Source organism: Oncorhynchus mykiss, chromosome 18 (genome assembly GCF_057628025.1).
Source record: "Oncorhynchus mykiss isolate SJ-2025 chromosome 18, ASM5762802v1, whole genome shotgun sequence".
NCBI classification, from domain to species: Eukaryota; Metazoa; Chordata; class Actinopteri; order Salmoniformes; family Salmonidae; genus Oncorhynchus; species Oncorhynchus mykiss.
In genome coordinates this window covers 65,276,274-65,419,667 of record NC_143039.1, presented here as the reverse complement: position 1 = coordinate 65,419,667, position 143,394 = coordinate 65,276,274, and the positions used below count along the sequence as shown (strand labels likewise).

The 143,394-nt window shown below is 43.6% G+C and overlaps 6 protein-coding genes across 18 annotated transcripts; 2 read left to right on the top strand and 4 right to left on the bottom strand.

Moving 5' to 3' along the window:
* Positions 1–2,925: 2,925 nt before the first annotated feature.
* LOC110496589 (polypeptide N-acetylgalactosaminyltransferase 15) lies at positions 2,926–16,407 on the bottom strand. 2 transcript variants are annotated; one of them, XM_090209096.1, is made up of 10 exons: positions 14,808–16,407; positions 14,409–14,575; positions 12,429–12,633; positions 11,834–11,995; positions 11,581–11,698; positions 6,661–6,855; positions 4,271–4,402; positions 4,031–4,132; positions 3,749–3,892; positions 2,926–3,588 (listed from the first exon to the last, which is right to left on the bottom strand). In XM_090209096.1, exons 1-10 carry the CDS (start codon positions 15,335–15,337, stop codon positions 3,571–3,573), a joined length of 1,773 nt encoding a protein of 590 aa, XP_090065222.1. In that variant the 5' UTR covers positions 15,338–16,407; the 3' UTR covers positions 2,926–3,570. The 2 variants fall into 2 exon arrangements, with proteins under 2 accessions (XP_090065222.1, XP_021428243.3); XM_021572568.3 differs by having other exon boundaries at positions 2,926–3,574.
* A 13,133-nt stretch (positions 16,408–29,540) lies between these two features.
* Positions 29,541–45,586, top strand: LOC110496588 (glycoprotein (transmembrane) nmb). 7 transcript variants are annotated; one of them, XM_021572565.3, is made up of 12 exons: positions 29,541–29,755; positions 30,503–30,640; positions 30,741–30,884; positions 31,013–31,186; positions 32,006–32,167; positions 36,426–36,737; positions 36,974–37,039; positions 37,168–37,410; positions 37,599–37,698; positions 37,855–38,072; positions 44,261–44,351; positions 44,473–45,586. In XM_021572565.3, exons 1-12 carry the CDS (start codon positions 29,686–29,688, stop codon positions 44,576–44,578), a joined length of 1,824 nt encoding a protein of 607 aa, XP_021428240.3. In that variant the 5' UTR covers positions 29,541–29,685; the 3' UTR covers positions 44,579–45,586. The 7 variants fall into 7 exon arrangements, with proteins under 7 accessions (XP_021428240.3, XP_090065220.1, XP_021428239.3 ...); XM_021572564.3 differs by having other exon boundaries at positions 29,559–29,755; positions 30,741–30,905; XM_090209092.1 differs by having other exon boundaries at positions 29,568–29,755; positions 30,529–30,640.
* Positions 45,587–49,865: 4,279 nt separating this feature from the next.
* Positions 49,866–85,535, bottom strand: LOC110496587 (insulin-like growth factor 2 mRNA-binding protein 3). 3 transcript variants are annotated; one of them, XM_036953345.2, is made up of 17 exons: positions 85,391–85,535; positions 81,508–81,568; positions 75,242–75,290; positions 70,546–70,597; positions 70,275–70,338; positions 69,459–69,740; positions 68,543–68,677; positions 59,512–59,634; positions 57,390–57,525; positions 56,908–57,039; positions 56,595–56,663; positions 54,956–55,081; positions 54,811–54,849; positions 54,517–54,591; positions 54,102–54,233; positions 53,801–53,914; positions 49,866–53,053 (listed from the first exon to the last, which is right to left on the bottom strand). In XM_036953345.2, exons 3-17 carry the CDS (start codon positions 75,251–75,253, stop codon positions 52,943–52,945), a joined length of 1,602 nt encoding a protein of 533 aa, XP_036809240.1. In that variant the 5' UTR covers positions 75,254–75,290; positions 81,508–81,568; positions 85,391–85,535; the 3' UTR covers positions 49,866–52,942. The 3 variants fall into 3 exon arrangements, with proteins under 3 accessions (XP_036809240.1, XP_036809238.1, XP_036809239.1); XM_036953343.2 differs by lacking the exon at positions 85,391–85,535 and adding an exon at positions 82,521–83,439; XM_036953344.2 differs by lacking the exons at positions 56,595–56,663; positions 85,391–85,535 and adding an exon at positions 82,521–83,439.
* Positions 85,536–93,659: 8,124 nt separating this feature from the next.
* Positions 93,660–100,077, bottom strand: tra2a (transformer 2 alpha homolog). Its single transcript, XM_021572562.3, has 9 exons — positions 99,605–100,077; positions 97,859–97,986; positions 97,547–97,691; positions 96,999–97,058; positions 96,537–96,725; positions 95,151–95,266; positions 94,666–94,857; positions 94,356–94,426; positions 93,660–94,248 (listed from the first exon to the last, which is right to left on the bottom strand). Exons 1-9 carry the CDS (start codon positions 99,638–99,640, stop codon positions 94,238–94,240), a joined length of 948 nt encoding a protein of 315 aa, XP_021428237.2. The 5' UTR covers positions 99,641–100,077; the 3' UTR covers positions 93,660–94,237.
* A 9,245-nt stretch (positions 100,078–109,322) lies between these two features.
* Positions 109,323–114,009, bottom strand: LOC110496585 (coiled-coil domain-containing protein 126). 3 transcript variants are annotated; one of them, XM_021572561.3, is made up of 4 exons: positions 113,593–114,009; positions 110,739–111,515; positions 110,341–110,583; positions 109,323–110,220 (listed from the first exon to the last, which is right to left on the bottom strand). In XM_021572561.3, the coding sequence occupies exons 2-3, from the start codon at positions 110,962–110,964 to the stop codon at positions 110,345–110,347; spliced, it is 465 nt and encodes a 154-aa protein (XP_021428236.1). In that variant the 5' UTR covers positions 110,965–111,515; positions 113,593–114,009; the 3' UTR covers positions 109,323–110,220; positions 110,341–110,344. The 3 variants fall into 3 exon arrangements, with proteins under 3 accessions (XP_021428236.1, XP_021428235.1, XP_090065216.1); XM_021572560.3 differs by having other exon boundaries at positions 110,351–110,583; XM_090209090.1 differs by having other exon boundaries at positions 110,351–110,583; positions 110,739–111,566; positions 113,593–113,928.
* fam221a (family with sequence similarity 221 member A) lies at positions 113,892–142,983 on the top strand. 2 transcript variants are annotated; one of them, XM_090209089.1, is made up of 7 exons: positions 113,892–114,128; positions 115,700–115,873; positions 120,908–121,098; positions 121,261–121,467; positions 121,629–121,748; positions 122,178–122,275; positions 142,633–142,983. In XM_090209089.1, exons 4-7 carry the CDS (start codon positions 121,401–121,403, stop codon positions 142,771–142,773), a joined length of 426 nt encoding a protein of 141 aa, XP_090065215.1. In that variant the 5' UTR covers positions 113,892–114,128; positions 115,700–115,873; positions 120,908–121,098; positions 121,261–121,400; the 3' UTR covers positions 142,774–142,983. The 2 variants fall into 2 exon arrangements, with proteins under 2 accessions (XP_090065215.1, XP_021428234.3); XM_021572559.3 differs by lacking the exon at positions 113,892–114,128 and adding an exon at positions 114,735–115,067.
* Positions 142,984–143,394: the final 411 nt, after the last annotated feature.

The following is a 143,394-nucleotide window of genomic DNA, read 5'->3' as shown; positions in this document are numbered from 1 at the left end:
GGGATAGCAGACATTAAACATTTCACATGACAAGAGACGTTCCAGGAGAGGATAGAATTACTAGACCAATTAATGGAAGGATTATGACAAACTAGCCAGGGATGGCCCAAAACAACAGGTGTAAAAGGTGAACGAAAAATTAAAAAAGAAATGGTTTCACTATGATTACCAGAAACAGTGAGGGTTAAAGGTAGCGTCTCACGCTGAATCCTGGGGAGAGGACTACCATCCAGGGCGAACAAGGCCGTGGGCTCCCTTAACTGTCTGAGAGGAATGTCATGTTCCCGAGCCCAGGTCTCGTCCATAAAACAGCCCTCCGCCCCAGAGTCTATTAAGGCACTGCAGGAAGCTGACGAACCGGTCCAGCGTAGATGGACCGACAAGGTAGTGCAGGATCTTGAAGGAGAGACAGGAGTAGTAGCGCTCACCAGTAGCCCTCCGCTTACTGACGAGCTCTGGCCTTTTACTGGACATGAAGTGACAAAATGACCAGCGGAACCGCAATAGAGACAGAGGCGGTTGGTGATTCTCCGTTCCCTCTCCTTAGTCGAGATGCGGATACCTCCCAGCTGCATGGGCTCAGCACCCGAGCCGGCAGAGGAAGATGGTAGTGATGCGGAGAGGGGGGCGACGGAGAGCGCGAGCTCCTTTCCACGAGCTCGGTGACGAAGATCAACCCGTCGCTCAATGCGAATAGCGAGTTCAATCAAGGAATCCACGCTGGAAGGAACCTCCCGGGAGAGAATCTCATCCTTTACCTCTGCGCGGAGACCCTCCAGAAGACGAGCAAGCAAGGCCGGCTCGTTCCAGCCACTGGAGACAGCAAGAGTGCGAAACTCAATAGAGTAGTCTGTTATGGATCGATTGCCTTGACATAGGGAAGACAGGGCCCTGGAAGCCTCCTCCCCAAAAACAGATCGATCAAAAACCCGTATCATCTCCTCCTTAAAGTCCTGATACTGGTTAGTACACTCAGCCCTTGCCTCCCAGATTGCCGTGCCCCACTCACGAGCCCGTCCAATAAGGAGAGATATGACGTAGGCGACACGAGCAGTGCTCCTGGAGTAAGTGTTGGGCTGGAGAGAAAACACAATATCACACTGGGTGAGGAACGAGCGGCATTCAGTGGGCTCCCCAGAGTAACACGGCGGGTTATTGATTCTGGGCTCCGGAGATTCGAAAGCCCTGGAAGTGGCTGGTGGATCGAGGCGGAGATGGTGAACCTGTTCTGTGAGGTTGGAGACTTGGGTGGCCAGGGTCTCAACGGCATGTCGAGCAGCAGACACTTCCTGCTCGTGTCTGCCTAGCATCGCTCCCTGGATCCCGACGGCTGAGTGGAGAGGATCCGAATTCGCTGGGTCCATTCTTGGTCGGATTCTTCTGTTACGGAGAGTGAATGAGGACCCAAAAGCGAATTAACTTAAACAGAGCTTCTTTAATTACCAAACATAGGTAGGCTCAGACGGACCGGCAGATTCCGACAGGACAAGACAAGGTTACAGCAAACATGACGACAGTCTGGTTCAGGCATGAAACACAACAAACAAGAATCCGACAAGGACAGGAACAAAAACAGAGAGAGATATAGGGACCTAATCAGAGGGAAAAAGGGAACAGGTGGGAAACGGGGTGACGAGGTGGTTAGGAGGAGACAAGGCACAGCTGGGGGAAAGAGGGGGAGAAAAGGTAACCTAACAACGACCAGCAGAGGGAGACAGGGTGAAGGGAAAGGACAGAGACAAGACACAACATGACAGTACATGACACTCTTCTCTGAAGTTCTTACCTTGTCCACACTGCACCATCTCCTTCATTGACTGTTACTTCCTGGACAACCACATCAAGACCAAACACCAGAAGCAGTACCTGGCCATGTTGAAAAGCCATGTCTCAAAGAGCAAAACAGTACACGCCCTCACAAACAGATGTTCCCACTGTTGCTGTATATTCCACACCCCATGACAGCTAGACATCCACACATGCCAGGCCCACCCCTCTGCCCTTCCTCAGAAACCTGCCCGTCCCCCCAGCGTTCCGGGGAAAGTCCACCTATACCTGCAGATTTTTGTACCTGGGCACCCTACTGAAGCACTGCAAGAATTTGCACAAAATGGCAGTTTTTGCACCAATGGACACATCGGTTTCTCCGACTGTGGGAAAAGCTTTGAGAATTGCTGGGGACTGGGGTAATACCGGTGTCATGAACCAGAGGGCTCTAAACCTAAGGACACTAAGCCTGTGGTCTGTCTGGGAGTCTGGGGAAATCATCAGTACTCCTATGAGTCTGGACATTCACATATTCATCCACACTGGAGAGAAGCCTTATAAATGCAAGGAGTGTGGCAAGTGCTTCTCAGAGAACAGCAGTTACCGTTGTCACTTGTTAATACACTCAGGACTCAAGCCGTTGAAATACCGGTACTACGGAAAGGCTTTCAAACAGAAGTCGCTCCACTGGACTCACCTGTCTGTTCACACTGGTGAGAGGAAGTTCTCCTGCTCCCAATGAGACAATCAGTAGGCAAGAAGGGCACATCTCACACTTCACCTCTCATACTTGGAAAAAAACATTATCTGACTTCCACAGGTGAGAAACCATACACCTGTAGTGAGTGTGGTAAAAGCTTCACTCAGTCTGGGGATCTGTCTCAACACAAGTTCCTCTGCACTGGGGAAAAGCCATTTGAATTCCTTGAATTCTCCAACCGGTTTAACCACTATGGTTCTCTGACCAGTCACATGAGGAGCCAAACTCATCTTGATATGTACAGAAGATGATTGTATGCTGACTCTCCTGGTAATAAAGGTGGCAATGCCTGTTCTATCAGTCTGCCATCTGAATTGTCGGAATTGTGTAGGCCTAGGTTACTTCTGAGCTTGGAGACGTTTATACATTGAAACATCCACACACCATACTATTGATACTTTTGTTAGATATTTTATTCAGGATGAAAAATCTTGATTGTTTGCACTTCTAAATTATTCTAAAGGATTCTGTCACCATTTAAGCCTACATTATAGGCTATTCGCTAACTAAATCTGGCAGTTTCATAATATAGAATATTCCTTTATGTGCAGCATTGTACAAAATCATACAGCTTATTTCCTCTGTGATTTATGGTTTGTTCACACCATAGAACTTGCACTAAATGTCCTTGAAACAGAAACCAAATCTAAATGCAGGCAAGATGCTGATTCCACAAGCCATTGCAAAGAATATACAGACATACAGTATAGCCACATCAGCATTACTATTGAATTTAGCCTTAGACCTCTTGCCCATAGAGACCCACTTATGATACTGGCTCCTTACAACATGTGCTTTTATTATGTGCCTTTAGGCAATGTACTGTAACTATACTTCAAGTCAGTCTCAGGCCCCTTTAGGGACAACTAGCTGTTCGAAGTGCCACTGTTGCCGGGGCTGATGGGCACAGGGGCGCAGGAACAGACCCTTCTGGGTAGCGTTGCCCCCTCTCTGGTGACCTCCTGTGTCCCTCTGCTGCTTATCCCCCTCCTCCTTCACAGCTTCCAGACATCTCTGGGTCTGCAAGTGAACCACCTGGCCACTCAGCTGAAGAAAAAAATCTATACATTATTAATTGTCTGTATTATTATTATATCTGTATCAAATTACAAACACCTAAATAAGTAACACTTCATACAGCTCTATTATTATTTTTTGCTTATTTATTTTATAAAAGTTTGCAGTTGTCATGTCATGCATGACCTTTGCCCCTTCACTGACCTTGATGACCCTCCACTGTGGTTTGTTGCGTGGTGGCTGATGGGCGGGGCACGGTGTTAGTACCACCCTCTCCCCTTGGGCGTGGAAACACAACCGTCCCGCTGGCCCCCAGCGCACCTCTCCCATGGAGTTCAGCTCACAGTGCTGAAGAGAGAACAGACAGGGGAGTAAAGCTTTAGTCTTCATCACTACATCAGCATCATCATGATCTTCTGATTTAGGATCTGCTCTCACTGTCTCCAAAATCATCATCACCATTGTCATCATCATTGTCATGGTTACCTGGTAGCCATTGCCACTGCATGGTGCTATGTCCATAGTGGCGCCCTGTGCACCCCTTCCTCCAGGGTAATCCGCACAATAGCCAGTGCCAACATTGTACAGCTTCAAACATACAGGCACAATATGTTATATGATACATTCATGTTCAACATACAGCACAAGAATAACACAATATATTAGTCAAAGTATAAGGATAATGATATAATAGCTATACAAGTGTGTGTGGGGGGTGAGTTCTACCTCCCCTGAGAGTGAAGGTCTGTCCTGGGGTATATAGAGGTCTGGGTAGACATTAGTCAGGAACCAGTGGAAGTTACGACAGCCCAGTCTCTTCTTCAGTCTGACTAGCTCTGTAATGTTAGGACTCTCAGACTGCACAGGGAACAGGACACACACATTCATTTGAGATCAATGCCAGAAGCAGACATGCGCAAACACACACACACACACACACACACTGATTGTACAAAACATTAGGAACACCTGCTCTTTCTATGACAGACTGACCAGGTACAGTGCCTTGCGAAAGTATTCGTCCCCCTTGAACTTTGCGACCTTTTGCCACATTTCAGGCTTCAAACATAAAGATATAAAACTGTATTTTTTTGTGAAGAATCAACAACAAGTGGGACACAATCATGAAGTGGAACGACATTTATTGGATATTACAAACTTTTTTAACAAATCAAAAACTGAAAAATTGGGCGTGCAAAATTATTCAGCCCCTTTACTTTCAGTGCAGCAAACTCTCTCCAGAAGTTCAGTGAGGATCTCTGAATGATCCAATGTTGACCTAAATGACTAATGATGATAAATACAATCCACCTGTGTGTAATCAAGTCTCCGTATAAATGCACCTGCACTGCGATAGTCTCAGAGGTCCGTCAAAAGCGCAGAGAGCATCATGAAGAACAAGGAACACACCAGGCAGGTCCGAGATACTGTTGTGAAGAAGTTTAAAGCCGGATTTGGATACAAAAAGATTTCCCAAGCTTTAAACATCCCAAGGAGCACTGTGCAAGCGATAATATTGAAATGGAAAGAGTATCAGACCACTGCAAATCTACCAAGACCTGGCCGTCCCTCTAAACTTTCAGCTCATACAAGGAGAAGACTGATCAGAGATGCAGCCAAGAGGCCCATGATCACTCTGGGTGAACTGCAGAGATCTACAGCTGAGGTGGGAGACTCTGTCCATAGGACAACAATCAGTCATATATTGCACAAATCTGGCCTTTATGGAAGAGTGGCAAGAAGAAAGCCATTTCTTAAAGATATCCATAAAAAGTGTTGTTTAAAGTTTGCCACAAGCCACCTGGGAGACACACCAAACATATGGAAGAAGGTGCTCTGGTCAGATGAAACCAAAATTGAACTTTTTTGGCAACAATGCAAAATGTTATGTTTGGCGTAAAAGCAACACAGCTGAACACACCATCCCCACTGTCAAACATGGTGGTGGCAGCATCATGGTTTGGGCCTGCTTTTCTTCAGCAGGGACAGGGAAGATGGTTAAAATTGATGGGAAGATGGATGGAGCCAAATACAGGACCATTCTGGAAGAAAACCTGATGGAGTCTGCAAAAGACCTGAGACATAGACTGAGCTTTGTCTTCCAACAAGACAATGATCCAAAACATAAAGCAAAATCTACAATGGAATGGTTCAAAAATAAACATATCCAGGTGTTAGAATGGCCAAGTCAAAGTCCAGACCTGAATCCAATCGAGAATCTGTGGAAAGAACTGAAAACTGCTGTTCACAAATGCTCTCCATCCAACCTCACTGAGCTCGAGCTGTTTTGCAAGGAGGAATGGGAAAAAATGTCAGTCTCTCGATGTGCAAAACTGATACATACCCCAAGCGACTTACAGTTGTAATCGCAGCAAAAGGTGGCGCTACAAAGTATTAACTTAAGGGGGCTGAATAATTTTGCACGCCCAATTTTTCAGTTTTTGATTTGTTAAAAAAGTTTGAAATATCCAATAAATGTCGTTCCACTTCATGATTGTGTCCCACTTGTTGTTGATTCTTCACAAAAAAATACAGTTTTATATCTTTATGTTTGAAGCCTGAAATGTGGCAAAAGGTCGCAAAGTTCAAGGGGGCCGAATACTTTCGCAAGGCACTGTAAATCCAGGTGAAAGCTATAATCCCTTATTGATGTCACCTGTTAAATCCACTTCAATCAGTGTAGATAAAGGGGAGGAAATAGGTTAAAGAAGGATTTTTAAGCCTTGAGACTTGGATGTGTGTGTGTCATTCAGAGAGTGAATAGGCAAGACAACATTTAAGTGTCTTTGAACAGGGTATGGTAGTAGGTTCCAGGTGCACCTGATCGGGTCAAGAACTGCAACGCTGATGGGTTTTTCACGCTCAACAGTTTCCCGTGTGTGTCAAGAATGGTCCACCACCCAAAGGACATCCAGACAGCTTGACACAACTATGGGAAGTATTGAAGTCAATATGAGCCAACATCCCTGTAGTCCATGCCCTGAGAGCAAAAGGGGGTGCAACTCAATATTAAGAAGGTGATCCTAATGATTTGCACACTCAGGACACATACACGCCTATAGATATAAATGCACGCACAAACACACACGTGCACACACCGCATACACACACCCTACCTGCCTGATGAAGTGCGCTAGTGTATCTCTCTTATAGTAGATCTTCCTGAAGGCATCCAGCCAGGTGTCAGCGATGCGTATCTTGTTCCTCTGGAGGATGTCCTGGTCAGGGAGGGTATAGGGCTGGTGATGGCGCCCAAGGTGAGCCACTCTGGAGCAGGGGACCACCTCCATGGAGCCCCCACACAACCACACCTGGACAAACAGACAGACAGAGACAGGGAGATGCCATCACCTTTTTTGTTGGAATATGACTTCACCAAGATGAGCAGCCCAATCTACAGAAACCTTGTAGAATCATCCGCACATCTAAGCTCCACAGACACAGACAGGTGTGTCTCCACTCAGACTCCATTACTTTCACTACATTGTCAAAGTGTCTTTCAAATGAAGATGTATGTTTGAATCGTTAATTGCTAGGATCACAAAAGCTTCACATTCACTGACACCTGTCTGCAAATACACACTATCAACCACTGCGATCCTATTCCTCTTAATTTCCCAAGGTCTCCGTTTGCTCATCATTCCAAACCAAACCAATTAAACATTCCATGATGGATATAAAAATTCCAGAACGGCACCCTATTCACTAGTGCACTACTTTTGACCAGGGCCCATATGTAACATGCTACATAATCCTGCTAGTGAGACATTCCATCATCAATCAGCCCTTTGCATTCCATATATAACCTCCCCCCTTTACACTGATGGACAGCTCCTTACACCCCCCACATAGAGAAGTCACATTTTAAAATTCCTAATTAGACACTTTAGGGCTCTATTTTTATTGTTTTTATTTAACCTTTTTTTAACTAGGCAAGTCAGTTAAGTACAAATTCTTATTTACAATGACGGCCTACCCCGGACGACGCTGGGCCAATTGTGCGCCACCCTATTCAATCCCCATTGCAGAAGTTCAGCTGTACAGCGTGATTGAAATTTAAAGGCAATGTTTCCCACAATAGTGGAGACTGTATTCTCGGTAAATGCTGCATATGTCGGCTCAATCGAAAATGACCTTATATTTCTATCGCGGGACCTGTAATGCTTCACTAAACATCCATTGAATTATTATACTTAGAATTGTAATTCAAATTTTCGCTGAGCACTATTTTTTTTCTCCATCACTCACAGCCAAAGATATTAACATTTTATATTCATCCAATGTCTGGCATGTTTTTGGATGGCGTGATGATGTCTTCACTGCATAGACCTGTTCTCCATGGGCACTGAGTGCTCGTGCGAATATGATGTTGGTCCGTATGCAACCCGGATATAGACGGTCCGTGAATCGGCAAATGTTAGTGGATTACGTTGACAACAACGGTTGAATATCTTGGACGAAGTCTCTAGTTCTATTTATACCTCTATGGTCATAACCATAACCAAGGTGGATTTTAAAAAATCCACCGTTCCAGAAACATGTCTCTCACCGTTGCCGCTTGCTATAGACCACGTTCTGTGCCCTGGACACCATATCTGAATTGATTGCCCCCCATCTATCTTCAGATCTCGTACTATTAGGTGACCTAATCTGGGACATGCTTAACACCCTGGCCATCCTACAATCTAAACTCGATATCTCCAATCTCACATAAATTATCAATGAACCTACCAGGTACAACCACAAATCCGTAAACACGGGCACACTCATAGATATCATCCTAACCAACCTGCCCTCCAAATACAACTCTGCTGACTTCAACCAGGATCTCAGCGATCACTGCCTCATTGCCTGCGTCCGTAATGGGTCTGCGGTCAAACGACCACCCCTCATCACTGTCATACGCTCCCTAAAACACTTCAGCGAGCAGGCCTTTCTAATCGACCAGGCCCGGGTATCCTGGAAGGATATTGACCTCGTTCCGTCAGTAGAGGATGCCTGGTTATTCTTTAAAAGTGCTTTCCTCACCATCATAAATAAGCATGCCCCATTCCAAAAAATGTACAACCAGGATCAGATATAGCCCTTGGTTCACTCCAGACCTGACTGCCCTTGACCAGCACAAAAACATCCTGTGCCGTACTGCATTAGCATCGAATAGCCCCCGCGATATGCAAGTTTTCAGGGAAGTTAGGAACCAACAGAAATTTGCATCCTGTAGCACAAACTCCAAAAAGTTCTGGGACACTGTAAAGTCCATGCAGAATAAGAGCACCTCCTCCCAGATACCCACAGCACTGAGGCTAGGAAACACTGTCACCACCGATAAATCCACGATAATTGAGAATTTCAATAAGCATTTTTCTACGGCTGGCCACCCCCCCACAGCAACTTGCCCAAGCCTCCCCATTTCTCCTTCACCAAAATCCAGATAGCTGATGTTCTGAAAGAGCTGCAAAATCTGGACCCGTACAAATCAGCGGGGCTAGACAATCTGGACCCTCTCTTTCTAAAATTAGCAGCCAAAATTGTTGCAACCCCTATTTCTAGCCTGTTGAACCTCTCTTTCCTATTGTCTGAGATCCCCAAAGATTGGAAACCTGCCGCGGTCAACCCCCTCTTCAAAGGGGGAGACACTCTAGAGCCAAACTGCTACAGACCTATATGTATCCTACCCTTCCTCTCTAAGGTCTTCGAAAGCCAAGTTAATAAACAGATCACCGACCATTCGAATCCCACCATACCTTCTCCACTATGCAATCTGGTTTCCGAGCTGGTCATGGGTGCATCTCAGCCACACTCAAGGTCCTAAACGATATCATAACCGCCATCGATAAGAGACAATAGTGCGCAGATGTATTCATTGACCTAGCCAAGGCTTTCGACTCTGTCAATCACCACATTCTTATCGGCAGACTCAACAGCCTTGGTTTCTCAAATGACTGCCTACCCTGGTTCACCAACTACTTCTCTGACAGAGTTCAGTGTGTCAAATCTGAGGGCCTATTGTCCTGACCTCTGGCAGTCTCTGTATACATCAATGATGTCGCTCTTGCTGCTGGTGAGTCTCTGATCCACCTCTACGCAGACAACAACATTCTGTATACTTCTGGACCTTCTTTGTACACTGTGTTAACTAACCTCCAAACGAGCTTCAATGCCATACAACTCTCCTTCCGTGGCCTCCAACTGCTCTTAAATGCAAGTAAAACTAAATGCATGCTATTCAACCGATCGCTGCCCGCACCTGCCCGCACGTCCAGCATCACTACTCTGGACGCTTCTGACTTAGAATATGTGGACAACTACAAATACCTAGGTGTCTGGTTAGACTGTAAACTCTCCTTCCATACTCACATTAAGCATCTCCAATCCAAAATTAAATCTAGAATCGGCTTCCAATTTCGCAACAAAGCCTCCTTCACTCATGCTGCCAAACATACCCTCGTAAAACTGACAGTGCCGTCCGTTTTGTCACCAAAGCCCCATATACTACCCACCACTGCAACCTGTAGGCTCTCGTTGGCTGGCGCTCACTTCATATTCTTCCCCAAACCCACTGGCTCCAGGTCATCTACAAGTCTCTGCTAGGTAAAGCCCCGCCTTATCTCAGCTCACTGGTCACCATAGCAGCACCAAACTGTAGCACGCGCTCCAGCAGGTATATTTCATTGGTCACCCCCAAAGCCTTTCTTTCCAGTTCTCTGCTGCCAATGACTGGAACGAATTGCACAAATCACTGAAGCTGGAGACTTATATCTCGCTCACGGCATAGTGTGTTACTGATGGTAGGCTTTGTTACTTTGGCCCCAGCTCTCTGTAGGTCATTCACTAGGTCCCCCCGTGTGTTCTGGGATTTTTGCTCACCGTTCTTATGATCATTTTGACCCCACGGGGTGAGATCTTGCGTGGAGCCCCAGATCGAGGGAGATTATCAGTGGTCTTGTATGTCTTCCAATTCCTAATAATTGCTCCCACAGTTGATTTCTTCAAACCAAGCTGCTTACCTATTGCAGATTCAGTCTTCCCAGCCTGGTGCAGGTCTACAATTTTGTTTCTGGTGTCCTTTGACAGCTCTTTGGTCTTGGCCATAGTGGATTTTGGAGTGTGACTATTTGAGGTTGTGGACAGGTGTCTTTTATACTGATAACAAGTTCAAACAGGTGCCATTAATACAGGTAACGAGTGGAGGACAGAGGAGCCTCTTAAAGAAGAAGTTACAGGTCTGTGAGAGCCAGAAATCTTGCTTGTTTTTTAGGTGACCAAATACTTATTTTCCACCATAATTTGCAAATAAATTCATTAAAAATCCTACAATGTGATTTTCTGGATTTTTTTTCTTCTCATTTTGTCTGTCATAGTTGAAGTGTACCTATGATGAAAATTACAGGCCTCTCTTATCTTTTTAAGTGGGAGAACTTACACAATTGGTGGCTGACTAAATACTTTTTTGTCCCACAGTATGTACATGAATGTATAGTTAAATTGACTATTCATATATGATAAACAGAGAGTAGCAGCAGAGTAAAAAGAGGGGTTGGGGGGGCACACAATGCAAATAGTCCAGGTAGCCTTGGATTACCTGTTCAGGAGTCTTATGGATTGGGGGTAAAAACTGTTGAAGCCTTTTTGTCCTAGACTTGGCACTCCGGTAACGCTTGCCATGCAGTAGTAGAGAGAACAGTCTATGACTGGGGTGGCTGGGGTCTTTGACAATTTTTAGGGCCTTCCTCTGACACCACCTGGTGTAGAGGTCCTTTTTCTATTGTGTTATTGACTGTATGTTTGTTTATTTCATGTGTAACTCTGTGTTGTTGTTTGTGTCACACTGCTTTGCTTTATCTTGGCCAGGTCGCAGTTGTAAATGAGAACTTGTTCTCAACTAGCCTACCTGGTTAAATAAAGGTGTTCTCAACTAGCCTACCTGGTTAAATAAAGGTGTTCTCAACTAGCCTACCTGGTTAAATAAAGGTGTTCTCAACTAGCCTACCTGGTTAAATAAAGGTGAAATTAAATAAATAACCTCCCATCTTTACCCTGATGGACAACTCCATCTGCTCCGCCCCCCAGAACAGCATGCCTGGATCATAACCTCCCACGCTCTGGAAGAAGTGTCTGTCAATTGCTAAGACCACGCCCACCAACGCTGGACTCCTATAGGACAATGAAAGGAGAGGAAATATCAAAAGATTAGACAGGGATAGGTACTACTAGGGGTCGATTTTGAGCTGGACATGTCTGTAATCTCTGTATTTGACTGTAGTATTCCAGAGGTCAGGCTATATTTACTGGACAGGCTCCACTGGTGAATCCTGGTTTTCCTGTTGGGACAGAGTTTCCCAGTTGAAGTCCAGTCTCCAGTCAAACACTCCCCTGTGTGGCCACTGGGTGGCGTTGTACTGGAACGTCTGCCAGTCTATCACGTCTATGATGGGGGACACCACTCTGGTCCTGGAGATGGGAGGAGATAGACACTAGGCACAGAGGAAACTCATATAACTTCTAGAACTAGATCAGAAACATTTTCTCACAATGAAGATTAAAAACCTAAGATTTTATTACATGGGTGTAAATCTGCAGACAGATTATTGGTCGATGATAACCTATAATTTCATAAAACATCACAGAAGAAGAGCAGGGATTCAGGAAGGGAATTAAGAGGTTTGAGGGAGAGAGAGATGGAGTAGTGCCAGGCAGCATTATAAGGACCCTGTTTAATCAACTGGTCTAAATGGCTGCTACCCTGCTGGATACAGCTCAGCAAGTAAGCTACCATGGTCCGGAGGCAATTAAGAATTAGATATAATACACAGAGACAGATTCACACAAACACAGACATACATTGTGCCATTTTGTGTGTGTGTGTGTGTGTTTATGTGTGTACCTGTCCTGTGCCACTCGCTCCAAAAGTGGTTCCAACCAGCCCCTGTGGCACTCGCAGTGTGAGTCCATGAAGACCAGTACCTCCCCCACAGCTCTGGCTGCACCCAGAGAGCGACACCCTGCCACGCCCAGACGCCACGTGCTGCGGACTAGACGCACCCCTTCCAGCAGCAACACATACTCACTCAGCACACTCTTCAGGTGACCTACAGATAGGGGAGGCAGGGTCAGGTGACCTACATATAGGGGAGGCACAGTCAGGTGACCTACAGATAGGGGAGGCACGGTCAGGTGACCTACAGATAGGTGAGGTAGGGTCAGGTGACCTACAGATAGGTGAGACAGGGTCAGGGTCAGACACACACAGTACCAGTCAAAAGTTTGGACACACCTACTCATTCCAGGGTCTTTCTTTATTCTTACTATTATCTACATTGTAGAATAATAGCGAAGACATCAAAACTATGAAATAACACATATGGAATCATGTAGTAACCAAAAAGGTGTTAAACAAATCAAAACAATATTTCTGTAACCTTCTTTATACTTCAAAGTAGCCATTTTCCTGTTGAAAAACAAATGATAGTCCCACTAACGCAAACCAGATGGGATGGTGTATTGCTGCAAAATGCTGTGGTAGCCATTCTGGTTAATTAAGTGTGCCTTGAATTCTAAATAAATCACTGACAGTGTCACCAGCAAAGCACCCCCACACCATCACACCTCCTCCTCCATGCTTCATGGTGGGAACCACACATGCAGAAATCATCCGCTCACCTACTCTGCGTCTCACAAAGACACGGCAGTTGGAACCAAAAATCTCAAATTTGGACTCATCAAACCAAAGGACAGATTTCCACCGGTCTAATGTCTATTGCTCGTGTTTCTTGGCCCAAGCAAGTCTCTTCTTCTTATTGGTGTCCTTTAGTAGTGGTTTCTTTGCAACAATTCGACCATGAAGGCCTGATTCACGCAGTCTCCTCTGAACAGTTGATTTTGAGATGTGTCTGTTGAACTCTGTGAAGCATTTATTTGGGCTGCAATTTCTGAGGTTGGTAACTCTAATGAACTTATCCTCTGCAGCAGAGGTAATTCTGGATCTTCCTTTCCTGTGACGGTCCTCATGAGAGCCAGTTTCATCATAGAGCTTGATGTTTTTTGTGACTGCACTTCTTGACATTTTTTTTCTTGACATTTTCCAGATTGAATGACCTTCATGTCTTAAAGTAATGATAGACTGTTGTTTCTCTTTGCTTATTTGAGCTGTTCTTGCCATAATATGGACTTGGTCTTTTACCAAATAGGGCTATCTTCTGTATACTACCCCTAACTTGTCACAACACAACTGATTGGCTCAAATACATTAAGGAAAGAAATTTCACAAATTAACATTTAACAAGGCACGTGTTAATTGAAATGCATTCCAGGTGACTGAAGCTGGTTGAGAGAATGCCAAGAGTGTGCAAAGCTGTCAACAAGGAAAAGGGTGGCTACTTTGAAGAATCTCAAATATAAAATATATTTGGATTTGTTTAACACTTTTTTGGTTACTACATGATTCCATATGTGTTTTTTCATAGTTTTGATGTCTTCACTATTATTCTACAATGTAGAAAATAGTAAATATAAAGAAAAACCTTTGAATGAGTAGTGGTGTCCAAACTTTTGACTGGTACTGTATGTCCGATTCCAAATGAACCCCAGGGATGGATGTGTACAGTAATAACATGGGCATAGCACAACTCGGGTTATAGGTGGAAGTTTGGTCATATTACTAAGACCTATCCTTTCAGACAAGTGCAAACGGGTTTGGGACACTTGGGGGCTAGGGGTCTATTCAGAATCTGCACTATAAAATAGTTGAATATGGTGGGAATAGAGTGAACAAGTTTCGTCTGATATGCAGTGATGTTGTGGTGGTACTTTAGACTAATTAGATACAACTCGTGCCAATTGTTTGAGTACTGTCTTCTACACGCACCATGCTGACTGAGGTCGTCCACGAGCAGGACCTCGCGCAGGTACTCCTTGGGCGCTGTGTCGAGCACGCTGTGCACGGTGCGGAGGAGCGTGGACCAAGCCTCGTCATGGAAACATATCACCACGCTCGCGGACGGCAGCGACTCACTGTAACGCTCAACGAGGCACCTGTCAAAGCATTCCCATTGATTGACAGGGGTATAGACGCACGAGTAATTACGCACGAACCCATTAGCTTTACTAAACAATATACCATATTTTGTAGTTAGTGAGATCTTGAAATTAGACTACATATTTGTCATTGATAGCTCTTGTCGAGTCTATGTAGTTATTTTGGATACGTTGTTGAAGAGCCCTTTTTTGGCATGGTGCGCTCCTTGGGAACATGCAGGACACTTACGAAGGATGGCGAGCCTCGGGCAATCTGCGATGCAGTGAGATCCGTTCGCTCACCAGCTCGTTGAAGCCGTATTTCTGCAGAGCAGACTTCTCCATGTCCCTTTCTAGCCCCTCCAGCTTCAGCCGCACCGGTCTCCCCATATCCCCGTGCGTCGGTAGCACCGGGACCGCTGATTCCTTCTTGGCGCTCGATATAACCATCCGGTAACTCCCCTTCCTCGGCGGCGGAGCTGGGTTCCTCACCTGGGTTGAGGGCACGAAGAGAAGCTGGTCCTCCTGCAGGGAGCTCAGCGGCGCGAGACCGAGATTATGCTCCTGTTTGAGACGGTCCCAGGAATCCACGATCACCTCCAGGTCCGGTGGACCAGAGAGCCGCTGGAAGGGACGGCGGGGCGAGTTGGGCGGTGTCTGGGTCTGATCCCGAAAGACCAGGTCCATGAAGGCCAGCGTGGCCACGGATAGAGCGAGGATAAGTAACCAGAGACAGAGCATCACCCGCCGGCATGGTCTGGGTCTGCTCCAAAGCCGCATGGTGAGCGGGAGAGATAGAGAGGAGAGGGACGGTCTCACATAGAGAAGTCAGCGCTGAATCTTATTTCCCTCATCAAATTTGACTGGGGACAACATGGTCAGATGCTGCACCTTTTGGCTACAACTTTTTAACCATAACGTTTTAGGCTTGCAATGGTTAGTCCGTAATCATGACCAAATGGAATTACGCATAGATGTTGTTCTTTAGTTTTTGTCCATAATTTTTCCACGGTGTCCTTCCAAAGAACTGCAGCTCTGAACACGTTAGCGCTTCGTTTCACCTCCGACAAATGTGGTTTCCAGTTATGTCCCTTGTTCCGTGATACTCATTGCTGTTGGAGTGAAGCGCGTAAAATATGTCCTTCCACCGCGCCCCTGTGGTCCTAATGCGAGATTTAACCCCTGCAAGAATAGCGGATTTGAAGGCCACACCTGTTCAAACTCCTTGCTTGCTCTATCACCGTAATGACTAACTGACAATAACAGTTTAGGAAATCAATATCCAGGCCTATAGCCCTATAAGTGAATAGAAAATATAGGCAAAGAACAAAAACACATTAAATCATTCAAATATGGCTAAAATTCTATATATCTGTCATAAGAAAATATTTTGCCATCATTATATCTGATGTCAACTTCTAAAAGAAGGGGCAACATAAACGGAGAACAGACTGTCATCAACATAGGCCTCGATTCAATCCTTAGTTCTGATGACCTGAGCTACAGCGTGATAGAAATGTCAAGTATTCCCGCGTTCGGGGACGATATTCATAGTATAACGCTGTATATGTCTGCTATATCGCGCTACGGAGCTGTTTTCCAGCGCTACGGAGCTGATTTCCAGCGTTACGGAGCTGATTTCCAGCGCTACGGATTGAATCGAGCCCATAGTTTATTTGTGTATGCGAGTACTGCGCCCCTCCTCGCTGCGAGCTCGAGGCAGCATCACTCCCCGGTCAGACATCAGATTTATTCCCCGGGCCAGCTGGCCAACGGCCTCGCGGTCCCATGACTGGCTGTTTGACTGTGATGCCAGCGGCTGCAGACTCGATCTCTCCAGTTTTCACATTGATTCTTGGCAGCCACTGTGGCTGTTTTCTTCCCCGCTGTTGGAAACTGGGTGCTTGGCTCCACACCGCCCAAAGTCTCCTCTTCCCTCCCTTTGTAGACTTTTAGTTTCATCATATTTTATATAAGAACCATGCAGCCTACTGTAATGCTACAGTATGAAGGTGCATTTGGAGAAGTGTTGAAATGGGCCACAGTGTGCTGATATCAGGACAACAATAGAAAAGGGTCTACATAGTCATGTCTGTCTCTATCTTGACTCTCTGTGTGTGTCACTACTTACAGTGCCTTGCGAAAGTATTCGGCCCCCTTGAACTTTGCGACCTTTTGCCACATTTCAGGCTTAAAACATAAAGATATAAAACTGTATTTTTTTTGTGAAGAATCAACAACAAGTGGGACACAATCATGAAGTGGAACGACATTTATTGGATATTTCAAACTTTGTTAACAAATCAAAAACTGAAAAATTGGGCGTGCAAAATTATTCAGCCCCTTTACTTTCAGTGCAGCAAACTTTCTCCAGAAGTTCAGTGAGGATCTCTGAATGATCCAATGTTGACCTAAATGACTAATGATGATAAATACAATCCACCTGTGTGTAATCAAGTCTCCGTATAAATGCACCTGCACTGTGATAGTCTCAGAGGTCCGTTAAAAGCGCAGAGAGCATCATGAAGAACAAGGAACACACCAGGCAGGTCCGAGATACTGTTGTGAAGAAGTTTAAAGCCGGATTTGGATACAAAAATATTTCCCAAGCTTTAAACATCCCAAGGAGCACTGTGCAAGCGATGATATTGAAATGGAAGGAGTATCAGACCACTGCAAATCTACCAAGACCTGGCCGTCCCTCTAAACTTTCAGCTCATACAAGGAGAAGACTGATCAGAGATGCAGCCGAGAGGCCCATGATCACTCTGGATGAACTGCAGAGATCTACAGCTGAGGTGGGAGACTCTGTCCATAGGACAACAATCAGTCGTATATTGCACAAATCTGGCCTTTATGGAAGAGTGGCAACACCATCCCCACTGTCAAACATGGTGGTGGCAGCATCATGGTTTGGGCCTGCTTCTCTTCAGCAGGGACAGGGAAGATGGTTAAAATTGATGGGAAGATGGATGGAGCCAAATACAGGACCATTCTGGAAGAAAACCTGATGGCGTCAGCAAAAGACCTGAGACTGGGACGGAGATTTGTCTTCCAACAAGACAATGATCCAAAACATAAAGCAAAATCTACAATGGAATGTTTCAAAAATAAACATATCCAGGTGTTAGAATGGCCAAGTAAAAGTCCAGACCTGAATCCAATCGAGAATCTGTGGAAAGAACTGAAAACTGCTGTTCACAAATGCTCTCCATCCAACCTCACTGAGCTCGAGCTGTTTTGCAAGGAGGAATGGGAAAAAATTTCAGTCTCTCGATGTGCAAAACTGCTAGAGACATACCCCAAGCGACTTACAGCTGTAATCGCAGAAAAAGGTGGCGCTACAAAGTATTAACTTAAGGGGGCTGAATAATTTTGCACGCCCAATTTTTTAGTTTTTGATTTGTTAAAAAAGTTTGAAATATCCAATAAATGTCGTTCCACTTCATGATTGTGTCCCACTTGTTGTTGATTCTTCACAAAAAAAATACAGTTTTATATCTTTATGTTTGAAGCCTGAAATGTGGCAAAAGGTCGCAAAGTTCAAGGGGGCCGAATACTTTCGCAAGGCACTGTATGTCATCTCTCTGTCTTGGAATGCCTGTCTGTTAGTGTTGGGTAGTATTGACAGAGTTAGTTCTGTCTTGGCATGCCTGTCTGTTACTGTTGGGCAGTGTTGACAGAATTAGTTCGGTCTTTTCATGTGTCTGCAGGTGTTGGGTACTGTTGGCAGTTAGTTCAGTCTTTAGCATTAGTTTTCTCTGTAATTACATTGGGTGGTAGGATCTGTGTGTCCCCCTCAGGATGAAAGCACTGTGTCCACCTCTAAAGGCTCCCCCTGGTCAGGATGACAGGGCAGAGACATCAGTCTCCCTGAGGCCCCTGGGTAATGATGGAGTCCACAGGGCTCTGGTGGCTCAATGGTGAAGTCTTCCCTAGGATCAGCTTTCCCTCCCCAAATCCTAACATGAACCATTACTGGGAATAATGAAAAACCCACCCAAGATCAGCATCTAAGAGAAACGTCACCCTACACCTGATTACACAGGAGGACATACCTGGAGAGAGAGAAGCAGAGAAAGAGATAGGATGAAAAGGAAAGAGAGGGAAGGGAGAGAAGGGGAGAGAGGTGAAGAGAGCGTAGAGTAAGGGAGAGAGAAAGACAGACTAAGTGACAAAGAGGGGGCGAGAGGTAAGAGGATCTACCAGGAAAATGAAAGAGGAGAATGTGAGAAAGAGAGACCTTTCAGTCAACTGTTAAAGATCAGGACAGAAGTTGTACAGAATGTACAGCATGTATTTAGTCCCTCCCCCTACTGCCAATTGACATGGCACAGAACAGGTTGTTGACCCCTTGACCTTTAGTTGATCTAATAGGATCTAAATGGAACTCACAAGTCATTCACCCAATTAAAGAACCTTACATTTCCATCTGCACACAGAAGAACATTTCCATATGATCCACCCTCCTGCCAAAAGAGAAACATCTAAATTCCCAGACCACCACACAAACAGACATACAAGGATGTAGACTCTGCACACTCAAACGCGCGCTAGCGCACACACACAGAGAGCTCGACCCACGCATCCTCCTCAGGAATGTTCCTGCATTCCTTCCCCCTCTAGAAGCCATGCAGTGCTGTAAGTAGGAAGAGGGCAAGTGCTTGTAACCAACAGCCCCTAACACACATACGTGAACTCATGCACAAATAAAAATCTAATAAAAATCTAACTTTATTTGTCACATGCGCCAGAATACAACAAGTGTAGACCTAACCGTGAAATGCTTACTTACAAGCCCTTAACCAACAGTGTAGACCTTACCATGAAATACTTACTTACAAGCCCTTAACCAACAGTGTAGACCTTACCATGAAATACTTACTTACAAGCCCTTAACCAACAGTGTAGACCTTACCATGAAATGCTTACTTACAAGCCCTTAACCAACAGTGCAGTTCAAGAAGAGTTAAGAAAATATTTACCAAATAAACTAAAGTAAAAAATAAAAAGTAACACAATAACATAACAGTAACAAGATAATATATAGGGGGTACCGTTACCGAGTCAGTGTGCAGGGGTACAGGTTAGTTGAGGTAATTTGTACATGTAGGTAGGGGTGAAGTGACTATGCATAGATAATAAACAGCGAGTAGCAGCATTGTACAATACAAATGGGTGGGGGGTCGTGGCGGGGTCATTATAACAGTCCCGTGGCCATTTGATTAATTGTTCAGCAGTCTTATGGCTTGGGGGTAGAAGCTGTTAAGGAGCCTTTTGGTCCTAGACTTGGCGCTCCGGTACCGCTTGCTATGCGATAGCAGAGGAAACAGTGCATGACCTGGGTGACTGGAGTCTCTGACAATTGTATGGGCTTTTCTCTGACACCGCCTATTATATAGGTCCTGGATTGCAGGAAGCTTGGTCCGAGTGATGTACTGGGCCGTACGCACTGCCCTCTGTAGTGCCTTATGGTCAGATGCCAAGCAGTTGCCATACCAGGTGGTGATGCAACCAGTCAGGATGATCTCAATGGTGCAGCTGTAGAAGTTTTTACACCATACACACTTAAACATGTACACACACACACACACACCGAAAACACACTCACGGTCCAGGGTCATGACATGGCTAGACACACTCCCTTCCCCACTACACCCAACAAGGGTGTGACCTGTTCTTCTCAACTCTGGGTACTCTGTGTACTCTTCACAGTAATCAATGTTAGTATCTTCTGTTTGTACAGATGTGATTAATGGTGTTGGTTTTGGGGGATATTCAGGGTACCATGCCTGGATTGCTGGTCTGAAAACATTCCTTTTGTTTTTGCAGTCAGTGACGTGTAGAGTCTGGACTCTTGTTATGTCTGGATTGACTGGGGCTCACTGAGACGGAATAGTGATGCACTCTGCTGGAGGTTTAGAAGTACTGCACTTCAGTCTTGCTCTCCGCTTTCAATTTCAATTTAAGGGGCTTTATTGGCATGGGAAACATATGTTTACGTTGCCACGGCAAGTTAAATAGATAATAAACAAAAGTGAACGGTAAACATTACACTCACAATTTTCCAAAAGAATAAAGATATTTCAAATGTCATTACGTCTATATACAGTGTTGTAACGATGAGCAAATAGTTAAAGTACAAAAGGGAAAATAAACATAAATGTGGATTGTATTTACAATGGTGTTTGTTGGTTGCCCTTTTCTTATAGTAACAGGTCACACATTTTGCTGCTGTGATGGAAAAATATGGTATTTCACCCAACAGACATGGGAGTTTATCAAAATTGGATTTGTTTTTTAACTCTTTGTGGGTCTGTGTAATCTCAGGTCAATATGTGTCTCTAATATGGTCATACATTTGGCCGGAGGTTGGGAAGTGCAGCTCAATTTCCACCTCATTTTGTGGGCAGTATGCACATAGCCTGTCTTCTCTTGAGAGCCAGCTCTGCCTACTGTGGCCTTTCTCAATAGCAAGACTATTCTCACTGAGTCTGTACATAGTCAAAGCTTTCCTTAAATTTGGGTCAGTCACAGTGGGTCAGTCACAATATGTCAAGTAATTATCTTTTTGTTTTCTCGTGATTTGGTTGGGTCTAATTGTGTTGCTGTCCTGGGGCTGTGTTTGTGAACAGAGCACCAGGACCAGCTTGCTTAGGGGACACTTCTCCAGATTCATCTCTCTGTAGGTGATGGTTCTGTTATGGAAGGTTTGGGATTCGCTTCCTTTTAAGTGGTTGTAGAATTTAACGGCTCTTTTCTGGATTTTGATAATTAGCGGGTATCGGCCTAATTCTGCTCTGCATGCATTATTTGGTGTTTTACGTTGTACACGGAGGAGATTTTTGCAGAATTATGCATGCAGAGTCTCAATTTGGGGTTTGTCCCATTTTGTGAATTCTTGGTTGGTGAACAGACCCCAGACCTCACAACCATAAAGGGCAATGGGCTCTAAGACTGATTCAAGTATTTTTAGCCAGATCCTAATTGGTATGTCGAATTTTATGTTCCTTTTGATGGTGTAGAAGGCCCTTCTTGTCTCTCAGATCGTTCACAGCTTTGTGGAAGGTACCTGTGGCGCTGTTTAGGCCAAGGTATGTATAGTTTTTTATGTGCTCTAGGGTAACGGGGTCTAGATGGAATTTGTATTTGTGGTCCTGGCAACTGGACCTTTTTGGGAACACCATTATTTTTGTCTTACTGAGATTTACTGTCAGGGCCCAGGTCTGACAGAATCTGTGCAGAAGATCTAGGTCCTGCTTGGTTGGTGACAGATGCATCAGATCATCATGTGAGAGGGCTAGATAAATCTACATACCCAGTATGGAAGAAGATGGAGTGTAGTGAAAGTAAGGGTTTCAGTTGATAATCTAGTGCATTCCAGGTAGAAAAAGTTAGAGCAGCTAATTGCTCTATAGTCAGCAGAATACAAGCAGAGTCCCCCTGACAAAGCAGAAACTGCCTGTGGAGTTGTCCAGAGCCAAGAGCCGGTGTGGATAGTTCAGATGAACGATCTTAAGGAAAGGGAAACTGGTTATGAGGATTCTAACCTCTGGTTAGAGTGGATTCAATATACGGCCAGATCAATAGCTAAAGAAGAATGCTATGCTTGTGCCACAGCAAACCTCAGTTGACAACCATCCCTTTTCCATTAAATGGCATTAATTCACCTAAGGGGATGGCCTGTATGGTAAAGCTTTTCATGGAAGCAGGAAAGCCAGATAATAACAGTTGTATGGATTTGAACTATTTATATCCACATGTTCCTCTGAAATCTAAGCTTCCTCCTTTCACAGAGGCAAGGGGAGACTGTTTACTGTTTGAGTCGGTATAGTACTTCTGGGAAATATGTTGGGGAAATCAGTACCTGCAATAGGACAGATAATGTTACTTCTGATGCGACAAATGAGTGATTTGGCAGGCTGGTTGAGATCTGGGGATTTCAGTAAGATAAGGAGGCCCAGGGATCACATCTGGTGGTTGGTTGTGTGGGGGAATTACTTTATGGCCGAGTATTACTGGCTAATTGGACAGGGGTATGTGCACTGGTACATTTGAGAATGCCTTTCACACTCATTCAACACCATGACAGGATGTTGACTAAACGGGAGAAAAGAAGTACTCCGTCTGGGTCTTTTGATGATAAGGTTTGTATTAATAACATTGTGGTTCCACGGGGGGGCAGATGAGATCAAAGCTATAAATTAGATCCTTGCAGGATTATAGTCAAGTATTTGTTGGTGGTCCACTCTCAATGAGAATGTGGATTGGATCAATTATATCTATTAAAAATCCACAGCGCTTCACCAATTATATCAGAGATCTAATGAATGGCTTGGCAGAATAGAATAGTCTTGGATATGTTTGCTGGCTGAAAAGGGTGGGAGTGTATGGAGGTAGTTTGGACTCCGATGACACAGCTCCGGATGGATCAGTGACCAAGGCCTTGGCTGGTTTACACACCCTAGCTCACGAGTTGGCAGTGAACTCAGGGGTGGATACTTCTCTGACTAATTGAGTTGACAGTGTGTTTGGAAGATGGAAAAATGTTATGATTACTGTGTTATGCACTACCTTCACCTGTGTGACTGTGTTAGTTTTGTGCGGATGTGTTTTGATTGCATGTATGAAAGTTATCATTTCCAGGACTCTGGAGAAATCAATGACACTTTAGATGGTGATATATATGGACCAATCCTAAGCTCTGACCAGTGGAATACAAAATACATGGCTCCGGACATAATAGAAGAATCCGGATCCTTTCACTCGCGAGGAGACCATATTTGATGTTTAGGGAACTTAGATGTGTTCTTGTTTCAATGTATAGACTGTTTTTTCATGAAGATTGTAACGGAAAATCCTGATAAGTAGAGTTAAGATTCTGATGTAGGTTAGAACCGTCATTGAAGTTGATTGTGTGTACATACATGTATGGGGTTGTCTTCTTCTAGTATATCATTGATATTTCCATGTAGTGTTTTATGATGGTATGAGTTGTTAAGTCATTTTTAGGGTGGATTGTTAGGAAAATTATGATTAAATGACTGAACAAATCATTTTAAATGGAACTGTAGCTAAGTAAACTTATACTCTGTTTTATCATATCTGATTAACAATATGAGTTCATAAGAAGGGATTGTGTGACACGGACAAGGAGTAATTAAAGTTAATGAACACCATTCCAACTAGGCAGAAACGAATGGGTTGTGGATTAAGTAAGCAGATAAGGTAGTTAACCTATGGTTGAACCGACGAAACTTAGCTCTGGGGTGTTTTAGATAAGACAGTGAGTGCATTCTTAGGTTATGTTAATTAGAACTGTCAGCTAAGTGGTGATCGATAATGTTGAGGGGTCAAAAGTTAATTCAGTTGTGTTGTGTGTCCTGTGTATGTGCTAGGGGGGGTCAGAATGAACTTTTAAAGTTCCCTTTGTCCCGGTCGAGAGGAGGGGATTCTGTTAAGCAATGAAATTACGTCATGTTATTGTATATAAACTGTTGCTCGTGGTAACGTGGCAGCGCGCTCCGAGAATAAATTCTGTTACCTATAATTGATAAGACTGGTCTCCGTCTATTTTATGCAAACAAGAATCTTACAAATTCTCATAAAATAGATTAAGGGAATTAAATTAATGAAAACACATTGGTATAATTAAATTACAGTAACAGTGGCCCAGCCAGAGCCCGGACTTGAACCCGATCAAACATCTCTGGAGAGACCTGAAAATAGCTGTGCAGCGATGCTCCCCCTCCAACCTGACAGAGCTTGAGAGGATCTGCAGAGAAAAATGGGAGAAATTCCCCAAATACAGGTGTGCCAAGCGTGTAGCGTCATACCCAAGAAGACTTGAGGCTATAATCACTGCCAAAAGTGCATCAACAAAGTATTGAGTAAAGGGTCTGAATACTTATGTAAATGTGATATTTCAGTTTTTTTGTTTGAATTCATTTGCTAAAATGTCTAAAAACCTGTTTTTGCATTGTCATTATGGGGTAGAGGGTGTAGATTGATGAGGGGAAAAAAACATTTAATCAATTTGAGAATAAGGCTGAAGGGGTCTGAATACTTTCTGAATGCACTGTATGTTGAAGAGGGTGTGGCTTAAGCTGCGTCCCTGTCTCAGCCCACAGTCCTGTGGAAATAAATGTTTTTTTTGCCAATTTTAACCACACACTTGTTGTTTGTGTACATTGATTTTATAATGTCGTGTTTTTCCCCCAACACCACTTTCTATCAATTTGTATAGCAGACCCTCATGCCGAAGCTTTTTTGAAATCAACAAAGCATGACAAGACTTTGCCTTTGTTTTGGCTTGTTTGTTTGTCAATTAGGGTGTGCAGGGTGAATACGTGGTCTGTCGTAATTTGGTAAGTACATTGTTTTCACTGAGGAAATGTACACGTCTGCTGTTATTGATAATACAGATGATTTTGCTGCTGTTGACACATATCTCACGGTAGTTATTGGGGTAAAATGTGTCTCCACTTTTGTGGATTGGGGTGATCAGTCCTTGGTTCCAAATATTGGGGAAGTTGCCAGAGCTAAGGATGATGTTAAAGAGTTTAAGTATAGCCAATTGGAATTTGTCTGTATATTTTATCATTTAATTTAGGATACCATCAAGCCCACAGGCCTTTTTGAGTATGAGGGTTTGTATTTTGTCCTGGTAGTTCATTCAATTTAATTGGAGAATCCAGTGGGTTCTGGTAGTCTTTAATAGTTGATTCTAAGGTTTGTATTTGATCATGTATATGTGTTTGCTGTTTGTTCTTTGTTAAAGAGCCAAAAATATTGGAGAAGTGGTTTATCAATACATCCCCGTTTTGGATAGATAACTCTTTGTGTTTTTGTTTGTTTAGTGTTTTCCAATTTTCCCAGAAGTGGTTAGATTCTATGGATTCATCAATTACATTGAGCTGATTTCTGACGTGCTGTTCCTTCTTTTCCCGTAGTGTATTTCTGTATTGTTTTAGTGATTCACCATAGTGAAGGCGTAGGCTCATGTTTTCTGGGTCTCTATGTTTTTGTTTGGACAGGTTTCTCAAATTCTTTCTTAGGTTTTTGCATTCTTCATCACACCATTTGTCATTGTTGTTAATTTTCTTAGGTTGTCTGCTTGAAATGTTTAGATTTGATAGGGAAGCTGAAAGGTCAAATATACTGTTAAGATTTTCTACTGCCAAGTTTACACCTTCACTATTACAGTGAAACATTTTGTCCAGGAAGTTGTCTAAAATGATATAATTTTTTGTTGCCTAATTGTTTTTTGGTAGGTTTCCACACTACTTTCCTTCCAACAATAGAATTTCTTAATATAATTCTGTTCCCTTGGCTTTGATGCCTCATGATTGAGTATTGAAGCCAGAAGAGGACTGGCCACCCCTCATAACCTGGTTCCTCTCTAGGTTTCTTCCTAGGTTTTGGCCTTTCTAGGGAATTTTTCCTAACCACCATGCTTCTACACCTGCATTGCTTGCTGTTTGGGGTTTTAGACTGGGTTTCTGTACAGCACTTTGAGATATCAGCTGATGTAAGATGGACTATATAAATACATTTGATTTGATTTGATATTGCTCTGTTCAAGTAGACTGTGATTTTGCTGTGATTTGATAAGGGTGTCAGTGGGCTGACTGAATGCTCAGAGAACCTGGGTTGAGGTCAGTGATGAAATATTCTACACTACTACTGCCAAGAGACGAGCTATAGGTGTACCTACCATAGGAGTCACCTGGAAGCCGACTATGTACATACCCAGCGTATGACAGATCTGCAGGAATTGTGACCGTTTTTTGTTGATTATGTTGTCGTAGTTGTGCCTAGGGGGGCATATGGGGGAGGGAATGCTGTCACCTCCAGGTAGGTGTTTGTCCTCCTGTGTGCTGAGGGTGTCAGGTTCTTGTCCAGTTCTAGAATTTAGGTTGGCACAGACTAGTACATGTCCCTGGGCCTGGAAATGATTGATTTCCCCCTCCAGGATGGAGAAGCTGTCTTCATTAAAGCATTGGGATTCTAGTGAGGGGATATAGGTAGCACTACAGGAGGACATTGTTCTCTGTTGAGATAATTTCCTTTAGAATTTCTAGCCAAATGTACAATGTTCCTGTTTTGATTTTCAATAGAGTGAGTTAAATCTACTCTATACCAAATTAGCACACCCCCTGAGTCCCTTCCCTGTTTCACACCTGGTCGTTTGGTGGATGGGACTACCAGCTCGATGTAACCTAGAGGGCAACCAGTGGGTCCATCTCCTCTATACCATGTTTCTTCCAGGATGACAACGTCTGTATTCCTGATTTTTTGGTGAAGTCCAGGTTCCTGCTTTTTCGACCAAACGCAGATGACATAGTGAAGGCTTTGAGTTCCATAAAGTGTACAATTTTGCTAGTCATGTGGTTTGGCCTTAGACCATTAAGTGTGCTCTCTCCCCCCTATCTCTACCCATCTCTGTCATTCTCTCTCCTTCTAGCTCTCTCAGGCACACCTCCTGACTATTTCTATTGATTTCTATTGAGTTATTTGTATTATTCTCTGAGATTTAATGTAGGGGATCATTAAATAAATGTACCTACATTAAATCTCAGAGAATAATACAAATAATATTTGTTTTTGGTCCTATACGATCCCAGGTCATATTTTGATTGATGAAGGATGACACATTGAGTCTGACAGAGGAAGGGTGATTAGATTGGATGCTTATCTTGTCAAAAACTATGTTAGTAGAGTATAATTTAAAGGTTCATCAGACACCACCACGTGATGGCTGGACTGTTGCCCAAATGATTGACTATATTGACGAGAACACGCATAGTAGGTAGCCTACTCAACTTCACTGGCCTACCAAATCATCGTCACCATCATCATTAATCAATCATAGACAATTACTACTCCAAAACTGTCAGGAATTCAGGACTCTTTCTAGAGCTCTGACCTGAAGATCACGGACATCATGATTCAACCTTGTTTTTTTCAAAGTTCCCAGTTGTATTGAAAGCACCATAAATCAAGAGAATGCCAGACGTTGATGTCAAAGTTTGATGACAAAATATGTCCTCAAGAAGAATAGCCACGAGACCTTCCTGTTCAAGAGAGCACAGCACAAGGTAAGTACAAACATGTATTGAATGCTGTTGCATAAAGTATGTAATATGCCAGGGAGATACAGTTGAAGTCGGAAGTTTACATACACTTAGGTTGGAGTCATTAAAACTAGTTTTTCAACCACCACACGTTTCTTGTTAACAAACTATAGTTTTGGCAAGTCGGTTAGGACATTTACTTTGTGCATGACACAAGTCATTTTTCCAACAAATGTTCACAGACAGATTATTTCACTTATAATTCACTGTATCACAATTCCAGTGGGTCAGAAGTTTACATACACTAAGTTGACTGTGCCTTTAAAAAGCTTGGAAAATTCCAGAAAATTATGTCATGGCTTTAGAAGCTTCTGATAGGCTAAGTGACATCATTTGAGTCAATTGGAGGTGTACCTGTGGATGTTTTTCAAGGTCTACCTTCAAACTCAGTGCCTCTTTGCTTGACATCATGGGAAAATCTAAATAAATCAGCAAAGACCTTTTTTTTATACCTCCACAAGTCTGATTCATCCTTGGGAGCAATTTCCAAATGCCTGAAGGTACCACGTTCATCTGTACAAACAATAGTACGCAAGTATAAACACCATGGGACCACGCAGTCGTCATACCGCTCAAGAAGAAGATGCGCTCTGTCTCCTAGAGATGAACGTACTTTGGTGCGAAAAGTGCAAATCAATCCCAGAACAACAGCAAAAGGACCTTGTGAAGATGCTGGAGGATACAGGTACAAAAGTATCTATATCCACAGTAAAATGAGTCCTATATCTACATAACCTGAAAGGCCGCTCAGCAAGGAAGAAGCCACTGCTCCAAAACCTCCATAAAAAAGCCAGACTACGGTATGCAACTGCACATGGGGACAAATATGGTACTTTTGGAGAAATGTCCTCTGGTCTGATGAAACTAAAATAGAACCGTTTGGCCATAATGACCATCGTTATGTTTGGAGGAAAAAGGGGGATGCTTGCAAGCCGAAAAACACAATCCCATCCGTGAAGCACAGAGGTGGCAGCATCATGTTGTGGGGGTGCCCCCTCCTGACCTAAAACAATATTAAATGTCAGGGATTGTGAAAAACTGAGTTTAAATGTTTTTGGCTAAGGCGTATGTAAACTTGTGACTTCAACTGTATGTATACTGTAGCTAAGAAAGTAATACTAAATGTATGTTGTGTAATAAGTTGTTAGTACCCTATGTGCCTCACCCAAATAATTTGGTCCCTTTCCCCCTCATAACTTAGCCTACTGTTCTGACTTGGTGGTTCACATGTAGCCTATAGCCTGTTTTAGAGAAATGTAATGATTGAATATTGTAAGAGCTTTCATTGCCTGCTTATATGCCCCCTTTATTTACCATACTGTTCTGACATGTTGTACAGGGAGAATACTGTAAGAATGGTCCATATTCTGAATTCTGTTGCTGTATATTTCAAAAGTGCTGAACAAATAGTTATACTGATTACATCGGTCCTAGCTTGCTCATTAATGTCTTAATCGAAATTACCTCTTACCCGCTCGTCGTCCCCTTATGCCATAGTTTGTACATCTCAATTGTCAGTAGAAAATACATTTGTTTAAGCAAGTCAGCCATATCAGCTATGTTTTTTTTAAAGGCAGTAAATGAGGCTGAATTAATTGTTTCCCTGCCAGACAAGGCTCTGCTGATAGCCAGGTGTGGTGCAAAAAATATATACATTTGGCATGCATCTACAACGTTGTTAATTTTTTCGCACTACTAAGATTTACATGCTAAAATCGCCACTGAACGGGACAGGACAGAGCAGAGGGGTGGGGACTGAGACGGTTCACATGAAGCGCGCGACCTGATGAAGGATGAGATGCATCTTGTTATTAACGTCATATGTTTGCGCGTGCATGCATCCCTCTATTAAATTATGGAACTCCGGGCACGCGGGGGAAGGAAGGGAGAATAGGTGCGCGTGGGAGCAGTTATGTGTTTGGGAGGGTCCGCGTGAGCAGCAATATCTTTGGGGTTGTGTGGATATAGTTGCAGCTTTTTCTCCAGGTAGAAATGGGACGTTTACATTATGTCTGTGTTCTGGCTTGTACTTTTTTCGTTTCTCAAGCCAATGGACTCAAAAGTAAGTAAAGTTTTAGTTGCTTTTGGGGTCTCAGCTGTACCTATCAAACAGGTTTGTGGTATAGGATGCTTGGATGCAGATTAAGCATAATTTGTTGTCAAATGAAGAATTTAAATAACATAGGGATTATTGTAAACCTACAATCTTGTTGATAATTGTTATGCGGATCGTTGTATATTTTTTCCATTTAGCCTATAAAGGTTTAATAATGCAATCAGTCAACTCTTTCAAATGACTAGGCTATAGGTCGAAATAATTTCACATGGGCTATGCATGGAATTGAAATGTATTGTAATTTTTCTCCGTTTACAAATGACGTTTTTCAAGTAAAAATGAACGCTTCGGACTAATTGTTTTCATCTGACCTTGGTCATCCTCTAAGAATGTCAGAGAGGTGCGCGAGCTGTTATTGCGTTGCCAGTATCCACGCGCTTGTCTTGTCAGTCTCAGTCCCATGAGTCCAATTATGCCATTTACGCGCGTGCACTAGTAGATACGTCTTGTGAATATGGTTTCCTCGATAGGTTTTCCAACAGTATACAAAACATTTTTGAACACAATATCTATTGTAGTCTGTGTCTAGAATATGACCGTTTTTAATGGTTAGGGAAATAGGCTGGTTTCAACGAATTCATACAATAAGCTTACATTAGAGCGCTCACATTAGGCAGCATTTTCCAATATACGTTTTTAAAAGTACAATTTGAGTCTATAAATTTCAAAACAAACATTTACTTTCTCTCTCAGCTTACCGAGACATGTTCCCTCATAAGCATTCAGTTTCGATGAAGTTTCCACCAATCCCTGGCTGGAACCCAGACAGTAACCCATGGGATGACTATCTTTACCCACCCTTCAGTCCCAAGGAACTAACCCGGAGGAAAGGTGAGCACCACCACTGACCTTGTCAAATTATGCAAGGAAAGTTTATAACGTTCCTCCTTTAAAACATTTAGCTATCCACTATTTTCACACACCTATCCAGGTCAGCCCATCAAAGTTCGCCTGACCAGTGACAGTCCTGCGATCATTGGCTCTATGGTGTCATTTACGGCCAAGCTAGAGTACCCACCTTGTCAGAAGGAGGATGCCAATGGGGAGCTTGTGTGGGATGAGCATTGTCCGGATGGTGAGGAGCTGGAGGCCTCAGGTGCTTCCCACAAACCACTCTGTGTGCATGCACACACATTTGCGTGCCACAAAAATGACAATATCTGATAACTTCTGTATTGACTAACTCTCCCGTCTCCTGGTCAGCTAACGGTCAGCTGAAGCATGGCTATGTGTTTAACTGGACCTCCTGGCTGGATGACTACGGCTTTGGAAAGTGTACTGACCTGAAGAGATGTAACGTCTTCCCAGACGGGAAACCCTTCCCTCAGAGCAACGACTGGAGACACAAGGGCTACGTCTATGTATGGCACTCCATGGGTAAGTCTCACTCAAACACAATCAGTCACGGACATACTCATGCACACAGTCATAAAGTAACACACACATGCACGCACAATGTCTTCAATTATATGTGCTCTATCAAAGATGCACTATGCAGAAATCGCTCTGCCATTTCCTGGTTGCTAAAATTCTAATAGTTTGCCTAAGTTAGAGCATTGGGCCAGTAACCGAAAGATTGCTGGATCGAATCCCCGAGCTTACAAGGTAAAAATCTGTCGTTCTGCCCCTCATGCAAGGCAGTTAACCCACTGTTCCCTGGGCGCCGAAAACGTGGATGTCGATTAAGGCAGCCCCCTGCACCTCTCTGATTCAGAGCTGTTGGGTTAAATGCGGAAGACACGTTTCAGTTGAAGGCATTCAGTTGTACAACTGACTAGGTATCCCCCTTTCAATTAATGTGACAAATTAATTATTTCAATTAATGTGACAAAACAACAGTGTAGAGAATCATTGTACCATCTAAACCGTGGTGAAATATATTTTCCATAACCAATAATGTTGTGTTTTCAGCTGTTTGAAGCTGGTGTACAATACCAAAAGTAAAAGACGCAAAAACAAAGCATATAAATTGTGCACGTTGAACAAATCTGCTTCTTAGACTTGCTTTCAATAAGAATGACAGATCTGTAACTCACAGTTGTAAAAAGTATCATATTGCAGCTTTAAAGGTGGGGAAAGGTGAGGCTGCAGGTGCTGAGAGAGATGGAGATCTGCTATTGCTGTAACTCTCTCTGCCCTCCCTCTCCACCTCCCTCCCTCCATCTCTCTCTCTCCCTCACTCCCTCTCTCTCTCAGGTCAGTACTCTGAGACGTGCGATGGCTCCTCTTCCACCCTGACAGTGAACACCAGTGACATCACTCTGGGGCCGGAGCTGATAGAAGTCATGGTGTACAGGAAACGTGAGCGCAGGAAGTACAGCCCCCTGGCCACAGACAAGACCGTCTTCTTCGTCACAGGTGAGTCCCCTGTATACACTTCATGTCTACTCCCAAAGCATCAATGGGACAGGTCTCAATCCACAACCTTTCTTCCTCCCATCTACTATCGTTTCTTCCCGTTGTACATCTTATAGGACACCAAGCCCTTAGTCAGGTGGAGCTTTAGTGTTTTTTTGCTTTCGCTTATTCAAAAAAAAAATTGACAGTCAAGAACAAAGGCCGGCGGTGTGTCCCAAAAGGCACCATATTCCCTATATAGTGCACTAATTTTGACCAGACCCCTATGGCTGTAATGTACTATGTAGTGCACTACACTCTTAGAAAACAGGGTTTCAGAGGGGTAAAATAATACATTTTTAAAAAGAATAAAGCGTATAAAGAACTTAAAAAGGTTATTTGGCTGTCCCCATAGGAGAACCCTTTTTGTTTCTAATTAAAACCCTTTTCGGTTCTAGGTAGGATCCTTCTGTGAGAAGGGTTCTATACGGAACCCAAAAGGGTTTTTTCTACCTAGGGTTCTTCAAAGGGTTCTCCTATGGGGACAGCCAAACTTTTTAAGTTCTTTATATGCTACATTCTTTTTAAAAATGTATTATTTTACCCCTTTTTCTCCCCAATTTCATGATATCCAATCGGTAGTTACTGTCCTGTCCCATCGCTGCAACTCCCGTACAGCCTCGGGAGAGGTGAAGGTCGAGAGCCGTGTGTCCTCCGAAACACAACCCAGCCAAGCCACACTGCTTCTTGATACAACGCCCGCTTAACCTGGAAGCCAGCCGCACCAATGTGTGGGAGGAAGCACCGTACACCTGGCGACTGTGTCAGCATTGCGCCCTGGCTACCACAGGAGTCGCTAGTACGCAATTGGACAGGAACATCCCTGCCAGCCAAACCCTCCCCTGACCCGGACGACGCTGAGCCAATTGTGTGCCGTCCCATGGGTCTCCCGGTCGCGGCCGAGCCTGGACTCGAACCGAGCCTGGACTCGGTTCTCTAGTTGCACAGCTAGCACTGCAATGCAGTGCCTTAGACAACTGAGCCACTCAGGAGGCCACTACATTCTCAAAAGTATGTGGATACCCTTTTCAATTAGTGGTTTCAGCTATTTCAGCCACACCCGTTGTTGAGCACACAACCATGCAATCTCCATAGACAAAAATTGGCAGTAGAATGGCCCATACTGAAGGGCTCATACTGAAGAGCTGCCCCGGTCAACTGTAAGTGCTGTTATTGTGAAATGGAATCTTATAGGAGCAACAACGGCTCAGCCGCAAAGTGGTAGGCCACACAAGCACACAGAACGGGACCGCCGAGTGCTGAAGCTGAAAAAACGTCTCACCTCGGTAGCAACACTCATTTCGAGTTCCAAACTGTGTCTGCAAGCAACATCAGCACAATAACTGTTTTGTCTCATGAAATGGGTTTCCATGGCCGAGAAGCCGCACACAAACCTAAGATCATCATGCGCAATACCAAGTGTCGGTTGGAGTGCTGTAAAGCCTGCCGCCATTGGACTTTGCAGCAGTGGATAGGGCTGTTGCAGTGACCGTTTTACCACCACACCGGCGGTCACGTGTCATGAAGGCAATCAAATTCCAAGTGACTGTTTAGTCATGGTAATTAATTAGGCTTCTCCAAGCTCTGATGCTGCTGCTAGTCGTTAGTAACAAACTGAATAACTGCCTGGTACTCAGCACTCTATTGTCCCTCTAATTACCCTGATATCAAAGCAAATCTAATCAAAAATCTAATCAAACACTTCCTGAGAGCCCATGAGCTCATGTTGAGCATGAGTGATGGCCTCGACTAAAAATAGGAGGATCCCATCAGCTTTCTATACGCTAGACCTACTATATTTATTTCTCAACTTTCCTAATATTAAGCACATTGTTTATATTTACAACCGGAGTATAGCCTACCTGGCCGGCATAAAAATGAACCATATGAAAAGCATCCTCCATTCGCTATTTAAGTGTATAGATTACATGTATTTTTTCCTGCTGCCCCTGCTTCGAGACAGGTGCATGATAATGGTCCATTGTAAATCAAAATATATTTCACACATATATAATTTAATATATGTAAAGACTAGATTAAATCAAGAATAGTCTGATGGGTGACAATATTAGCCTATCACTTGGGAATTAAATATTATCACTTGTGAACAATGCCCAGCTTAAGAAACAATGCCTTTTTTTGGGCAACTTTTTCGAATCATAGTGGCACACCTCATGTAGCCTAGCCCATAAGCCTACATGTTTTGATAAGGTTTGTATCACAACTAAAGTGGCCAAATAACTTCTTAAAATGAAGCACATTCATCCGCTTTACAAGGGGTGTAGAGCCTAACTGGCATGCATAAGCATCGTGTGAGTTTCAAGTTTGAGGAAGATCATTTTCACCATAAAAATGCACCTTTATAATGAAAGCATTACATGCATAATTGCATTTGTGGTCACCTTTGATAATGGTGTTTTCTGCTAATGGTACATCTGCCCTTATAGCCTACTACCATGTGCGCATTGCTGCGTTATAATGTGAAGAATAGCCTAATAGTTAATCAACATTTTAAACTAAACGTTCGGATCTGTTGCGTCAGCCACATTTATTTGGGATCTATCACATCCCTCAACTGGCCCAGACTATGTTTGGAATATTAATTTCTCGCACAGAGTAGAATAGGTTGACTTTTGTACTATGGGGGAATAGTAGATTGACATAGGCTAGTGTTTATTGCTTTTCGTTAGGCCTACTCATCTTGTTGGCTGAAGAAATGTAAATGCTGACAGTTCTTCTAATATCTTCAATTTGCACCTCGGAATTGGATAAGGAAGCGCACAGTTGTATCCCCGATGTGTCTGTCTTCACTTGTAGCCTGTGAGAAAGACCCGATCATGTGATGGAGAGCCATATGAGTGGGAGGTGATTCGGAGCGCTCAGCACTCAGGGAGAAGGGCACAATGTCAACTGGCTGCAAAAGGCAAGGATTTTTTTTAGGGTGCATTACGGCCACACAAAGGTGATAACGCCATGAAATTCGAGGCATTATCAAATCCTTGTCAAGTTGTGAATGAGTGACTGATGTAGTGTGTACAAAAAACAAAGCGGAGCTCATGCCTTTCAAGCAACTTTTTTCAAATCATCGTGCAGCCTTACAATGTATTAAACATCTAAATATATAGCCCAATGTTTGTAGAACACCTAAAGTTACATTAATAACTATAAATTAACCGCTCAACACAGAATGTGCACACTCCCTCAAATCGTTTGGAGAAAATGTCCTTTCTATTTTATTCAGCTTTGTTCAATTGTATTCATACTATAAAATAATGCCATTATTCTTGTCTACTAAATTAACTAGTGTATCCCACAGCCATATGGCATAGCCAGATCAGGGCCTAACATTTAAATTTGACAACATTTTGCGACCACCACAGCCCTAGCAGTGGAAACACGTTCTCTTGAGTGATGAATCACGCTTCACCATATGGCAGTCCAACAAACAAATCTGGGTTTGGCGGATGCCAGGAGAACGCTACCAGCTCCAATGCAAAGTGCCAACTGTAAAGTTTGGTGGAGGAGGAATAATGGTTTGGGGATGTTTTTCATGGTTCGGGCTAGGCCGAATGAAGGGAAATCTTAACACTTCTACAGCATGCAATTACTTTCTAGGCAATTCTGTTCTTCCAAATTTGTGGCAACAGTTTGGGGAAAGCCCTTTCCTGTTTCAGCATGACAATGCTGACAATGCACAAAGCGAGGTCCATACAGAAATGGTTTGTTGAGATTAGTGTGGAAGAACTTGACTGGCCTGCACAGAGCCCTGATCTCAACCCAATCGAACACCTTTGGGATGAATTATACCGCTGACTGCGAGCCAGGCCTAATCGTCGAACATCAGTACCCAACCTCACTAATACTCTTGTGGCTGGATGGAAGCAAATTCCTGCAGCAATGTTCCAACATCTAGTGGAAAGCCTTCCCAGAAGAGTGGAGGCTGTTATAGCGGCAAAGGAGGGACCAACTCTAATAAGGCCCATGATTTTGGAATGAGATGTTTGATGAGCAGGTGTCCACATACATGTAGTGTAGCTCCTTTTTTTCCCCCCTAAAAGTGTACGTAGCGAAAAGGGTGCCATTTTAGAAGCAACCATAGCATGTCTCTTACACATTAGATGGTCCTTCCTCAGAGGGACGCAGAAGTACAGAAGAGAATGTATAGCTGAACGGATGCGTCATGTCTGAGCGTTTCTCATTAACCCTTACCCCTTCACAGACAAGATCCCAGTGGCGGTGAATATTTCCCAGAAGGCAGCATCCAACCTGTCGGCGAGCGTGTTTGTGCGTGGCGAGGACGTGGTGTTCAGTGTGTCTGTTCACGACCCCAGTAACTACCTGAAGACTGCCGATGCCGTCGACTACATCTGGGACTTCAAGAATGGCAACCAGCTGGTCACCCATAGCAACGTGGCCACGCATGCCTACAGCGCGGTCGGCGAAGTTAACGTGAAGCTGATGGTGGAGGTGGCGATCAAGATCCCGTGCCCCCCGCCAACACCGATGAGTGTTACTTCACCACAAACTACAGGTACACTCGAGTCACACACCTCACTTCAGAGGATACTACAGGCACACAAATCAAGAAGAAGGTATGTACATAGTACACACAATAATGAGCTTCACCTGCACCGTACTACTGCCACACATGCCTGGAATAAGGTATGCACCGTTGGGGGATGGAGCATGTTTATTTTGGACTGATTGAGCAGCAGCCTCATGTCCATCTTTGGAGTGTTGTATCATATCTCTTTTTCTCTCCTTCAGCGGCTCCTACACCTCCCACTGGCACTCACTCCATCACTAGCAAAATGGAAACAACCCATGGTTATGGTAAGAGTTAACTCTACAATGTGTATTGAATAGAAGTGTCTGCCAGAGTGTATGAGGAAATGTTTTCTCGTGAGTTTAGTTCTATTCAGTTGACATAAACTGTCCAAATTCGACTGTCTCGTTTCCAGTGCCAGTCACCACTGCCAGACCCACCTCCAAGGGCCCCAACACACCTGTTCCCGGGACAACAGGCTTCCAGACGACAGAGCCCCTCCCCTCGACGGTGGCTGATTTGACCCAGGGGTTCAACCCGACCTCGCTGCTGCCTGCTGTCCCCACCCCTATGGCCCAGCTCCATCACAGACACCTGGCGGCCACCGACTGCTTCCGCTACCTCTACGGAACTTTCCAGACCAACATCACCATCATCGGTGGGTGCATAACAATGGGATGTCAAACTGATGACAATCAGTGAAGTTAGATAGTCAGTCAGTCAGTTAGCCCCTCAGTTAATCACTTATCAGTCTATACAAATATATAAAGCTTGTACATTACAGATTTGGCTGATGAGTTCATGCGCACTCGAAAATGACATCACTTGGGCTTTACCCTATCACAGAGCACCTAATCAACAGCCAGCCAGCCAATCGAATCGTGGACGTGTCTGCTGCCAAGGTGACCAACACTGACATCAGCTTCCTGGTCAAGTGCCTGGGCAGGTGAGTGGAATACAATTACACATTGCTAATGCAACCCTCAGAAATGTTTTGGGGACTAGTGAAAAATGTAATTTGTGAATATTAGCACACAAACCACTCCATAGTTTCCCCATCCATCTACCATAACCACCTCTCTACTTCTCCTCTCCCCCGTAGCACTCCCACCTCAGCCTGCACCATCGTGTCGGACCCCTCCTGCCGCCAGGTCAGGAACATCGTGTGTGACGACGTGCCTCCGTCTCTGGGGTGCGAGGTGCGCCTGCGGAGGACCTTCCTGGAGCCGGGGATCTACTGTGTCAACATCACCCTGGAGGATGCCAGCAGTATGGCCCTCGCCACCATCACCATCAGCAACACTGACCCTGACACACCCGGTAGGTCACAGGGAAAAACCCTGAGGTACTATTGGCAGTGTTGCAGGCGGACTACTTTACACACGTCTGTCAGATCTCACAATGTCTGGATAGGTATTTAGCATAATTAGCTAACCACATCTGATACAGCATTCTGATGCCAGACTGTACAATGTCTGCTGCAATGTTGTGAACATGTGGATAAGTCCAAGTCGTAGTTGGGGGTTTAAATAAATAAATACATTTATAGGGGACAATGCACAGTAATCAACATCAATATTACAATAATACAACATCCATGTCAATGTGCTGGGGTTAGCCAAAAGATCATTTGCACCTGTAGTCAAGGGCAGCTAAGGACAATTATACAGCCACAATACAAATACTCAGTAAAACAATACAAAATACAAGTATATTACATACAATAATATATCATTCTAACGACAACAACAACATTATTATCAACTGTCATCTCACATATGAGGTAGCACAGATAACTCATGCGCACAGGTTTGGATAGATTTTAGCCATGTTTTCAATTCAAATTTAAAAGTACAATAATCAGTGCAGCTTCTCAAGTCCATATTGTAGCTCTAACAGAGATGTTACTGTGTGGAAAAGGGACAACACAATTCCCTCTAGTTACTACCCTTGTTATCCTGGAGGTGCTTTCCTTGAGCAGGATATGCCGGCATAGGGGTGGAGGGGCAAGACCATGGAGCATCTTAAAGACAAGGCTTGCATCTAAGTGCTGCTTAAAGCTATTCAGACTAAATAAATTATGTTTGTAAATGACAATGGTGGGAACTGTTTGGTTTGTTATAAAAAATCGTAAGTGTTTGTTTGTAGAGTGATTCAATTGGTTTCAGACTAGTAGCTCCTGCTTGTGACCAGCATGTGAGGCAATATCTCAGGTGTGAGAAGATCACAGCATGCATATATAGTTTGGCATTCTCCAGAGGAAGGAAAGGTCTTATAAACCTAAAGTTGGATCATCCAAACTTGACCGTGTTGACCTTCTTCACATGTTTCTTAAATGTCCAAAATGACACCAAGATACCTGAAGTTAGACACAACTTTCAGATTCTCCCCATTAACAAGAACAGCTCGTTGGGAAAAATCTATGGATTTCTTAGAGAAGTACATACAAACAGTCTTAATATTTAAATGCAGGCAAGAATTAGTCATCCATTTAGAAACATGTACCATAGCTAAAGTTAACTTGTTAACAACCAGTTGTCAATTGTTTTGAGTGTACATACAGAACTGTATCGTCTGCATACATCTAATCAAAATCAAAAGTATTTATAAAACCCTTCGTACATCAGCTGATATCTCAAAGGTCTGTACAGAAACCCAGCCTAAAACCCCAAACAGCAAGCAATGCAGGTGTAGAAGCACGGTGGCTAGGAAACTCCCTAGAAAGGCCAAAACCTAGGAAGAAACCTAGAGAGGAACCAGGCTATGAGTGGTGGCCAGTCCTCTTCTGGCGGTGCCAGGTAGAGATTATAACAGAACATGGCCAAGATGTTCAAATGTTCATAAATGACCAGTATGGTCAAATAATAATAATCACAGGCAGAACAGTTGAAACTGGAGCAGCAGCACGGCCAGGTGGACTGGGGACAGCAAGGAGTCATCATGCCAGGTAGTCCTGAGGCATGGTCCTAGGGCTCAGGTCCTCCGAGAGAGAGAGAAAGAAAGAGAGAAAGAGAGAATTAGAGAGAGCATACTTAAATTCACACAGGACACTGGATAAGACAGGAGAAGTACTCCAGATATAACAAACTGACCCTAAACCCCCAACACAAACTACTGCAGCATAAATACTGGAGGCTGACACAGGAGGGGTCAGGAGACACTGTGGGCCCCATCCGATGATACCCCTGGACAGGGCCAAACAGGAAGGATATAACCCCACCCACTTTGCCAAAGCACAGCCCCCACACCACTAGAGGGATATCTTCAACCACCAACTTACCATCCTGAGACAAGGCCTAGTATAGCCCACAAAGATCTCCACCACGGCACAACCCAAGGGGGGGCGCCAACCCAGACTGAAAGATCACATCAGTGACTTAATTAACCCACTCAAGTGATGCACCCCTCCTAAGGACGGCATGAAAAAGCCCCAGTAAGCCAGTGACTCAGCCCCTGTAATAGGGTTAGAGGCAGAGAATCCCAATGGAAAGAGGGGAACCGCAGAGACAACAAGGGCGGTTCTTTGCTCCAGAGCCTTTCCCTTCACCTTCACACTCCTGGGCCAGACTACAATCAATCATATGACCCACTGAAGACATGAGTCTTTTCTAAGACATGAGTCTTCAGTAAAGACTTAAAGGTTGAGACCGAGTTTGCGTGTCTCACATGGGTAGGCAGACCATTCCATCAAAATTGAGCTCTATAGGAGAAAGCCGTGCCTCCAGCTGTTTGCTTAGAAATTCTAGGGACAATTAGTAGGCCTGCGTCTTGTGACCGTAGCGTATGTGTAGGTATGTACAGCAGGACCAAATCAGAGAGATAGGTAGGAGCAAGCCCATGTAATGCTTTGTAGGTTAGCAGTAAAACCTTGAAATCAGCCCTTGCCTTGACAGGAAGCCAGTGTAGGGAGGCTAGCACTGGAGTAATATGATCAATTTTTTTGGTTCTAGTCAGGATTCTAGCAGCCGTTTTTAGCACTAACTGAAGTTTATTTAGTGCTTTATCCGGGTAGCCGGAAAGTAGAGCATTGTCTAACCTAGAAGTGACAAAAGCATGGATACATTTTTCTGCATCATTTTTGGACAGAAAGTTTCTGATTTTTGCAATGTTACGTAGATGGGAAAAAAGCTGTCCTTGAGACAGTCTTGATATGTTTGTCAAAAGAGAGACCAATCCCTCCCTAACCCGGACGACGCTAGGCCAATTGTGCGTCGCCCCACGGACCTCCCGGTCGGTTACGACAGAGCCTGGGCGCGAACCCAGGGACTCTGATGGCAGTACAGCGCCCTTAACCACTGCGCCACCCGGGAGGCCCTGAATTGTCAGATTCAACAGAAGATCTCTGTTTCTTGGGACCTAGAACAAGCATCTCTGTTTTGTCCGAGTTTAAAAGTGGAATGTTTGCAGCCATCCACTTCCTTATGTCTGAAACACAGGCTTCTAGCGAGGGCAATTTTGGGGCTTCACCATGTTTCATTGAAATGTACATGTTTCATTGAAATGTGTGTCATCTGCATAGCAGTGGAAGTAAACATTGTGTTTTCAAATGACATCCCCAAGAGGTAAAATATATAGTGAAAACGATAGTGGTCCTAAAACGGAACCTAGAGGAACCTTTCGACTCTGCCCAGAGTCGAAAGCCTTGGCCAGGTCGATGAAGACGGCTGCACAGTACTGTCTTTTATCGATGGCGGTTATGATATTGTTTAGTACCTTGAGCGTGGCTGAGGTGCACCCGTGACCAGCTCGGAAACCGGATTGCACAGCGGAGATGGCAAAAATGCCGGCGAATAATTTTAAAAAGAGAGGGTCCAGATTGTCTAGCCCAACTGATATGTACGGGTCCAGGTTTTGCATCTCTTTCAGAACATCTGCAATCTGGATTTGGGTGAAGAGGAAGCTGGGGAGGCTTGGGCAAGTAGCTGCGGGGGGTGCGGAGCTGTTGGTTGGGGTAGCCAGGAGGAAGGCAAGGCCAGAGTCTTGTCTCATTGAGTCTTGTCTCATTGCTGCAACTCCTGTATGGACTCGGGAGATGCGAAGGTCGAGAGCCATGCTTCCTCGGAAGCCAGCCGCCCCAATGAGGAAACACCGTACACCTAGTGTCCTGCCCGGCCCGCCACAGGAGTCGCTAGTGCGCAATGAGACAAGGATATTCCTGCCGCCCAAACCCTCCCTAACCCGGACGACGCTAGGCCAATTGTGCGTTGCCCCACGGACCTCCCGGTCGCGGCCGGTTACGACAGAGCCTGGGCGCGAACCCAGAGTCTCTAATGGCACAGCTGGCACTGCAGTACAGCGCCCTTAACCACTGCGCCACCCGGGAGGCCTTCCCAGCTTCATTTTGAGCATTTTTCCTCTTATTCTTTTTCTTGGAATGAGAGGTCACTGTTGCAGACTCTGGCTCACCAGGTACCAACTCCAATGTTTCATTCACTCCGTCTTTGTTCTTGGGAGCCGAAGAATTACCGTCTTCAACCTCAGTCTCACGTTCAGTCATTTCAGCTGAGATATGTGATATGTCTGCCCTACTCATGGGGACAGGATTGTTCTCCTGCACATAGTGTGAAAAAGTTCTCTATGCACCTTATGTTGTCTAGTGTAGTCTGTAATTTTTATCATACGTACACTTCAACTGTGAGAGACGGAATCTGAAACAAAAATCCAGAAAATCACATTGTATGATTTTTAAGTAATTAATTTGCACTTTATTGCATGACATAAGTATTTGATCACCGACCAACCAGTAAAAATTCCGGCTCTCACAGACCTGTTGGTTTTTCTTTAAGAATTCCTCCTGTTCTCCACTCATTACCTGTATTAAATGCACCTGTGAACTCGTTACCGGTATAAAAGACACCTGTCCACACACTCAATCAAACAGACTCCAACCTCTCCACAATGGCCAAGACCAAAGAGCTGTGTAAGGACATCAGGGTTAAATTGTAGACCTGCACACGGCTGGGATGGGCTACAGGACAATAGGCAAGCAGCTTGGTGAGAAGGCAACAATTGTTGGCGCAATTATTAGAAAATGGAAGAAGTTCAAGATGACGGTCAATCACCCTCGGTCTGGGGCTCCATGCAAGATATCACCTCGTGGGGCATCAATGATCATGAGGAAGGTGAGGGATCAGCCCAGAACTACACGGCAGGACCTGGTCAATGACCTGGAGAGAGCTGGGACCACAGTCTCAAAGAAAACCTTTAGTAACACACTACACCGCCATGGATTAAAATCCTGCAGCGCACGCAAGGTCCCCCTGCTCAAGCCAGCGCATGTCCAGGCCCGTCTGAAGTTTGCCAATGACCATCTGGATGATCCAGAGGAGGAATGTGAGAAGGTCATGTGGTCTGATGAGACAAAAAATAGAGCTTTTTGGTCTAAACTCCACTCGCCGGTGTTTGGAGGAAGAAGAAGGATGAGTACAACCCCAAGAACACAATCCCAACCGTGAAGCATGGAGGTGGAAACATCATTCTTTGGGGATGCTTTTCTGCAAAGGGGACAGGACGACTGCACCGTATTGAGGGGAGGATGGATGGGGCCATGTATCGCGAGATCTTGGCCAACAACCTCCTTCCCTCAGTAAGAGCATTGAAGATGGGTCATGGCTAGGTCTTCCAGCATGACAACGACCCGAAACACACAGCCAGGCCTACTAAGGAGTGGCTCCGTAAGAAGCATCTCAAGGTCCTGGAGTGGCCTAGCCAGTCTCCAGTCCTGAACCCAATAGAAAATCTTTGGAGGGAGCTGAAAGTCTGTATTGCCCAGCGACAGCCCCGAAACCTGAAGGATCTGGAGAAGGTCTGTATGGAGGAGTGGGCCAAAATCCCTGCTGCAGTGTGTGCAAACCTGGTGAAGGACTACAAGAAACGTTTAATCTCTGTAATTGCAAACAAAGGTTTCTGTACCGAATATTAAGTTCTGCTTTTCTGATGTATCAAATACTTATGTCATGCAAATGAATTACTTAAAAATCATACAATGTGATTTTCTGGATTTTTGTTTTAGATTCCGTCTCTCACATTTGAAGTGTACCTATGATAAAAATTACAGACCTCTACATGCTTTGTAAGTAGGAAAACCTGCAAAATCGGCAGTGTATCAAATACGTGTTCTCCCCACTGTATATACGCCAGAGTGCACATACTCCCTGTACTGACCTCAAGTGGTTTGGATGAATTTCCTGTATGAGAGTGTGGTAGAGCTCCTCCTCCTTATGGGGTTGGCTATATCCTCCTCCTTTGTCAGGATTTCCCTCTCCATGATAAAATAGGTAAAACAGTCTCCTTTGGGGCATTTCGACCCAAAGGAGTCTGTCTAGGTTTTGTTTAATAGTGCTTGTGCTAAGTTTGCACCTGATACTAAAGTACTTTCCTTCTCTCCTGGTCTCATACCTACATCTCTTCTTTGCACTCCTTTCTACTTCTTTCCCTTCCTCTCCTCGATCCAACTCTCTATCACTGTCCATTTCCCTTTGTTTTTCTTACCACCCTCCCTTTTGTAGTGTCTAAAGCTCCTCATGCTGCAGAGGTTGTCCTCTCCTCCAGTGCTATCCTGGTAGCCATCTTTGCCTTCATCGCCTTCATAGTCTACAAGTAAGTCAAGCCACAGTGTTCCACACACACGTCTATCACCAAGCTTCCCTTACTCATGATCTCTCTCCTCCCTCTCTATGCCATTTCTCTGTCCTCCTCTTTCCCTCCCTCTCTCCCCTAGGCGCTATAAGGTCTACAGACCTATAAGGTCTACAGACCTGAGGGAGATCATATTCCCCACCAACGAGGAGAGTCGCCGCCTGCTGACGGACAGACGCCCCGTGTAGACCCACCGTCGGTACTACAGAAGGGAAGCAGAACGAAATAAAACAAATAGAACTTACACTTGTCTGTCAGTTAGGATATTGAGTATCTGTTCTACACCATACATTTCTATCTGAATGTTCTGTAACATTATATAATCCTGAACAGGCGCAAGCGTTTTTACTTAGAGGTTCTTTAGTAACAAATTATACATTTAGCACATTTATAAATGCATCACAAAGATTATACATATACCAATAACCAAGAGAACTTCTTTACATTTAATTTTGTCAAAGTAACACTGTTAATAGGTAAGATGTGCTGAAAAATATGAAAATATTAATATATTTTCTGTTTAGTTCACTTTGTAGTAGAAAAGCACAAGTATGTGGCAAATGGCAAGAATTAAGAGAAGTTGAAGCATGTGGCAAATAGCAAGAATTAAGAAAAGTTTGCAATAAAGCTCAGTGTTTTGAAGTTGGGGCGGGGCAGTGTTTAAGGCAGTGCTGGAGTGTATTCATTCCACCGATTCTGTTGCAAAACGTTTCTTAAACTGGGGCTGGACCTACCTGAATTTGTCCAATAGACACTCGTTTTGCTCTGTTTGCTTCCATTTGGTTCTTAAACTGTAAACAGTTTCTGTAATGAATACACCCCTGGTGTGAGCGTGATAGTAAGGCCCTTTCCCATTTCAATCCCTAGCTTCTTCCCCTAGTCTTTTCAGATCTGTGAACTCCAAAGAGAAATGGGGCTAGGAACTCAAATGGAACTGGGCCAAATGGAACTGCTTTGAAGTTAAACGGGTCTAATGGTTTTGGAAATCAAATTTAGTAAATATCTTTGCAGACTTTTACAAGCCTAACAATGTGTTACTTTTAGAAAATGTTCAAATATTAGATTTATCAGTCTTTAACTGTACATCCCACTGCCCATTCTCTAATGTGCATATCATTTACATTTGTTGCACGAATGTACTGAATTGTAGTCATTTAGTTACTATAAAAGCCATCCTTTCAAACCAATCTAAAAATGTAATTTTGTTCTGGAAAGATTCAAATGAAGATTGTGAACTAACCACTGTTTGTGAATATACTGGTAACATCTGTAGCCTACCGATCTGCATGTGTCTTGGGAGTAGGGGGGGTAACAAGTGATGAAACGAGTAACCGGATTTAAATATAATTTAAAGTTGGATTTTTGACACTACTACACTGTTGCAGTAACTGACCACCGAACACAGTTGCACTGGGGCTAAAGTTAGCTGAAGTTTGTACTGGCTTTAGAGAACCGAACTACAGATTACAGTTCATCATGCTCCATAGACACATGACCAAAAGTATGTGGACATCAAATATGATACAACACTCCAAAGATGGACATGAGGCTGCTGCTCAATCAGTCCAAAATAAACATGCTCCATCCCCCAACGGTGCATACCTTATTCCAGGCATGTGTGGCAGTAGTACGGTGCAGGTGAAGCTCATTATTGTGTGTACTATGTACATACCTTCTTCTAGATTTGTGTGCCTGTAGTATCCTCTGAAGTGAGGTGTGTGACTCGAGTGCACCTGTAGTTTGTGGCGAAGTAACACTCATCGGTGTTGGCGGGGGGCACGGGATCTTGATCGCCACCTCCACCGTCAGCTTCACGTTAACTTCGCCGACCGCGCTGTAGGCATGCGTGGCCACGTTGCTATGGGTGACCAGCTGGTTGCCTTCCTTGGAGTGCCAGATGTAGTCGACAGCATTAGCAGTCTTCAGGTATTCTTCAGGTATTTACCGGGGTCGTGAACAGACACTGAACACCATGTCCTCGCCACGCACAAACACACTTTCCAACAGGTTGGCTGCTTCCTTCTGGGAAATAGTCACTGCCAAAGGGATCTTGTCTGTGAAGAGGTAAGGGTCCGTGGTGATTTTAGCATGTGAACTCTTGGTGGGGCATACTCCCAAAATATTTTTTATGCATGCCAGCAAAGCCACTACACTAAACAATACAGTGGGGCAAAAAAGTATTTAGTCAGTCACCAATTGTGCAAGTTCTCCCACTTAAAAATATGAGAGAGGCCTGTAATTGTAATCATAGGTACACTTCAACTATGACAGACTAAATGAGAAAAAAATCCAGAAAATCACATTGTAGGATTTTTTATGAATTTATTTGCAAATTATGGTGGAAAATAAGTATTTGGTCAATAACAAAAGTTTCTCAATACTTTGTTATATACCCTTTGTTGGCAATGACAGAGGTCAAACGTTTTCTGTAAGTCTTCACAAGGTTTTCACACACTGTTGCTGGTATTTTGGCCCATTCCCCCATGCAGATCTCCTCAAGAGCAGTGATGTTTTGTGGCTGTTGTTGGCAACACGGACTTTCAACTCCCTCCAAAGATTTTCTATGGGGTTGAGATTTGGAGACTGGCTAGGCCACTCCAGGACCTTGAAATGCTTCTTACGAAGCCACTCCTTCGTTGCCCGGTGTTTGGGATCACTGTCATGCTGAAAGACCCAGCCACGTTTCATCTTCAATGCCCTTGCTGATGGAAGGAGGTTTTTACTCAAAATCTCACGATACATGGCCCCATTCATTCTTTCCTTTACACGGAGTGAGATCTTGCGTGGAGCCGCAGATTGAGGGAGATTATCAGTGGTCTTGTATGTCTTCCATTTCCTAATAATTGCTCCCACAGTTGATTTCTTCAAACCAAGCTGCTTACCTATTGCAGATTCAGTCTTCCCAGCCTGGTGCAGGTCTACAATTTTGTTTCTGGTGTCCTTTGACAGCTCTTTGGTCTTGGCCATAGTGGAGTTTGGAGTGTGACTGTTTGAGGTTGTGGACAGGTGTCTTTTATACTGATAACAAGTTCAAACAGGTGCCATTAATACAGGTAACGAGTGGAGGACAGAGGAGCTTCTTAAAGAAGAAGTTACAGGTCTGTGAGAGCCAGAAATCTTGCTTGTTTGTAGGTGACCAAATACTTATTTTCCACCATAATTTGCAAATAAATTCATTAAAAATCCTACTATGTGATTTTCTGGATTTTTTTCTCTCATTTAGTCTGTCATGGTTGAAGTGTACCTATGATGAAAATTACAGGCCTCTCATCTTTTTAAGTGGGAGAACTTGCACAATTGGTGGCTGACTAAATACTTTTTTGCCCCACTGTATATTCATTGCACCGTGGACCGGTGACAAACGGTGCCCACAAACTGTTAGGGCCTACATAAAGCTGTCCCAATTGCAGTTCCAACACCTTACCACTGCTACAGCTAGCTATCAGCGGAGCATTGTCTGGCAGGGAAACAGTTCATTCAGCCTCATTTACTGCCTTTAAAAAAAACAGCTGATGTGGCTGACTAGCTTAAACAAATATGGTTTCTACTGACAATTGAGATGTAGAAACTAATGGCAAAGGGGACGACGAGCGGGTAAGAGGCAATCCGTGATTTCGATTAAGACATCAATGAGCGAGCTCGGATGGACGTAGTAAATATAACTATTTCTTCAGCACTTCTGAAATGTACAGTGAGAGAATTCAGAACATGGGCCGTTCTTACAGTATTCTCCCTGTACACCAAGTCAGAACCGTAGGATAAATGAAGGGGGCATATAAGCAGACAATGAAAGCTCTTACAATATTCAATGACATTTCTCTAAAACAGGCTTTATAGGCTAAATGTGCACCACCAAGTCAGAACAATAGGCTTAGTTATGGGACCAAATTATTAGGGTGAGGCACATGGGCTACTAACAACTTACTACAAAACATACACTTAGTATTACTTTCTTAGCTACAGTAAACATATCTTCCTGTTATATTACGTAATTTATGCAGCAGAATACAAGACATTTTTGGACTCACCTTGTGTTGTTGTGCTCACTTGAACAGGAAGGTGGTGTGGCCATCCTTCATGGGCAAATTTTGTCATCAAACTTTATCAAAGTCTGGCATTCTCTGGATTTATGGTGCTTTCAAGACAACTGGGAACTCAGAAAAAAACAAGATCTAATCGTGATGTCAGTGATCTTCAGGTCGAAGAGTACATTAACTCCTACCCTCCGTATTTTCCACTGGCTGCCCCACCACCACAGAAAGCACTGAGCTAGGCTGAAACGCTTGCATTTTGGAGCTGCCTTACTCCAGAAAAAAAAAAAAATGTATGCCGCTTTATTAACTCAATGATAGTTTATTTTTTTTTACATTGTTTGCAAACTGATGTGATATGTATTAATGGCAAAATAACACGCAAAACAGGCTAACTTATATTTATTTGTTAAACAGGTGGAGCAGAGCCACTGGTAAGGATTAATGAGAAACACTCAGACATGATGCATCCGTTAAGCTTTACATTCTCTTCTGTGTCCCTCTGAGGAAGGACCGGCTGATGTACAAGAGACAAACGGATTGCTTCCCTAACGGCACCCTTTTCGCTACTTACACTTTTAGCGCATTAGTGAGGTCGATGACTGATGTTGGGCGATTAGGCCTGGCTCAGTCAGCATTCCAATTCATCCCAAAGGTGTTAGATTGGATTGAGGTCAGGGCTCTGTGCAGACTAGTCAAGTTCTTCCACTCCGAACTCAACCATTTTTTTGTATGAACCTCGCTTTGTTCACAGGGGCGTTGTCATGCTGCTTACTCCTGGCATCCGCCAAACCCAGATTCGTCCGTCAGCCTGAGACAATGAAATGTGATTCATCACTCCAGAGAAGGCTTTTCTACTGATTCAGTCCAATGGCGGCAAGCTTTACACCCCTCCAGTCTACGCTTTGCATTGCGCATGGGGATCTTAGACTTGTGTGCGGCTGCTAGGCCATGAAAACCCATTTCATGAAGCTCCCGAAGAACAGTTATTGTGCTGATGTTGCTTCCAGAGTCAGTTTGGAACGCTGTAGTGAGTGTTGCAACAGAAGACAGAATTACGGGAGCTTGTGTGGACTACCACGTCGCAGCTGAGCCGTTGTTGCTCCTAGAGGTTTCCACTTTACAATAACAGCTGACCGGGTCAGCTCGAGCAGGGCAGAAGTGTGAAGAACTGACTTGTTGAAAAGGTGGCATCCTATGAAGGTGCCATGTTGGAAGTCACTATGCTCTTCAGTATGAGCTATTCTGCCAAGTTTGGTGTGGCAGAAATAGCCGAATCCACTAATTTAACTTTTGTATATAGTGTTCTTTCAGGCTGAGGAACCAACTAGCATCAAGTTGTAGAATCCTGAACTTCCCCTTTAACAAATGTTAAGTTACATTTTATGGCACCTTACAGATTGAAAAACCATGAGGGAAAAAAAGACGAGTGAAAGACGTGGGAGCCAATTTCATTTTTTTGATTTATTCAGAGGCATTTGACAAGTTGAGCTGTGAGGGGGGTGAAGGGGCAGAAGCATGGTCGCAGGGAGGGGGGCATCATGCTTAAACCAGAACACTTTTCCAAAAACTGACTCCCAAACCCAGTCCCTCTTTCCCACACAAAAAATGATTTTCCACATTACACATCCAGGAAATGCTAACCGAACAAATCGTTATCAAATCAGTAGGCCAATGTAGCATCCGTAAAGACATAAAAAGGTAAGAAAGAAGACTGGCTTAGTATTTATTTTTAGTCTCAAACCAGAAACAAAGGCAGGTCCTTTTTTTAAACATTTGTTTGTTACTTATTGTCCAGTCATTGAATCCAAAAACTTCAAACCGGTGAATTTGACCTTTTTTTCCACGAAAAACCCAGGCAAGAAAGTTCAACACATGGAAGCCACACCATCAAAAAGAAAAGCAAAATCTTGAGGATTTACAATCAATTAAGCTAGAAGAGTGTGTGTGTGTGTAACATATATATATAATATATATACACACACACACTGGCAAAGGAAATATCTGATAACTTTTCCATTATTCATTCAAATTCTAAAGAGTACATGATTTATTTATTTTCATTAATATCTTGGAAATCAGAAAGGGGACAGTGGGAGAATAACCCTAAATCTAACAAATAGAAGTTTGCCTCTAATTCAAAATGTATCTAAAGAGGTAGATAAAAAATAAAACGGGTGGAGAAAGGGAGGAGGAATAATAATCGTCACTTATGCCCCTCGTGGACATCAGCGCGAGGTTGAACCGCGTGAGCACGCACGAGTCCATGCAGAGAAGTGTTCCTGGGGGGACTGAGGTATCGCAGCGAGCGCGTGGGCGCTAGGCGGGGTGAGGGCGCGTGCCACCACAAACCCCCCTCAGCTGAGGTAGACAGCGTTCTACTGTGGAAGCATGGATACACACGAGCACTTTTACCACAATCAAAACATATTTACATTCTGCATGAAATCAAAAAAAAGGAAAAACTTGGGTATTTTGTTATCGGTTTTTTGTAACTATTTTTTTTTATTTTTTACTTATCTTTCCCATCCCAATCAAGGTCAATTTAGTACATTTTCTTGTGTGCATCTTGGATTTTTGTGATGAATAACAATTGAAACTCACTTCAATCAAGATTACAGCTGCTGGTTAAACAAAACTCAACCTTTAGTTAACATAGCTTCTATAGCAAAATAAGCATCCATCAGTGTGACTCCCCTTACTTTCACCATGCAGTGAATGACACTAACGTAGACCAACTGCGGCTACTGGGGCCACCACACATGGCCAAGCTTCCTCTATGAAAAAACCCTAGTCAGGCTGTGGACTGCACTTCAGCCTGTCACAAACCTGGGATGACTTCCAAATGGCACCCTATTTCCCCATGTAGTATACAACTTGGAGCACTATAAGGGAAATGGGGTACCATTTGAGACTAGGATGATGTAATAAAGCAGGTAAGGCCTAAGCAGGTAAAAGAAATACAACAGAACAGACAGTGCTGCTCTAACATGTCCATTTCTATGGCGGCTACAGAGAGAGAGAGAACTCAGTGTTCAGGCCCCTCCATTTGTGTGCTACCCATTGCACTTCCAGGAAGGCAAAAGGAAAAATCATTGTGTGAAAAATGTAACGTACCGTCAACAATAAGAATGTCAGAATCCCAAAACTAAACAGCATTGCTGCAATATGTACGGTTGGCATTATTCAGCATTACTCTAATATATTCGTTGTTTGTAGTTTTCATTAGATGGTGGATACACCTCAGGAAAACTGAGGCAATTTCTTCTCGATACTCCCGTCAGCAGCCAACAGTTTGGTGCCAACTCTGCCCTGGGCTCTATGTACAGAGACTTTATGAACAGGGCCACCGTCGACAGACACCTTGTACACGTTGCCGCCGCCGCCGCCGGAGAGCGATAGAGTTGAAGGCAAGGTCAGTTGGCAGCTGACCAAATTTTAAATTTTCTTAAAAAAATAAAAATGTTCAATAACTATTAGCTTTATAAAGTATACAAAATACCACAAAGCAAAATAAAAAAGAAAGGAACATTTTTTTCATATATATAATTATTTTCTTTTTCTCTTCATCTTCTTGAGGTACTAGAGATCCTGAGGTAGTTCAGTACAATGCATATTAAATTGGTTTTCCTGGCCAACACCATTCAACACGTCCCTTAAGTGTTAATGACAGTGTTATCCTCGCCTCTAAATATATTTTATATATCTATAAAATGCATCCGAATTTATAAAATGCCACTATCAATAGCAGGACAGGGGTGCCCTGTTAGACCACCACCGGGGCCCCTGTCCAATCAAACACCAGAGTATTACCCCGAGCCCCGCCCCTCCATCTAAACCCCTCCCCCTAACCTTTCTCCATCCTACAAGGACTCAGAGCAATGCCTTTTTCTTTCCAAAGAAAACTCAGGAGAGAGTTTCAACCAACTAAACAAACACTTCATCCAGGGCAACAAAAAAAAGTTAAAATAAAAAGGTAAAAACAAAAGTCTAAATTAACAGCCGTCATCAACATGTGAGGTGGTTGAGTGTGTTACCACACCAGGGAGGTGACAGGAGGGAGTTCATTATTATTTCTTCTTTGTGTTTTCTAGTGTACCAAAAAAACAACATTAAAACAAATAAGGAACCAATCAGGACCGAGGTGAGGGTGAGTGACAACGTTGGAACCCTCAAGTACATTCTCACAGAGATGCAGACAGGTGTGGCGATGGGTTGGGGGGGGGGGTGTAAGGTCTCTTATCCACGCTGTGGTGTCGGCCCGGGGGGGGGTTAGTGTTGGTCGAGGAGATCGTCGAGGGGGGGGGGGGGGGGTGTAAGGTCGTCGAGAGTGGGGGTGGGTGTGTAAGGTCGAGGAGGTCGTCGAGAGTGGAGGTGTACAGTTGGGTACCCATGACCCTTATCCCCTGAGATGAGCGCCTTGTCCCTGCCTGTGTTTCCCCTCCGGTCTCTGCTCTGGTCTGTCTGTCTTCGGGGGCGGTTCTGTCACTGGCCCCCCCTGGGCCACCTGGAAGCCCCCCTCTACTTCCGGGAGGGGCGGGGGAGAGGTGGTCCCTCCCCGCGGGGTGAGGGTTTGGGCTGCTGTTGCCGTCTCACCTGGGACAAGATCTCCTGGATCTTCCTCTGGGCCAGCTGGGGAGGGGTAAGAGGGCAGAGATCAGGACATGTCATCTGACAATGACATGCACACATCCATTGCGTCTAAGGTGATGAGTAGAATTAAGAATTCATCAAGCAGCAAGGTTAACAACGGCTGCAACTGAAATACCACCCCATTCCCTTTATTACAGAATGGCACCCTATTACTTATAAATACACAGGGTCCTGGTCAAAAGTAGTGCCCTATATAAGGAATAGGGTGCCCCTTCAGATGCAGCCATTGATTAATGCTACAAAGAAGTGAAGCAGTATGGTGGACAATCCTTACATAGCAAGCAGCCATTGTATACATTTTACACCCCCCATTCACCCTACAGTCCACAACCTTACACTCAGCTTCATTCATACTGTGCCTATAGCATGAACTAGCCTTTTGGCTCACTAATCAGAGCTGACTGGGATGAATATGAACTCATTCTCTCTCCCCGTCAGATAGAAGACACCGCCTTGCCCAGTGGCAGAGGGGGAGGAACATCCCGTAATCATAGCTCCTCCCATCTGATCCCTTCAGAACCACATGAAGTGCAGAGGGGTAGATATGGAATTGGGCAACAGTATTAGTACTGTAGTGAAATTATTCCAGACAGATATTTTAATTAGTTTTACGCTCCGTTATTTAATTTCCTCATGTTTGTTTTTGATCTACTTCATTTGTTATTGTTTTACTGTAAAGTGAGTTGCAATTTAATTGCACTTTAAAGTTTGATTAGTGTAACATACCTGGCTTGCATAGAAGTGTCCAGTGATTTTGACAATGACCTGGTCGTTCTCGTCAGGTGTCTGGTCTCTGGGGACCACCACCTCAGCACTGGTCAGGTTCTGCAACTCATTCACCTGAGGGGGGGAGAGACGGAAGGAAAGCGAGAAACAGTAAGCGAGAGAGCGAGCGAGAAATTAACAAATTAATAAGTATTTTATATTATGGCCAAAGTAATAAGTGGTGTTTTCAATTATTCTGCAGCAGAACTTAGACATTTTGCAATAGCTAATTGATCACACACACAGACCGGCCTCTGCCTACCGTTTTGCCTCCCTTGCCGATGACACGTCCAGCGGCGAAAGAAGGCACCTTGATGTGAGCCTCTAGCTTCACCTCCTCCTTCGGCCCAAAGAAGTTCTCCTCCTTTAGCTTCCCAAAGATACGACCCTGAGCCTGGAACAGGGCAAACATCACACACTGGAGTCAGAGGAAATTACACAACCCTTGATTGAAGCTGCAGAAGCATCTTTATCAAACTGTAAATATATGCTTTATTTGAGGTTATTTACTTGACATCAATCAACATTTCTGCAACTGTACCAGAATTAGCCAGCTAGCTAATTTTCAATTGTATAGACTACTGTGTTTTTGGGAAAAAGGACCACACTTTTCTCTGGTGCGGTGGGCATTGGACAGAAATAGCATGGCTGGAGAGCACAGTCCTGAGGGCTCCTACCTTGAACTGGGCCTCTGGTGGTCCAGCAATGATCACCATCCTCTGCTTGGTGTCCATACCTTCTGGAGGGGCTACCTGACAGGAGGAAAATGACGTGTTAACACATCTGCACACACATTTTACTTGCTCTAATTACTGCCCACTGCGTCACTTCACCCCATCAGGGACGCATCACAACAGCCTGAAGGAGGCGCCACCCAATCCCAATCTGAACCCAATTTGCACTTCTGAGATGATTGATGGTATAAGCAACAAGACAAACTCATCTGAATGTTTGAAACAAAAATAAAATACCTGGTTTGCATCTACGACACTGACTTCATCTGCACTGATCTGAAATGGAGGGGGTGGGGATGGGTGAAGGAGAACAAATAAGACGAGAAGCTACTTTAAGTTATTGAGACGCAGCTCAAACCCTCCTGTGAGTTAAGTCCCTCACCTTGATGGAGGCTCCGGCGTAGCGCGACAGCTGCTTGATGTGTTGACCCTGTTTTCCGATGATCGCTCCGACCGCCAGCGCCGGGATGAACAGATGGACCGTCTCCGACTCCGGCTGCCCCTGGCCCTGTGGAACAGTAGAGGCCACAGGACAGTAATGAGATCCCAGTCAGACCACAACAGAGCAATTCTGACCGCAGGGATACCACAATCAGGCCTGGCAAACCGCGATAGGAGCCCAGATAGTGACCAAGCAACAGATGCAGCGGCACAGGAAGAAGGATCTCACAGTGGCTCGCATCCCAAACGGAACCCTATTCCTTATTTAGTGCACTACTTTTGACTATAGCCCTATAAGCCCTGGTCAAAAGTAGTGCACTATACAGGGATTGGGGTGCCATTTGGGACACAGTCATGGAGACTAGAAGCAGAGCTGATGGGAAGTTTCCTAAGTGCTTTATTAACAAAGTTGTACCTCATATTTACCAGTCAAATCTAGGCCAATTCAAATCCCTTCAGTAGCATAGAGAATCACAATACACTGCATAACCATGAAAGAACTGAACATACAGTAATGAAGAGGTTGAACACAACTAAACAAATCACAACTTCCAATGGAGTGTGTCCCAATTATCTCTCCTTTCTCACCAAGTGAGAACTTGTTCACTTCCTGTTATGAATTAGAAAGAAAAAGACTGATATGGAAATTCCCTCCTGCCCATGACAATACCAATTCAATGCTTTTAAATTTGTGGGAAGTAGTGATCGAGTGCACATTTCAGGAGGAATGACAGATTATTGGGACGCACCCCGGGCATAAGAGAACCACCCCAACTCTAGAAAGATGCACAAATCTGTAGCATCCAGTGCCTAGTTCAGGTAAACACAGCATTCCCAGAGGGTTCTCCATTTCTCTGCAGCAACTGAGCACATCTAACTAATCCACACAGTATATGGATGTACCACTGATAATCCCTTTCAGATGGAAGTGAGTGAATGCTTGGCTCTGCTCAGTCACTCCTCAGCGCTTCCAAAAAGACACTGTAGAACAGACTGTATTGAAGAGAAGCTGTAGCAAACTGTCCGCTCACTTCGCATGGCTGGTGTTAGAGAAAAGTGGGTGAGATCTTTCAGATGAGGGGGCAGGAGGTATTAATATTATACATTTAGTGCACACATGGCTCTGGTTGAAAGTAGTGCACTATATAGGGAATAAGGTGACATGTGGGACAGAGCTGCTGGTTTTAATCTAGAGGATGTCATCAAATCATTACACTTCAGTCATCCAAATCATGGGTCACATTCAGAAGCCTGCAGATGGGAACAAACTTTTTCAAGAGGCAGGTCCAGATTAAACTGTTCAATAGACAGGTGTCCGCTTGAAAACATTTGCGCCCATTTGTAACCTTCTAAACACGCAAAGGTGTTCAATAACTGCTCTTTTGTCAGCTGAAGACTTGAGGGCCCAACTAAACCCAGCAGACACTGGGGCCCCCCTTCCCAGCAGGTTTCAGAGTAATGAACTTAAACGTGTTGTGCCCTCCCTAGAGGTCAAATGTTACTGCGAGCCCTACCTCGTTACCCTATCCGGCAGCGAGCAGCCAGAAGCCGTGCAAAGCACTGTGGGAAGGGAGACTTACAGAGACGGGCTGGCTGCTCCCCGACAGCACAGACGCCCAAAATGGCCCTTCACCCCCGAAGGAGCTGCTCTATAGGAGAGAATAACACGAAACCAAGTCACTGTCGTGCCCCCAAATGGCTTCACTAAGGAGAGAGGAACACAGACAGGGTCACTGAAAGATCCAAAATGGCTTCAGTCGGAGGTTGGTCTGTTTTAGGTTTCTTCTTGCAGAAAGTTCCAGTAAGGAGGGGGCCATCTTTAAGCGTCACCAAGAGGCCCTGTGGAGTAGACCCAGGGAGGTAGGCAAGGTGGGGAAAGGTCCAGACACTCACCCCGAATGAATAGCCACCCTGGGCACCGGGAGGTGGGACGTTGTGTCCCATGGAGGGGCCCATACCTGGAGCACCACCAGGGAACAAACCCAAGGCATTCAGGTTGAGTCCTGGAATCAGGTTAGACTGGAGCTGGGGATAGACAGAGAGAGAGAGAGAGATGGACAGAGGAAGAGACAGAGAGAGAGATGGACAGAGGAAGAGAGATTTACTACCAGACAAAAGGAACTAGAACAAAAACCGATCTCAGGGAAACCGCTCAAATACATTTAAAGGCTGAGGGACGGCACACGCAGGTCCATAGCTAAACATCACGTTTCTATACCTTCACTGTCATTTCAGTGATAAGAAACAAATCTCCCAGGTTGCGTTCCAAACGGCACCCTATATAGTGCACAAAAGTAGAACACTGTAGGGACACTATGGATTCTTTGGTTCCACCAATACAGCGTGCCGTGCCCAGCGTGAGAACAAGGACCTACATTCATAGCGGCCACGTCGTTCTCATACGACTCCCTGACCTTCTTCATGACTTCCTCCTCGGCACGGGAGCAGGCCTCAATAGAACCCTTCACTGTGATGGTCCTCTCAGGGTTGTACAGGGTCAGGTCCTGGAGACTGAAGGAGAAGGACAGCCATTACCACCTTGATCTCTAGTGGATGTGTGTATTGTGATGGGAGACTGACCTTGTGTTCGTTATACCTTAGAGACATGAGGATTTTGTAATTGGTGTGTTAGTGGGATTATTTTAGAGGTGAATTTGACAAGACTAAAATGTACGCGTGTGGCATCCAGTCATTTTGATAACGTGATGACAATGGCTTGTGTGCATCAGTTAAGGGTGTACAACGGCGACCTGTCATTCAGGGCAGGTAGGTCAGTGTCATTGTTTGCAAACTATGTAAAAAAACTAAACAAACAAAGATCCTTGAGTTAATAAATCTGCATACAATCATGGTCTCTTAAGGCAGCTCCAAAATGCCTAGCTTAATGCTTTCTGTGGTGGAGGGGCAGCTGCCGAAAATACAGTGCATTGGATTTGGTAATGTTCCCCCTGGGCGGGGTAGCAGCTCCGACTGGGAAAATACATTTTGAACGATCATTGAACACAGAATTCCAAGTGGGAACTCGGGTCTCGTTCTAGAGGTCTGACTTTCCAACCTGAAGAACACCGAAATCATGATTCAACCCCCCCACACACACAGACTGCTGCGCACTGCACAACGGTGAGTCCAAAAAGTGGTCTTGTATGTTGCCGCATAAATTACGTAATGCCAGGGAGATACTTTCTTAGCTACAGTATACGTAACACTAAGAATGGTGTGTAGTAAGCTGTTAGTAGTCCATGTGTCTCACCCTAAGAATTTGGTCCTCTCCACCTCAGAACTTAGCCAACACGGTTTTGACTTGGTGGTGCACATATAGCCTTGGCCAGTTTTACAGAAATGTCTTAGTTTACAATTGTAAAAGCTTTGTCTACTTACATACCCCCATTATTTATTATTTTCTGAATGTGTACAGGTAGAATATTGTAAGAACACCCCATGTTCTGAATTGTCGCTGTCCATTTCAAAAGGTGCTGAACAAATAGGCATAGGCTTATTGTAGTCCTTAGCTTGCTCAGTGTCATCAAAATTACAACTTGCCTCTTATCCACTCATCGTTCCCTAATGCCATACTTTGTCCATCACAATTGTTATAGGTCTCATTAGTATATCTCATTTATTTGTCAATGTTGGAATTATATATTTCTTTGTGTATTATAAAAAGCTCATGTGCTTTTCTAAACGAGGGGGGAATACTATAATGTTGTTGGGTCTGTAACCATGTTTGCCAGTGAGTTCAGTAATAGACCCATGTAATTCCAGTTGATATTGCTAGGGTTATTTGTTTTGTACAATGCGCTGTCTATAAAAGTGGATCCTTGTGATTGTATTGTCCTTCTGACCACATAGGCCTAATAAAATACTTAAAACAGTAAGCTAGGTAAAGTTAAATTCAGCAAGATGGAGGCCTTATCTGAACGAACACCTGAATTTCTGTCTGTGTCCATCGCAGCTCGTTTGCTTGCACTTGCTTATAGCCTACAAAAGTGTTAATGATAATAATCATAATTTACTGAACAAATGTAATGTTTGTGTATGGTTCAAAAGTCAACTCATGTCAGCATTCGTTATTAAAGGAGAATGCAGTTTTATGGCGTTACATATCTCCAAGGAGTCAGACACCATAATTTAAGCAAGTCTGCCATATCAGCTATGATATAGAGATATATATATATATCATAGCTGATATGGCAGACTTGCTTAAATTATGGTGTCTGACTCCTTGGAGATATGGATATGTGTATATATATATGCAGTAAATGAGGCTGAATGAACTGTTTCGCTGCCAGACAAGGCTCCGCTGATAGCCAGGTGTAGCGGTGGTAAGGATTCCCTCCATGGTGCTGAAAAGAAAGCTCTGCTGTTGGGACAGTTTTATGTAGGCCCTAACAGTTTGTGGGCACCGTGTCATGTTATAGTACATGCTAAACACGCCATTATTATTTCAGTAGTCAGAGAAATTAGAAATTCTGATTCTGGGACGTGTGGTCTTCTTACGGGGAGATGGTGATCTTGGTCTCTGTGTCCACTTCAATTTTTTTTAGGTTACGTCCTTCCTTCCCGATCAGTCGGCCCACAAAGTTGTTGTGAGCCAGAATCTTCAGTGGAATCTCCTCAGTACTGTTGATAGAGAGGAGAGGGAGAGCGAGAGAAAGACAACAGGAGTCAATTGTTCAAGTCGAAGAATAATTAAGTGGAACTGACGTTTTAGCAACATGAAATCTTATTCAAATCTGATCATTTACTTGGTTAACATTCTGACAAGTGAGCAAATCGTCATTTTCACATTTTCATAAATTCATCGAATGTTTGGGAATGACAGAGCAAGGCATTTGTGAAAATTCCATAGCAATAGAGGGAAAGTAGCCCTGCGGTTAGACAATGAATAGACACTGCAGTAAATAAAACCATCCGTCTTGTCCAGGACCGGAGTCTATGTAGACTGGTAGGCCACAGCCAATCGTGACTTTAGATTAGAACACAGTCGCCAAAAACCACAATATCACAAGTCCTCTTACATTTGGGAACTTCAGTCCTATTGATCAAACAATGAAAAGGTAGTCTTTCTCCCTCAGAACAGGTGTTTTTAAAGCTGCCCAAAGAGGACATTTATGGGCAGAGGCAACTCATTCCACTCTGAGGTTCCAGTATACAAGAAAGTACCTTTCCCAGCATTACTCCTGAACCTGTATAAGCACATATCAGCAACACCTGATCTGGTGCTGTGATTGTGTGCATCGCTAACATGGGGAAGTAATCAGATATCTGGGCGCGGAACCATAAATAATTCTGTAAACCAAACCCAGTCTAATCTGGGACACCCTGGCCTCGGGCAGCCAGTTGAGTTCCTGAACGCAGCTGTATCTGGAGCTTCAGCTTAGATAAACCCCCAAACCAGGAAGTACTTGCGTAGTCAAAATGGCATAGAATGAAGGCAGTAGCTAGCCCTCTCATGGAGTCCTTATCAAGCAGCTTGGACCTTGTAGCCAAAAACGTAGTCCTGGCATTAACCTTCCCCGTCCTACTGTAGCTTCCCTGGCAATGCATGCAAATTGTCCCACGGTTTGACAACTGAATGGGAACTTGCTAGCTCTCCCACTTGATCGACCACTGCTAACTCTGGATAAGTCATTCAGGGTCAGCATAGCTACTGTAGATAGCAAAGTGATTCAGATGTCTTACTAGCAACCCAATTGACATCTGCATCCCTTCCTGTAGCCACCGAAAAACAATGAGGGGGGAAAAGTTGGTCACACCCCCACTACGTATTTTTAGCTTGCTAAATAAATAATGAATGCAAAATTGCTGTATAGTGCACTCAATATATATTGTAGTTGAGTAGCCAGCCTACTGTAGTAGCCAGGCTATAATATGCGGCTGTAATATGTAACAGGTTTCTCCTTTGCGGTGTTTTGTTGCAGGTCTAGTTCTTTGCTTATTCATCTTCAAGCTGTAAAAACTGAATCCAGGCAGCAACATTTTAATAGCCTAGCAAGGACTGTGGCATGTATCTGTACACCTTACCTCCACTGCATGCTAGAAACCGGACACACGAAAGCAGCGCAATTGAAGTTGCCGATGCGAGCAAATCAGGCTGTAATTTCATAAAGTATATGACTGTTGACTAACTTATACTCGCTTATGTGTCCTATTGTCCTTTAGTAGTAATTTAAACTCGCATGTGAATCCTAAATCTTTCAAAGTGTCGGCAACCAATGTGAAATTGTTCTGGCTGCATTTTCTGCATGCTACAGTAGTGACCCTTTGGCACAGAACCTCGTCATGGACATTTAGCCTACAACACGTTTAAACATTTGGTCCGGTAGAAGAGTCAGTTAGTGCTCTGGCTGGCTCGTGTGTGTCTGGGAAGAGGGTTGTGTGTGGCAACGCAATGCCCATTGGTGTGCAACAGGTTGGCAGTGCTTGCTGTGACTTGTAGTGCAGTGCAGCGCAATGGTAGCGGGCCAAAATGAATTGCCCAAAATCATTGCCGGTGTTGTGCCGAAGACCCCCCCCCCCGCTGAAATCCTCCACCACCTTCTAATATCCTTCATTTTGTGGCTAGAGTCAAATACTTTGTGGCACACACAGTACTGGTCAACATGAGTTACCAAAATTATTATGAAGTGTGCCAGGCCCTGCAGTCCCAACATAGAACGGGGGGAGGGGGATTTCGTCAGGCAGAAAATGGCCTTGCCGAAATATCTCCCTCTAATTTCCTAGCTAGAGTCAAATACTTTGTAGCACAAAGAGTGAAATACTTTCTATAGAACAAACTTCACACCAGGCAACCAAAATTAATGTGTGTACCATTAAACAGAGGGAGTAAAATGTAGGCAAACAAATATTTCAGAACTAGTCAAATAAGACATGAGATTAATTTTGGCAAAGAGATTTATTTCTAGACTGACACTTGAAACAAATAGCCAAACCGAAAACTGCAGACCTTACACCATGATCAAACCGGCATAAAATGTAATTAAACGCAGCCTAACGTGATCTGAAGCAGTAAAAACATTCTACATTGTAGAGTCGTGCCGGTAAAGAGTCAATGTGCGGGGGCACCGGTTAGTCGAGGTAGTATGTATGTAGAGTTAATTAAAGTGACTATGCATAGATGACAGCAGAGAGTGGCAGTGGTGTGGGGGGGGGGGGGGGGGGGGGGCAGTGTGAATAGTTTTGGGTAGCAATTTGACTAGATGTTCTAGAGTCTTCTGGCTTGGGGGTAGAAGCTGTTTAGAAGCCTCTTGGGACCTAGACTTGGCACTTCGGGACTGCTTGCCGTGTGGTTGCAGAGAAAACAGTCCATAACTAGGATAGCTGGAGTCTAGCAATTTTCAGGGCCTTCCAGATACCGCCTGGTATAGAGGTCCTGGATGGCAGGAAGCTTGGCCCCAGTGATGTACTGGGCCGTACGCACTACCCTCTGTAGTGCCTTGTGGTCAGAGGCCGAGCAGTTGCCATACCAGGCAGTGATGCAACCAATCAGTATGCTCTCGATGTTGCAGCTGTAGAACCTTTTAAGGATCTCAGGACCCATGCCAAATCTTCAGTCTCCTGAGGGGGAATACGTTTTGTCATGCCCGCTTCACCACTGTCTTGGTGTGTTTGGACCACGTTTGTTGGTGATGTGAACACCAAGGAACTTGAAGCTCTCAACCTACTCCACTCCCAGTCGATGAGAATGGGGGTGTGCTCGGTCCTCTTTTTCCTGTAGTCCCCAATCATCTCCTTAGTCTTCATCATGTTGAGGGAGGGGTTGTCAGTGAGCAGGCCTACCACTGCTGTCTCAACTGCAAATGTAATGGTGTTGGAGTCGTGCAGCCATGAGTGACGAGGAAGTACAGGAGGTCCTGCCATCCAGGACCTCTATACCAGGCGGTATCAGGAAGGCCCTGAAAATTGCTAGACTCCAACTATCCTAGTTATGGACTGTTGAGGATCAGCGTGGCGGATGTGTTACCTACTCTTACCACCTGGGTGCGGCCCATCAGGAAGTCCAGGATCCAGTTGCAGAGGGAGGCGTGTAGTCCCAGGACCCTTAGCTTATTGATGAGCTTTGAGGGCACTATGGTGTTGAATGCTGCGCTGTAGTCAATGAATAGCATTCTCACATAGGTGTTCCTTCTGTCCAGGTGGGAAAGGGCAGTGTGGACCGCATCTGTGGATCTGTGGGGGCGGTATGCAAATTGGGGTGGGTCTAGGGTTTTTGGGATGATGGTGTTGATGTGAGCCATGACCAGCCTTTCAAAGCACTTAATGGCTACAGACGTGAGTGCTACGGGTCGGTAGTCATTTAGGCAGGTTACCTTGGTGTTCTTGGGCACTACGGTGGTCTGCTTAAAATAGGTTGGTATTACAGACTCGGACAGGGAGAGGTTGAACATGTCAGTGAACACTTGCTAGTTGGTCAGCACATGCTCGCAGTACACGTCCCTCTGGGCCTTGCGAATGTTGACTTGTTTAAAAGGTCTTCCATTGGCTGCGGAGAGCGTGATCCCAGTCTTCCGGTACGGCTTGTGCTCACATGCATGTTTGTGTTATTTGCCTTGAAGCGAGTATAAGTAGTTTAGCTCGTCCAGTAGGCTCATGTCACTGAGGAGCTCTCAGCTGTGCCTCCCTTTGTTGTCTAATGGTTTGCAGGCCCTGCCACATCCGACGAGCGTCAGAGCCGGTGTAGTACGACTCAATCTTAGTCCAGTATTCATTCACGCTTTGCCTGTTTGATGGTCCGGCGGGCATAGCAGCATTTCTTATAAATTCCCAGGTTAAAGTTCCACACCTTGAAAGCGGCAGCTCTAGCCTTTAGCTCAGCACGGACGCTGCCTGTGATCCATGGTTTCTTGTTGGGGTATGTATGTACGGTCACTGTGGGGACGACGTCATCGATGCACTTATTGATGAAGCCAATGACTGATGTGGTGTACTCAATGCCATTGGAGGAACCCCGGAACATATTCGTCTGTGCTAGCAAAAAAAAAAAAAAAAAGTCCTTTAGCTTAGAATCTGCTTCATCTGACCACTTTTTTTATTGATCTAGTCAGTCAGTGGTGCTTCCTGCTTTAATTTTTGCTTGTAAGCAGGAATGAGGATAGAATTATGGTCAGATTTGCCAAATGGAGGCCAAGGGAGTTATTTTCCCTCTGGTGCATTTACATAAGTATTCAGACCCTTTACTCAGTACATTATTGAAGCACCTTTGGCAGCGATTAGTCTTCTTGGCACACCTGTATTTGGGGAGTTTCTCCCATTCTTCTCTGCAGAGCCTCATGCTCTGTAGGGTTGGATGTGAGCGTTGCTGCACAGCTATTTTCAGGTCTCTCCAGAGATGTTCGATTGGGTTCAAGTCCGGGCTCTGGCTGGGCCACTCAAGAACATTGAGACTTGTCCCGAAGCCACTCCTGCATTGTCTTGGCTGTGTGCTTAGGGTCCTTTCCTGTTGGAAGGTGAACTTATCCCCCAGTCTGAGGTCCTGAGAGCTCTGGAGCAGATTTTCATCAAGGCTCTCTATACTTTGCACTGTTCATCTTTCCCTCGGCCCTGACAAGCCTCACAGTCCCTGCCACTGGAAAAACATCCCCACAGCATGATGCTGCCACCACGTTTCACTGTAGGGATGGTGCCAGGTTTCCTCCAGATGTGACGCTTGGCATTCAGGGCAACGACTTCAATCTTGGTTTCATCAGACCAGCGAGACTCTAAAGGTTCCTTTTGGCAAACTCCTAGAAGGCTGTCGTGTGCCTTTTACTGAAGAGAGGCTTCCGTCTGGCCACACTACCATAAGGGCCTGATTGGTGGAGTGATCCATTTAAGAATGATGAAGGCCACTATGCTCTTGGGGACATTCAAAGCTGCAGACATTTTTTGGTACCCTTTCTCAGATCTGTGCTTCGACACAATCCTGTATCGGAGCTCTACGAACAATTCCTTCGACATCATGGCTTGGTTTTTGCTCTGATGTACACAGGGAACAGTGGGACCTTATGTAGACAGGTGTGCGTCTTTCCAAATCATGTCCAATCAATTGAATTTACCACAGGTGGACTCCAAGTTGTAGAAACATCAGGGATGATCAATGGAAACAGGACGCACCAAAGCTCAATAAGGCTCCATGGATTGACTAGGAATTGAAAGACTATGGTTGAAAGAGAAGGGGCAAAAGGAGTGGCTAATAAGTCTGGCTGCATATCGAGATATGTAACTAACAAAACAAAAATAAGAATATTATGAAGCCAAGATCAATGATATAATGGAAAAAAAACTTGCCTACTTTAAATGAAATGTGCAAAAAGACAAATTCAACTCATTCTTTCATCGAAACAGATGGCTTATTCATTACAACACCATTTGATGTTGCCTATTATTTTAATGATTACTTCATTGGCAAAGTGGGCAAATGTAGGCAGGAAATGCCAACGAACAGTGAGCCATCGTATTCATGCATCAAAAAAAGAATGAAAGAAAATCATTGAAAGTTTGAATTTTGTAAAGTTAGTGTGGGAGAGTTGGAAAAATTATCAATAATAACAAACCTCCTGGCATTGACAACTGAGACAGAAAGCTACTGAGAATGGTAACTGACTATAGCCACTCCGGTCATATCTTTAATCTGAGCCTAGAGGAAAGTCTTTGTCCTCAGGCCTGGAGGGAAGCCAAAGTAAATCCAGTTATCCTAGAGTGGTAAAGCGGCCTTTACTTGTTCTAACAGCAGACCTATAAAGCTTCCTGCCAGCTCTTAGCAAACTGTTAGAAAAAAATGTTTTTGGACCAAATAAACTCAGCAAAAAAAGAAACGTCCCCTTTTCAGGACCCCATCTTCCAAAGAATTAGTGAAAATCAAAATAACTTCACAGAGCTTTGTTGTAAGGTTTAAACACTGTTTCCCATGCTTGTTCAATTAACCATAAACAATGAACATGCACCTGTGGAACGGTTGTTAAGACACTAACAGCTTACAGACGGTAGACAATTAAGGCTACAGTTATGAAAACTTACTACACTAAGAGGCCTTTCTACTGACTCTGAAAAACAACAAAAAGATGCCCAGGGTCTCTGCTCATCTGCGTGAATGTGCCTTAGGCATGCTGCAAGGAAGCATGAGGACTGCAGATATGGCCAGGGAAATAAATTGCAATGTCCGTCCTGTGAGACGCCTGAAACAGCACTACAGGGAGACAGGACGGACAGCTGATCGTCCTCGCAGTGGCAGACCACGTGTAACAAATGCACAGGATTGGTACATCCAAACATCACACCTGCGGGACAGGTACAGGATGGCAACAACTGCCCAAGTTACACCAGAAACGTACAATACCTCCATCAGTGCTCAGACTGTCCGCAATAGGCTGAGAGGCTGGACTGAGGGCTTGTAGGCCTGTTGTAAGGCAGGTCCTCACCAGACATCACTGGCAACAACATCGCCTATGGGCACAAACCCACCGTCGTTGGACCAGACAGGACTGGCAAAAAGTGCTCTTTACCGACAAGTTGCGGTTTTGTCTCACCAGGGGTGATGGTCAGATTTGAGTTTATTATCGAAGGAATGAGAGTTACACCGAGGCCTGAACTCTGGAGCAGGATCGATTTGGAGGTGGATGGTCATCATGGTCTGGAGAGATGTGTCACAGCATCATCGCACTGAGCTTGTCGTCATTGCAGGCAATCTCAACACTGTGCGTTACAGGGAAGACATCCTCCTCCCTCGTGGTACCCTTCCTGCAGGCTCATCCTGACATGACCCGCCAGCATGACAATGCCACCAGCCATACTGCTAGTTCTGTGTGTGATTTCCTGCAAGACAGGAATGTCAGTGTTCTGCCATGACCAGCGAAGAGCCCGGATCTCATTCCCATTGAGCACATTTGGGACCTGTTGGATCAGAGGGTGAGGGCTAGGGCCATTCTCCCCAGAAATGTCCAGGAACTTGCAGGTTCCTTGGTGGTAGAGTGGGGTAACATCTACAGCAAGAACTGGTAAATCTGGTGCAGTCCATGAGGAGGAGATGCATTGCAGTACTTAATGCAGCTGGTGGCCAAACCAGATACTGACTGACTTTTGATTTTGACCCCCCTTTGTTCAGGGACACATTGTTCCATTTCTGTTAGTCAAACGTCTGTGGAACTTGTTCAGTTCATGTCTCAGATGTTGAATCTTATGAGTTCGCAATGCTATTTCTCTGGAAACAAATGAACAGACTTTCAGCATGCTTATAAAGAAGGGAACTCAACATGTACTGCACTGACAAATTACATTGGTTGAAAGAAATTGATAATATGAAGATTGTGGGAGCTGTACTGTTAGATTTTATAATATTGATTAGAATATTCCGCAACAGTACCGCCGGGCAACTCTCTCGGCCCTCAACTCTTTTCACCATTGACCTGCTACTGGCAATAAACAAAGCCTGCGTGTCCATGTGTGCTTCAACCATATATGCATCAGCAACCACAAGAGTTGGTCAGTTTTGTAATGGGTGGCCAGTAATAAACTGGTCCTGAACATCTCTAAAACTAAGACATTGGATTTGGTACAAATCATACTTTAAGTTCTAGACCTCAGCTGAATCTGGTAATGAATGGTGTGGCTGTTGAACAAGTTGAGGAGACTAAATTACTTGGCGTTACCTTAGATTGTAAACGGTCATTGTCAAAACACCCAGATTCAATGGTTGTAAAAATGGGGAGAAGTCTGTCTGTAATAAAGACATGCTCAGCTTTTTTAACACCACACTTCAAAAAGCTCAGAAGGCTCTGGTTTTGTATCATCTTGATACTTGTCCAGTCGTGTGGTAGAGTGCTGCAAGGAAAGATCTAGTTACACTACACCTGGCCCAGAACAGAGCGACACGTCTTGCTCGTCATTGTAATAAGGCTGATAAACACAATGCATGTCAGTCTCTCTTGGCTAAGAGTTGAGGAGAGCCTGACTGCATCACTTCTTTTTAGAAATCCCAAATTGTTTGCATTGTCATCTTGCTCAGATACACACTTACCCCAACCAGATATGCCACCAGGGGTCTTTTCAGAACAATTTCAACAGAGTACAGTATTATATAGAGCCATTTTTGCATGGAAATGTTTTATTAACCCCAGATAAAGCACCACCTCACAACGCCTCTCCTCTATTTGACCTAGATAGTTTGTTTGTACGTATTGATATGTAGGCTACATGTGCCTTTAAAAACACATATGCAGTTCTGTCCTCAAGCTGTTCTTGTCTATTAATGTTCTGTATAATGGCATGTTTCATGTTTTGTGTGAACCCCAGGAGTAGCTGCTGCCTTTACAGAGTCACATAGAAAAGGGTCTGAATACCCATTTTCGCTTTGTCAATATGGGGTAGTGCGTGTAGAATAAGTCATTTTTTGTATAAAAAAAAAAAATCAGTTTTAGAATAAGACTGTAAAGAAACAAAATGTGGATAAAGTTAAGGAGTCTGAATACTTTCCGAATGCACTGAGTTGTGATTGTTTCATATTGCCAAAGTAATTAAAAGGCTGTCACGTGTCTATGCGCATGTGTGAACTCACAACTTGGTGTCGAGGGCCTCCTTTTGCATGATCTCCATGATGGTTCTGCAGGCGTTGGAGCAGCCCTCTGGGGTGGAGTGGACCGTGATGGGCTTCTCTGCCGCTCCCGCATTCTCCTTCCTGTGGATGTCGATCCTGGTGAGGTGCAAGAGAAAGATGAGGAACTAGGCAAGTCAGTTAACAGATTCTTATTTACAATGACGGCCTACTTCAGCCAAACCCAGATGACGCTGGGCCAAATGTACACCGCCCTATGGGACTCCCAATCACGGCCGGATGTGATACAGCCTGGATTCGAACCAGGGACTGCAGTGACGCCTGTTGCACTGACATGCAGTGCCTTAGACTGCTGCGTCACTCGGGAGCCCAAGTTTAGAAGGGAAGAAACGCATTGTTTTTGTCACCTTCTAAACAGCTAGAGTGTGCACAGCCCGTCTCGATATCAGCCGGTCTCATACTATTCCCTAACCGAGATTGGGGTTCAATCCCAGCGTCCACCCTTCCTACTGGCTTAATCTCACAGATTCACTGAAGATGGGTGGAACTGTTAAAGTCCATCTTTTTCAACTTGAAATGCCTTAAGAGTCACATCAATTGGTAGGCTGAGCCTAAATCAATAGAGTATGATTATTTATGTGAGAGTGAGCTTTATATTGCCAAGCCAAGGGAATCATAAAATGTATTTACATATGGTCATAAATCAGGGCCAAGTTCAGTAGCCAAATATTGTGGAAAGTTGCAGATAGAAACGTATTGAAAAGTGCCAACATAATTCCTAATTCTACATGTAAAAGAGGGGTGTTTGACCTACATGCTGTATTTCTATGTGAACATTGCACAACATTGTGTCCTGCGGAACGCACCCCAGCATACTGTTGGGTGTATACTGTGTACATGATCAGGGACGTAGTCCTACTTTGAGTGCGTCTGTTTGGTGATGTTGCGAATGGTGGCTCCCTCCTTGCCGATGATGGCTCCTACAAATTGCGTTGGGACGAGTATCCGCAAGGGAACTTCCGACTGCAGTTTGGGGCGCGCCCCCATGCCCGGAGAACCTGAGCGGGGAGGGCCACGGGGGACAAAGCCCCTCCTACCCCCTCCCAGAGGTGGGGCGTCAGCGGTGGCCATCTCGTCGGGGATGTACGACACCTTCAGGGCAAAGTTCTCCATCAGGAAGCCATTCAGCTTCTCCATCGCCCTGGCAATCAAACAAAGAAACAGCAGTCAGTCACTGTCACAGCATTGATAATAGAAAGCTTTCCGTCACAGAAAAGGAGAAACTTGCTTGACCCCTGTAGATACTGACGCAAGTTTGAGATGTTATTTTCTCTCTATACCACTACTGAAACAAGATCTTGATTAAGGCATTACAAGAATCAGGTGTATTATTGCAGGGCTGGAACAAAACTTGCTCTACAAGGCCAGGACTGACTGTTCTGTGAACTGCTCTGAAGGGTCATATTCATTTTCATACACCGGCCACGCCCACTTTATCAGGAAAGGCCGGCGTTCCACACACACACCAGAGGGCAGCAGTGAGCTAGCATCTCTCTGCCAGCACGTTACTCCTATATCAGCAACTAATTAGGCGTGACTGCTTTAGAGGGTGAGGAATCAGGTGAACTAACAAAAAGGGAATCAATACAAATGCAGTGTGGGGAAATAGTGTAAACCACTCATACACATTTAGTTTGACTGCACTTGCAGAATGACAAAGAAAAGGTGTGCTTACTGTCTAGCCTGGTCCTTAGCACCATATCTGACGTTGACCACTGCAGTGTCTGTGTCTGTATTTACTGTAAGGAGAGAAAGCATGGACTCAACACCCAAAAACACACAAGGCGATACAACTTTATACACTAAACAATCCGACTTGAACAAATACCTACTAGTCACATGCGCTCACACACACACTGCAGAGACAGAAGACAAACAGACATGCTGAGGAGTGTGTGCGTGCGTACGCACGTACGTGTTGTGTGTGCGTTTACATGTGCGCGTACCTTGCTCACAGTTCTCCACTGTGCCATATTGGGCCAACATGCCATCCAGAACCTGACCCAGAACCACAGGAAAGAGTGATTAGAACCAGAGCAGAGTTTTGTTAGTGTCTTTTTTACACCATCACAGAGGCCCAAACTGGCTTTCTGGTGAGTACAGTTCAGAAAGTAAATAAGAGATGGTTACATACACCAGATAGGTGCAGTGAAATGTGTTGTTTTATAGTGTCAGCCAATGGTACGGCGCCCAAGGAGCAAATTAGGGTAAGTGCCTTGCTCAAGGGCACAGATTTTTCACCTTGTTGGCTAGGGGTATTTGATCCAGCGACTTTTCACTTACTGACAACGCTGTAAACGCCAGGCTATCTGTTGCTCTTGTCCGAGCCAGAACAGCCAATAGGGCAGGAGCCTCTCTCCGTTTTCTGTAGCGTGAGGCAACTTGATGTACAAGTGGCCAAGAAACAGCAAAGCAACGGACAGCCGTCCTATCATCTCTGACCAGAACATCGGCCATCAATTTCAGTTAACTTCTACATGTTGAATCACCACCGTTAGTGATCACCTGCTGGGTGTTGTTCATTTCCATAGTGTTGGTCTTTTCCATAGGTACAGATCTAGGGTCAGATTCCCCAATCCTAATCTTAACCATTAGTGGGGGGAAATAAAGTGACCCAATATCCGTGTCTAGGGACAATCTCACTCCAACACACCACATCCCAATGGACAGCCCATGGGTCCATCATGATCATTTACCAGAGGGTTTTACCTAAAGCAACTCACAAAGGGCAAGTCCACAGTAACAGATTGATGCAGAGAATAATAAGTGTCAAACAAAAACAATTGCAAAGGTAAACAAACCATACAACCAAGGACTACCTTTAACAAATTCCACGGAGCATTTTTATTTATTTATTTATTTTATTTTACCTTTATTTAACCAGGCAAGTCAGTTAAGAACAAATTCTTATTTTCAATGACGGCCTGGGAACAGTGGGTTAACTGCCTGTTCAGGGGCAGAACGACAGATTTGTACCTTGTCAGCTCGGGGGTTTGAACTCGCAACCTTCCGGTTACTAGTCCAACGCTCTAACCACTAGGCTACCCTGCCGCCCCAAATTTTACAAAAACATTTACTTAGAGTGCAGATGCAAAGTTAGTTAACAGAATGGCAGTTGGTGTCATTGTTACCAAACTTTGCAACTAAACTGTTCAACGCCTGGTGTCATTGGTCCTGTGATTCAACCAACTGGCCCATCAATACCACTCAACCAGAGACCTGGGGCTGTACGCATCAAGCATCTCAATAGGAGCGCTGATTTAGGATCAGTGTAACCTTTAGATCACAATTAATACGATTACATGGACAGGAGGTACCTGATCCTAGATCAGCACTACTTCCTCAGACGCAAGGCCATTCAATTACATTCTCAAACAGGAGAAAGAACATCCTAAATTGTGTTCATGATATTTGATTTCCCCACATTATCAAGCTGAACAACTGATCTTTATTCACTTGTGAGTACATAGAGAAAGTTGGGGGGATTGATTTGCTTTTTATTAGAGGGCCAAAATCAATGTCAGAGCCAAACCAAATCTGGCAACCTGCCCAAATCTGGCAAGCACAGGATTTTAATTCTACAACGAGATAAAATGTTCTTCTTCCAAGCGCAGTCATGAGGGAGGGAATGAGAGGGCGAGGCATCCAAACGCAGCATACAGACTGAGGACATCCAATCATGCCCAGGCTTACTGGAAGTCACACCCACAAGAGCTCAACCCCCCTTTCTGACCAATCAGCTTCCCTCCTGGTCCTCTTTTTCTCCCAACCCACATATCCCCTTCCCACCCGCCCCTGAGCCATCTCAAAGTCCTTCCATTGGCTGTTCCCAGCACTGATACAACATTCCCAGTGGGGAGTAGCAGCTCTATGCTCACTGGCTGCCACGTCTGTCTCCAGGGTCCAGCCAATGAGAATCCAGGCCATTCAGGAAAGGGTGGAGTGCATTCCTGCAGGAAGCGGTGGTTGGATTGGGGGAGGGGCGGAACAGGAGTAATGCTACACATTCTGTGAGTGTCTGTCCGTGGCACATGTAGGTGAAACAGAGCAGTCCCACCCACCCAAAGCAAGCTAGAGCTAGCCTAGCGAACATGCTACCATTGTTCTCTGCCTGCATGGCTTTGTGCTGAGGCACACGTTATCTCCCTAATAAAATACAAGGTCTCCTTTACATCAAAGACTTTGTTCGGTGTGTCCCCCCCCCCCTCCATTCCAACCCTACCACAACCGTAGGTTGAAGTTCATTGTCATGATTCTGGTCCTGGAGGCAGAACAGAGCAATTTCCCCCCCAGCTGCCAAGTCAAAATTGGATAGATTGTAAAAATATGGTAACTACAATTAGCTTTTTGGGCTTAATTTAAAGGTTAGAATAGCATTTGGGTTAGCAGTGAGGTTAAGGATAAAATCGGATTGAGTTTGTGGCTGTCTCAGCCAGTGACCACTATATACAGAGCTGCCTCCAGAACAAGATTCGTGACAGAAAAATCTAACCTGCACCCTAACCCCCTCTGGTCCAAAAGCCATCAGCTAGCCAGCATGCTATATACATGCTACCAACCACAAAAGGTTGTCTTTTTGTTGTAGAAATCAGTCCTACTTTAGCCTATACACTGAGTTTTGAAAGTTAGAATAGCCTTTGTACATCAACAGCCCTTTGTTAAAGTAGATTTTGCCCGTGACACAGGCCCACTCCAGAGGGGTTAGGTTAAATGCCGAAGACATTTCAGTTGTTCAACTGACTAGGTATGCCCTTTCCCTTGCTCTTATTTAGATTGCAAGCAGAAAGGATCAAGGATTCAGAGGTCAATAACTGATATGACTCACTATGAATGTGCCAGCTTGTCAGATGTTTTTCTGTGTGCTCTCCAAACAAGACAATTGAAGGCCAGTTTAAATCCCCTTCTGAAGGCACTAGTGCAGGTCATCTTATATTATCCAATCGACACATTGAAAATGAATGGGGTGCAAGTGGTGGCCATGTAATAAAATTACGCCAAATCTGTATTGTTCCCATGTCCGGCAGAGTACATTCCTTTTGTTGTTGTAAGTGCCCTTTAATGTCGCAGCCTTCCATCTGCTTCGCATTCCCCTCAAAAATCCCCTGTACCTCTACCCTGTCTAGTGTAACTATGTGACAGAGGTACTGTAAAATTGTCCATGAAAATCATAATCAATCCTATATGTTAAAACAATGAGTTCATGTTCACTGACAGTGCTTTTATAATAGTATCCCACCAATACTTTTGGGATATTCATGCATTTGTAATTTATCAACATTCGATCTGTTGATTTGTGAATACTGTACATGCTTGCATGGCTATTCATGTCTCTTCCAGAAGAAGATGGCATATAAAGGGCAGCACAGCATCTGTAGGGACCTTTCTCCTGACATTATCAGGTATGTCATGGGCTGCAGTTCACTAGTAGGTCACTGGCCTAAAAGGCAATCCTCTGGAGTAACACTGACTATCACAGCTCCATTGATTACATACATACCATGACAACCAACATGTCTCTAGCAATGAAACAGATTTGAGCTTTAAAGCCTGTCCTATGCTTGCTTTATGAAGGTACTCGCTCACTCCCTTAATGAGTTGTTCTGACCGAAATAGTCCCCTTAAAAATCGACTGCTAAATGACTAACCGTAGACTAAACTGAACAAAAATATAAAATGCAAGATGCAACAACTTCAAAGATTTTACTGAGTTAGTTCATGTAAGAAAATCAGTCAATTGAAATAAACTCATTAGGCTCTAATCTATGTATTTCACATGACTGGGCATAGGCCCACCCACTGTGGAGCCAGGCCCAGCCAAGCAGACGATCCCGCAGGTGAAGACGGATGTGTAGGTCCTGGGCTGGCGTGGTCTGCGGTTGTGAGGCCAGCTGGACGTACTGCCAAATTCCCTAAAACGGTGTTGGCGGCAGCTTATGGTAGAGCGATGAACATTCAAATCCGTTAACAGCTCTGTTGGACATTCCTGCCGTCAGCATGTCAATTGCACGCTCCCTCAACTTCAGACATCTGTGGCATTGTATTGTGACAAAACTGCACATTTTAGAGTGGAGTTCTATTGTCCCCAGCACAAGGTGCATCTCTGTAATGATCTTGCTGTTTAAATAGCTTCTTGATATGCCACACCTGTCAAGTGAATAAATTATCTTGGCAAAAAAGAAATGCTCCCTAACAGGGATTTCTCACAATTTCAGAGAAATAAGCTTTGTGCATATGGAACACTTCTGGGATCTTTTATTTCAACTCATGAAACCAACACTTTTACGTGTTACGATTATATTTTTGTTCAGTATAAATATGTGTCCTAAATGGCACCCTATGGAACTCTTCAAAAGTAGTGCACTGTAAAGGGCCATTTGGGGCGCAGCCTAATTAACGTACCACAATGAGATGGCCAGGAGAAAACGGAGACCTGTAATATCAGCCTCTGTTCTTAAGAACTAACTAGCGGATACAAAACTAAAAAATGACCCAAAGGTGGCAAAGAACCTGTTCAGTGGACTTAGTAAAAGGGCTTACTTGCACTTCCTGTTTCAAGGCATTTAAAAAAAATAAATTCCTATTGAACAGGACCCAGTATAGTGAGAGAACCAAAGCTTTACCAACGGACCAATTAACACTTACCTCCCACTGCATATGAGGCGGGATGTTCCTGATCTGCAGCTTACAGCTCCTGCATGATGGGAGAGAAAGAGGGAGATAAAGCAAGACGGTTAGCATCAGTTGGTTGGGCTAAAGGACAAGGTGTCCCATTGAAAAAAGCCAGCAGGCTAGTAGGTGCCTCCTTCCATCACCCTGTGCTCTGAGATGAGAGGTGTACAAGCTATGGGCATGACTAATGTTTAATACCACTCCCAAAACCAGCGGGTGTGCACCAGAGGGAGGGATGCAGTTCCATTGTTGGACGGGTAGCTCAATGTGGAGAAAATGGTATGATCTTGTTTGAAAATTAAAAAATGAGACGGATTGGGACAGAGGGAGCGCATGGCAAGGAGAGGTAGGGAGGAAGAGGAGGAAGGTAAAGGAAGAGACAGGAAAGATGTGAGAAGTGGGGGGAAGAGCGAGGAACAGAAAGGAAAGGAGATAGAAGGACCGAGAGCGAGAAGAGAGAAAAGGTGAAAGGCAGAGGAGAGCCTAAAGAAAGAGAGTGAGCGAGGGAGTGCAGAAAAGGGAGGGATGCCATGCCCAGGGAAGAGGGAACCTCCACTTGTGGTACCTTAGCAGAGCGAACAGATGACGGGGATTCAGAGTGGAAGGAGCGCTGACATCAGGCAACAGCAGCACAGACTCACTGCTACCAATTACTGCACTGTAAAACTCTGGTTAAAGGCACAGCCAAACTGGTCTGTTGAATGTATCCGTATTTCCTATGCCTTCTGAATGGCAGTCGTACGCTGACGGTCCCTATCCATACAATTTCCATCCACGCACAAAAAGATCAGACGAAGTTAACTTTTGATGGGCCGATGGAAAAGAGGAGCACACGCACGGACCAAAATTAATCCGTTCTAATTTGGTGTCCCTTCTCCAGGGATCAGTCTGGCCAAAGCCTTGGCATCCAGAATGCCCTGCGTTTCAAACTCCAGAGCCAATTGTTTTCACATTTTGAAGACTTTCGGATCCACAATGAAACATTGAATACCAAGGACCCAAATATTTTAAGAACTCAGATGCTTGGTTGGACTTGTGAATCATAACACACTAACTAGTCTGTGGACATACACACTTCAATACTAATTTGGTGTACTTGTGACATGTTCCATTAAGGTGTTGGTTTAGACCTGGGAGATTATATCAATGTGGGAAAAGTGGCCAGGCTGCTCCAAAGTCCACTGCCTATTTACACACACACACAATGTACATGCAGCTGGGAGATCCAGTGCAAACTATGACCCCTACACACACAGCGTCTACCGAACGCACTCCGAACATAAACCTAACCCTTTCTGGAAACTTCCCCAACAAACATCTGCACGAGAGATAATCTACACCACAAAACACAACTAACCCCTTCCACTAGGAGCAGTCAGTGGGTTAAAGCACAATGTTGACCGGGAAATGAAGATGTCTCCTGTTAAATCATCCCACGTTAGAAACCTTTTGACCTGACGAAGACTTCGGTTGAAGTGGAAACATTGTGTTTTTGGGGTCAGGACTAAAGCATTGCGGCCCATCAACCTTCCTGTTAAATAGACTATACATTTGAAATACAATGATTTTGCATTCAAATTGAGCGCAAGCTCTTCAACTTCAAGAGCTGAAAATTAACTGGCAGCCATTTATGCTGTGCAAGTCAATGGCCTTTTTCGCCATTAGATTCGCGCAACTTCTGCATCCTCTCTGGCCTGTTGAGGAGAAGGAAAGTGGACAAAAATGCATAAATTGTGCAAAAGTACTCCTTCAAATCACACCTCGTCAGGCAAAGGACATTTACAGGGTGGAATCCCAAAATAAATGTAGAAAGTGATAAAAAATGATTTGCTAGTTGTGCAAGACATTTGATAGATAAAAACTATATGCTACTATCCTTTTATAGTTTCATAGCTTTTCTCCTTTGAGTAAACATCCGATTAAAAAGAGGGTGTAGCAGATAAAAAAAACTTCCATGAAGGACTCGGGTAAGATACACTTCTGCTTTCTAGCCAAAAGGAGGCTAGAGAGGGGAGGACCGTCTTTTGTTTGCTTACTAACGAATTGACACTCCTTGACCACTTATTTGTTTCCGGGTCATGGAGGAGGACAGACTTTCTCCCAAATTAGGAAAGGCCAATCAGTGAGACAAGTGTGTGCATTTTGAACAGGCTGGTTGGTCTCAGGTGCCAAAGAGCATCCTTAAATATATATTTTTTCTCAGCCCACCACCCACACGCAGGCATGGTCCAGCTCACACCAAGGCCAGCAATACGCATGAAAGCACGCTTAACATTGGAGCATATTTTTTTAATTTTTTATGTCTAATACCTCAAACACACATCTGCAGGTTAGGTGAGAGCTTCCATGCATGCAGCACTAAACTGCAGTGAAAACACATAGTAGGGGAAAGTTCAATGACATTTACACATTCTTTAACACCTACACTCGATCTGGAGGACCTCTCAACATGGTCACGACATCCCGGCCTCAAATCAATTGTATTAATTTATTTGGACCATAATGATATGAACACATTCTAAAATGGTGAATAAAATAAAAACAATCCCAAAGAGCTTCCGAGAGGAATTCCAGCCCTTTCCGGTCTACTGTGCCATTCCTGGCTGATCCTGCCCCCTTTCTCCCTGTGTGTTTCGCTCTGCAATGCAGCGGGAACACCGTGCTAAATGTGCAAATGCACCAAGCACTTCCAGGCGGATTAACCTATAGCTCCACACATGGAGGAAGTCGGCCAGGGTATGGAGAAGAGGGAGGAGAGGGGGTGGGGTGCATTCCCCGGTCCCGCCTTAGATTTAGGAAGGGGGGGGGGGGGGGTGGGGGGGGGGGTTGTAGGAGAAGTAGCCCTGTTACAGGGAAGGGTAACAAGGGCCCTTCTCTGCCCTGTGGGGGTGGGGCTCCCGTTGCCATGGACACAAAGTCCACTGACAGAAATATGTAGGGGGGAGGGGATAAGGGAGGGGGACCATGAGGGCTGGGTTTGCTTGTCATGTGACAGAGGCGGCCAAGGTTCCTTATTTACTTTTAAATTCAACTAACATTCTACACATTCAACGGCTCCATCCCCCTCCGAATGATCACATCCCAGCTGAGATCTATGGGCCTCTGCACCACCGTAGTGTGTAAAGCCCATAGGAGTAATCCCATGTCGAGCAACATGACACTGCACCACATTCATGCTCATTCACGTCACTACACCCCCCTCCCCCCCAGAACCCATCTTATCATCCTACAATACTCAACAGAAACACTGACATCCAGACTAAAAACCCATCCATGTCAGCACACACACTCCCAGGGCTGTGTTCAACACCCATCCATCCACACACATTGACTTCAGTATGCAGGGGTTCTGAATGACTGAACTCAAAGCTACTCACTTTCCACTGCACTCTTATATAGAGCCTCACATAGCAGAGTCCATTTTGCAGCAAATATTGCTCTAATGTATAAGTTGATAGCTTAAAAACACACAAAATTGGTTCACTCAAGACACTTAATTTTAATCTGTGAAATCTTCCACACGTAAAAAAAGCTAACAGCTTAATCTCCCTACAGCATGCTATCCAATGGTTCTCTAGCAAAATAAGTCCACACTACCAGTGAGCGAGTTGAGACATCTATTACCGCAAGCTAGATGGGACAAGGGGCCACATTGAGAATTTCAGGCAACCCCGTGCTTCCATCCAAAATCCCTTCTTTACAGGTTAGGCCCCACAATGACCCCCTGGCCCCAAATTCTTTAATAAGAGCTGGGAGGTACTCTTCACAAAGCCACAGTTATGGGTTAGAATGGCCACGGAAGCAAGCTTTGTTTTTACAACTACACGTTTTTTGGGGCTGTTAAAGGAAGAGAGCATTGGGTGTATTTTTAGTTTAAATGACAATGTTCAGGATTTCTTGACCTACCCCCCCCCATTTGGTGAGGAGAATATTGCAATTTTAGAACGTGTAAAAAAGATTGTGCCAAATAACTTGATTTTTTTGTCTGGTGTAAAAAAAATATATATAAAAAAGGTCCCAAGACTAATAGTAAACTAGGTTCAAGTTGAATCATCCTCAAAAGCCAGACTGAGTTTAAATGTAATAACCCTGATGCATCAAGCAAACTTCCAGCAGCTTCCTCCTCGGCCCTCGACCTGCCTGATTTCCCCCCCATCCCCCACACACCAGAGTTCAAGCACAAACTTTGACCGCTACACACACACTCCTTTAGAGTGCGTACATACAAAATGACACCGATTGGCACACTGGACCACCTCTCAAACCATATTTTATTATACAGATTTTGGGGGGGGGGGGGGGGGCACTCACTAGTGCAGCTAAGAGTTAAACATGAAGGCTCAGTAAATATAAGCAATTAGTGCACCAATTATAAATAGCCAAAATATACCTATAGCCTACATGTCGCAGGCCTGACAATAATTACTCCCTTTTCAACTCGTCATGATCAAGCTACCGTTTTTACAATATGTAGGCAAAAGATGAATACAGAAGTAGTACTATAATACAAATGGCACACTTGCACCAAAGCCTAGCCCTCTCCCACCATCTGCACCCCACCCCCACCTCCCACCCTGGAACCCTGTGGAGGACTCTGGGAGCCTTTGCCTCCCTGCTCACACTTCCCCCGCCAGTTCAAAGGTTAAGTCGTGGTGATGGCCGAGCCTCCAGCTGACACTCAGCAGGCTGGAATGTAAAGACGGGCCCCAGTGGACACCCCAGTGTGTGTAATGGACAGGATACTGTTCCCAGTTGTGCCTATAACCTTTCCTGTGGCAAAAGGGGGACATCACCTTTATGTCCCCCCCCACTCACAGTTTTTTGTAGGTGGAGGCTTATGGTGAAATGTAAGACCTACTACTAAAAAAATAAAAATCGCCAGTGTGTGTAAACCTACACATGTCAAAGACTAATAATTTAGCAAAAAATAACTAGCACCACTTTGGGAAGAGAAAGGTCAGCAAATTGACCAGAGTGATTTTATTTTAATTTTATTTTTAATACCGCCATGATGATTCCATGCCAATAATGAGCACGCTAAAGGCATTCAATGCATTCAGGTGAAGGCCCTTGTCCAACATCAATAGGCCTAACCTTGACAATTCAATGCATGGTGATTTCAAACCACGCAAATAAATATGTCCACTATAATAAATTATTGAATGTCAAATATGTTCAGCCATTTTGTGCAGAACGTCAATAAAACATATTCTTTGATTTTAGCAGGCCTAAATGGTCACATTGGCAATTATAAAAATCAATTCACTCAAACCTCAATTCCATTGTTCATTTTTGAAACGTGGTTATCACATGCTTCATTCTAATTCCATACCAACCTAGCAGTAGCCATTATGGACTGCATATAGCCCACTAACTAATTAAAATGCATATTCATTTATAACTCATCAAAGTGCAATTTGGCGCCAAATCCTCTTCCTCCAAATTACACTAATTTAGTTACTAATTTAAAATGATAGCAATTAAAATCTAAGAAGTTTAATAAATGGCCAAAATGTGTAAAGTGGCGGAAATCCTACACGCCATGCCGAATTGGTGCATTTCTTGTCCCGCTTCCACGTAATTCAGCACAGTATAATCCGTTCGACTGTGTACATGGAGCTACGTGTTTTTTTTTTTTTTATCAGACCGTGTTTTTTTCCGTGACTGGGACCCAGCGCCCATTCCTATTGCGTTTGGGAGTCCATCTCGTGCACAACCTCAATATTCGAGCGAAGGAGGGCGGAAGCGTGGGGCAGGCAGAGAATGACGGGCAGATCCTTCTCAAATGGACGACTCCTGAGTGCCTACCCCTCAGCACACACATCCACATCTAAGGAGGCCCAGTAGGCCATTGCTGCATAAATAGCCCTACAACACTGGAGATGTGCACTAAGCAGCCTAACCTCTTCCACAGATGGGTATGATGTGTAAAATATATATTTTTTAAGTGGCATCATTTTAGGTTGCCATAGGCGTGACGAGGTGACATCCCTCATGCCCTTATAACTCAACCCCTACACACTCAGCCTATTAATTTCTGCTTTTTCCACAAAAGAACAGACATTCCGCCCCTTCACTTCCTGCTGACGCTCCAAACCCACTGACTACACAATCACAAGACACAATCAGACATAACGTTAACAAGTTTCCATAAAAGGGTCATGGAAATAAATACAATTGAGGACAGCAGCAGCATAAATTAACAATTTGGACATTAGGAGATTATAATCAGAATTTACCTTTGACGTTTAGGGACAGAGTGCTCCACCTCTAGGAGTTTTCCATGTAGGTCAACTTTACCTATAGTGAGGAGAATAAAAGCAATTTTAGTTCACAATTATTTTATTGCTCTTCAACTGTTCCCACAGGCAGCCAAAAGTAGGCCTCAACTAGCCTAGTTAATGTCCAAAAAGTCCTTGCACGTAACCTCTTTAAAATGAAATCGGTGGCACAATTGTATGACCATAAAAATGACAAATGTTCACTAACTTAATATCAGCCAACGTGAATGCCAATTTTAAAAAGGTTAAATATGGTAACTGTGACAAGTCCACCACACCTGAGCTAAATACGATTACATTTCGTAAAATGTTAATTTATTTCTAGAATGTGGCCTGCAGAATACCAATGTTTCCTCTCACATTTCGTACAGTTGTAGTTTCTAAATGTTACATATAACGTAGTTTGGCAATGGTCTTACATTTCGTTGGCCTACATTTTACCAATACACAATGAAACCACCTGGTGTGTCAGTATACGCAAATCCACTGTGTTGTGTGCTACAATTTAACAAGTTAGGCCATACTCCCATTGCAACTTTTACTTGGTTCGTCATCGGAGAACGTGCAAGTTCAAAGGCGGCGACAGAAGTAGCAATACAACAGTTATATTTAGTTAATTTAACCTAAGTGATCCATGTTACACACAAGTCTACATTGAGCGGCCAATGCCTGTGCGCCCCATTTCTGAATGGCGCTACAATGGATAGGCGTTCTCTTCCTTCGTTCAGAAACAAGTTTCTTCACCGTTTTTGTACTAGATTAAATTAGTGGTAACACTCTGAATTAATCAAAGGCATGGACTTTCCCTATACGGTGTCAGGTGCCAAGTGAGAGGCAAGACCAGCCTGGATGCATGGAGCCCAATTGGACGGAGGTGTATACATCTAAAGAGGTTAAAGCAAACCCGTAGCAATTTCCACAATTAGAGCACTCTTTACGCACCGCTCGAACGGCTTTTTAAAATGTCTCACCTGAAAGAATGTCGATGGCCTTCATTGCAATCTTTTCATCGGGGCAATCCACGAACGCATAACCAGTTTTGACGAGAAACGGACCACTGTGCGGAATCTTCCACTGCTCAAATATAGTTTCCAAGTCCTCCGCACTCGCCTCTTCACTCACGTTTCCAATGTACAGCTTGTTCATGTTCTGCGCTGAAATTGACAACCTTTACGCAGAAGGTTAACCGTTATTTAATATATCGGGTGTGCAGGGTTTGGAGTCGCCAAAATCGCCTTACTACTGAACGGAGTGGCGGTGGCGTGCTTCCCCCGGTCGTTCTAGCCACAGATATATTTGACGGGCTACCTCGTCGGTGTTTGCGCTTCCTCGCCCCTCTATTGCGTACAAAAAAAATAATTCTTAATTATTTATCCCTTCTCTCCAAAACGATGGCTGGGTGAAAAGGAAGAAACTACTTTTTTGTCTTCATCAAAACCCCTTGGCCTAGAGAATGTCACACGTTAAGGTTCGCACCCGCCTCTGAATAAAACCAAGAAAGAGAAGAGGTAAGAAAAAAAACGGATATTCCGGCTAATTTGAATGAGCCACGTGTTCAAACTACAAATCAACCACGCACGTGAAGAATCTCAGTTGCTCAATTAAGTGTTGTATTGGAAAAATGTCACGGGAATCCGGGGTGGGGACCATGGAGAGGGTAAGAGTGGATTGGTGTTGGGGGAAAACCTGGCGAGCTACGTGCGTTAAGGGATTCCGTGAGAACCCAGTGTATCTTTTACTAGAATCACATTTGTGTGCCTTTCTCTGTAAACGCTCGCTTCCCATTGGTCGCTGGTCGTCGAAATAGTAAAACGGCAGTGGGCTCACGCACGCCCATAGCAGGCGAACAGCAGTGTTGCGGGGGCTTGCGCGCACGCATGTGAGCCTGTGGTGGGTGTCGGCCTACTGTATGGAACAAGTATCTTGGGGGAGGTGCCATTCATAAATTATATCGTACGATGTTGTTACAATGTATGCATGTGAAACACATTGGATTGAATCAATGAAAGTCTAGAATGCGTCCACCCCTACTAGGCCCATGGCCCGGTCAACATGGGAATGACACGTTTCCTACCATCCACATGACGGCATCCATCTTCTCTACGAAGATTGAAGTGGTTCACTGCTCTACAATACAGTGACATGCCTGATCTGTCCATGTCCACACGAAATGGCAGAGAGGGGAATAAGGTGTCTGGGGCAAGATTGCTTGTTTTCGAAAACACTTCTCTGGAGAAGAAACCTATAGAAGAACTAGAAATATTCAGCTTGCTACTACCAAGATGGTGAATAAATGAAGATAGTTCACTCAAGCTTTTTACCATAGAAAAGAAACCGTCCGTTCCAGTCTACTTGACCGGGTGTGTCTCCCATAGACAACAATGCAATGGCAGCTGGGTCTGGTCTACTTAGTTAATTAATTGACATTCATTGAACCAGAAAAAAAACAGCGAGTGGGTGTCTCGCTTCCTCTTCCGTCTCTGCTATTACTGCATATGGTGAACCTGTTATTACATTTTGGGCGTGGGTATATAGGCAACGATGACCATTATATGTTCCTAGGCCGTCATTGAAAATAATAATTTGTTCTTAACTGACTTGCCTAGTTAAATAAAGGTAAAATAAAATAAATATATTGACAAGATAGTAGAGTGACCGCTCTAACAATGGAAACACGTGCTCAATGATTGAAAGCAGGCGAGATCAGGTGGGACCATTCTAGCCAATAAGAGGGCAAACACAGGTGTGAACAAACGGCACAACTAAGTTGTTTTTCTTAAAGTTGACAGAATGCCACGTGCGTCCACTTATATCAGTACATTTTGTAACAGCCTAAACATTACGAAACTTCAATTTGATCAAATAAGCTTTACGTAATTCGACACTCACTCTCATAGACCTCCAAACAAAAAGGGACTTATCTCATGTGGACAGATTTTAGGAGGAGTAAATCCTCTCGCTTCGCCTCTTCCTCTCTGATATAGGCAACGTGCAGCGAGGGAGGGGTATCTTCATAGAGAAGTGACCCTACCGAACTGGCGACAAATGTAACAAGCAAGCAAGTTTCATTCAAGTGCAGACTGGCTGGGCCTAGCACATGTCTTCAGACAATTAAACTTGTCAATATGTATTGTGTAAAATTATTGTAGTTTCGGGTAGATGAAATTCACAACAGTTCAAACATGGACTCATTCCCAAGCAGTTTTACTAAATTAGAATGCTACATTTAGCATAGCCTAGGGATGATCTCAGCCCCTTATCCATTCTGATGGCCATACTTCGTTAATTTGTTACTTCATTGGTCCCCGGAGAGTTCAAAGGCGTGCAAGTTCAAAGGCGCCAACAAAAGTAGCAATGCAACGTTATTTAGTTAAGTTAATTGAATCGAAGTGATCCATGTTACACACAAGCCTACAATGTGCGACACTGCCTATGCGCCTCGTTGCTCTGAATGGTGCTACAATGGATAGACTTCCATTCCTTCCTAAAAACGTTCTGAAACAAGTTTATTCTCCATTTGTGTTCTAGATTCAATTAGTGTTAACATTCATCAAAAGCATGGACTTTCATTTTATGGTGAAAATAAAAAAAGGTATGAAGAAATTTGAATGGAATAATAATAGAATGAAAGTGTAATCCATTCAATTTAATTTGAAACACATGGATGGCCACTGTTGAATAGTGTCTTACACATACCAGTGCAGGATAGCCCATATCTATACCATTTGTGCATGCATATAGTTTATTCAACTTTTAAATCGTGTGTAGGCATTGCCAACACGTCATGGCATACTGCTAAAATACCTTCTTCAAATGTATAACTGCAGGAAAAGTTACTTACTCGTTTCTAGACAACATAAGAACAAGTGAGTTTCATGGACATGTTCATGTTAGGCAAAAAGAAGCGAACTGGAATTGCCAAAGCCTAAAACGGTAGGCCCTCTGCTTTGGCACTGGCAGCACCTTAAATTGACATACTCTATGCTGGCCAAACATAGAGTGCGCTCCTATTGGTTGGAAAGACTGACCAATCAGAGAGCTCATTCTCGCTCTCTACTACTCTCGCTGGATCGAGCTCAGCGTGTTCATTCATTGGCTCTTCTGTACGGCTGTTCTATATGAATCAGCGCGCGAAGAAAACTGTTTTTTCACTGTTAATGGAAAAAGGTAATAGCACGTTCCTAATCTAACGATGCGGCTAGATACATGTTAGGCTACTCCACAAGAACAGTCCCATTATTTGTGTTGGTCAATGAGAAAGTTGGAGATGGAAATTATCTTATATAAAAGAAAAAGGTAAAAGAGGTAAATTAGATGGTTTCAAACACCTCTATTAGGCCTACATGTTCGTCTGCTTCGCAAATTCACCTGTAATGTATTACATGGTAAAAATAAGGATGTCATCTTTTCCTCAACATAAAAGTATACTTGCCTTTCAACAAACAATAAACAACCGTGTAATTAATTCGTTTAGTTCAATAGTCTAGCTTATTCGTTCAGTAAACCCGCACAATTTAGTCGATTTGTTCAATGAGCCCAACTCTAATTCTGTTTGTTGTGAAATAACACAATGTTTATTTAAGACACTTTTCTGGAAATGTGAAATATACTGTGCTCATATATATATATATATATATAGATAAAATATTGGACTATCAGTGTGACTTAGATTCTATACTTTGTTTACATCCAACCAATGTACGCATTCCTTCTCTTCGCTACCATTCCAGGCTTGTACAATGAGCTCAGAAACTGCAAAGTTGTGAATATATCCGTGAAGAATGTACAGAAAAAGACCCCGCCCACATTCTTTGAGGAAAACTTTATTCCTTAGGGCTAAACAGGCTTAAATAAAGAAAGATTCATATACCAAAGACTGCGTCTTGCATGGAATGATTTGAGATTTTTAAGAATGGAAAGCACACGGGGACCATCGGTGAGATTTTAAGACCAAATACGATTATATTTAATTCCATAATTACGCAATGTTTAAGTTTAAACAATAGGCTATGTATTTCTGTGTCGTGATGTGGAGGATAAATGTCTCATTCGTTCCCGTCTTTTAGTGAAAAAGGGGAACCGTTTCTATTTATTTATACTTCAGTCGAATATCTCGAATCATCTCTTGTAAGTCTCAATGCATTCCATTGGCTGACTGTTTAAGCTAGAATGTATGGTGCATTCTTGTCGTGAACGCCATGTTGTACTGAATATTGAAAAAACGTGTGTGAGAACTTTTCTCCGAAGATTTATGTAATCGATATGGTACGGATAAATAACTTATTGCGACCAGCATTCATAGATTACACTTAAATTGCATTAAATGTGCCTTACATTTTAACGTTTTTTCGAAATAGATTTGGTCTTTTCCCCTGTGAGGTCACCCTATAGACTTTCACTAATGTCTTCTGCACAGAAAATGGCGGTGTTCTGCCTAGGTCTACTTCAATGATCATTCTAAAAACAATATATATTATTGATAACGAAAGGTTCTAAGTGAATGACAAAATGAAATAAATGAACATTTAAGTTCAGAACACTGTTTGTGCCCTTTATATAGTTATTTATCAAACGTTTTATGTTGAAGACATTTTTGCTTTGGATTCTATCCATTCAAATTGTTGTTCAAGACCCTTTTTGCCAGTCTCTGGATCTAGGCCTATTTTATGTGAATGTAAGTGTGATCTTTTCAATTAGTGAAGCATAGTATAGCTGGTGAAGATGTTCACCAATGTTTATTGTAATAAACTTACAAATAGCTTAGGAAATGTGACTTTTAGGAATGTTATAAGAATTCAATATTTGTTTGATAACAGCAGTTAACTTGTTGTTAGAAACCTTTCCAGAAAATAGTATTTCAGACACTGTACAATATTACATGAAACAACAAATCCACTGATTTTATTTATACGTCAGCTAATTTTCTTGATATAAATTATTTCTAGTATCAAGTTGCAGTATATCGTCATTTCATGGTAGATTTTTTTTTTTACTCCAATTCAATACAGAAAACACATTTATGAACGAAACCCTCAGAGAATATTATGCATATTCATTTAATTTCTGTTCAAGTAACCCCATGAGTTGAAAATTAATCTAAATATTGTTTATTAATTCAATGATATCAAATTAGTTCCTGAGTGGACTTAAGGTGACATGGAACTGACCTAAGCTCTGATGCAAACTACACTTCAAGTCACTTAATCTGAACACTTCCAAGCATACATTACTTATATATTACAATAGGCTGTGTTAATTTATTAACTCATTTCCAGTTAATTTTGGAATTGACATATCATTCATTTGTGATCAATGTTTGATTTTGTTGTATTTTGAAACAGTTATTTATTGGTGTTGTATTTAACAACTGTACCTAGTGCCTCTTGTAAAATGTACTATATAACACACTCGTTCATTTATAAGAAGATAACACAAAAAACTTCAGAGATATAGTTTTCTGAAGTTCAGACCAAGCCTCTGCATGCTAAGTTTGAAAAGCAAACATATTGAAACACATCTCACCAATAAAACCAATCCTGGCCTGCACGCTGGTAATTATTTTTTATTAACAATAAGTGGAAATTTAGCAGAGTGCAACATTCAGAATGTTGCAGATAGAAGTGTGATGACTAGTGTGTAATAACTTACGTATTGCATGATAGTGGATCATGTCTGTTCTATATTCTAGAGTGTACATCATGTTTTAAACTGACATGGTGTGAAATTTGCACCCAGAATCAGAATCACGTTTATTGTCCTACAAGAGGAAAATCTTGAATTGGCCTTTGGTAATTGGAAAATGGATATTGTCTGATTAATTTAGGTACTACATAATCATACTGAATAATAACACTGAGTAAAAGTATCTACTTCTTTGGTGTTTACAGATCTGAAAGAGACAGATAGGTTTAAGCAATATGGCAGAGAATACATTAGATTGCTTTCACCATGTTGCTTACACCTTTCAAATTTGAAAACACAGAAGCGGTAGGAGCTTGGGTTGTTTTGGAACCGGACAGAACTACTCATTAGGAATGCACTATATAGGGATTATGGCTGCTCTTTGAGACCCAATTTATGCCTCTGACCATGAGGTCAGGGAATAGCCTATCAACTCATCTTGACTGTGAGGCAGAGGCAAATATGGTGGATAAATATAGATAGTTCACTCAGGCCGTTTGCCATTGGAAAAAAATGGTCAGTTCCAGCCTACTTAACTGGGTGTCTCCCATAGACACCAATGCAATAGCAGCTGGGTCTGGTCTACTTCATTGACTTTCATCTTCCGTCTCTGGCAGAGGTTATCCTTGCTCCACTGTTTCTCCTTGCAGACATATAGCAGAGATAGCCGTGCAGTTATTGGGGTTCAACCTCAAGGGCCACTCATTTGGTTTCCACTCATGTTAAAGTAACTTTTACATTTCCTTAAACAAATTTGTTTTATTGGTTTAAGCTCAGCATGTTTGATTCACCAGTGTTTGGATATTATTTAATTGGCTATGATGTTTCCCCAGTCTCATCCAGTGAAAGCCTTATCATCCTGCAGGTAAAACTTTCAAGTCACTTAATCTGAACACTTCCAAGCATTCAGTACTTATATATTACAATAGGCTGTGTTTGTCCCCTATAATGAATTTTCAACCATGTTTGCATTACTATTCACCAGCAGGTGGTGGTGCTGATAAAGGCGGTCAAAGAAAGGTGAAAGTGGTTTTATGTCATGTGTTTACCCTCTTTCAAACATGTGCATCTCTACTGTAATTCAACGATTTATTTTCAAAGATAGCCTCAAAATATTACCTCATTCCCTGTAGCCATTCCCCTTGCAAGGGGAAGATGAAACTCTATTGGTCAACATAAACTAGTAGGGCTGGTCAGTTTATTAATATTTTCCCTTGTAACTGTATCTTGGATTAAAAATAATTTGCTCTTAAAACAAACTATAGCATTATTTTCTAATGTTTATGTTCCTGACCCTATAGTAACCACAGTGTCGTCAGTGGTGTGATGGTAGCCATTACCCACTTCAGTGGGCTCCGGTATCATTAGTTTCAAGGTCTCCCGATACTCCAGATAAACGTTGTGGTTTCCACCCCACCCCTCTATTACGGCTTCTGATCAGTCAACTAGCCTGCTGAATCACAAATGCTCTTAATTTGCACATCTTCTTTACCCTTCCTCCTCTCCATACCAATATGTGTGTTAATTAGATTGATGGTCCCCCCAACTGATCACACTGTGTGGATCACACCCATTCTGTTGAGCATTTTCTCAGACAAGGTGTGTCACTCTCTGTCTGATTGGATTATTCAGCGTGGCAGATAGAAATGCAATTCATAGAGCTGAGCTGAAACACAATCCCTGTGGTCTATTCTACATGACAGAGAAATGATCTGTTTCACACCACGCATTTCAATCTGAACTTCCTGTAGTTGTGCCCTCTTGAGGATTGAAGACAGAAAACTGAAAATAGAGCAGTAATTTCCATTTCATGTGGACAACAGATTATTTCTGTGGAGTGTATTGCATAGATACATAGGTGTCTGGTTAGACTGTAAAATCTCCTTCCAGACTCACATTAAGCATCTCCAATCCAAAATGAAATCTAGAATTGGCTTCCTATACCGCAACAAAGCCTCCTTCACTCATGCTGCCAAACATACCCTCGTAAAACTGACCATCCTACCGATCCTCGACTTTGGTGATGTCATCTATAAAAATGCCTCCAACACTCTACTCAACAAACTGGATGCAGTCTATCACAGTGCCGTCTGTTTTGTCACCAAAGCCCCATACACTACCCACCATTGCGACCTGTACGCTCTCGTTGGTTGGCCCTCGCTTCATACTCGTCGCCAAACCCACTGGCTACAGGTTATCTACAAGTCTCTGCTAGGTAAAGCCCCACCTTATCTCAGCTCACTGGTCACCATAGCAGCACCCACTCGTAGCACGCACTCCAGCAGGTACAGTGGGGCAAAAAAGTATTTAGTCAGCCACCAATTGTGCAAGTTCTCCCACTTAAAAAGATAAGAGAGGCCTGTAATTTTCATCATAGGTACAGTGCCTTGCGAAAGTATTCGGCCCCCTTGAACTTTGCGACCTTTTGCCACATTTCAGGCTTCAAACATAAAGATATAAAACTGTATTTTTTTGTGAAGAATCAACAACAAGTGGGACACAATCATGAAGTGGAACGACATTTATTGGATATTTCAAACTTTTTTAACAAATCAAAAACTGAAAAATTGGGCGTGCAAAATTATTCAGCCCCCTTAAGTTAATACTTTGTAGCGCCACCTTTTGCTGCGATTACAGCTGTAAGTCGCTTGGGGTATGTCTCTATCAGTTTTGCACATTGAGAGACTGACATTTTTTCCCATTCCTCCTTGCAAAACAGCTCGAGCTCAGTGAGGTTGGATGGAGAGCATTTGTGAGCAGCAGTTTTCAGTTCTTTCCACAGATTCTCGATTGGATTCAGGTCTGGACTTTGACTTGGCCATTCTAACACCTGGATATGTTTATTTTTGAACCATTCCATTGTAGATTTTGCTTTATGTTTTGGATCATTGTCTTGTTGGAAGACAAATCTCCGTCCCAGTCTCAGGTCTTTTGCAGACTCCATCAGGTTTTCTTCCAGAATGGTCCTGTATTTGGCTCCATCCATCTTCCCATCAATTTTAACCATCTTCCCTGTCCCTGCTGAAGAAAAGCAGGCCCAAACCATGATGCTGCCACCACCATGTTTGACAGTGGGGATGGTGTTGCCACTCTTCCATAAAGGCCAGATTTGTGCAATATACGACTGATTGTTGTCCTATGGACAGAGTCTCCCACCTCAGCTGTAGATCTCTGCAGTTCATCCAGAGTGATCATGGGCCTCTTGGCTGCATCTCTGATCAGTCTTCTCCTTGTATGAGCTGAAAGTTTAGAGGGACGGCCAGGTCTTGGTAGATTTGCAGTGGTCTGATACTCCTTCCATTTCAATATTATCGCTTGCACAGTGCTCCTTGGGATGTTTAAAGCTTGGGAAATCTTTTTGTATCCAAATCCGGCTTTAAACTTCTTCACAACAGTATCTCGGACCTGCCTGGTGTGTTCCTTGTTCTTCATGATGCTCTCTGCGCTTTTAACGGACCTCTGAGACTATCACAGTGCAAGTGCATTTATACGGAGACTTGATTACACACAGGTGGATTTTATTTATCATCATTAGTCATTTAGGTCAACATTGGATCATTCAGAGATCCTCACTGAACTTCTGGAGAGAGTTTGCTGCACTGAAAGTAAAGGGGCTGAATCATTTTGCACGCCCAATTTTTCAGTTTTTGATTTGTTCAAAAAGTTTGAAATATCCAATTAATGTCGTTCCACTTCATGATTGTGTCCCACTTGTTGTTGATTCTGCACAAAAAAATACAGTTTTACATCTTTATGTTTGAAGCCTGAAATGTGGCAAAAGGTCGCAAAGTTCAAGGGGGCCGAATACTTTCGCAAGGCACTGTACACTTAAACTATGACAAACAAAATGAGAATACTTTTTTGCACCACTGTATATTTCAGTGGTCACCCCCAAAGCCAATTCCTTCTTTGGTCATCTTTCCTTCCAATTCTCTGCTGCCATTGACTGGAATGAACTGCAAAAATCTCTGAAGCTGGAGACTCATATCTCCCTCACTAGCTTTAAGCGCCAGCTGTCAGAGCAGCTCACAGATCACTGCACCTGTACATAGCCCATCTGTAAACAGCCCATCTACCTACCTCATCCCCATACAGTATTTTTTTTATCTTGCTCCTTTGCACCCCAGTATCTCTACTTGCACATTCATCTTCTGCACATCTACCATTCCAGTATGTAAATTCTATATTGTAATTACTTCACCACCATGGCCTATTTATTGCCTTAACTCCCTTATCTTACCTCATTTCCACTCACTGTATATAGACTTGTTTTCTTTTGTTCTACTGTATTATTGACTATGTTTTGTTTATTCCATGTGTAACTGTGTTCTTGTATGTGTCGAATTGTTATGCTTTATCTTGACAGTAGCCTACCTAGTTAAATAAAAAAAAATAGAGCAGACTAATGCCCAAAAAAGTTTTAAAATGGGCAGCACCATTAAAATCTTTCACAAATTTAAAGTAATCAACTGGGGAGTCTTGCTATGGGTTAAGGAAGGATCACATAATTCCATCAAGGTCATCAGTAGGTATCAGCCAATGAAGTCTACTCATGAAGCAACATTCCATAACTGCAAATCGTCAACCTTTCCCTATTCAAACACACTCCAGGTGGCAGTATGCACCCTTTGTTTACCAACTCAGAATTGAAGAAACTTGACTACTTCAAAATGGAGATGGCCTCAATGGCACCATAATGGGGCACAAACAATGCTGTGTCCTCTATCTCTATAGTGTATTGCTATCTGCAGTGTTGTGAATGCTTCACAGTGCTGAACACACCCTATAAAAAGGAGTTGGACTAGTGTATCATTACATAGTAAAACAGAGGGGCTAATAGGAAGCGTGATTTTTCAATCCGAACAGAGATTATTATTTTTTTTACATTTATTTAACTAGGCAAGTCAGTTAAGAACAAATTCTTATTTTCAATGATGGCCTAGGAACAGTGGGTTAACTGCCTGTTCAGGGGCAGCTCGGGAATTTGAACTTGCAACCTTCCGGTTACTAGTCCACCGCTCTAACCACTAGGCTACCCTGCCACTGAATACAATGAAAAACAGGAAAGAGGATATAAGCTTGAGAAGGTATATTTCAGTAAAATGATAAATGTCAAAAGCAATGGCCACATTTATCAATCATGAGCAGCACAAATGTTTGTACCATTCTTATGAGCATTTCTTTCGCATGTTATCACATTTCTGTTGCTCCAACAGGAAAACAGAAATCTTGTGGGTTTTGGTATTTCTCCACAGAAGATATTTGAAATTGTATACATGTTGATTAGGATGTGCATTGTGGTCTAGAAGTTCTTAATATCAATATAAACAAAACATCTGTAATGACTAATGCATATCTATGAGACATTTTTAGTGGTACCCCCACGGCTTCACTTTCATATCAGAATCAAGCTCAATCACCATCACACATCAAGATTTGGGTTTTTATTTTCATTAAAATAAAAAAATCATACATCTAAATAAAAATCTCCGGAGGTATCCCGACAATAAACAACCAACTCAAAAACGAAGACCCTTCTCAATCCACTGATTCATTTCCTCCTACTAAAACCAAAAAGCCTGTTTGAATACTTTGAATATTAAATACATATTTTCTTCCCTTGAGGTAATCACTGATCTGTCAAGGCTGGATTGGTGAAAGCAATAAAATGTATACCATGCTTCCACTTATACAGTCAATTACAGATCAGTGATGGAGAAGGGTACGTTCTAAAGACACTCAAAACAGGCTCAATTAGTTTCATTACCACCCTCTAGATCTTTAGCAAACACTACATGGATGCATCGAAAAGTTTTTAAAAAATTAAGACATCTACAGCACGTAAACAAACGACTGACTCTCTGTCCGAACTCTGACTTCCGTGCTAAGTCACAGAGGAGATTCTGTCTGTTGATAAACACTTCAGTTAGCTTGACAAAGCTCCCAAACGGCTCCGTTCCAATGTGGGTCACGAAGAAAAGGAAAACTTAATCTTGATGGAAGTCTGTTAGTATCGTCCTGCAAAGAGACAATGACGCATGTTAGTGTCTAAGGCTCTCTCAGACATCAAACACCAGAGTATGGTTTAAAAAGTTTACAAAAGCTGTTGAGGTGTTTGTACTTACGTGGGCTGTATGAGCGAGACCTGGAGCGTGACCTGTATCGACTGTAGTAGGGAGAGGGAGAGCGCCTGCGACTGTAAGAGAGAGAACAAAAAGATGTACACTAGCGTAAGAAGGAATAACTCACAATATTAGCCAGCATTGGACAAGTAACCCCATTCATCCCCTCAAATTTAACATGAACACCAGCAATGTTGAGTTAGCCCTGGGGGGAAAAAATAGAATATTTTTATTCCAAATATATTCGTAGCTACTTAAGGTTATCTCCAATGTGAATCTCTTGAATAAAGTCAACATCCTGAGTATAACTCACCTGTACTTGTCGTACTCGTCATATCTGTCATATCCCCGGTCTCCACCTCGGTCTCCCCGATCGTATCCACGGTCATATCCACGGTCGTAGCCGCCGCCCCGTCGATCATCGTATCGGTCGTACGAGTCCCGGCCCCTCCTCCCTCCACCACTGCTGCCACTGTTTCGCTCTCCTCCACCACCACCACCATTACTGAAGAAGGGACAAGTTCATGTTTACTGAGAGTTACAAGATTCCCTAAAACAATCCTTGTCTGCATCCGATATGGCACCAGGTTCCCTATATAAGGGACAGGGCGCCATTTCAGACACAACCCATAACTACCAATAAGCTAAGTAATACTATCCCCCAGTATCACTACTTCACACAACGACATCCAAGAAAGAAAAAACAGACACACAATACCCACAGGAGACACTGGCACACTGGCAGCAAGACATCTGTAAAATTACACAATGAGCAGAGATGAACCATCCTATACTTACTGTGTGGGTCGGCCCATGTAGATGCCAGGCGTAGGGGTGTGGGCCCTCTTGGTGATGGAAAAGTCCACTCTGATACGTCTCCCGTCCAGCTCCATACCGTTGGCACGCTCCATCGCCTAGAAAAAAAAAAAAGAGACGAGGAACCAAATGATAGGAGTTTAAAATCAGTTACTCTGAAAATGAGCTTCTCTCCATCTCAACTCTGGGTTCTACTTGCCCAGGGATAGTTTTGGGGTGAAGGGTAAAGACACGGTTTAATGCGTGCGCATACTGAGCACGGCTTGCACTGTCCCATTGAGCCAGCACAGCCGTTGAAACTGCTTCTCCGATAGAAATCCCAGATCACGCTTGTAGGCGATGTCATGGTGACGTTGGCTAGCTAAGCTCATATGCAGAAACACGTCATCGGGTCTAACGTATCACACCGAACTGCGCATGTGCAGGCCTTCAAATGAAATGCATTCCTTCGATATAAAGTTGTCACTGTCACGAGGTTTGAGTAACATTTTCAGTTACTTAAGACAGTGGCGCAAATCCAAGCTGTGCCTTTAGAGTTCAAGAAAATGAAGGAAGAATGACTTCTCAAACCCCGTCTACAGAGTCTGCTTCGCAAGCAATCCTCAAAGTCTTGCGATAATGGGCCTCTGGGTTTAGAACCTTCATTACAGTGAAGAGTCCCATGTGACTGGTACCACAGCGAACTTTGAGTGGCAGGCCTGACACCTGCTGGTGCTTATGAGTAGTCACACCCAACAGATACAATATGAAAGCTAATGCATAGACTAGTCAGCGTACAATATCAATTGTTCAAGATGAATTAGCAAATTAAAAGGATTTTGAACCTTTTAGATATTCAAGGATTGAGGAATAAGGCGTTTGACACCACAAGTTACCGTCGACTCTTAGGTATTACTGTATTACCCAATGATTAACAGCACTTCTTATGACGATAAAATTGGTTCTGAATAAGACATCACCTTTTCCCCCAAACTCTCTCTCTCAATGAATCTTTCCTAGATTCCCCTTTCCTTTAATCTTTATTAAAACCCATTGGACAAGAAGGTTTGAGGGCAGAGACCTCTCTACTCCAATAGGGGCGTCAGGTAGCCTAGTGGTTAGTGTTGGGCCAGTAACCGAAAGGTTGCTAGATCGAATCCCCGAGCTGACACGGTATAATTCTGTATTTCTGCCCCTGAACAAAGCAGTTAACCCACTGTTCCTAGGCCGTCATTGTGAATAATAATTTGTTCTTAACTGACTTGCCTAGTTAAATAAAGGTTAATTAAAAACATTTTTAAAATAGGCTGAGGAGCAAGGAGAGAGGATGCAATAATCGAGGAAAGACAAATTGCGAAAGAGGCCCAGACTGCTACGTTTGTTCCATACCTCCTTGGAGTCGTCAATCCTCTCGAAGTAGACGAAGGCAAAGCCTCGGGAGCGCCCGGTGCGCTGGTCATACACCACGTTAACCCCGGCCAGCGGGCCATACCGGCCAAACACTTCCCTCAGGTCCTTCTCCGTGGTGTACAGGCTCAGCCCAAACACCCCCAGGCACTGGTTGGGGTCAGGGTTCGCCTGGAGGTCAAAGGGGTCAGATTTCACAGCAGCTGATAGGAACAAGTAGATTACCAGCCACTGGGAGTAGCATGTGAGTTACCTGTAAATCACTCATCGTCTCAGTCCCTCTCGCTCACTTACACACAACCCCTGATCTGAGTCATACATGGGACGGTATTCAGGAGCGTTACTGCTAGACCACAGGATTTGCATGTTGAGGCCCCCCTTCACATTAAAATACTCCAGTGCTATTTTAATGTAGAAGATAAAAAGGTAAGAATGTCTACATACCCTGGCATCCTCATCACCTCCTGCTCCCTGACCGAATGTCTCTTTTCTGAAGTCATGGCTCTATTGACATAAAGAGAGGGAGGGTTAAATAAAAGGGTTATTAAATAAGTCACAGCATTCTGTTTCCTGTAACAGACAATACAGCTTTGGTATTTTCTATACCATACTGAGCTGTAAATTAACACTACCTACAATTAACTATGTACACACATCCTAATAAAGTTCCACAATTACATAAAGCAGCTGCAAGCCCTTAACAAATGTGACAATTTGGTATTTTCTACACCCTACTGAGCTGTTCCTCCACCACAGGGTTTCCCAACCCTCTTCTTGGTAACTGTCATGTTTCACATACTAAAAACTGGAACACTTGCTGTAACTAGTTCACTAATAATCAAGCCCACGACTAGTTGAACCAGATGTGACAATTTAGGATTACAATAAATGTGAAACGTCTGGTGGTTACCAAGGAGAGGGTTGCGAAGTACTGCTCTACTCATTCAGCAGTCAGACCCTGACCTGTGACCTGTCAGCAATGTGATACTCACTCTGCTGCTGGTATGGCGGCGGTTAGGTGACTCGCTTTGGCTCTTCTTCTTCCGGTATTCCGGGCTGTAGGAACGGGACTTCTTCCGGTTGGAGGGGGAGCGAGAGCGGCTGTACCTGCGGTTGGAGTGCCTCCGAGAGCGAGACCTGGAGAGAGGTTGGAGGAGAGAGGGCCATAGGAAGGAATGAGGAAAAGGGGAGAGCAAGAGAATTGTCAACTTGACCCACAGCACATTGAAACATCACTCTCCACAAATAGAATGGAAATCAATTAGTTATTTCTGCTAAGAGAAATAACAGGAGGACAGACTCACCTGGACTTAGAGCGGGACCGAGACTCTGAGTGTTTGGCGGCCCTTGATGGGCTCGCGGAGCCGGATCTGCTCTCTGACTTGACCCGGACAGGACTGCCACGGTCCGATTTGGATGGGGAGCGAGAGCCCTAATGTTACAGTAGCCGCGTGTTAAAGAGACCCCCTCTTATACTTAACACACACATTACTCAGAAGGAACACACACAAGCAACTTTTCAAAGCCAGACATAAATCACTAGAGCTCATACACTGTGGAGGAAAGGGTTAGCGCTCCACCACGTCTATTACATATGATAGAGAAGATTAACAAAAAAAACAAAAAAAATCCTTCACTTGGATTAATAATATGTTTGAACCCTGTCAATGTTAACATATCCCATGTCTCATTTCTTCTACCTGGGTCAAACTAAAGTCAACATGCATTTTTAAACTATAGAAATGGAGCATAGAAGTGTAAAGACACTTGGAACATATACTGTACATTTACTTAACCTAGGGATACATTCATTCTTTCTTCCAGATTCTTTATATACTCTACTTCCTTCTCTCAGGAATTCTACTGTTCTTCGTAGTTCTTCTTTTTTCCATTTTCATTTTCTGATTCCGGGTTCTCTCTTCCCCAAATAGAAACCATTTTCACCTTTAGCCATACACACTGCAAGCGCTTCTATATCTGACCACCAATCTTCCAGTTTCATTCATTTTCCCCTTCCCACTTCTATGTTCTGCTCTGTAACTGTTTTTCAAAAAAGCCTTCGTTTATTCTTGGATATTTTCTTCCACATTCTTGGATAAAACTCTTCACATCCTTCACGATCAATAACCTTAATGAAAAAAGAACATTCAATACAATTAAAGATCATGAATTTATAGAAAAATTTAAAATATTTCGTGAAATGAATATCTACAGCATCTCTAGTATAGCAGGACAAACTATACTTGCAAAAATTGTTTAGTTATTACCCATCATCTCATAAGGGTTTAGTGATGAGTACAACTTTTCAATAGAGCAACATTGTAATACATTGTTGCAGCATAACACTGAGTAAGTGAACATTGTGAGAGGACTTTAGAAAACGGCTTCACTTTCACCATTAGCTACAATGTGGGATGTTACGTTACTTTGACCGCTAATTGATTTAGCTACAAGATTATAATGAAAGATTGCTGTAAACAGGAAAGGAAGAGCGGCTTGAAGCTCAGATTGCCTGACTGCAACTGGTACGACAAAGGCACCAAACTTACCTGAGAGCTATCGAATAGCGAACTCGCTCATTTCTGTGTCACGTGCATAAAGTTACGTTTATGCTACCGGTAGCATCATGTACGATAACCAAAGATAGCGATAACATTAGCCAGTTAGCTAGCTAGAAACGTCACCTAGCTAGCTTGCGACGTAGCTAGTATTGTATTGTTCGGCTGGCAACTAGCGAAAGGTAACGTTACGTAGCTACTACTATACTAGCTAACAGTAACGAACCAGTGTATCCTAGTAAGATTACAATAGTGTGCAGAACCTCTTGTTTCTGTCTTACTACCTTTGTTAAATTACGAATTTTGTTGCGTTAATTAACGTTAGCTGCTCAAACCGCTAATTAGCCTACTAAGCTAGCTTGCCAGAACGTTGCTAACAAAGATAGCAGGTTATTAATTTACCCTGTTAGTTAGCTAGCTAGAGTACTGTATGTAAGCAAGGGAGGAAAGACAGGACATTGTTTTGGGTTGCGTTGCAACGTTAATACTTACTCGTCCATCGAAGTTTCCATCCTCAATGTCACTCATTTTGCAAAGAGATTAACGATATAGCTAGTGAGCTAGCTAACGTTTCCAGACAAAATACAGTGTCCTCCTTTGCGCTTCTCTGCTCTTTCTCGTGGTGGAAGATGGCGGAGGAGGACGGAAGTTTTTAGTTTGTTTATCAACTGCAAATTTTGTGCCGACGTCATCTTGATTCCTGCCACGCCTGCTTCATATTACGGTTCCACAGTCCATCCATTTATTGATTCAATTCAAATGCGGATCTTGTAGGCCTATGTCTGAATAACAAACTAAGATTCTTGACCAGATGTAGCTACGGTATTACAATAGTGTTCCTTGCCATTTCTGTATAGGGTCCCCAAACATGTGTACCCCAATAAGCCATTGTAACTCTACCCATTTGCCATATGAACATTGTTGGATACTGACCACCCATACCCAGCCATGGCTATTTGTCTCTTAGTTGATCAACTGCTTTGTAAATACAGAACCCATGAAATAGGAAAATATTATCTACGATAATCAATAACTTCAATGATCGATTATCCTTCACCCAAATCCAGACAGCTGATGTTCTGAAAGAGCTGCAAAATCTGGATCCTAGACAATCAGGACCCTCTCTTTCTAAAATTATCCGCAGAAATTGTTGCAACCCCTATTACTAGCCTATTCAACCTCTTTCATATCGTCTGAGATCCCCAAAGATTGGAAAGCTGCCGGGGTCATCCCCCTCTTCAAAGGGGGATCACCGACCATTTCGAATCCAACCGTACCTTCTCCACTATGCCATCTGGTTTCCGAGCTAGTCATGGGTGCACCTCTGCCACGCTCAAGGTCCTAAACGATATCATAACCGCCATCAATAAAAGACAGTACTCTGCAGCCGTCTTCATTGACCTGGCCAAGGCTTTCGACTCTGTCAATCACTGCATTCTTATTGGCAGACTCAATAGCTTTGGCTTCTCAAATGACTGCCTCGCCTGGTTCACCAACTACTTCTCAGATAGAGTTCAGTGGGTCAAATCGGAGGGCCTGTTGTCCGGACCTCTGGCAGTCTCTATGGGGGTGCCACAGGGTTAAATTCTCAGGCCGACTCTTTTCTCTATATATCCATGATGTCGCTCTTGCTGCTGGTGATTATCTGATCCACCTCTACGCAGACGACACCATTCTGTATACATCTGGCCCTTTTTTGGACACTGTACTAACAAACCTCCAAACGAGCTTCAACGCCATACAACTCTCCTTCCGTGGCATCCAACTGCTTTTAAATGCTAGTAAAACTAAGTGCATGCTCTTCAACCGATTGCTGCCCACACCCTCCCGCACGACTAGCATCACTACTCTGTCACCTAGAGATGAATGTACTTTGGTGCGAAAAGTGCAAATCAATCCCAGAACAACAGCAAAGGACCTTGTAAAGATGCTGGTGGAAACTGGTACAAAAGTATCTATATCCACAGTAAAACAAGTCCTATATCGACATAACCTGAAAGGCCGCTCAGCAAGGAAGAAGCCACCGTTCCAAAACCGCCATAAAAAAGCCAGACTACGGTTTGCAACTGCACATGCGGACAAAGATGGTACTTTTTGGAGAAATGTCCTCTGGTCTGATGAAACGAAAATAGAACTGTTAGGCCATAATGACCATCGTTATGTTTGGAGGAAAAAGGGGGTGGCTTGCAACCCGAAGAACACCATCCCAACCGTGAAGCACTAGGGTGGAAGCATCATGTTGTGGGGGTGCTTTGCTGCAGGAGGGACTGGACAATTTCGGCTTAATGTGAGTCTGGAAGGAGAGTTTACAGTATAACCAGACTCCTACAGTTGAAGTCAGAAGTTTACATACACCTTTGCCAAATATATTTAAACTCAGTTTTTCACAATTCCAGACATTTAATCCTAGTAAAAATTCCCTGTCTTAGGTCAGTTAGGATCACCACTTTATTTTAAGAATGTGAAATGTCAGAATAATAGAGATAATGATTTATTTCAGCTTTTATTTATTGAATCACATACCCAGTGGGTCAGAAGTTTACATACACTCAATTAGTATTTGGTAGCATTGCCTTAAAATTGTTTAACTTGGGTCAAACATTTCAGGTAGCCTTCCACAAGCTTCCCACAATAAGTTGGGTGAACTTTGGCCCATTCCTCCTGACAGAGCTGGTGTAACTGAGTCAGGTTTGTAGGCCTCCTTGCTCGCACACGCTTTTTCAATTCTGCCCACAAATGTTCTATAGGATTGAGGTCAGGGCTTTGTGATGGCCACTCCAATACCATGACTTTGTTGTCCTTAAGCCATTTTGCCACAATTTTGGAAGTATGCTTGGGGTTTCCAAGTTTTCACTTCCTGACTGATGTCTTGAGATGTTGCTTCAATATATCCACATAATTTTCCATTCTCATGATGCAATCTATTTTGTGAAGTGCACCAGTCCCTCCTGCAGCAAATCACCCCCACAACATGATGCTGCCACCCTCGTGCTTCCCCTTTTCCTCCAAACATAACAATGGTCATTATGGCCAAACAGTTCTATTTTTGTTTCATCAGACATTTCTCCAAAAAGTACTATCTTTGCCCCATGTGCAGTTGCAAACTGTAGTCTGGCTTTTTTATGGCGGTTTTGCAGCATTGGCTTCTTCCTTGCTGAGCGGCCTTTCAGGTTATATCGATATAGGACTCGTTTTTACTGTGGATATAGATACATTTGTACCTGTTTCCTCCAGCATCTTCACAATGTCCTTTGCTGTTGTTCTGCGATTGATTTGCACTTTTCGCACCAAAGTACGTTCATCTCTAGGAGACAGAACACGTCTCCTTCCTGAGCGATATGACGGCTGCGTGGTCCCATGGTGTTTATAGTTGCGTACTGTTGTTTGTACAGATGAACGTGGTACCTTCAGGCATTTGGAAATTGCTCCCAAGGATGAACCAGACTTGTGGAGGTCTACAATTTTTTTTCTGAGGTCTTGGCTGATTTCTTTTCCCATGATTTTCCCATGATGTCAAGCAAAGAGGCACTGAGTTTGAAGGTAGGCCTTGAAATACATCCACAGGTAAACCTCCAATTGACTCAAATTATGTCAATTAGCTTATCAGAATCTTCTAAAGCCATGACATCATTTTCTGGAATTTTCCAAGCTGTTTAAAGGCACAGTCAACTTAGTATATGTAAACTTCTGACCCACTAGAATTGTGATACAGTGAATGAAAAGTCTGTAAACAATTCTTGGAAAAATTACTTGTGTCATGCACAAAGTAGATGTCCTAACCAACTTGCCCAAACTATAGTTTGTTAACAAGAAATGTGTGGAGTGGTTGAAAAACGAGTTTTAATGACTCCAACTTAAGTGTATGTAAACTTCCAACTTCAACTGTATATTGCACTGGTCTCCCCCAAAGCCAACACTTACTTTGGCCGCCTTTCCTTCTAGTTCTGTGCTGCCAATGACTGGAACGAATTGCAAAAATCTCTGAAGTTGGAGTCTTATATCTCCCTCTCTAACTTTAAGCATCAGCTGTCAGAGCAGCTTACCGAATACTGTACCTGTACACAGCCAATTTGTAAATAGCACATCCAACTACCTCATCCCCATATTATTACTTACCCTCTTGCACCCCCAGTATCTCTACTTGCACATCATCATCTGCACATCTATCACTCCAGTGTTAATTGCTAAATTGTAATTATTTCGCCTCTATGGCCTATTTATTGCTTGACCTCCCTAATTTTCTACATTTGCACACGCTATACATAGATTGTTCAATTGTGTTATTGACCTTATGTTTGTTTGTGTAACTCTGTTGTTTTTGTCGCACTTCTTTGCTTTATCTTGGCCAGGTCGCAGTTGTAAATGAGAACTTGTTATCAACTTGCCTACCTGGTTAAATAAAGGTTACATTTAAAAAATATAATTTGGGTTCCAGTCAACTTGCCCTTGTCTTGGGTGAAGTTGCTGCTGAACGCTGATCTTGGGTCAGTTTTGCATTTCCAAACCAATCCTTAAACCCTTCACTCAAACTTATTGATTCTCTTGCACAGATCTAACAGCATGTGTTTCATCCAAATTTGCACTTGCACACTTACTATAGCAATGTTGGACTGTATAAGGAGGGTTTGACTGGTTCAGAGTTCAAAGTGCCACATCGATAAGAAAGCAGATGAAATTAGATGAAGCGGGAATCCAAATAGCGGGGTTTAATTGTGAACACAGCAGCACATGGGGAAAGGTTGCAGGATAATGTTATGGTTTACTAGGGAAATACAAGCGGGATATACAGTGCCTTTGGAAAGTATTCAGACCCCTTGACTTTTTCCACATTTTGTTAGGTTACAGTCTTATTCTAAAATTGATTAAATCGTTTTTTCCCCCTCATCAATCTACTCACAATAACCCACAATGACAAAGCAAAAAGAGGTTTACAAATTTTTGCTAATTTATGAAAAAAAATAAATGGAAATATCACAATTACATAAGTATTCAGACCTTCTACTCCATACTTTGTTGAAGCACGTTTGGCAGTGATTACAGCCTCAAGTCTTCTTGGGTATGACGCTACAAGCTTGGCACAACTGTATATGGGGAGTTTCTCTGCAGATCCTCTCAAGCTCTGCCTGGTTGGATGGGGAGCGTTGCTGCACAGCTATTTTCAGGTCTTTCCAGAGATGTTCGATCGGGTTAAAGTCTGGGCTCTGACTGGGCCACTCAAGGACATTGAGACTCGTCCCAAAGCCACACCTGCGTTGTCTTGGCTGTGTGCTTAGGGTCATTGTCCTGTTGGAAGGTGAACCGTCGTCCCAGTCTGAGGTCCTGAGAGCTCTGGAGCAGATTTTCATCAAGGATCCCACTGTACTTTGCTCTGTTCATCTTTGCCTCGATCCTAACTAGTCTCCCAGTCCCTGCCACTGAAAAACATCCCCACAGCATGATGCTGCCACCACCATGCTTCACCATAGGGATGGTGCCAGGTTTCCTCCAGACGTGGTGCTTGGCATTCAGGCCAAAGAGTTCAATCTTGGTTTCATCCGACCAGAGAATCTTGTTTCTCAGGGTCTGAGAGTCCTTTAGGTATTGTGTCGAGGCACAGATCTGGGGAAGGGTACCCAAACATTTCTGCAACATTGAACGTCATCCAATAACACAGTGGCCTCCATCTTTCTTAAATGGAAGAAATTTGGAACCACCAAGACTCAAACTGAGTAATTGGGGGAGAAGGGTCTTGGTCAGGGAGGTGACCTTGCACAATTTTCTGCAAAGGGACCAGGACGACTGATCCGTGTAAAGGAAAGAATGAATGGGGCCATGTATCGTGAGATTTTGAGTGAAAACCTCCTTCCACCAGCAAGGGCATTGAAGATGAAACGTGGCTGGGTCTTTCAGCATGACAATGATCCCAAACACACCACCCGGGCAACGAAGGAGTGGCTTCGTAATAAGCATTTCAAGGTCCTGGAGTGGCCTAGCCAGTCTTCAGATCTCAACCCCATAGAAAATCTTTGAAGGGAGTTGAAAGTCCGTGTTGCCCAGCAACAGCCCCAAAACATCACTGCTCTAGAGAAGATCTGCATGGAGGAATGGGCCAAATTACCAGCAACAGTGTGTGAAAACATGGTGAGGACTTACAGAAAACGTTTGACCTCTGTCATTGCCAACAAAGGGTATATAACAAAGTATTGAGATAAACTTTTGTTATTGACCAAATACTTATTTTCCACCATATTTTGCAAATAAATTCATTAAAAATCCTACAATGTGATTTTCTGGATTTTTTTCTCTCATTTTGTCTGTCATGGTTGAAGTGTACCTATGATGAAAATTACAGGCCTCTCATCTTTTTAAGTGAGAGAACTTGCACAATTGGTGGCTGACTAAGTACTTTTTTGCCCCACTGTATATGTATTCACCCCCTTTGCTATGAAGCCACTAAATAAGATCTGGTGCAACCACTTACCTTCAGAAGTCACATAATTAGTTAAATAAAGTCCACCTGGGTGCAATCTAAGTGTCACATGATCTCAGTATACATACACCTGTTCTGAAAGGCCCCTGAGTCTGCAACTGAGCAAGGGGCAACCACTGAGCAAGGGGCACCACCAAGCAGCACCATGAAGACCAAGAAGCTCTCCAAACAGGTCAGGGACAAAGTTGTGGAGAAGTACAGATCGGGGTTGGGTTATAAAAAAATATCAGAAACTTTGAACATCCCACGGAGCACCATTAAATCAATTATAAAACAATGGAAAGAATATGGCAACACAACAAACCTTCCAAGAGAGGGCCGCCCACCAAAACTCACAGACCAGGCAAAGGCATTAATCAGAGGCAACAAAGAGACCAAAGATAACCCTGAAGGAGCTGCAAAGCTCCACAGCGGAGATTGGAGTATCTGTCCTTAGGACCACTTTAAGCCGTACACTCCACAGAGCTGGGCTTTACGGAAGAGTGGCCAGAAAAAAGCCATTGCTTAAGAAAAGAAATAAGCAAAAACGTTTGGTGTTCACCAAAAGGCATGTGGGAGATTCCCCAAACATATGGAAGAAGGTACTCTGGTTAGATGAGACTAAAATTTAGATTTTTGGCCATCAAGGAAAATGCTATGTCTGGCGCAAACCCAACACCTCTCATCGCCCTGAGAAAACCACCCCCACAGTGAAGCATGGTGGTGGCAGCATCATGCTGTGGGTATGGACTAGGAAACTGGTCAGAATTGAAGGAATGATAGATGCCGCTAAATACAGGGAAATTCTTGAGGGAAACTTGTTTCAATCTTAAAGAGATTTGAGACTGGGACAGAGGTTCACCTTCCAGCAGGACAATGACCCTAAGCATACTGCTAAAGCAACACTTGAGTGGTTTAAGAGGACACAGCCTCTCAGCCTCCAGTATTTATGCTGCAGTAGTTTATGTGTCGGGGGGCTAGGGTCAGTCTGTTATATCTGGAGTACTTCTGTCTTATCCTGTGTCCTGTGTGAATTTAAGAATGCTCTCTCTAATTCTCTCTCTCGGAGGACCTGAGCCCTAGGACCATGCCTCAGGAGTATATAAATACATTTGATTTGACACATTTAAATGTCTTGGAATGGCCTAGTCAAAGCCCAGACCTCAATCCAATTGAGAATCTGTGGTATGACTTAAAGATTGCTGTACACCAGCAGAACCCATCCAACTTGAAGGAGCTGGAGCAGTTTTGCGGTGAATAGCTATGCACACTCAAGTTAATTTTTCTGGTCTTATTTCTTGTTTGTTTCACAATAAAAAATATTTTGCATCTTTAAAGTGGTAGGCATGTTGTGTAATTCAAATGATACAACCCCCCCCCCCCCAACCAAATAGGAAAAATGCCAAGGGGGGCGAATATTTTTGCAAGCCACTGTATGTAAATAAGGTATCTATTTTGTATGTGTGTAGATTGCTAAGGATTTAAAATATATATTTAAGAATAAGGCTGTAATGTAACAAAATGTGGAAAAGTCAAGGGGTCTGAATACTTTCTGAAAGCACTGTACAAACATGTTAACATACAAGCATGACTCACAAATAACTGAAATGCATCTCACATGCTGGACTGACAGGAAATATCCAGTCATTTGGCAGCAGCAAATTAACTTTAAAATCAACTTAAAAGGATCTTAAAACTAACATTTATAGACAATAATGGAAAGTCAGTCACACACAACATGGAAAGGAAAACATAAATTGTCCGTCCCATGCATTCACCAACAGGAATAAGCAAGACTGGAGGGAGAAACTGCTGCTTAAATATTCAAGGGTGCGAGTGAGCAGAGTTGAGAAACTTGATGCGAGTGGCAAGGGAGGGCCGTGGCCAGAGGTTATAGGCGAGGACATGAGCCTTAACACTTAGACATTAATTTAAATCTTGAATCCTTAGTTGCTACATCCATTTTGGGACTTATAAATGAATGATATATAGCCATTGATTCTTGAATAATATAACTTGTAAATTACTCATGAGTTTAGGTCAACTGTCGTACCCTATCGGAATCCATAATATTAGCTTGTTTTACTCCAATGTTTGTAAACAATGTACATGTAAACAAACATGTATAGCCTCAAAACATGGTTCGTACTATACTTTTGATATCATGTATGGTCAGTCCTTGCATCCATACCTCGGTCTATGAATTTGAGAGTGGTTACATTTCGCTGGCCCATCCTTTAACGTTGTTACCAAAACAGGAGCAGAGACAGCTTGTTGTTTCAATTAAGGATTCTAGGTTTATCAAATGATGGAAATACCCTCCAGCCAATGCTTAAACCAATCAAATGCTTTAAATGCATGCTGGTAAGGGTAGGCAACAACACATCTGCCACACTGATCCTCAACACGGGGGCCCCTCAGGGGTGCGTGCTTAGTCCCCTCCTGTACTCCGTATTCACCCACTACTGCGTTAACACGCACAACTTCAACACCATCATTAAGTTTGATGGACGACACATCGGTGGTAGGCCTGATCACCAATGATGTGACATCCTACAGGGAGGAGGTTAGAGACCTGGCAGTCTGGTGCTAGGACGACAACCTCTTCCTCACCGTGAGCATGGCAAAAGAGCTGATCGTGGACCACAGGAAAAGGGGGGCCGAGAACGCCCCCATTCACATCGACAGGGTTGTAGTGGAGCGGGTTGCGAGCTTCAAGTTCCTTGGCGTCCACATCACTAAGAAACTATCATGGTCCATACACACCAAGACAGTCGTGACGAGGGCGCGACAATGCCTATTCCCCCTCAGGAGACTGAAAAGATTTGCCATGGGTCCTCAGATCCTCAAAAAGTTCTACAGCTGCACCATCGAGAACATCCTGACCGGTTGCATCACCACTTGGTATTGCAACTGCTTGGTATGGCATTCCGACCATAAGGCGCTACAGAGTGTATTGCGTATGGCCCAGTACATCACTGGGGCCAAGCTTCCTGCCATCCAGGACCTCTATACCAGGCGGTGTCAGAGGAAGGCCCTAAAAATTGTCAAAGACTCCAGCCACCCTAGTCATAGACTGTTCTCTCTGCTACCTACAGCAAGCAGTACCGGAGCACCAAGTCTCAGTCCGAAAGGCTCCTTAACAGCTTCTAACCCCAAGCCATTAGACTGCTAAACAGTCCATCAAATGGCTAACTGGACTATTTGCATTGACTCCCTTTTTTATGCTGCTGCTACTCACTGTTTTATCTATGCATAGTCACTTTACCCCTACCTACATGTACATTTTACCTCGACTAATCTGTACCCCTGCACATTCACCCGGTACCAGTACCCCCTGTCTATAGCCTCTTTATTGTTGTTGTGTTACATTATTTTGTTTAAATATTTTCTTACTTTAAAAGAAAATGGGGAATTGTTGGTTAAGGGCTTGATAGTAAGCATTTCACAGTAAGGTCCTATACCGGTTGTATTCGGGGCATGTGACAAATAAACTTTGATTTGAAAGATCATGCTTAAGTGCACATTTCTGTAAGGGTGGAGAATCAGGATGCAGCCAATGGTTTGTAGTAAAGGGGGTAAGGGTGTTCCATAGACAGGCAGTCCCATAAGTTAAAAGTATAAACATTGGGTTAGCCCACTATTTTTAGGACATCCCCCAACAATCGCTGTGTAATGTGAGCTCAGACTGATATGTGGAAGAAATAGACAAGCAACTTCATCAGAGGGCTAAACTGAGACAAAAAACAGGGTGTACATTGATTGGGATAAGATTTTTTACTGGTCCGTCAGGAAAAAGTCCTGGCCCTAACCATTCGTATCTGCAAGGGGAATCAACAAGGACTAACAGTCTGGGTACTGACAAAGAGGATAGAGATGAAGTTGGAATTGATCAATTGTAACCACTTGGTAATCATCTGCTTATTGACAGTTACATTCGACTTGTTATACACCATCTAAAATCAAAGTAAAAATACATTTTTGAAGCCTTCAAGGAGAGTGCAAATAAAATTCTTTGGATTATCACTTGTATCCTTTAAAAAAAAAGTATACTGTACAACAGCTAAATAGTTTTTTATATCATATATATATACACACATATATATATATATATATAAAACAGCTCAAAGGGACTCTTCAAATCTACATATTAACACCAGGAGCTTCTGCAAACTCAAATACATAATTTCCAAAACTACCATGAGTGCATTGTTTAGTTGAGCAACTTCTGATATGGATGAGATTTAAAGAAGCAGTACAGCAAATTCGTAGTCGGTCTGTCCAAGGGATAAAATATCGGGGTGGCTGTGCCATTCATATTCATCATCAGCTTCCTTGAAGACTCCACAGAGTACAAACATTTGTTCATTTCCTCTACTGTTGTTGATGCTTTGTTGTTGCCCATAGACATCCTCAAAGACAGCCGCAGTTTGTAGACCCTTTCATGAAAAAACAATTAGGGAATCTAAAATGTATGCCTAAGAGTCCATGACTGAGAGTATTAAAAAAGATGCTCAAATGTCTATGTAAAAAAATGTCAATCAGCCAAGTAGTTATTGGAAAGGTACAGGCAGTCAGTCCTTTCTCAGGGTTAGGTTAGTTTTAAATGATCTAGAATACATCCTCACTCTTTTCTTCCTCCCATGAGCTAATCACTGATCTGTAAATGAATGGATAAGCAAAAGGAAAGTTACCACCTGACCATCCTTATTAGATCAGTGACTACCTAAAGAAGAAAGGATGCACTTTTTACTTGAACAAGGCCTCAATCACTACCCACACTACTATACCCCTGGGCGAGGTCTGTTGGGTGTTTGTGGAGGGAGGCGAGGTGTTTCCAGGCGGTGGTTGCCTGGCGTGTCCTGCTTGTGTAAGGCAACTGGAGCTGAGGCCAGGGAGCCTGCTGCAGGATGGGAGGAGTTAGTGGCTGAAGTGTTGGCGACCAGCTCCATCTTCCCCTCCAGCTTGACCAGGCGCGTCAGGATGTCGTCCAGCAACACTGCTATGGTCCTCTTCAGATCAGCTGTGTGTGTGTGTGTGTGTGAGAGAGAGAGAGAGCAAGAGAAAAAAATAAAACAATCCATTTTTGTTCAAGTAGTAAATTAGCGGTCCCTTTCATTTCCAGAGCCATAACCAGAGAAAAGTGTAGCTTCAGGTTCTCTCTAAAACAGCCCTTACCATAACCGGCCATGGAGGGGCCCTGCGGTCCTCCCAGTGTGTTCTGGTTCTCCTCGTTGAGCACCTTGACATATCGCCGGCTCAGCTCCAGGATCTGTTGGCGTAGCTCGCCACTGCTCTTGTGGCGCGGCTGCTGCACGGTGTAGCGCAGCAACATGAGCCCCCACGCCAGCCCCAAGATTATCAGCAGCCCACTCAGCTTCTGGGACATGTTTCTCCCCAGCATGGTATGGAGGCTGGACGTGGGCTGGAGATAGATGGTGGTGGGCCAGGAGAGAGGGGTAGGGGATAGAGTGTTGGGCTGGCGGATAGAGTGTGCGGCTGGGGGAACAGGGTTGGGAGTGGGGCTGGTGCTAGGTCTGGAAGTGGGTGATTTGAATTGAATGGGCAAGGGGGCTGGTGTGAGGAAAGGAAGGAGAAGGATCTAGGGGAAAACGGGCACGGGTTTGGAGCTGGGGCTAGGACGTAGACAGGGGATAGTTCAAGCAAAATACTCTGATACAGGGTTAAGCGGGCTGGGGCTAGGACTGGGGGATATGGGGCTGGGGTTTTGGACTGGGGGATATGGGGCAAGGGTTTTGGACTGGGGGATATGGGGCAAGGGTTTTGGACTGGGGGATATGGGGCTAGGGCTTTGGACTGGGGGATATGGGGCTGGGGGATATTGGGCTGGGGTTGGCTATGGAGGAGCACGGGGAATAAAAACACTACACACACCTGGCAGTCAACCATGGGGCCCAAACACATACATAGCTGCGTCACTCAGAGACGGAGGATCTGAAGGAGAGAGACAGACAGACAGGCGAGTCATCCATGACACGTTTCACTCTGTGGGGAATGACACAGACACAATTAATCATGAACTTGGGCTGGGGTCAGACAGGCACAACAATGTTGTAGAACATACTTCGGTCTTCAGATAGAAAAGCATTGTGTAGAACTAACATTTCTCTCATAAATATAAAAATCATGAGTGAAGATGAATCATGTCAGCTCTATCATGACATTTCTATCTACAATGTTCATTATTGCATAATTCGGAAGGCTGTTTAGAAAGAAAAGCATGGAGTAGAACTGAAATTATGCTCTGTTGTGCATATTAAGAATTCATGAAAGTTGCTATATAAATTATATTTAGCAAATATCCTATGTTTCTCTGCATTGTTTAAATCCCTGGCATGGATTATAAACAGGGCCAAATTGCCTATCCCAGTAGTAGGCCTATTTTCTATTTATAAAATAATATATTTAAAAAAACGTTTTATTTAACTTTTATTTAACTAGGCAAGTCAGTTAAGAATTTGTTCTTATTTATAATGACAGCCTACCCCAGCCAAACCCGGACGACACTGGGCTAATTGCGCTGTCCTATGGGATGTGATCCAGCCTGGATTTGAACCAGGGACTGTAGTGACGCCTCTTGCTCTGAGATGCAGAGCCTTTGACCGCTGCGTCACTCAGGAGTAGTCAGTGCTTTCCAGGATTCTCAGGACATCCCTACCCTAAACCATAATTTCAACTTCAATGGGGAAGTAGGGACGTCCCAAGGATTTCACAGACCATGTTCTAATACAGACAACGATATATAGGCTACCTTCATTTTCTAATCAAGGCTGCATAATACATGCAGGTAAAAAAAACAAATCAAATTATCATATTTCGCTTTTCACAGCAGCTCTGTCAATGCTTAAATTATTTCTCTGAGATCTCATGAGTGTGGGAGTGGCATACCCTATTGAGAGCAGATATGCATTGGAATAGCCATGGCATAAGCCTATAAGCACAGAATGCTTGGAGACTAGCATAGCATTTTGTGAATCTATGACATGGCTATTTGAATGCATGGCCATTCTTGAAGACGTTAGATAAGAGTGCAAGGGCTCTCATCTATCTCTTACTGCTTTCATGAGAGGATCTAGTTTGCTGCATAAAAGCAGAAACTTGGTGTTTGACATCAAGGCCTAATTGTGTCATCACTAAAAGGTCTACTGAAGAAGTGAATGCAGAAACAAACACCTAGGCTATCCTACTTGCACAGGGCTGAGATGACAATGGAAAGAACCACTGTCCACAGGACTTTTGTGCTTATTCAGTGTATCATTGTTCTTTACAAAAGTACACTATCAACTTCGGACAGTGACTTCCTGTTCCACGTATGTTAGTGTTCAAACAAAAAGGGCGTGTGCAGGGAATGATGTGATAAGATATGCTGTCCACTTCACCCAATCATCTGTCAAGCATTGTTATACACAAGTTGGGGCAACAAATCCATCAGTTAAACATGTGTGATAAACAATACAGATCAAACAAATACATAAAAACGGTGTGCAGGTGTGGTTGGAAGCCCGAGGGTTTGTATAAAAAAACAATATAGAATACATAAGTACAAAAATAAAACACGGTAGTGTCATCACCTCAACTAGGCAACGCAGCAAGGTTTGGCTCAGGTTTGTGGAAGAAAAAGTTAGCTAGCTAGTGCATGACAGAACAGTTAGTGGAACACTAAGTAAGCTAGCCAATAAGACATAACTAGCTATGTTAGCAAATAAGTCATACTTTAATAGTTTCTTAAACACACATTTAAGCTTGATGGTAGCAGAGACATGTAGCGAAACTGTTAGCTAGATTTCTAGAAAACTGGCTGACTATAGGCTCTTGCAGTGCTGAGTTTGCTAGCTAGCTGCTAGACTAGCTTGTTTATAGAGTGCATGATGTAGAAATGCTAGCTAGTCTTTATAGCTTATCGAACATGATAACTTGGCCAGTAAGACATCCACAAAGTTGTCTCACACCTCGAACAGTACTTCATTGACTTGTATCAAACCCATCTAAAAGCAAACTAACGTTATATTACCTGGATTTGTTCGTTTGAATCACTAAGCTGTTCGGAACATCAGTCTGCGATCCCATTCCAAGAAGGAGAACACAGCACAAGGCAGAGACAAATGTCACTGTCAGAAGATGCTTGATAGATAGCTAGCTAGCTCACTGCTAACACGGAATCTAATATCTCAATAATATTAAGCATTACAACTGAAATAAATGGCCTGTCCTTAAATTGAGTAGCAATGCATAATTGTTCGCATGCCTAGGCGAAATTTGTTCATAATGCAATCGGTCTCGAGCACAGTCCGTTTCCTGAGCGACGAATAGCGGTCTTGTGTGTACTGCGTCACCGCTTTTTTTCTGTATGGATTGAAGGGAAATGTATTGCGCATAAACACAGAATATCAGAGAGTAAAAGGAAGAGAGAGGCCCAACTCGGCGGAAAATCTGTCTCCCTCCAGCAGGTGGCGGTTTTTCATTGTTTCGCCCATCAAGCAAGGAGTTAGGGGGTAAACAGAGGACAAAAGGGTGGACAATCTCGAAGAAATTCGTTTTTGTATGGAGGTCAGTGAGTTTAGAATTTGGTCAACGAAAAAAACTGTTGCTACGCGAGATTTATATGATCGATTAGAAGTTTCACACGGCTTAAGCTGTTACAAGTTACTGATATATGTAGGACACGTGACATCCCGGGCAACTTTTAGAAAAAAACACTTTATTTTGGAGTTGTCTTGAGTTGGCTATGCATATTCATGTCATGAGGCCAGCATCTCTGTCCATTGTTTACAGGTGGTTAACGTTAACAACCCTCATCGAATATTTACAATACAGAAGTTACCACCAAACCAAAGAAAGGATAGGCGGGTGCTAGACAGGCCGCCGTGCCGCTTTGTGAACAACGACTCCCTAGGGCGGAGAGACGGTTTATAACCTTTGGTGAAATTGACCAAATACTATAGCGGCCGCTCTTAACAATGAAAATAATGGAAGACAGTTTGGAGGAGGCAAGATCAGGTGGGACCATTCCAGCCAATGAGAGGGCAGATACGCAGGACCACGACGGTTTCCACTAGTTACCACAGCCACAAAGTAGAACATATTTAAATTTCACGAAAACAAAAATTAATTCATCCTCGTGGCAATATTGGGGAAAACAACTAAAACAATATCTTACAAACATTATTTTTTATTTGCTGATTGTAATAATTTTGGAAAGGAATGAATGGATGGCATATGTCCCACTGAAAGAATAAACCAAGGACAAGGTTCCCGCCCACCAGCCTAAAGCAAGGGAGAGAGAAAGGGAAGGGGGAGAATGGTGCAGATCGCTTAGCAACGTGGACGCTTGGTCCTCAACCGGATACGAGCACAGGACTTCAGTCGAAAAGCTGAAGGATTTTACAACATCTAGCTAAAACAGTATCTCAAAACTTGAGCGATGGAGAGAATATGTCTTGACAAGACTGCATCTAAGGCAGTGGACGACTATCTGGAGTACAGGAGGTTTGTCTAGCTTGCCAATGAAAATGTTTTCTAGGATTATATTCAATCTGGAGCACTTCTGAAAATGTCCTCTGTCACCTGACTGACTTTATAGGTCTATTTGCTTTGTTATGTTTGCCTTCAGACAATTTAGAAAGTGCACACATCCCTTGTATGTAGAATGTCACCAATGGCATTTTTTTGGAGTCAGTTTATTTTACACTAGCCTTCCTTCCTTTCCTTTCTCAGCAGATCAATCTAATGGTACTACATAGGTGGAACTGTAATGAAGTTGAAAGTATAAGCTTTGGAGTGTGAATGTCTTTCACCATACTACTTGTGTATCAGTGTTATATTTTAGGAGGAAATGGGAAATTAATAATTTGCAGAATGAGGCTACTCTATGATCAGAACTACTAATCATGAACACCATTAACTTGGAAAATATTTGTTGTAACTGTCACTGTTGCTCTATTCTTGTCCCATGTCTTGTTTATGCAATACTTTATTTCATATGTCTGGCAGCTGTGTTTTTGTGTTATTTTTTTGTGTTCTTGTTTTGAACTAAATTGCAAAAGAAAATCCTTAAAATTAAATAAAAAGTTTACTTCTAATCATACCACTGTGCTGTGGCGCCTGTTGTTGTGTGTCAGGATCGTGGGTGAAGACGATGGCGGCAGACTATTCTCCCCAGAGGAATATGATGAGTACAAGAGAGCAGTGTTTCCCCAGAGACTACACAACAGGCTGTATGTGAGCTTTGGAGTGCCAGGGGGAATAGACTGTAAACTCATCGGCCCAGAGACACCTTGCTTCTGCACACACAGGTACGCTTTAGCAACATCCTCCATCGCTAATACAACACTGTGATTAGTTCATCCTTCTCCAAGATCGCATAGCAGTTCAGACGTCTTTTGTCCTCGTCTTGTCGTGTCCTGTATATATATATATATATATATATATATATATATATATATATATATATATATATATATATATATTTACAACTTTTTTCACATACATTTTATTTTTATTTTCCATCAACTCATCTTCTAAACACTCTCCTGCAACCAGCCTCACCAATTTATATTTATAAAAAATTATTATTTACCTCAGATCTGTAATCCTCCCAAGAAGCTAGCCAGAAACTCCAAGAAGCTAGCCAGAAACTAGCCAGAAGCTAGCCAGGAGCTAGCCCAGAAGCTAATCCAGAAGCTAATCAGAAGCTAGTTAGCTTCTTTACTGGCAAATCGTTAGTATTCAGCTAACCACGGTTTGTGGTCATCAGCTATCCTTTAGCTCGAAAATCTATCGCCAGTTTTGTACGGCGCAGCGCGGCTCGGAACGGAACATACCGGACCAATTTTTCTCTCCATGTCCCTGGATTTCAACTGCTCTCTGGACATTCATACCCGGATCTCACAGCTAGCTAGCTGCTATCCGTGTGACAGTCGGCTTTCGTCGATTCCGGAGCAAACATCGATTGTTCCGGTGCTAGCCAGCTCCGTCAATCACTCCTGAGTTCCATCATTCACTCCTGGGCTGCAGTCACCTATCCGGACCCGTTTCACTGCCTACGCGGAGCCCCACCGGGCCTTCACTACTGGACTGCCGACGTTATCTACCTGAAGGAGATCCGGCTGGCTCCTCTGTCGCGACGTTACCTGAACGCCCATCTGCGGCCCGCTAACCGTTAGCTGTCTTACCGGCTGCTATCTGAATAGACAATCGGACAATTTATTTATTTTTATTATTATTATGTTTTCTTCTCGGGCCTCTATAACTATATCTATTGTTCTTATTTTTGTTGTTGTTGTGTGATTTGGATTAATCCCCTCTACCTCACGGAACCCCACTAATCTACTGACCGAACGCAAGAGGTGGCTAACAACAGACTCCATCCTATGCTAGCTTGCTACCGGTTGGCTTGGCTAGCTGTCTAAATCGCCGTGACCCTCAACCAACCTCTCCACTCACTGGACCCTTTTGATCACTCGACTAAGCATGCCTCTCCTTAATGTCAATATGTCTTGTCCATTGCTGTTCTGGTTAGTGTTTATTGGCTTATTTCACTGTAGAGCCTCTAGTCCTGCTCACTATACCTTATCCAACCTATTAGTTCCACCACCCACACATGCAATGACATCTCCTGGTTTCAATGATGTTTCTAGAGACAATATCTCTCTCTTCATCACTCAATACCTAGGTTTACCTCCACTGTATTCACTTCCTACCTTACCTTTGTCTGTACATTATACCTTGATGCTATTTTATCGCCCCCAGAAACCTCCTTTTACTCTCTGTTCCAGATGTTCTAGACGACCAATTCTTATTGCTTTTAGTCGCACCCTTATTCTACTCCTCCTATGTTCCTCTGGCGATGTAGAGGTGAATCCAGGCCCTGCAGTGCCTAGCTCCACTCCTATTCCCCAGGCGCTCTCTTTTGACGACTTCTGTAACCGTAATAGCCTTGGTTTCATGCATGTTAACATTAGAAGCCTCCTCCCTAAGTTTGTTCTATTCACTGCTTTAGCACACTCTGCCAACCCGGATGTTCTAGCTGTGTCTGAATCCTGGCTTAGGAAGACCACCAAAAATTCAGACATTTTAATTCCAAACTACAACATTTTCAGACAAGATAGAACTGCCAAAGGGGGCGGTGTTGCAATCTACTGCAAAGATAGCCTGCAGAGTTCTGTCCTACTATCCAGGTCTGTACCCAAACAATTTGAACTTCTACTTTAAAAAATCCACCTCTCTAAAAACAAGTCTCTCACCGTTGCCGCCTGCTATAGACCACCCTCTGCCCCCAGCTGTGCTCTGGACACCATATGTGAACTGATTGCCCCCCATCTATCTTCAGAGCTCGTGCTGCTAGGCGACCTAAACTGGAACATGCTTAACACCCCAGCCATCCTACAATCTAAACTTGATGCCCTCAATCTCACACAAATTATCAATGAACCTACCAGGTACCTCCCCAAAGCCTTAAACATGGGCACCCTCATAGATATCATCCTAACCAACTTCCCCTCTAAATACACCTCTGCTGTCTTCAACCAAGATCTCAGCGATCACTGCCTCATTGCCTGCATCCGTAATGGGTCAGCGGTCAAACGACCTCCTCTCATCACTGTAAAACGCTCCCTGAAACACTTCAGCGAGCAGGCCTTTCTAATCGACCTGGCCGGGGTATCCTGGAAGGATATTGACCTCATCCCGTCAGTAGAGGATGCCTGGATATTTTTTTAAAATGCCTTCCTAACCATCTTAAATAAACATGCCCCATTCAAGAAATTTAGAACCAGGAACAGATATAGCCCTTGGTTCTCCCCAGACCTGACTGCCCTTAACCAACACAAAAACATCCTATGGCGTTCTGCATTAGCATCGAACAGCCCCCGTGATATGCAGCTGTTCAGGGAAGCTAGAAACCATTATGCACAGGCAGTTAGAAAAGCCAAGGCTAGCTTTTTCAAGCAGAAATTTGCTTCTTGCAACACTAACTCAAAAAGTTCTGGGACACTGTAAAATCCATGGAGAATAAGAACACCTCCTCCCAGCTGCCCACTGCACTGAAGATAGGAAACACTGTCACCACTGATAAATCCACCATAATTGAAAATTTCAATAAGCATTTTTCTACTGCTGGCCATGCTTTCCACCTGGCTACTCCTACCCCTGTCAACAGCACTGCACCCCCAACAGCAACTCGCCCAAGCCTTCCCCATTTCTCCTTCTCCCAAATCCATTCAGCTGATGTTCTGAAAGAGCTGCAAAATCTGGACCCCTACAAATCAGCCGGGCTAGACAATCTGGACCCTTTCTTTCTAAAATTATCTGCCGAAATTGTTGCCACCCCTATTACTAGCCTGTTCAACCTCTCTTTCGTGTCGTCTGAGATTCCCAAAGATTGGAAAGCAGCTGCGGTCATCCCCCTCTTCAAAGGGGGGGACACTCTTGACCCAAACTGCTACAGACCTATATCTATCCTACCATGCCTTTCTAAGGTCTTCGAAAGCCAAGTCAACAAACAGATTACCGACCATTTTGAATCTCACCATACCTTCTCTGCTATGCAATCTGGTTTCAGAGCTGGTCATGGGTGCACCTCAGCCACGCTCAAGGTCCTAAACGATATCTTAACCGCCATCGATAAGAAACATTACTGTGCAGCCGTATTCATTGATCTGGCCAAGGCTTTCGACTCTGTCAATCACCACATCCTCATCGGCAGACTCAACAGCCTTGGTTTCTCAAATGATTGCCTCGCCTGGTTCACCAACTACTTCTCTGATAGAGTTCAGTGTGTCAAATCGGAGGGTCTGTTGTCCGGACCTCTGGCAGTCTCTATGGGGGTGCCACAGGGTTCAATTCTTGGACCGACTCTCTTCTCTGTATACATCAATGAGGTCGCTCTTGCTGCTGGTGAGTCTCTGATCCACCTCTACGCAGACGACACCATTCTGTATACTTCCGGCCCTTCTTTGGACACTGTGTTAACAACCCTCCAGGCAAGCTTCAATGCCATACAACTCTCCTTCCGTGGCCTCCAATTGCTCTTAAATACAAGTAAAACTAAATGCATGCTCTTCAACCGATCGCTACCTGCACCTACCCGCCTGTCCAACATCACTACTCTGGATGGCTCTGACTTAGAATACGTGGACAACTACAAATACTTAGGTGTCTGGTTAGACTGTAAACTCTCCTTCCAGACCCATATCAAACATCTCCAATCCAAAGTTAAATCTAGAATTGGCTTCCTATTTCGCAACAAAGCATCCTTCACTCATGCTGCCAAACATACCCTTGTAAAACTGACCATCCTACCAATCCTCGACTTTGGCGATGTAATTTACAAAATAGCCTCCAATACCCTACTCAACAAATTGGATGCAGTCTATCACAGTGCAATCCGTTTTGTCACCAAAGCCCCATATACTACCCACCATTGCGACCTGTACGCTCTCGTTGGCTGGCCCTCGCTTCATACTCGTCGCCAAACCCACTGGCTCCATGTCATCTACAAGACCCTGCTAGGTAAAGTCCCCCCTTATCTCAGCTCGCTGGTCACCATAGCATCTCCCACCTGTAGCACACGCTCCAGCAGGTATATCTCTCTAGTCACCCCCAAAACCAATTCTTTCTTTGGCCGCCTCTCTTTCCAGTTCTCTGCTGCCAATGACTGGAACGAACTACAAAAATCTCTGAAACTGGAAACACTTATCTCCCTCACTAGCTTTAAGCACCAACTGTCAGAGCAGCTCACAGATTACTGCACCTGTACATAGCCCACCTATAATTTAGCCCTATCAACTACCTCTTTCCCAACTGTATTTCATTTATTTATTTATTTTGCTCCTTTGCACCCCATTATTTTTATTTCTACTTTGCACATTCTTCCATTGCAAAACTACCATTCCAGTGTTTTACTTGCTATATTGTATTTACCTTGCCACCAAGGCCTTTTTTGCCTTTACCTCCCTTCTCACCTCATTTGCTCACATTGTATATAGACTTGTTTATACTTTATTATTGACTGTATGTTTGTTTTACTCCATGTGTAACTCTGTGTTGTTGTATCTGTCGAACTGCTTTGCTTTATCTTGGCCGGGTCGCATTTGTAAATGAGAACTTGTTCTCAACTTGCCTACCTGGTTAAATAAAGGTAAAATAAAAAAAATAAAATTAGTTGTGTGCCTCCAAAATGGAAGTGCACTATGACCTCTGCAAAGTGGTCTGAACCTTTATGGCTGAGGAGGAAGCATGGTTTCCCAGGAACTGCATGGTCACTGATTCAAGCATCACTCCAGCTATCCTTCTTAATCGCTACACTTGTCTTGGTTGAATCCCTCCAGGTACAAACAGCATCAGACAGACTTTGAGGAGGTTCCTTCGGAGCGCCCGATAGCACTACCATGCCGAGTTCAAGGGTGTCGGTGTTTGGCCTTTCAGTACGTGCACCTGAACGGGTCGCAGCCTGTACGTTGCAGGTGCAAACACTCTGCCTACGACCACAGTGAGACCTCAGAACACCTCTGTGGGAAATGTGAGTCTCAGTTGTCCCCTCGCTGAAGCACTGAGGTATTGTTATAATACTCCTTCTATACTCCCTGACTTCCAATTTGTTGTGTTGAAAGTAGTGTCAGTGTTGTATAGGGTATGGTTGAGGCCACATTGACCTACCTCCCTTTTTACTCTCTGTCCTCAGGCTCATCCTGCTCTGGGTTCCGGAGCCCCTACAGCTGTGGGTGTGGCCAGCCTAGCTTCGCCCACCAGACGCTGGTCGAGACGAAGGCAGAACGGGAGGCCCGGGGTTGTCCGGTGGGCAGAGACGTTCCATACGCAGCCATGGGGGGTCTGACAGGGTTCAGCTCCCTGGCTGACGGGTACCTGAGACTGGACGATAGCGGGGCAGGTGAGACCTCCAGGCTGCATCACAGACTCACTGACAAGAGACAGCCACAAGATGAATTACAGCAAAGGCATCCCAGTCATTCTAATGAGTCTAATTTCAGCCTTTAGATATGAGATATCTAATTGTTACCCTTGACCTTGTGCATGCGTGTGCCTGCGTAGGTGCCCCTCACCTGTCTGTTCTGTCATCTCAACAACCAAGAGCTTTCCAGGAGCATGTGTTTGAGAAAGCCTCAGGACCAGCAGCAGCCTCAGGACCAGCAGCAGCCTCCGGACATACAGGTCAGAACCCAACCAAGCTATAGGAGGCTTTGGGGGGCATAATTATGACTGTGCTTTGAAGTCTAGCCTGGGAAGCACATGCTTGTCACGTACAATCTTTGGAAGGGTGGCCAGGAGAGACTATGAAATGCCTAATCTGAGTGTAACTGAGGATGCAATTTATCCTGTAGGTCAGCATTTCCCAAACTCGGTCCTGCCCCCCCAAGTTGCCCTAGTACTACACAGCTGATTCAAATAATCTAAGCCTGAGTATGAGGTGGCTATTTTAATCAGCTGTGTAGTGCTAGGGGAAAAACCTGAAGCGGGGGGGGGGGCAGGACCGAGTTAGGGAAACCCTGCTATGGCTCATATAGAAATCCTAAACAGAGATGATATTTGTCTCATAATAGATGTATTGCGTTAATTTAATAGTTTCCCTCTGATATGTAGAGGAGAGTTCAGTGACGTCCGTGACCAGGGCTCTGTCTGACCTCAGCACCAGAGAGGAAGAAGACATGGCGTACTTGGAGAGACGCTACCAGGACAGGGTGAGGAGGACAGTTCTCTAACGAAACACTGGAGGCCAGCAAAGAGCAGTAGAAACAGAATTGTACAGATGAAAAATAAGTGAGATCAAGGAAGCAGAGCGACACATACTGTGCATTCAGAAAGTATTCACACACCTTGACTTATTTCACATTTTGTTGTGTTACAGCTTGAACGCTGCTCCAGTTTCAACTGTTCTGCCTTATTATTATTCGACCATGCTGGTCATTTATGAACATTTGAACATCTTGGCCATGTTCTGTTATAATCTCCACCCGGAACAGCCAGAAGAGGACTGGCCACCCCACATAGCCTGGTTCCTCTCTAGGTTTCTTCCTAGGTTTTGGCCTTTCTAGGGAGTTTTTCCTAGCCACCGTGCTTCTACACCTGCATTGCTTGCTGTTTGGGGTTTTAGGCTGGGTTTCTGTACAGCACTTTGAGATATCAGCTGATGTACGAAGGGCTATATAAATACATTTGATTTGATTGGATTTGAATTCAAAATTGATTAAATATTTTTTTTCTCTGACCCATCTACAAACAATAGCCCCGTAATGACAAAGTGAAAACATGTTTTTAGAAACTGTTGCAAATTTATTGAAAATGAAATACAGAAGTATTTTGTATTTATTAAGGATCCCCCTTTAGTTGCTGCCAAGGCAGCAGCTACTCTTCATGGGGTCCAGCAAAATTAAGACAGTTATTAAGACAGTTATATCCAATTTAAAATATTATATGACATTTCATAACACTTTTCACAACACATTAAGTATGTTCCCTCAGGCCACTACTCTACTACCACATATCTACAATACACAATCCATGTGTACTTGCAGGGGCGGCCTGAAACAATAATTCAGGCTGGGAATCTGACTCCATCCCAGGCCAACCTGTTCATGCAAACCACCAGACCGCAAATTTTGTAGGCTAAACCCTATTTGTTGATGTAACGGGTACGAAACACCATATGTGTACATGGTTAGGAGACTCTCCTGTGAGCAATGCAGAGAAGCCCCTGTAATGTCCCTGCATATTAGCTGCTCCGTCTGTTGCATTACCAACACACTGTTTGATATCTATATCCATCTTCTCAAGAGTCTGTTTCACAAGGTCCACAAAGTACTATCTAGTCAATGACTCACAGTCAATGACCGCAATGAGTCTCTCGTGGACAACATCAGTGACATATCGCAGAACTACTGCACACTGGTCTTTGGATGTTAAATCCTGTGTTGTGCCCATTTGTATTGAGAACATCCCTGCTTTTCTCATTTCAACAGCAACTGTCTGCTGAATCAACATTCTGATGACTTCAATTACTTTATTTGCTGTTGTTTTGGACATCATAGTTACCAAGGACCCTCTTCCTTCACTTCCCATCTGCTTCTTGCTCTACTCAATGCTCCACCAACATGCTCTTGTAGGCAGACATCATATTTGCTTAGCAACAATATAAGCTCAAGAAACTTGCCATGATTGACAGCCATGTTTTCCATGTTATATGCAGCTTCGTGTCTGTGTCCTCTGTAGCTAAGCCCACATTTACCAATAACTTTAACTACATCAATCACACGTTCCATGACCTGTCTCCTCTTTCTGACCTGGTCTAGTTGAACTGACATTTGCTTATCACTCAGAAGGGTACAGATGTCTGCTTTGCTGGCTCTGAGGAAAAAGGTGTCTGCACTTTCTCTATTGGTCTTGCTTCTCTCATGTTCCTGTACTCTCTGATGAGCATGTTTCCAGGCCTGCATGCCTCCTTTGACAAATGCACTATCACTGGCTGAAGGATTTGCAAATGCAAGACATACTGAGCAGAACAAGGAGGGAGTTACTTCATTGTATATCAGCCATTTTGTGTTTGTGCCGTCTTTGGAGTGGAATACATTGGGAACTACTCTTTTAAAGGTTTGTTTTGGGTGGTACTGAAAAAATAAGTCAAAATCCTTGAACTGAGGACGTGCAAAATACATGGATTTTCAGTGCTTTTGCTGTCCCTTTCTGTTGTCCCTGTACTGGGCTCTAAACCTCTCTCTCTCTCTCTCTCTCTCTCTCTCTAAACATCTGGTTGCTCTGCAGAATGAGATTAACATTGTAAGTAACCTAAACTTAAACTTGTATTACTTGTGCAGTCATTGATCGTATGTCCCCGATTACAGTCCTACTGATAATCTCATAAATAAAGCACATATTCATCTAAAATCATAGCCTACATGTATGTTTAGGTTTGTGCTCTTAAGTTGTTCCTGCTCTGAGTCTGACTCTGAGCTGACCACCATCTCCAGTTTTGCAGGAGCACCTGAAGCTCTAGTGCTGCTTCCTTCTCCACCTTTGCAAAGAAAATACTCTATTATCATACTCACAATCATTAGTGCTACATTAATACAGCTCTGGGAAAAATTAAGTGTTCTCTTAATTTGGAGGGGTCTCTTAATTTTTCCCAGAGCTGTTTATTATTGTAGTAACTTGTAATGTTGGTACTAATGGCGCCAATGATCTTTGTCATTGCCTGTGCTGTGTCACACAGGCTACTGTGTTACTGTGTTACACAGGCTACTGTGTTACACAGGCTACTGTGTTACTGTGTCACACAGGCTACTGTGTTACACAGGCTACTGTGTTACTGTGTTACACAGGCTACTGTGATACACAGGCTACGTTCATGGATGTATTGTGGTCAGGTTACTGTAGCCTGTTTCGCTGTACAGTGTATGTGCACTTTCCCTAGCTTATGTGGCATGAGTCATGTCCTAATGCTGGCAAGTCCATAGTCTAGGTTTACAGTTTTTTACTAGTTGAAACATATTGCCTTCAATGTCGTGCACATTGTTTAGCCTACCGGCCGTTGTGTCACTATTGTTAGCTAGGCTACTTAGCTAGCCATGCTGGGTGTCGTGTGTGTGTCTTAGTAATGTTGCTTATTTTGCAGCATTTAGCTGCGTCTGTGGCAAGGGCCCTTCTTTTTTATTCTCTCCCTCTCTGCTCCATCTTTTCTGACCGTCCATTTCCCCGTACGACTTGTCTAAAATGTTTTCGGTAGAGAAGACGGTCGTTATGTGCGTCGCGGAGAGACATTTTTGGTGTGCAAGGGGACACTGCAGCAAGAGTGAGATTCTCAGTCAACTCATTCCTGCTTGCCATATTATCGCTGGTCAAGTTGACTATTCACCACAGGAGTGAGTTACCTCAGGCCACCGGAAATGTCCCGGTGCTCCGGACGGCCAGGGTATAGTGTATCTAGTGCACGTCTTATCATGTGTATGTATAAGCGTGTGTGTGTGTGTGTCTTCACAGTCCCCACTGTAACATAAGGTGTATTTTTATCTGTTTTTAAATGTGGAATATAATTCCATGTAGTCATTACTCTATGTAGTACTGTGTGCCTCCCATAGTCTGTTCTTGACTTGGGGATTGTGAAGAGGCCTCTGGTGGCATGTGTTGTGGGGTATGTATGGGTGTCCAAGCTGTGTGCTAGTAGTTTAAACAGACACCTCTGTGTATTCAGCATGTCAATGTAACCGATGTGAAATGGCTAGCTAGTTAGCGGGGTGCACACTAACAGCGTTTCAATTGGTGACATCACTCGCTCTGAGACCTTGAAGTAGTTGTTCCCCTTGCTCTGCAAGGGCCGATTTTGTGGAGCGATTGGTAACGATACTTTGTGGGAGGCAGTTCTTGATATGTGCAGAACCAGTCCCTGGTTCGAGCCCAGGTAGGGGTGAGGAGAAGGATGGAAGCAAAACTGTTACATCAACACATCTTACAAAAACAAGTAGTGATGAAGTCAATCTCTCCTCCACTTTGAGCAATGGGAGATTTACATGCTAATTATTAATGTTAGCACTCCATGTACATGGAGGGGCCTGCCGTGCGGCCCCCTTTCTGAGCCAATTGTCATTTTCCGAGGCCCCTTTTCATGGCACCTGACCACACGACTGAACAGTAGTCCAGGTGCAACAAACCTAGGGCCTGTAGAACCTGCTTTGTTGATAGTGTTGTTAAGAAGGTAGAGCAGTGCTTTATTATGGACAGACTTCTACCCATCTTAGCTACTATTGTATCAACATGTTTTGACCATGACAGTTTACAATCCAGGGTTACTCCAAGCAGTTTAGTCACCTCAACATTCTCAATTTCATGCTATTTTTTTTTAATGCTTAACATGCTCAACATGCTCAATTTACTTAAAGCCAGTGGCATGTGATTAGTAAAACACATTTTTAAGTAAGGGGCCGAGACAGCTGCTTTAAGGAATTCCTGATTCTACCTGGATTATGTTGGAGAGGCTTACATTAAAGAACACCCTTTGTGTTCTGTTAGACCGGTAACTCTTTATCCACAATATAGCAGGGGGTGTAAAGCCATAACACGTATGTTTTTCCAGCAGCAGACTATGATCGATAATGTAAAAAGCCTCACTGAAGTCTAACAAAACAGCTCCCACAATCTTTGTATCATCAATTTCTCTCAGCCAATCATCAGTCATTTGTGTAAGTGCCGTTCTTTTTATCCTTCCCTATGTCGTGACGTTGTATTGGTTAATGTGACGACTGTTGCTCATCGAATGATTACAAGTTTTTAATTACGTGATTAACTGAATCAAGCAATTATTAACTCATTAACCTGGGGCACCATGGGAAAACTAGTTTATATTGAGTTTCTATTTCCCAAATTAACTCAAAGAATATCAGAATATCGATTTTACAACAGCCGCTAATTAACCAGTTTCCTATATCAGTCTCACAGTCTGATCGTCGTATAGCCCTTGAATCTGCACGGACCCGGGTCCTACTAATGAATTCGTACCACATCAATCTTAATTTAATATTTATTTACTAGAAACTTAAAATGATGATAAAAGATGCACATAGACAAAACACATTATAGGCTATTGATTAGAACTTATATAACGGGCCAACATACTGTGGCGCGTGTTACCCGCAATGGGAATTTCAAAAGAGAGAGAAAAAGAAGTACACTAGAGAAATATACATTTGGGTGAATTTGTCAGCTATGCTATTCTAACCCTAGCCATGCCTCAAACTGCCGCTCTTATGGGTCAGAATATAATGATGTAATTACATGGGGGTGATCTCCGGGGATTCTCGGCGTGGACCGTTCCGTTGTTCGATGACGCACTTCTCCTGCGCACCTCGTTGCTCGTCCTCCCGGTGTCACTGTCCCTTTTGGCTTAGGAGTCTGTTTCCCTCCCTTTTCTCTGGAAGGGGTCTTCTGAGGACAGACAGCTCTGTAGCTCAGAGCTCACAGCATAGGAATGAAACCCTTTAGATACCACGATTCGATGGGAGATGGAGGCTAGGCGGTTCGACTTGAATTCACCCGCTTAGACACTGCTACTCATCCGTAGCTTGGGTAGAAAATGATTTCTTTGTCCTCAAACTTGCATTGCGTTCTGGGTTGGTTGACTTTTTCAGACCCTGCTGCAGCTGGGGTCACTAGTCTTGTCGTAAATTCTATACTCACAGGTTTTATACCCTTGGATCAGAAGTGGGCGTAACCGCATTTAGGGCAATTCTCTGGGTGTACCAAGTTAATGAGGCAAGGCTAGATTTTCTCAAATCCCATTTTAGACAACTAACTTAACATTTCATCTTCCCCAAAACATTTGGATATTTTCCATACAACGTACAATGTGTAAACATCAAACATATATTGGGAAAACCCTTCACATTACAATGTTTTCGTAATAATGTAATCTATTAACTTTTAATAACAGAACAAAAATGACATACATTTTCATAATCCACCTATCGTCATGACCACCAAATGACATACATTTTCATAGTCCACCTATCGTCATGACCACCATTGTGGCTAACGGAAACCATTGTTCCAAAGTCCCTTTATTTCATGTTTAATGTTCTGAAGCTGGTTCTCCATAGTGACAGGACAAAGGAATTTGTCTGTGGCCTGAGATTTACCAGGGGCGTGAGGGTCAATAAAACCCCCCACGTCTTCAGACCCACAGATCTCTCCTCCTCTGTTGTGGTTGAGAGATAATCTGTAGGGTTGTGGTCTCCTGTAACCTGACCTGATCAAGACAGTCACGACACCTATAAGTGTCCTGAAAGTCTGTTGTCAATTATTTTTTACAGTAAAATAGAAATATACATTTTTTTCTGAGAGTTTACTAAGGGCAGGTAAAAGGTTGATTGATTGATCTGCTATTTGAGCCAGTAAAGGGGGCTTTATTATTCTTGGATGTGCAGTGTCAGCGTTTGTTGCTGGCATGTCATGCTTAAATTTGCTAATCTTGTCAATGAAAAAACATTTAAGTAATTGGCAATATCAGTGGGTTTTGTGATGAATGAGCCATCTGATTCAATGAATGATGAAGCTGAGTTAGTCTTTTTCCCTAAAATGTCATTTAAAGTGCCGCAAAGCTTTTCACTATAATTATTTAAATAATTTATCTTTGTTTCATACTATAGTTTGTACTACTTATTTAAATTGAAATGTATTTTTTAAAATTTGACCCCCTTTTCTCCCCAATTTCGTGGTATCCAATTGTTAGTAGTCACTATCTTGTCTCATCGCTACAACTCCCGTACGGGCTCGGGAGAGACGAAGCTTGAAAGCCATGCGTCCTCCGAAACACAACCCAACAAAGCCGCACTGCTTCTTAACACAGCGCGCATACAACCCGGAAGCCAGCCGCACCAATGTGTCGGAGGAAACACTGTGCACCTGGCGACCTGGTTAGTATGCATTGCGCCCGGCCCGCCACAGGAGTCGCTAGTGCGCGGTGAGACAAGGATATCCCTACCGGCCAAACCCTCCCTAACCCGGATGACACTAGGCCAATTGTGTGTCGCCCCACGGACCTCCCGGTCGCGGCCAACCATACCATTTTTCAATTCCTCATCAATCCATGAGGATTTAAGTTTTGCAGTCATTTTTTAAATGGGTGCATGCTTATTAGTAACTGGAATAAGCACTTTCATAAATGTGTCAAGTGCAGTGTCTGGTTTCTTTACATCAACAACATAGGAATCACTACAAAACATATTGTATGACCTCTTATATTAGGCACAGCCTTTGGAACTTTGGTTTTCCTATATATGGCTACTATATTGTGATCACTACATCCGATGGATTTGGATACTGCTTTAAAGCTAATTTCTGCTGCATTAGTAAAGATGTGATTAATACATGTTGATCATTTAATTCCTGTGCTGTTTGTAACTACCCTTGTAGGTTGACTGACAACCTGAGCCAGGTTGCAGCCACTGGTTACAGTTTGAAGCTTTTTCTTGAGTGGGCAGCTTGATGAAAATAGGTCAATATTTAAATCACCCAGAAAATATAGCTCTCTGTTGATAACACATACATTATCAAGCATTTCACACGTTATCCAGATACGGACTGTTAGCACTTGGTCGCGGACCAGGATGTCTTGCTCCCAGACAGACTAAACAACTTCGTTGCTCGTTTTGAGGACAATACAGTGCCACTGACATGGCCCGCTAACAAAACCTGCGGACTCTCCTTCACTGCAGCCGACATGAGTAAAAGATTTAAACGTGTTAACCCTCGCAAGGCTGCAGGCCCAGACGGCATCCCCAGCCGCGTCCTCAGAGCATGCGCAGACCAGCTGACTGGTGTGTTTTACGGACATATTCAATCAATCCTTATCCCAGTCTGCTGTTCCCACATGCTTCAAGAGTGCCACCATTGTTCCTGTTCCCAAGAAAGCTAAGGTAACTGAGCTAAACGACTACCGCCCCATAGCACTCACTTCCGTCATCATGAAGTGCTTTGAGAGATTAGTCAAGGACCATATCACCTCCACCCTACCTGACACCCTAGACCCACTCCAATTTGCTTACCGCCCCAATAGGTCCACAGACGACGCAATCGCAACCACACTGCACACTGCCCTAACCCATCTGGACAAGAGGAATACCTATGTGAGAATGCTGTTCATCGACTACAGCTCAGCATTTAACACCATAGTACCCTCCAAACTCGTCATCAAGCTCGAGACCCTGGGTCTCGACCCCGCCCTGTGCAACTGGGTACTGGACTTCCTGACGAGCCGCCCCCAGGTGGTGAGGGTAGGTAGCAACATCTCCACCCTGCTGATCCTCAACACTGGGGCACCACAAGGGGGCGTTCTGAGCCTTCTCCTGTACTCCCTGTTCACCCATGACTGCGTGGCCATGCACGCCTCCAACTCAATCATCAAGTTTGCAGACGACACTACAGTGGTAGGCTTGATTACCAACAAACGACGAGACGGCCTACAGGGAGGAGATGAGGGCCCTCGGAGTGTGGTGTCAGGAAAATAACCTCTTACCCAACGTCAACAAATCAAAGAAGATGATCGTGGACTTCTATTCACATCGACGGGACAGTAGTGGAGAGGGTAGAAAGTTTTGGTCCACCCACACAGACAGCATGGTGAAGAAGGCGCAGCAGCGCCTCTTCAACCTTGGGAGGCGTTAGAAATTCGACTTGTCACCAAAAGCACTCACAAACTTTTACAGATCATCCTGTCGGGCTGTATCACCGCCTGGTACGGCAACTGCTCCCAACACAACCGTAAGGCTCTCCAGAGGGTAGTGAGATCTGCACAACGCATCACCGGGGGAAAACTACCTGCCCTCCAGGACACCTACACCACCCGATGTCACAGGAAGGCCATAAAGATCATCAAGGACATCAACCACCCGAGCCACTGCCTGTTCACCCCGCTATCATCCAGAAGGCGAGGTCAGTACAGGTGCATCAAAGCAGGGACTGAGAGACTGAAAAACAGCTTCTATCTCAAGGCCATCAGACTGTTAAACAGCCACCACTAACATTGAGGGGCTGCTGCCATACATGTCATGTTTTTTATCACTAGCCACTTTAAACAAATCCACTTAATATAATGTTTACATACCCTACATTACTCATCTCATATGTATATACTGTACTCGATACCATCTACTGCATCTTGCCTATGCCGTTCTGTACCATCACTCATTCATATATCTTTATGTACATATTCTTCATCCCTTTACACGTGTATAAGGTAGCTGTTGTGAAATTGTTAGGTTAGATTACTCGTTGGTTATTACTGCATTGTCGGAAGTAGAGGCACAAGCATTTCACTACACTCGCATTAACAACTGCTAACCACTGCAAATAAAATTTGTTTTGATTTGGTGGTCTATAGCAGTTTCCCACCAGAATGGGCTTTAGGTGAGGCATATAAAGCTGTAGCAACATTACTTCAACAGTATTTAACATGAGCTCTCTAAGCTTTCCTGGAATGTGGTTCTGAATATAAACAGCAACACCTCCACCATTGGCATTTCTGTCTTTTCTGTAGATGTTATAATCATGTATTGTTATCACTGTATCATAAAAACTATTATCTAAGTGAGTTTGAGAGATTAGTCAGAATATGATTGTCATCTATTACTAGCAAGTTATTGATTTCACGAAACCTATTTATTAAGCTACATGTGTTAATGTGGGCTATTTTTAGCACTTTTCTCGGATGCTTGATTGTTTTCATTGCTTTTCTGGGAAGCTTATTTTATTTATTTATTTTTTATTTCACCATTATTTAACCAGGTAGGCTTAGCAGAAGATTAGATTCAACTTTATTGTCATTGAACAAGTACAAGTACAGTACAATGAAATGCAGTTAGCATCTGACTAGAAGTGCAAATAAAAGAATGCAAAAAATGTACAAGAGTTACAATTAAATACAATGTATGTTATTAAATGGGATGTATAAATGTACAATGAAGGCAAATGACAAGTACAAATGGCAAGTCTAAATGTGCAATGAAGGCAAATTGAAAGTGCAAGGAGGCATGCAACTGAAATGCAGCAATGAGGTTACCGAGGTAGACATGTACAGTTGAAGTCGGAAGTTAACATACACCTTAGCCAAATACATTTAAACCCAGTTTTTCATAATTCCAGACATTTAATCCTAGTAAAAAGTCCCTGTGTTAGGTCAGTTAGGATCACCACTTTATTTTAAGAATGTGAAATGTCAGAATAATAGAGAGAATGATTTATTTCAGCTTTACTTTCTTTTATCACATACCAAGTGGGTCAGAAGTTTAAATAAGCCCAATTAGTATTTGGTAGCATTGCCTTTTAATTGTTTAACTTGGGTAAAATGTTTTGGGTAGCCTTCCACAAGCTTCCCTCAATAAGTTGGGTGAATTTTGGCCCATTCCTCCTGACAGAGCTAGTGTAACTGAGTCAGGTTTGTAGGCCTCCTTGCTCGCACACACTTTTTCAGCTCTGCCTACAAATTTTCTATAGGATTGAGGTCAGGACTTTGTGATGGCCACTCCAATACCTTGACTTTGTTAACCTTAAGCCATTTTCCACAACTTTGGAAGTAAGCTTGGGGTCAATGTCCATTTGGAAGACCCATTTGCGACCAAGCTTTAACTGATGTCCTGCGATGTTGCTTCAATATATCCACATCATTTTCCTACCTCATGAAGCCATCTATTTTGTGAAGTGCAACAGGCCCTCCTGCAGCAAGCCTTCCCACAACATGATGCTGCCACCCCCGTGCTTCATGGTTATGATGGTGTTCTTCAGCTTGCAAGCCTCCCCCTTTTTCCTCCAAACATAATGATGCTCATTATGGCCAAACAGTTATATTTTTGTTTCATCAGACCAGAGCACTTTTCTCCAAAATGTACGATTTTTTGTCTCCATGTACAGTTGCATACCGTAGTCTGGCTTTTTATGGCGGTTTTGGAGCAGTGGCTTCTTCCTTGCTGAGTGGCCTTTCAGGTTATGTCGAAATAGGACTTGTTTTACTGTGGATATAGATACTTTTGTACCTGTTTCCTCCAGCATCTTCACAAGGTCCTTTGCTGTTATTCTGGGATTGATTTGCACTTCTTGCACCAAAGTACTTTCATCTCCAGGAGACAGAACACGTCTCCTTCCTGAGCTGTATGATGGCTCCGTGGTGCCATGGTGTTTATACTTACGTATATATTGCTCCCAAGGATGAACCCGACTTGTAGAGGTCTACAGAAAAAAATCTGAGGTCTTGGCTGATTTCTTTTGAATTTCCCATGATGTCAAGCAAAGAGGCACTGAGTTTGAAGGTAGGCCTTGAAATACATCCACAGGTACACTTCGAATTGACTCAAATTATGTCAATTAGTCTATCAGAAGCTTCTAAAGCCATGACATCATTTTCTGGAATTTTCCAAGCTGTTTAAAGGCACAGTCAACTTAGTGTATGTAAACTTCTGACCCACTGCAATTGTGATACAGTGAATTATGAGTGAAATAATCTGTCTGTAAACGGCAGCGTAGCATAGTGGTTAGAGCGTTGGACTAGTAACCGAAAGATTGTCAGGTCGGGCATTCGACCTTGCAAAGGTACAAACCTGTCGTTCTACCTCTGAACAAGGCAGTTAACCCACTGTTCCTAGGCCGTCATTGAAAATAAGAATTTGTTCTTAACTGACTTGCCTAGTTAAATAAAGGTAAAATAAAAAAAACAATTGTTGGAAAAATGACTTGTGTTATGCACAAAGTAGATGTCCTAACCAACTTGCCAAAACTATAGTTTGTTAACAAGAAATGTGTGGAGTGGTTGAAACACTTAGTTTGGAGTCATTAAAACTAGTTTATGTAAACTTCCGACTTCAGCTGTACATGTACAATTGAATGTCCTTAATCAGACTTTACAAAGCAATGTCAGAGTCCAGTAGCACAGTGAAGAGTGCAAAGAGAGTAATGCAAGAGGGAGGCAGTACTAAGCGGTGGGCGGGTGGATATGGCTAATGCCGTGTCACAGAGTTCATCAGGGTTATAGTAGCTGGAAAGAAACTGTTCTTGAGCCTGCTAGTGTGGGAACGTAGATACCAGTAGCGCCTGCCTGGTGGTAGGAGGGAAAACAGTTTTTTAGCATGAATGTGAAGGGTCCCTGATGATGCCGCGCTCCCTACACAGACACAGCATGCGCTGGAGGTCTACGATGGCACCAGTGATGTGCTGGGCGGTTTTCGCCACCCGTTGCAGGGCCTTCCGGTCGGCCACGGAGCATCCGCCAAACCACACTGTGGAACAGTTATTCAGAATGCTCTTGACCGTACAGCGGTAAAAGTTCACCAGGATCTTGGGAGACAGGAGGGCCTTCTCCTCAAAAAGTACAGGCGCTGCTGTGCCTTTTTGACCAGGGTTGAGGTGTTGAGCGTCCAGGAGAGGTCCTCGGTCATGTAGACACCCAGGAATTTGAAGCTGGACACACGCTCCACCTCCTTGCCATCAATGAGAACTGGGGCGTGGCTGCAGCTTTTAGCTTCCTATAATCCACAATGAGCTCCTTGTTTTTCTTTGCATTGAGGGCCAGGTTGCTGTCAGGCAACATGTAGCCAGGTGCTTGACCTCCTCCTTCTAGGCTGACTCCCTCTAGGAAGTCCAAAGTCCAGTTACAGAGACAGGGGCTGATCCCTAGATAATGGAGTTTGGTGACCAGCCTAGAGGGAATGACTGTATTGAATGCTGAGCTAAAGTCTATGAACAGCATTCTCACATAGGTGTTGATTTTGTCCAGTTGGGTCAGGGCAGAGTGTAAAGCTGTGGAGATGGCATCCTCTGTAGACATGTTCAGTCGGTAGGCAAACCAAAACCATACTTTCGAAGCACTTCATGATCGTGGGGGTGAGTGCAACAGGTCGGAAGACATTCAGGCTTGATGCGGTCGACTGCTTTGGCACTGGCACAATGGTTGTGGTCTTAAAGCAAGTGGGGATAACCGCCTGGGCCAGTCACAGGTTGAAAATGTCAGTGAAGACCTCGGCCAGCTGCCCAGCACATGCTCTGAGCACACGACTGGGGATGCCATCAGGACCAGCAGCCCTGCGTGCATTCACCCTGCTCAGTGCAGATGACACATCTGTGATGGATAGTCTGAGGGGGAGGTCGTCTGGGGGATGCTCAGCTTTGATGGCTGGATTTTTGTTGTCCCTGTCGAAGCAAGCATAGAACCTGTTTAACTCGTTGGCGATGGAGACGTCGCTGGCTGTGGGGGTAGGGTTTTTTGGCCATTAGTCTGTGATGGCTTGGATGTTGTTGTTGAAGTGCTCCTCAATCTGCAGTTTGTGGTCATGTTTAACCATCTTGATGCCCTTTTTCAGGTTGGCCCTGGATGAGCTGTAGGCTTCCGCAACGCAGTGCCTTTAGAAGTAGTCGGACCTCTCTGTTCATCCAAGGCTTCTGTTGGGGAAGGTCTTTATTAGTTTATGGGTGGTGACATTGTTGATGCAGATGTTGATGTAATCCAGAACGGAAGAAGCATATGTTTCAATGTCCGTTTGAGAGTCAAGGGCGGCCTGAGTGGCAAACAATCTGTGTGTTGAAACTGGTGCTGTAGTAATGAGTCTGACCCCCCTGGCCACACTTTGACTGTGCTCACTGATGGTTTCATGCGTTTAATGAGGGGTAAGTTCTTGGGGAGTAAGAACAATGAAAGGTGAGCAGACTGTCCCATGTGGGGGAGGGGAATGGCTTTGTAAGCCTCTGAAATGTTTGTATACACGTGGTCTAGTGTATTGTGTCCTCTAGTGGGGCAGGAAACATTTTGGTGAAATTTGGGAAAACAAATTTGCTAATAGCAACCTGCAGTTCCTTCATTGCTCGTTTAGCATTAGCATCCGGAGGTATATAGGCTGCAGTAACAACAATGGATGTAAGCTCCCGAGGCAAGTAGAAAGGCCTGCACCTAATCATCGGGTACTCCAGATTGGTTGAGCAGTGACACCCAGTTTTGTTACTGTCTGTACACCATGCTTTGTTCATATAATTGCACAGACCACCTCCTCTGGTCTTATCAGAGTCCTCTGCCATACGACCAGCCCTGAAGACCCCGCGCCCCTCTAGCACAATAGCGTTATCAGATATGCTGTTGTTTAGCCACAAATCCGTGAAAATCATGACGCTGCAATCCATAATCCCGTTTTGTGAGATGATTCTTAGTCGTATTTCGTCCATTTTGTTCGCCAGTGACCGAACGTTAGCGAGGAAAAGGCTAGGGAGTGAAAGCCGATATGGGGTTGGCTTTTTCCTAGCCCGGGGGCCACCCCGCTTCTCTTGCCTTTGTTTACGATTTCGACGCTGCCGCCGGGCACTTCTTCTCGCCAATGTTTCAGTCTCCCGGGGCATCTTCGCGATCTCCAGTGGAAGTTATAAATTGTCAAAGACTCTCTTTGTGCATTGTGTTCCAATATCCAGGAGTTCTTATCAGCTATATAGAGTGTACGTCATGCTGTAAGTGAATAAACTAAGAACTATTAAGTAAATGTATTGCTAATTCGCAAAATCTGGGAAGACGCAGAGCCTCTCGTTGTACACTCGCCGCCATTAGACATGCTCATGTTATTGGTGTTAGTGCAGGGTAAGCTGCACACAGTGGACTTCCTACTAGGGGACACCGCCTCAGTGCTAACAGTATGGAAAGGGGGATACCTAGTCAGTTGTACAACTGAATGCCTTCAACTGAAATGTGTCTTCCGCATTTAACCCAACAGCTCTGAATCAGAGAGGTGCAGGGGGCTGCCTTAATCGACATCCAAATTTTCGGCGCCCGGGGAACAGTGGGTTAACTGCCTTGCTCAGGGGCAGAACAACATATTTTTACCTTGTCAGCTTGGGGATTTGATCCAGCAACCTTTCGGTTTCTGGCCCAAAGCTCTAATAACTCTGGTTCATAGGCACATGATTACTGCAAACAATAGCTGTAGGATTAGAAGAGGCATTCAGTGCAGTTAGAGGGACATAAATTAGGTTACTTACATTGTGTCTACCAACGCACCTGGGATAATGTACATTTGCTGAAGCATTATTACAACTCCGCAACACAATGGTAGGGATTAACTGAGCTGGGCTTGGGTCATTGATAAGTCCTTGTCTCAACGCAGCCATATAATGCTGTGAAAGGATCCGGGAAACCCAATTATTCAGGTGGATCCCATCCTCCTTATAAAATGTGTTTTGTTTCCAAAAGGTATCAAAATTATCAACAAAAGTTACACCCTGCAATTATCATGTAGCCAGTTGTGAAGAGAAAGCGTCCTGCTAAAGTGTTCAATGCCATGATTCAGAGAGGGCACATGGCCAGATATGATGGGTATGTTATTAGTGTCTAGCAGAGAATCAATCAGCCCCTTTGCTGTCATACACCCCTTTGCTATGAGACTCCAAATTGAGCTCAGGTGCATCCAATTTCCTTTGATCATCGTTGAGATGTCACTACAACTTGGAGTCCACTTGTGGCCAATTCATTTGTTTGGACCTGATTTAGAAAGAAACACACCTGTCAATATAAGGTCCCACAGTTGGCAGTGCATGTGAAGGAGGAGCTACGGAAAGACCTTGGGAAAGGAAGATGGTGGAATTTGATGAGTTTGAATTAAGCAGCGTGTCGAGTAAATGTGAAGACAAATATTCTGAATGGACAACAGTAATATTGAAAACTGGAACAAAACAGGAAATTGTCTACAATTGGAGTGGAGGACACGTGTGTAAATAGTAATGAATCGCTTCTTTTTGGGATGCGGTTGTTGAGTAAGGATGGAGGTGTTGAAAATGTTGAAGTATGTGCTTGGAAAAGTGGAGTCTGTCAGAGTGACCAGAAGTGATCTTATTTTGATTAATTGTATTTCTGACGAGCCGACTGACGATTGGAGTGAGCATCAAAAGAATCCGGACAACAGAAGTTTTGTGTTTGGAACTTCGGAGAAGAGCACCCGTCAAAGGTGTCATCTCATGGTGACGACAGATGTTCAGGTTGAATACCTGAAGAGAATTCCTGGTGTGGCTGGTGCCCGGCGTCTAACCCGCTGTGTGAATAGGGGAAAAAAAGAAAGTCTGTCAGTCCTGTTGTTTTTTGATAAAGAGCAATTATCGACATGTGAAGCTTTGTTACGTAAGATGCGCTGTAAGAGCTTTCATTCCCAAACCACTGCAGTGTAAGAATTGTAAAGGATTTGGCCATGTTTCAAGTGTGTGCAGACAGAGTATACTGAAGAACGGTGTGTAGAAGGACGATGGTGTTGCAATTGTAGTGGGGATCATTATCCTGAGTTCCAGTAAAGGTGAAGGAAATTGAGCTGGCAAACGTTAGAACGGTCAATTGAATCTCCTATGGGGAGGCGATCAAAATAATTGAGGAAACAAGTGATGCCATTGAAGAGATGGTAGTGGATATACCTACCACTGCTTGTAGTAAGTGTTTTCTGCCAGACAAAAGGTGGATTTTGTTCTGTTCATTGCCACAGTTATAAACTGAACAGCACAAGTCTCAAAGAAGTCGAAGAAACTAGACTATATTGTGGCTCCAGCAGAAATGTTTTTTGGACTCCGAAGACTTGCAGGTTCCCCTTGAGTTCAGGTTCCCCTTGAGCCTGTGTAGGGATCAGATCTGTTTTATTTATTTTTAACAGAAGTTGTTTGATTTATATACACAGTTGAAGTCGAAAGTTTACATACACTTAGGTTGGCGTCATTAAAACTAGTTGTTCAACTACTCCACAAATTTCTTGTTAACAAACTATAATTTGGCAAGTTGCTTTGGACTTTGTGCATGACACAAGACATTTTTCCAACAATTGTTTACAGACAGATTATTTCACTTATAATTCACTGCATCACAATTCTAGTGGGTCAGAAGTTTACATACACTAAATTGACTACCTTTAAACAGCTTGGAAAATTCCTGAAAATTATGTCATGGCTTTAGAAGCTTCTGATAGGCTAATTGACATCATTTGAGTCAATTGGAGGTTTACCTGTGGATGTATTTCACGGCCATCCTTAAAACTCAGTGCCTCTTTGCTTGACATCATGGGAAAATCAAAAGAAATCAGCCAAGACCTCATAAAAAAAATTGTAGACCTCTACAAGTCTGGATCATCCTCGGGAGCAATTTCCAAATGGCTGAAGGTACCACGTTCATCTGTACAAACAATAGTACGCAAGTATAAACGCCATGGGACCACGCAGCCGTCATACCGCTCAGGAAGGAGATGCATTCCATCTCCTAGAGATGAACATACTTTGGTGCGAAAAGTGCAAATCAATCCCAGAACAACAGCAAAGGACCTTGTGAAGATGCTGGAGGAAACAGGTACAAATGTATCTACAAGCTTGTGGAAACATTTGACCATTTGACCCAAGTTAAATAATTAAAAGGCGATGCTTCCAAATACTAATTGAGCGCATGTAAACTTCTGACCCACTGGGAATGTGATTAAAGAAATAAAAGCTGAAATATATCATTCTCTCTACTAATTATTCTGAAATTCCACATTAGTAAAATAAAGTGGTGATCATAACTGACCTAAGACAGGGAATTTCTACTAGGATTAAATGTCAGGAATGGTGAAAAACTGAGTTTAAATGTATTTGGCTAAGGTGTATGTAAACTTCCAACTTCGACTGTATATATAGTATATATATAGTGGCAGACCAGGGGGTTGGCCAAAACGTTTACACAGATCAGACACGGACAGAGTAGGATTAGCTCAGTTTCAAAGGTGTTTATTCAAATAATAGTCCAAAAGAAAAGAGACCCTCTCCGGGACACCGTCTTCTGGGCTCTGGTACCATCAGCAACTATATGGGAGTCCTTTCCTCCCCCAGTCTCTCCCCTGTGTGCTGCCCTTCTGGCAGCTTTGTGGGATTTGTACAGCTGGTAAGCAATCAGCCCCAATTATTCCTGGTCGGAGATCCCGTCGAGACCTGGCTCGTCCAGCAGATGGAGCCATCACCTCGTGATGTATACTCCGTCTGTCACCAGGCCTCGACGAGTCTCCCCCTGGTGGCTGACCTGCTGTATGTCACAATATATATTTATTTTTTTGGTGTTTCATTTTTTGGGTGCATAGTAGGTGGTGGGATGCACATTAAATTGTGTAATTGCCAATAAATCATAGAAGAAGTGCATGTTAGAGCAGAAACTATACCATGAAGTCCAAGAAACTGTCTGAAAATCGCCAAGATAGAATTGTGGTGAGGCATATATCTGGGGAAGTGTATAAAACTATTTCTAGAGTGTTGAAAGTTTCCAAGAGCACAGTAGTCTCCATCAATAGGAAATTGAAAAAAATATGGAACTACCCAGACTCTGCCTAGCTCTGTCCGTCAGAGATCCTACAGAGTTCCTTGGCTGAGATGGAAGAACCTGCCAGAAGGACAACGGTCTCTACAGCACTTGACCAATCTGGGCTTTATGGGAGAGTGGCCAGATGGAAGCCACTCCTAAGGAAAGAGGCACATGACAGCACGCCTGGAGTTTGTAAAACGGCACATGAAAGACAGAGCACAAGGAAAATGTAAGATAAGACAAAAATGTAACTATTTGGCCTGAATGCAAAGTGCCATGTCTGGAGAAAACAGGCACAACTCATCACCCGTCTAACACCATCCCAACGGTGAAGCATGTTGGTGGCAGCATCCTGCTATGGGGATGCTGTTCAGCGGCAGGGACTGGGAGACTGGTACGGATAGAGGGAACAATGAATGGTGCCAAATTACAAGCAAATCCTTAATGAGAACCTGCTTCAGAGTGCAAACAACCTTAGACTAGTGCAGATATTTATGTTCCAACAGGACAATGACCCCAAGTATACAGCCAAAGCAACACGAATGGCTTCAGAACAAGAACGTGAAAGTCACTGAGTGGCCCAGCCAAAGCCCAGGCATGAATACCATTGAAAAACTTGAAGATTGCTGTTCACCACCGCTCCCCATCTAACTTAAAAGAGCTTGACATAATCTGCAAGGAAGAATGAGAGAAAATTCTCAAATCCCGATGTGCAAAGCTGATACATACCCAAGACAACTCATAGCTGTAATCGCCTACAAAGGTGCTTCTACAAAGTATTGACTCAGGGGTGTGAATACTTATGTAAATGAGATATTTCTGTATTTCATTTTCAATACATTTGCTAAAATGTATAAACATGTTTTCACTTTGTGATTATGGGGTGTTGTGTGTAGATGGGTGAGAATATTATTATAATTTTTTCTATACTTTCAGGCTGCAACACAATGTGGAATAAGTCAAGGGGTATGAATACTTTCTGACAGCACTGTATGTAGTTTAATGTAGAGCAACCAGTGCAGCAAATAAGATAACAATTCATTGACAATATATTTACTGCGAAACTTAGGGAGGAGGCTTCTAATGTTAACATGCATGAAACCAAGGCTTTTACGGTTGCAGAAGTCAACAAATGAGAGAGCCTGGGGGATGGGAGTGGGGGTAGACACTGCAGGGCCTGGATTAACCTCTACATCATCAACTATAAGCACTGTTATTGTGAAGTGGAAACATCTAGGAGCACCAACGACTCAGCCCCGAAGTGGTAGGCCACACAAGCTCACGTAACAGGGCCGCCAAGTGCTGAAGCGTGTAGCGCAAAAATCGTCTGTCCCCGGTTACAGCACTCACTACAGAGTTCCAAACTTCTTCTGGAAGCAAAGTCAGCACAAGAACTGTTCGTTATGAGATTCATGAAATGGGTTTCCATGGCCGAGCAGCAGCACACAAGCCTAAGATCACCATGCACAATGCAAAGCTTCGCCTGGAGTAGTGTAAAGCTCGTGGACTTTGGAGAAGTGGAAACGCCTTCTCCGGAGTGATGACTCAAGCTTCACCGTCTGGCAGTCTGATGGACGATTCAGGATTTGGCGGATGCCAGGAGAACACTACCTTTCCAATGCATAGTGCCAAATGTTTGATGGAGGAGGAATAATGGTCAGGGCTGTTATTCCGTTTGGGCTAGGCCCCTTAGTTCCAGTAAAGGGAAATCTTAATGCTACAGCATACAATGACATTCTAGACAATTCTATTTTGTGGTCACAGTTTGGGGAAGGCCCTTTCCTGTTTTAGCTTGACAATGCCCTGTGCACAAAGCGAGGTCCATACATAATGGTTTGTTGAGATCATTGTGGAAGAACTTGACTGGCCTGCACAGAGCCCTGACCTCAACCCTATTGAACATCTTTGGGATGAATTGGAACACCGACTGTGAGCCAGGCCTAATCCCCCAACATCAGTGTCCGACCTCACTAATACTCTTGTGGCTGAATGTAAACAAGTCCCCACAGGAATGTTCCAACATCTAGTGGAAAGCCTTCCCAGAAGAGTGGAGGCTGTTATAGCAGCAAAGGGGGGACCGACTTCATATTAATGCCCATGATTTTGTAATGAATGTTCGATGAGCAGGTGTCCACATACTTTGTAGTGTATATTTATGTGTGAATGTGGTACTCAAATGAGCACGTGACATGACATGTAAATGAATGACTGGAAACCTGAATGCCATAATCATAGTTTCTGTTTCAGATGAAGGCTGAGAAAATGGCAGTCAAACAGAAGGCATCATCATCAAGAGGAAGACCATCCACCAAACCAGCCAGCCTACCATCCACCAAACCAACCACCTCCCTATGCAGTAAGCAACCTACCAAACAGCCTACCAAATAATTGACCAAACTGGAGAAGAGGACGAACAGTTAGCTAACACACTTAGTTTAATGAGGCATTCCATTCCACACAGATAATGATATAATTGCACTATGGATAATAGATAATCAAACAGTCCCACCTGGGAAAATGATCATTAGATCATAAACATCAAGGCTTTTGTGATGTTTCCAAGATCAATTGACAATAAATGTTCAAATCCACCTTCCACTCGGACCTCATTCTCAGCGTTTCTTTTGCTTTAATTTGTTGATAGTTTCACCTCACTAAATAACACTGGTTCTACCTGCACTGTACCATTCAAAAACAGGATATGGAAAATGCGTTCATTTTATTGATCAGGATGCCCTTACTGTAATCAACTACAGATAAAGACATGGAAAGCCAAAGGGCCAATCAGTGTCATGCCAGCAATTGAATTAACAAAAAGCCAAGGATGAACACACACACACAGACTGGCAGAGGACTGAGGATGTGTCTATATAACAGTGCATCCTAGTACTCACTAAAAATCGACTAATGTGGTCAATAAATCAACTAAGTTCCTCATCAATTAACTGATCGATCCAATCAGTGCACTAGTTTGAGTGTGGACGTTTAGCACAGGGTCGGTCACAGTTA

What these genes read in the sequence shown, in the direction of transcription:
- fam221a (XM_021572559.3), top strand. Translation starts at nt 115,003, where the DNA reads ATGGAGAGAATATGTCTTGACAAGACTGCATCTAAGGCAGTGGACGAC. An exon ending in AGAACACCTCTGTGGGAAAT is followed by an intron (nt 121,099 to 121,260) that starts GTGAGTCTCAGT and finishes CTCTGTCCTCAG; the next exon opens with GCTCATCCTGCTCTGGGTTC. An exon ending in ACTGGACGATAGCGGGGCAG is followed by an intron (nt 121,468 to 121,628) that starts GTGAGACCTCCA and finishes GTGCCTGCGTAG; the next exon opens with GTGCCCCTCACCTGTCTGTT.
- LOC110496588 (XM_021572564.3), top strand. Translation starts at nt 29,686, where the DNA reads ATGGGACGTTTACATTATGTCTGTGTTCTGGCTTGTACTTTTTTCGTT. An exon ending in GGAACTAACCCGGAGGAAAG is followed by an intron (nt 30,641 to 30,740) that starts GTGAGCACCACC and finishes ACACCTATCCAG; the next exon opens with GTCAGCCCATCAAAGTTCGC. An exon ending in CACTGACCCTGACACACCCG is followed by an intron (nt 38,073 to 44,260) that starts GTAGGTCACAGG and finishes TCCCTTTTGTAG; the next exon opens with TGTCTAAAGCTCCTCATGCT.
- tra2a (XM_021572562.3), bottom strand. Translation starts at nt 99,640, where the DNA reads ATGAGTGACATTGAGGATGGAAACTTCGATGGACGA. An exon ending in CGGTCCCGCTCTAAGTCCAG is followed by an intron (nt 97,692 to 97,858) that starts GTGAGTCTGTCC and finishes ACCTCTCTCCAG; the next exon opens with GTCTCGCTCTCGGAGGCACT. An exon ending in GACGAGTACGACAAGTACAG is followed by an intron (nt 94,427 to 94,665) that starts GTGAGTTATACT and finishes TCTCTCTTACAG; the next exon opens with TCGCAGGCGCTCTCCCTCTC.
- LOC110496587 (XM_036953343.2), bottom strand. Translation starts at nt 82,695, where the DNA reads ATGAACAAGCTGTACATTGGAAACGTGAGTGAAGAGGCGAGTGCGGAG. An exon ending in CGCCTCATATGCAGTGGGAG is followed by an intron (nt 70,598 to 75,241) that starts GTAAGTGTTAAT and finishes GTTCTGGGTCAG; the next exon opens with GTTCTGGATGGCATGTTGGC. An exon ending in AGTGGAGAACTGTGAGCAAG is followed by an intron (nt 70,339 to 70,545) that starts GTACGCGCACAT and finishes CTCTCCTTACAG; the next exon opens with TAAATACAGACACAGACACT.
- LOC110496585 (XM_021572560.3), bottom strand. Translation starts at nt 110,964, where the DNA reads ATGCTGGGGAGAAACATGTCCCAGAAGCTGAGTGGGCTGCTGATAATC. An exon ending in CCCCTCCATGGCCGGTTATG is followed by an intron (nt 110,584 to 110,738) that starts GTAAGGGCTGTT and finishes ACACACACACAG; the next exon opens with CTGATCTGAAGAGGACCATA.
- LOC110496589 (XM_021572568.3), bottom strand. Translation starts at nt 15,337, where the DNA reads ATGCGGCTTTGGAGCAGACCCAGACCATGCCGGCGGGTGATGCTCTGT. An exon ending in TCACCAGTGGAGCCTGTCCA is followed by an intron (nt 11,699 to 11,833) that starts GTAAATATAGCC and finishes ATTGTCCTATAG; the next exon opens with GAGTCCAGCGTTGGTGGGCG. An exon ending in TAGCGCACTTCATCAGGCAG is followed by an intron (nt 4,403 to 6,660) that starts GTAGGGTGTGTG and finishes TTCCCTGTGCAG; the next exon opens with TCTGAGAGTCCTAACATTAC.